Genomic DNA, 107,986 nt, shown 5'->3' with positions numbered 1-107,986 from the left:
ACGGATTGTATGAGCGAGCGCATGTACGCATCTCATTGTGCATGTGATCAGAAGCCACGTCACACCAGGATTCTGCAGCGTTCTGCATTTTGTCTCAGAAAGCAAAAATATCAAAAGATGACTTAATGGAATGCAGGACCGTCCCCATCAGCCCACCCCTCTGTGTTAATGTCTCTGTCAGAACCCGTCTGCTTTCTTCCATCCGCTCCGAGATGAATACCCCCTACCCTTCCATTTAAACACACACTCGCACTCCAGATGTAAAGTGCTCCATGCAAGTGGCCGGTCGGCAGATTACATGTTGAGCGGAGGCAATTTGCAGAAGGACAAGCCTGAACGTTTCAATCATATCGAGAAAGACAGGTGACAACACATCACAGACACAGACCCACTCGTGCACCTGACCCGTCCTCCTTCGATGTACCTCCGAATTGAACCTGCGCAAATTTGCCTCTTCTTTTCCCACTGCAAATGACGGCATTCGTATGGGGATGGTGTTGTCTGATCTTTGAAACCTCTCATTTAAGTTCAGGCCACCTCTCGCTCTTCCTCTCTTTGAAATGAGATCGGATTTCATTTTGATCATCACATTGAAAACATCAGGGTGGATCTGGTTTGAAATGAGACGACCGAAAGCATCTCTCTGTGCCTTTTATTTTTAAGAGGTCTTCTAGACTGCTGCAGTGACGGGCGTGTTCAGAAGCACAGAAAATCGAACTGTATATGATGTTCTGTACAATTAAAATCATACTTTTATTATTTATTACTTGATTAAATGTAACAGTTAAAATCATAATCTACTCCACTGCAAATAGCAAACTGCAATTTAAAACAAGCTCAATAAAAAAACGGGTGCAATCCATTGAGTTCTTATAAGATTTTTTTTATTATAAGAACAATAAGCAACTTTATACATGAAATATGTTCTTTGTGGACTCCACTTAAATGGTCCATTGATATATAGGCATAATATATTTGTACAAATATATTCTCAACTATATTAGTATTCATTATTCACATTAATCTATGTGCAATATTATTTCAACGCATGAATATAACGAGAGCCGTTCAGAAGAGAGCAGCACCTTTCAATTACTAGTACTACACCGAATACATTTACGTTAATGTAAGACAACATCAATGACCCTAAACAAAACCTTATGGATGAAATATTACCTCCAGTATTTCCATTTACATGCATAAAAAAACCAACATCATCATAAATGGAACAGACATCCTGGGAATGCTCATGAAATTGAGTATAGAAAAATGATTTGTAGTGCATGTCAATAGAAGTTATTGTGAGGGAAACACATACACAGAAAAATCCAGGGTCACTATCAAATAAATAGGATTTGGTAGCTTTTTATATTCAAAACTGATACGAGATAGGGCATATGGTGGCAAATAGGTGGCCATGAGGTGAAGCAGACCCTGCCCTGCTTGTGTGAACCGGAAAAGAGGACTGATTTGATTCAACTGCTTACCATCTGCGCCACTACACAAAATGATTTGAAAAAGTAGCCGTTGAAATGGACTTGCAATGCTTTTCATTACGTTTAGCATCTCGTGTACAAAACCTCCCCAAAACATGTAACACGGGCTAGTAAACGTTTGTGTAGGAAGACCTCAATAAGGTCACAGGTTGGTAAATCTATTTCCAACATGCAACAGAACCAGACATCTCATTTTAAGAAAGCAAAATACCTTTTTTAAATAAAATGGTCACACGCCTCTGAAAAAGATGATGGCTTTTAGCTCAAGACAGCCGTGATAGACTGAAATGCACATCAAATACTAGTCTGAAGGGCTTGTCTGTTGTAAACAACTGCTGAAATAGCATCACGCACAAAATGAATGCTAAATTGAGTTAAAATGCCACATACTCTGGCTTTTGGAGTAGCTGCAGCATAACTGTTCTTTTAACTTTACTGAAACTACTCATTTGCTGCAAGGTGCTGTTCTAAATTCAGTTTAACGTGTTTACGCGTCGATACACCTTTTGGGGACATGTTGCAAAACGAGTATAAATGCACAATCGGAGCATGAGCGTGTCATATTGTTTATCTTCCATTTAGGTTTTAGGTCATTGTAAATAGTGTGGCCTCATAAATTGCTTTTCATTATGCTTTTTGGATATAATTTCCTGCAACATTCTTCACTTCGGATTTTCACCACCTTAGCAAACCAACACAGCTTTTTTAAAGGTGTACATGCTCAGATGATAAATATGACAGGGAGGACTATGAAAAGTAACAAAGGAATTATTTCACGGTGTGGACAGCAGAAAACAGATTTGAAAGATGGCAAATACATCACTGTATGATAAGACTCCAACGGTGAGGATGAACTTCAGATGTTGACACAATCCCGTCTCCTTTCAAAGGGACAGTTCACCCAAAGATTCTGTCATCATTTAATCACCATCAGGTTGTTTCAATCCTGTATAAATATATTTGGAAGAATGTCAGTAACTTACTAGTAGGGAAAATAAATACATGGTCTGGTGACATTCTTACAAATATCTTCCTTTGTGTTTAGTAGAACAAAGACATTTGTAAATGTTTGCAACAATCTGAGGGTGAGGAAATGACAGAATTTTCATTTTTGGGTGAACTATCCCTTTAATCTCAGATTTAATATAAGAAAACAAACACTTCTGTTAAAGGACATACGTTTAACACATAACACAAGCAGCTCATGCTGTATCTTTATAGATCAAAAAATATAAGTAAACTGCTTAGGTCAGTGTCATATTAGGTTCCGCTCTTAGTCTTAAATATTACGACTCACTCCAAAAATACAGCACATTACACCACTTACTGTAGTAACAGGATATACTTAATATAGTTTAATCCTATAACACTGTGTCAGGATTGGGAAACAAATTTTGTTGACATAATTCAGTAACATATCAGTGTATTTGACTCAGTAAAATTAGTGTTTTAATAGCCAGACAAAAACTTTAGAAGTTTTAAAGGTGCAATGAGTCAGAAGAGCGAAGCTAAAATATAGCACTGAGACGGTAAGGAATAAAACCAATTCAGAAAAAGTGTTGCATGAGTTTGAGACGTCTGAGAACATTTGTTGAATTCAATAACAGGAGCTGATAAAATGTCTCTTGGCGGTGCAAGTTCTCTGGAATCTCAATGCTGTTCTCAAACTTCTGGAAGAATAATATGTACAGACACTCGCGGTTCCACTCTGTAGTTGAGTTTGGAAATCACAACAGGTGGATAAAATCTAGAGAGCTCAGATGTTTGAAAGCTCGACAGTCAGATGGTCCAATGCTCCAAAGGGTATCTTGAAAATCTGTACCTTATAAAGGTGCCTCAGAAATGCTGCACCCTGGGTCTTGAGTTCGGATATTTTGTACATTTCAGAAGTTCTGGAGTTCAGGCAAGTTCTTGTAGAGGTCTAAGGAGTCGGGGTTGGAGAAGGCTCCTCGCTGAGTCACCTCCTTACCTGCTACCACCTGCTTTACCGCAACTTCAACCTTCTTACCGCTGATTGTATACTGCAGATGAGCAGAAAGCAAAATCAATACGACTGAAAAGTACATTGAGAGGTTAGAAAAGAAAACAGAAGCAGAAGTAGAAGCAGGAGAAAGATTAAGTGCAACCCCGCTCACCGGGATGTCCTTGGTCTCCAGTATCAATGCTGGCACGTGTCGGGCGGACAGAGCGATTCTGATAGCGCTACGGATCTTCCCCACTAACTCTTGACTGAAGGTTTTATTAGGTCCCATCTTCAAGAACAGAATCACCCTCTCTTCTCCATCACTGTTGTACTGAGGGACACAAAGGCTGTCGGATACTTCCTCAAAGGCCTCCACTGGTAGAAAAGATGGGATGACAAGAATCCTTTAGATTTGAAAAGCTAGTTGCTCGGCACATGCTAAAACGGATATAAAGACTGGCTTTGTGAACAGTTTAAATAAACAGTTATTGGTTATGTTCGGTTGTCAGTTTGAGGTAAGTTTGGGACATTTGAATGATGGCTTGGTCCTTCATTTCCAGTCAAAAGCTAGTTGAAAACATCTAGAACTTCAAGCTGGTCCAGACAAGCCTGAACTGCTTTTATCTTATGAGGAAAAATGCAAAACGTATGTCTCACCAATATTATATATTTCCGAGCTCCCAAATCGAACGCCATTTGGATTCAAGGTTCCATCACTGACAAAAATGCAGACAAACAAAATATATCTTGTTTTGATCATTTTGATCACCTTCAATGGCATTTTAACATCTGACCCTGAAAATTACTAACAATATTGTACAATACTTCAACAATAATTAAGTAGCCAATACATATTAATGTAGGTTGTGCCATGATTAATCGCACCAAGGAATAAAACATATGTCTGTGCATATTTATTTTGTATTTTTAAACAAATACACATACATATATATATATATATATATATATATATAAAGGGAAAACACACTACATGGTGTTTTATATAACAAGTAAAATTATTCTAGTAAATAATATTTAATAAATCCAGTTTCCGGGTTGTTTATTTAGCATATTTAGCAATTTGAGTAAATGCTTTGCTGAAAAGATGTATCTTTAATCTAGATTTAAATTGGGCGAGTGTGTCTGATCCTCGAATAATATCAGGAAGGCTTTTCCAGAGTTTAGGTGCTACGTATGAGAAAGCTCGACCCCCTTTGGTGGATTTAGTTATTCTAGGTATTATCAAAAGTCCTGCGTTTTGAGATCTTAGAGAGCGTGATGGGTTGTAGTGTGATAGAAGCTCTGTTAGGTAGGTAGGGGCCAAACCCTTTAAGGCTTTATAAGTGATTAAAAGAACTTTAAAGTCAATACGATACTTAATGGGTAGCCAGTGAAGGGTTGATAAAATTGGGGTTATGTGATCGTATTTTCTGTACCTGGTCAGAACTCTGGCAGCTGCGTTCTGAACTAACTGTAGTTTGTTTATTGATGATGCAGGACAAACACTAAGTAGTGCATTACAGTGGTCAAGTCTTGAGGTCATAAATGCATGAACAAGCTTCTCCGCATCAGCAACACATAGAATATTTCGTAACTTGGTAACATTTCTAAGGTGGAAAAATGCTTTTGTGTTGTGAAATTTGAGATGTGATTTCGAAATGACAGGTTGCTGTCTAATATAACGCCTAGATCTTTTACTGTATTTGTTGGAGTAACAGTACATCCTTCAATTTGCAGATTATATTCGGTTATAAATAATCGGTTTACGTGTCTTTGGTCCGATAAGTAATATTTCTGTTTTATTCGAATTTAAAAGAAGGAAATTACAAGTCATCCAATGGTTTATATCTTCAATGCACTCTGCCAATTTGGATAGCTGGAGGGAATCATCTGATCTTGATGAGATATACAGCTGGGCATCATCTGCATAGACTCGGGTGTTATAAATCTGTCAACTGGCTTTCTGTTGAGTATTGTTCTGTTCCAATATTCAACATGTTGAATATTAAGATTCGTGGCAGCTCCAATGTTCTTCTGATCAGGTTCATTCACTCTTAACACACATCGCACCACAGGGGAATCTGATCAGATTATTTTAAGAGCCGTTTAAGATCATCCAAACTTTATGATTGATATTGCATGCGCTTATAAACAAAAAATGTATATGCACAGACACCTATTATTATAAACACAAACTTTGATTCTGGATGTGATTAATCGTGGAACAGCCCTCAGGAGCCATTAAAGGAGATACACATATAGAGAAACTCACCTTCGTCCCAACATGACAACTCCACCAGTCTTAGGATTTATTTTACAGTAGTCACCATGAGCCCAGACTCCTGAATGAACAGGTACATTCATTAACACTGTAGTTTGAGTAAGAAGTATAGACAGAAGCGGCAACTGTGTATCTAAGCAGAAATGTCTGTGATAGTTAATGATGCTGAACGGTCCAGATCGGCCTTTCCTGCATCTTAAAACTGACAGCAATAAAGATTCAAGGAGACTTTTCTCATGCTAACAAAAAGCCTTTCTTTCTTTTCAGCCTCATTTAATCAATACAGTGAAAAAACTGCAGTTCTCGTTCAACCTCAAGCGGCGTGTTTGTTTTCCAAATTAGAAGGACGACTCAAAACTTAAAGGGATAGTTCACTCAAAAAAGAAATGATCTTTATGACACATTATTTCTGTAGAACACAAAAGGAAGATATTTTGAAAAAATAAGTCAATGAGGATCAGTGTTGGTTACCAACATTCTTCAAAATATATTTTCAGGGTTCTGGAGAAATAAGAAAGTCACACAGGTTTGGAGTGACATAATGATCAGTGAATGATGAAAGAATTTTCAATTTTTTCGTGAACTATCCCTTCAAGGGCGTTGATGAAGAGAGCAGAGTGCATGTAAGGAATGAGGTGAAGTGAACCTGGAAAGGAGGAAAAATAGGCTTTGTGGTATTTGCTGCCGTTCTCATCGTTCCAGAAATGAGTGGGCTGGCATGGGATGGGCTTCAAACACACCAGCTCTCCACTTTGACCCCAAACGGGCATTCCTGAGACATAAACAAATACAAAATGCATCAGGGTTATTAAAGCAATAAGATGATGTTTCCAGTCATACTGTTTTGCCAAACATACTATATCAATGTATGTACATTTTCTGTGGGGCGTGAGTTCATGGGTGAGGGAATATCAGCTTTCACAATGGCTTCACATGTAGCTCATCAAATCACAAGCACTATCAATTTCAGAAAAAAACGAACAAAAGCCAACATTGATACCATAAAATCAGAGATAATCATTAAACCGTATTTCACCTTCAAGGCTCCAGGACTCCACGGCCATGCCGAGGTTTCGAGCCTGGATTTCTCCTCTGTACACGGGTACCGTCGTATTCTGACCCATGAAGCATGAAATTATGTCTGTGCCACCTGAGGAAACATTTAGGATGCTAAGATACAGTTTCAAAGACGGTTGAATGTTGCACACTAGAGAATCTCGCGGCTTAGAGGGACTGTCGTGTGTATCGGTATGGCTCAAACTACCTCTTTGCAAGTTGTGTGTAGTTTTATAAATAGATTAGCGCTTAACTACGGTCAACTTCATCATAACTAAAGCGATAGACAAAGTGATATTAATCGCAAACACAATCAGGATTTACTGGAGTGCCCTCAGTAGGGTGAGTAATCAGAGTTTGTGTGAGCCATTAGGATGCAAGGGGGAAAAGCATAGAAGGATATGAAGAGGAAAGAGGTACCTGCAACCCAAAAGAGAAAGCGAGACAATACCCATTTTGAAATAATGAGGTTACAAAGAGAAAAACAGGACATAGTAATTTAAAAATGTAAGTTAGATTATAAAAAACAAAACAAAAGCAGATGAAATAGACAGACACACATTCATCAGCCTGTCTATTGTCCAGGCAACGTCTCCATGTCTGTGACAGATGGTGGGCGATATTGGGGGGGTCCTATTGGATTCAGGTGATTCTGGATGGCAGAAAGTGTTAAAGTTTCCAGCTGCCCTGCGGAGCACAGGAGTCCGACTGGCACGGTAACAGGAGCAGCGGGAAACAGACCCCGTCACATATGCTTCGCTCGACACCGAGGTCAAGGTCAAATCCGCCTCGGGTTGGTGGACGTCACGCTTCCGAGGGGAGCAGGCGGTTGGCTCGGGCTGGACAGAGAAAGCAGTTTGGTAGGGCAGTGAGGCTATCTGAGCTCAGGGCCGTTTCGGAGCGGTTGTTTTCTTAGCAGAGGTCTTTAGGTAGCTTGACATTTGAGAAACCTCTGGAATCAAGCAACGTCATTCAAAACGTTTTTTGGTGAAATGATGCGGCTCGTGGTGTTGCAAACGCGTCAATTGCGAATGAGAGCGCTGTCATGCTCATAGAATTGATCCAAATGGCAAGTCAAACAGCTTTCGCGTTGGATTTATGCAAAAACGGTTTCTGAAGGTTTTGAAATCTCTCTGTCACTCAATGAAGATCATTCGATTACATTGCCATCAACTCCAGAAATAGTCCGTTTGTAAATACAATCATTTCACCTTACCTTTTTTCTCACCACAATTTACTACACTTATCTTTGTAACCATGTAAAATATCATAAATATCACTTATGAGTTACCGTTATTACAGTAACACTTAAATATATGTATGATATAGACCATTTTGCAAGATGTAAACACTGGTCCAGAAGCACTTCTGTTTTGTTGTTGTTTAATTCTTCCATATATAATAATAAAATCTAACATTTTGATTCAATTATAAATATTCCGTGGGTTGTAAACGTTCGTGTAGTGTGAAAAACTGAAACAGGAAGTTCGTCTGAACCAGCGTTGCTTACGTTTTGCAAAGTGATCTATACATTTATTTTTCAGATGGCCAGGTTACCACTGTTTATTTCTATTTTATGTGCTTTTAATCTGTTTTGTATGGGGCAATATCCCCACTGCTCAACCGAAGACCCAAAATGGATAATCTGCAACTTCCTCGTCTCTAATGAGTCGTGCAGGATAAGGGCGCTCCACATAAGAAGTTAAATAACGAATAGTTTGAAAGGCTCCTTCTGAATAAAGTGACTGTAGCAGGCTGTCGCTGACCTGCCATGAGAGCAAAGCTCATCTGGTGAAACCGCAGGGAGAGACTGGGCACAGGTGCTGTGTGAGAGAGCCATGCTGCGAGACCCCAGTCACAAACACACACGCACGCACGCAAAATCAGCAGTCAACCACAGCTGTTAGCGCTGATGCTAATTTGTTTCCGCAGTGCCTGGCGGCCAAGAGATCACACTGCCACACACACATTATGTAAAGGGAAGCGCTATCATGAAAATGTAGGAAAAGATAAGTGATGAAGGAAGGAGAGCAAATGAGTGAAAAATATTAAACAAAGATACGGCATACAAGTGTATATACTTTATATATACAGTATATATTGAGTTATATAAATCCTACCTGATATGGATCCCAGGAGCACATTGTTTTTGATACAGCGGTACACATACTCATAGCTCTGAGGCTTGAGAGGAGATCCTGTGGACAGCAGGGTGTGAAGAGTCTGCAGGTTGTGTGTGTTTGCTGCAGATAGACGAGAAAGTGGGACAAAATATATGAGCGACAAGGTGAAGCAACAATTCACTGTGACACTTCTCAACGATTAAAAAAAACACGCTTTACAATTCTAGCTTAAAAATATTTCAGAATGTTCTACCATCGCGCCATCCCAGATACAATTATTAATTGTTTTCTTTAACAAAAGTCAGTTGAAGAAAGGAAGCCACGTACATATTTTGTTATTATAGTTTGCTGAAACTATTAAAACATTTCTGTTAATTGAAATCAATGAATATGTCGCCCTATATATTATTTGAAAAATGTCAACTAAAGAAAATAGAAAGCTTGCGTTAGCAATAGTTAAGGCTCTAAAATTATTCATTGAAATAAAAAACAAAAGCTGCACTGATACTAAATTTCTGAGAGCCGATTATTAAGTGTGATATCTAATGATGCAGATACAGATTCGGAAAAATTAATAAATCCTTCCTAACATTTTGAATGTTATAAATTAATTCACTATTAATTTTAAACATCAAACTGGTGATGTTCACCATTTTCTATATAAAGAGCACAAATTGGCTGAATTTTCCTGTCCTATTTTAATTGACAGGACATATGGGCCCTGATCATACTTTTTAAACTATCGGCCAATAATTGAAAAAATAACTTTTAATGACCGGTACAGAATATTGGCCGACATATTGGTGCATCCCTAAACAACTTAATAAAAGTAAATAAAAATTATATAGCAATAGGAAAAAAGCTTAAACATAAAATTACAAAAGCATATAAGACAACTGCCAAAAGAAAATGTACTTAAAACAACAAACTAATAAGAAGAAGCATGCATACACCTCAACCAACTTGAGCAAGAGAGAGAGAGAGCACTGCGTTCGCGAAATTCAGCTGAGTTTGTTTGTTCACCGCATTTTGGTAAGGAATCTTATATAGACGGTGGATATAACGCTGGATTCTGAGATCGTTTGAAACTGATATATGGAGCAGTCCCAGCGCTAAAAGAGCCGGTCATAAGTGACACTGAGTCATATGTCTGTGTTTTGTTGGCAATCGGCACATAAGGTACACAACACAAACTTATAGCCAACAGTTATGCAGAGATAATGCAATGATCTATTGTGTGCTCATGCTGTAGTCCCGCCCCCCCTACACACGATCCGGGCTCGCCAGTATTCAGAAATAATCGTTTGTATAATTAAATTTGTTTTTATGATTAAACTAAAGACCCTTCGAAGATACCAAGTATGCAATGCTACTCTATAAATACTCAAGATTAATATGAGATTGGCATTAATTGCGTGTTACTTCCGCTTTAACAGTTTGTTTTCTACATGTTATATTTGCTGTCACACCATTACATGTACGGTATATGGTGCATATACAGAAAATATATCAGAAAGATATGTGCTATGCTACACTATGCCCCGGCCTCATCTTTAGATCTTTATTTAAGATAAAGCACAATAAAGCTCAGCTAACTGTAATCTCTATTCAGACATGTTTTGTAGTCTGAAGGCAGGCGGATGTGGGTCACAGTTCTCAGAATGAAACTATGCTGAAATTCATGCAGGCAACAAGCCAGGCCACCCGCCTGGGGTCCCGTGTAGAGAGGGTCTCTCGCCCTGGTTATCAGAGCAAGTCCCACACCCCACAGGCTAACAGGTGTCGCTCTAAAATGTCAAGCAGCCAAAAAGAGCAGCAGAGGGCCAGGAAACACTAATCTGACCCCCAACACACACCCATACGTACAGCCCACTATCCCACATACAGCATACAAATCCAACTCCACATCACGTACAATCAAACAGCTTAACCTTTCACAGACGACATGAAATGCCACCAGCAACACATTTAAAGGGATATTTCACTACCAAATAAAAATTTGCCCATAGTTTTACTCACCCTCAAGGTATCCTAGCTGAATATAGTTATCTTCTGGAAGAATAATCCAGTCAGAGTTATAATACCAAGTATCATTTTGCTTCCAAGCGGTAGAGTGGGAGTGAATGGGTGTGGACTTTTTGAAGCTCCAAAAAGTGCATCCATCAATCAAAGAACTGCTTGACGCAGCTCCGTGGTCTTAACAAGGATCTTCTGAAGCAAATTTGAAAAATTGATGCATTTGTTAAAGAGAAATATCCATATTGACAACGCTATTAACGTTGATGTCTAGCTTCCATTATCTCTCAAAGGTACGTGAACCAGAGGCTTGTTCTTCTGGCAGATGACACAGGCATAAATACCGGTGACGAAAGCTGCCTTTAATTTTTTTTAGCTAATGGGATAGTATCTACTCTGGCAGGAGATTTCGTCCCCGTCATTTGCTTTAACTTATCGGTTCGCTTCAGAAGACCCTTGTTAAGACCACTGAACCGTGTCGAGCGGTTCTTTGATTGATGGATGCGCTTTTTGGAGCTTCAAAAAATCAACACCTTTTCACTACCGTTCTGCTGCTTGGAAGCAAAATAATACGTGGTATAATAACTCTGACTGCATTATTCCTCCAGAAGAAAACCATATTAAGATAGGATACCTTGAGGGTGAGTAAAACAGGGGGAAATTTTGTTTTGGCAGTAAAATATCCCTTTAATGTGACGCATTTTTGAATATGTAAAATGACATTGTTTCCTGGTTTTTTCTACATGTGTCATTACTATTTGTATTAATATAGATTTACTGTAAAGCTGCTTTGCAACAATGCAAAACTGTGAAAAGCGGTATGGAAATAAATTGAAATTTAAATAGTGTTCTGTAGGGAAGAATTTTGTGTCTTTGGATTATGGAAGAACAGTGATGGTTTTTCTGTCCACGTTGCCTCGGCTATATTCCAGTTAGTATCTGGTGTTTCTCTATAGACGGCCATCAAAATTAGCCACATATTTAGCTGTCGATTATTTGAAGGGTGTAAAATTGACTTTTATAAAAAGTGGTTTACTGCATAGGAAACCAACTGCACAGAGCTGTGTCTATAACCAAGGTTTCCCCTTTAAAATGCCCATTATTTGTAAAAAAAACTGTAACTCAATCGCTCTCCCGGGAGTCGTTACGCACAAACACTTCCACCTTCAGCTGTAAATTGCATTTTAATTCACTTTCACTCGCTCGTGTTATTGTTATATATTCATAAGCACGTACATGCGGTTTAGTGAATGACTCTGTGTTATCCAGAGGCTAAGGGGAAAAATAGGAAATTAATGCGTACTATGAAAGAAAAAGTATAAAAAATAAATAAGAGAGGCTGAGGGGGAGAGAGGGGGAACGAAGCAGCGAGAAGATGACAGACAGAAAGCAGGAGATTGTGATTTAACGGTTCTTTTTGCTTACCTGGATTTAGATTTCTCTCCTCCAACACAGACAGCCATTTCGCTCCAGTGCCAAAGATAGTGATTCTGTCAGTAAACAATGAAAAGAAAAATGTAAGGTTAACAATTAGCTGCAGGTTTTGTATGTATAAAATGAATCCGGCTCTTCGCAGATAGACCAGAAACCACCTTCAGGCCTTCAATCACTCAAAGAAAACCATCACACTATCCTGGACCGGTCTCCCACTTGAAGTTCAAAACTCTGTGGCTAGAATACAAGACCACCTCTGGGTCTACTCTTCACCCCTCTTCTACACTTCAAATTAATATTCATATGCACTACCATCCAAGGGACACCTGGAGATAAACGTTTGTTTGCCAAAACTACTTTCATTGCTTTGATGATGCAATGAAAGGCAAACCTTCACCCGAAAAAAAGCATCTACTGCTTTGTTTGCGTTCGTAATTCATTTTGTATAGAAAGAACGTGGAAACGAGATGGAGAAAAGAAACAAGCTGTACTCGCACAAGCACACACACACAGTGTTAGGCTGCGACAAAACGAAAATCTAATTTCCACAGCGCTCTTGATCTCTCACGTCTGACTGTAGGACACAGCGTGTAACGTGTTCAGTGTCAATGAGGTGGAATTGATCTAAATGGCGTGTTGACCTGCAGAGGACTCGGTCAGCCATTTTGTGATAGAATCGGTTAGGGTCAGAAATCTGAGGCCGGAGGTCACGGCAGTGCAATATCTGAAGAGCACAGAGCAAACTAAATGCTGTCAACATGATTGTGTTGGTTGTAATCTCCATTTGTCTAGCGCAATAGACTTAAACAGAGATTACAATAAAAAAATAAAGTAGAGCGGCTCAACAGCAATATAATGTGTGAAAGTTAGTTAAAGGGATAGTTCACTCGAAAAACTAATTCTGTCATGTTTTATTAACCCTAGTGTCGTTCAAATCCAAATCCTGTATATGACTCTTTTTTCTGTGGAACACAAAAGAAGATATTTCGAGCAATGTCTCGGTGGTTTTGTGTCCAAACAATGGAAGTCAATGAGGGCCAGTGTTGTTTGCTTCCTAACATTCATCAAAACATCATATAGGTTTGTAATGATACGTTCTAAGAAATAAAAGTCACAAGAAAGCAATATTAGTAATATAGAAAAGATTCCTTTAAATTGCACTGAAGTAACTAAAGCAATTAAACATCCATCTATACTTTCCCCATCTCTCGCACCAATTCTCTCTCTCTGTCTCAAAAAAGAGATGTCCCAAGTGTGGGCGGGTGTCATGACAACGTCCTGCTTGTGTTTGATTGGAGGCAGCTGGCAAGGTCTGGTTAGTAATTGGTTGCTTGGATGTAGGAACAGAATTCTATACAAAACGAAATGGAACGTGGCTTCACAAGCTAGATATCAGTCAGGGAAAATTTGAAAAACTTGCCGACGGCAATCTTAATGATATGATTCAACGGGGATGCTAGTATCTTATACATCAATAGAAATCATTCCAGGATTGCCTAGCTTGCTCATATTTAAGCAACCGAGCTTCTCTAAATATGCAGCTTGTTTATTTCTTTCAAGGAATGGCTACTTGAACGTATTTTGGGCACGTGAATAAGATCTGGTGGGGAAAGTACGCAAATACAAGTTAAAATCACAAATAGAAGTTAAAAAAGACTTCCATTGTAACACACAGCTATAGGACATATTTTAACCTTATCCAAAACAGTTATGTAGCGTGAGGTGATCACCATTGAACCACATCTTGCAAAAAACATATTTTTAAAACCCAAGTTTTGTGGTAAAATTAAAAATCTAAACTAGGAATACTGGATACTCTGTGCACACTGCAACTAAAGCCAGAAAACAACCACCCAATACTGAAAAAAAGTCTAGACACATGAATCTGACAGCTTGCGCATTCACCTTAAACCGAAGCGAAAGTATTCTGTCTGTTGTTTAACACATCAATGCAATCCACAAAGATATCCTTGGTTCTTTGCCTCCTGTTTCATGAAAGAAAAACAACTACCATTTTCTTTCCCAAAACAGCTTCGGCCTGAAACAGCAATATGGGACAAAGACAGAGTTGTCAAGCATGACCAAATCTCACAATGGCCCTTTGTGCGTCACATGTTTCACTAACATTCACCGCCTCTACGCAATGATTGAATATTGATCATTTAAAACGTTGAACACAATTAATGGGGAGCACCAAAAGATAAGAGTTAATCCAGGATCAGTCTATCCGAACAACGAAACATTACGAGAAAGAGACCATGTTTTATTTATTGTGCAATGGACGCTCTACCTTGGAAAGGTTGATTCAGTCTGAAATGATGATTAAATTAAGTTAAATTTGGGCTACAAATGTAGATAGTATGACCATATAAGTATATGATGTTTAAATAAGACACTTAACCCAAAATGTCCCATTTAAATTTAGAAGTCTTAAAGGTACAGTACCCAGTTTTATTAAAAGGTCCAGTGGGATGATCTATTGATAGATATGCAATATAATATACATAACTTTGTCTTCAGATGTGTATAAAGAGCTTACACAATGAGTACACAAATATGTTTTTATTAACTTAGCTATTTCTTTCTACATACACCACGGGTCCCCTTGTATATTTTTTCGCCATGTTCTGTCAGCCGTCATAGTGTTTCAAAAGGGTAGGTGAGTGCGCGGTTGGTTGCAATTCGCAACCTTGCCGCTAGATATTACTGACTGGACTATAAAGGTCCAGTGTGTTATCTTAAGGAGGATATATTGACAGAAATGCAATGGAATAGGGGTGTGATGAGACAATTATTCCACTTATCTGTGGAGTTCACGAGACGCGTGAAAGATTTTTAAACTTTTAAAGAAATCCTCAAAGAAGAAATATATAGGGAAAAATTGTCTCATATTCCCTGTAAAACCACAAAATGCAAAAAATGTAGCCATTATAAAATCATCTTGCACTTTATGAAAAAGAAATTAAAACTTCTATTTTAACAAATTACATTATGCAGTATAAACAATATGTAAACATTGCAAAATGTTTTGTCACAAACTTGACAGGTAGCAAGTGCACAAAAATGATGCTTTGTTTTCTTAACGGGTACAGCTTTTAGTAAAGAGCTGTGCTTGTTTTCTCTATATGATTTTGCATAGTGCTTGTGTTAGCAGAGGTGGCGTTCACACTGTCAATCCTCCTTCCTCCACTGACTGAACTGCGAGTGACTTCCTGTTTGATGCTCCGCACTTCCGTTTTGTATTTGTCACCATGTTAGAGGGCAAATTTCATAAACTAAACCTTAAAAGGGTTAGAAATAATGAGCATAGCAGTCATGTTTATAAATGTAAAATCTCAACTTCGTTAACTGTAGCAGGCAAAATGCTTAAAGAATCCGGGTCTGTTCCTACAACAAAAATGAAACCTCTTTGTTTCAATATCTGAAGTTTTAAATAAACACATACGGCCCAGAGGAATAATTTAATTGGTGTCACCAAAAAGTTTGTAACTCAAAATAAAAGAAAGACTGAATGCAAAGGCACAGGTGCTGTCTGCAAAATAACTCTTAAAGCTCAGAGACAATCTCAAGCTCTCCTGATATCAAAATATACAGACACATATGTTCCCGAAGCCATCCAAGCAACTCACATTTTTCTGTAACTAATGGAAAAGTGTGCATTTATTTGTGAGTGTGTTTGGCTTTTCCAAAACCGTCTCTATTTTCCTTCTCTTGGCAAAAGGCGAGACAATGAGACTAAGAATAGAGACTTTCATCAGCAGCCAAGGGAGCAGAAAATGAGCAAACACACACACGCTCTCCAACACAATGAGTGTGATCCCGAAGAACTCCGGTGTCTGTTGTACTTCGATCACTTCTGATCAATAACAGGTAAACTCTTAGAGGAACTCAATGCAACATCAGAGGTGGCCAATTAAACCGGCGTCTTTGAAACAGGTTGATGCAGTGATCCTGTGTCATTTTCACAAAGGGCAGAGCAGATGCTGGTGATAAGCACCGCCACACCTCGACCAATCACGGTGCGATGTGAAAGAAAAGTCTGACTTTGACACCTCTATTATAGTGTATCGCACACGTGCGCATCTTACCCAAGGTGGTCTACCAGGTCCCACATCACGTTGGCAGTGGGAACGAGAGGAGAACCATCATATAGAACTACGGTCGCCCCGACAGCCAAAGATGACATCAGCCAGTTCCACATCATCCAGCCCGTCTGCACACACACACAAAACATTACTGTCCTGTTTGACCCAAAGAGGTAAACATAGGACGTGTATCTCGCAATAACATACCGTAGTGTAGTATATGATGACATCATTGCTGGTCATGTTGCCATGGAGAATGTGTTCTTTAAGATGCTGAATGAGAGTGCCCTGTGAATTGAAGAATAAAGAAGGTAATATACAAATGTATTTAATGAAGCGTCTTCATTCACTTATACTGTTTCCGCGATGGCAATGAGCAACAAGCTACAATGGATTCTATCAGAACCTTTTTTTTACATTGTGTCGTGTGCGGTGTGTGACACGGTGTAACAACTAAGTGCAAATACCTCACATTTTTCATATTTCATCTTGATTATTCAAGGAGGATACATTTTGACCTGCACGCATAAATCATTTATAAAAACAAGGGCTGTTTAACATTTAATCTCATCCAGAATAAATGTTTGTGTTTAGATTATAAATCTGTGCACTGGGCATATTTACTTTGTTTTTAAAAAACAGACACACATACATGTTTATATTTAGGAAATATTTGCATTAAGTTTTTAAATATATTATAAAAGAAAACATGAATTCATTTTTTTATTTTATAATTTTTAAATATATACACGTGTTTTTAAATACATGCACGTGTGTATGTGTTTGTACTTTGGATATTGATTTTTTTTATAGTCATATCGTGGTTGTCCTTCTAAAACCTTCACTGTAAAAAATTGAATCTGTTATTTTTGTCAGATTTTCCATGTAAAATAAAAAAACTGAATTTTACAAAAAAGTAAAAAAGTATTTTTGAAATACAGTAAAAAAGGAAAAGTTAAAGAACACGGTTACAAGAAAAATGGGGAAAACTATTTAATATATATCCTATAATTTTACATTCTTTTACAGTCGTTTTTCCAGTTTAAAGAAAATGTTATTTTTCGCCGAATTATTTTACAATGTTGTATGTCCAAATTTACTGTTACTTCATAAATGATTGCACACAGTGTTGTCAAAGCTGACAAGCACTTTTTAATACTTTTCATTGGTCAAATATTTGCAAACACAAAGGGTGACTAATATCAATGATTTATGAAATTTAAGAACAACGACATATGGAGATACAAGGTTTCAGAAAGACAGCAGCGATATATCATGTAAACACAAAGTTTTATTCTAGTTGCGATTTCCGATTCATTGTTGCCGATATGGATCCGTTTTTATTTTATGTTCCCTTTAGGGTAGTGTACAAATGTAGCATGTAGTTTAGTATGTAATTATGTAGTTTGGTTATTTCCATGTTTTATATTGAGAGATGGTTGGGGACATTCATAGAACATGGAATACATTTATAATGGTTAAAAAAGAATTTCGGTAATAAAAGAAATGACAAAAAACCCAGGCACGAGTAAAAGTGTGCTTTTTGGAATCTTTCTCCTGTGCCGGTGTCGTACGTTCTGAGGTATTCTGTCAGGCAGGAAACAACCTAATTACCCAGTTAAAGGTTCAACAACGACGCACGGATCAAAAAAAGAACCTATTCCTCTTTTCGAACACCGTGCCCTGACAGTGCTGACACGGTTAACATGTATCCTAGCACAAACGCTAATTACGAACATTCACTCATTCACTTACTGCCATAACCCAACATGTACTGTTGTCAAAAGAGCTCACAGAAAGAGAGAAATAGACAGAGAGAGAGACAGAATGAGAGAGAAGAGACAGACGGGGTTGTGGCTGGATATGTGTGACTATGTGTTTTCATACACACAGCGGTCTAATTATCTACCACGCAAGTGAAGCATCAAATACAAACGCAGCAAAAGCTGGAAAGAGAAAACTGTGAAATATGACAAACAACTGCAGGGTGTTACACACACACCCTCACCAAACACATAAGACCCTACTCCAATCTGACTCATGGAGTCCAAGCATAACTCCAACCGTGCTCAAACGCACCTGCTTGTAATCTTTACAAGTGCTGTAATTGAGAAAATGTGTGAAAACCAAAACCAATATATATATGGTCTGCTGTGTCTGTAATAATGTATTGCAGTGACAGCAGGATGAAAGAGGTTCACACAGCTGCTCATCCTGTATCATTTCAGGGCAGAAGAGGTTTGTTAAGTTGACTATTACTGACACCTGGTGGTCAATGTTGCTGCATGGAATGACCAAGATGTTTAAGTAAAAAGTTGGACCCAGGTGACTTCAGGTCTGTTTGTTGATCGGTCTGGCTAGTGGCTAATAATATTATAGTGGCTAATAAAACTATATTTTATCTTGTTTAATATTTAATCTTATCTTATTTAATTTATATTCATATTTAATTACAATTATCTTTTGTTGTATAATAATTGTATTAAATGAACAGTTCCTTTCATTTTATTGTATGTTAAGGATATTAAATAAACAATTTGTTGAATGGGTCATGTAACTTTGTTGCATTTAAGTTTAGCCATGTAACGGTTCTTCTACTGGTTAACTCAAAATGACACTGGCTGGAAATACTTTTAATTTGCTACCTAATGTAATTTACTTGATATTATTTTGCTTGTATTCAGAAATAATCTACAGGAACTATTCTTTGCGAATGTGTATCGGAGCTTAAATTTGGGCCATAACAGCGTACAAGCGCAGTAATGTCTGTTTATGTTGTTGCTTTAAAACCATCTTTATGCCATTTTAGTGAAAGAGTTCCTCCTCTTTGAAAAGGTGAAAAGGAATACTACTTGATGTCTGCCATTAAATGCCACTGCAGAAGCATTATATACTGACTTTGGCATATACACACACACACTCACCCCAGCGGAGTGCACCATGCATTTAGGAGCTCCTGTGGTGCCAGAGGAGTACATGATGAAGAGAGGATGAGAGAAGGGCAACTGCTCAAACTCCTGCTGAGGGTCCTGATCACCTTCCTTACCAGTGGCCAAGAAGTCTTCAAGGAAAACACTAAAACAGCAGAAAGAGACAGAATCAGTTCACGATAAAATATTGTAAGCCATTTACAGGCTTACAAAAAAAAAAACACACATACATGTACATGGTTAGGAAATATTGGATTTATTTATATGTATCAATCATTAAAATGGTATATAAATGTCTAGTGATTTTTATATATTTAATATTTTTCTTAAATATTTGCATGTATGTGTATTTAACAATTTGGCATAATGTTTATTTATTACCAAACATTGAGAAATATCATGTTTTTTGCTTATTGTAAGCCAATTGCTTGTTTTGTCCCCCCCAAGATAACGTTGGCACCCCCTCGACACCCTGGTTGAGAAACACTGCCTTAAAAAACTCCCAATATGATACACATTTTAGTACACTAGTAACATATTAAATACATTGTATTATATAATACATTAAGAAAAAAACACTATAGATATATGATCGTGTCCGCACAGGTCTAACACACACACACACACGGATGCACAGACCTGTTAGGGATCTTGGAAAGGTCCGTCTCTTGTCGAGATCGAACATATGGAATGACCACAACCTTCTTCAGGTCGGGGAGACCTGAGAGAGATAATGAAAATATTCTTACGAATGAGACACACATGCAGGTGTACCGAGCAGATGACAAGATGAAGGGAAGCAGTTGTGCGTGAGCTGGAATGTGTGATCTACCTTTAACAACATTGTGAAGTTTCTCCATATGGTCGTGCTGCTTGCCGTTATACACAACAGCTGCTACGGAGAATATCAGCTTGGGCTGAATCTGAGAAAACCTGTCTAGCACCCCCTGAAATGACAAAATAAAAAACTTAAATCATGTAAAAAAACCGTCTGTATTCTCTATGAGTAATAATACAATAATATCAACATTGATAATCTTGTCAGGCAGTAATATCTATATTTAGGCAACTACAATTAGTTGGTGTAGTTCTGTATCTAAACCACAGGGGGCAGCAAAGTATACGGTAAATGACATTGCTATATCTGATAGAGTCTGGCCTATTTATGGACTAAGCACTGCCCTGAGGGGTGTGTAAACCCACTTTAATCTCCACAAAGAAGTGTGCGTTCGCGTTTGTGAAAGAGGCCAGAGGGATGTGTGTGAGACAGATGTGTGTGTGTGGCTGAGGCCTATATTTTGGGCATCACAAAGAAAACATTACATGGAAAGTACATTTAGGTTATGGGACAGACAATGGAATGCAGGAGAATATGGGGCATCATTTGCTTATTCACAAATATAATGCAACAATGACAAAGCCAGTCCGCACAAGTCAAATTGAATATTAAAGTGGTCGTATCTCAGACAGTTTCTGTATATCTCATGTTAATCTTGAGTACTAACAGAAAAGTGTCGCCCCCTTCAAATATCTATGGAGTCTTTAGTTTGATCACATTTATAAAAGACTCGCAATCGTGACCGGGGATTGCAACTGCTTCCCACGAACGAGGAATTCTCAGTAGGCACGGGTCACAAGCCCACATCGATTGAGTCCCCTTTGTATACACCACCCATCGGCCTAGCGATCGGCCTCGCCCTGACTGAGCGCCGAGAAGATGATCGTAGTTGACTATCTAGAGGAAGTAAACTCATTTACCGCGTGCGGTTCATGTCCGGCATCTTTTAGCACGGGGACTGCCGCTCCATCTACCAATTTCATATATCAATTTCCATCCATCAATTTCATTGGATATAACGCTGGATTTCCAAATCCAGCGTTATATCCACCGTTTAAATAACATTCATCACCCAAATGCAGCGAACAAACAACACAGCTGAACTTCGCAAACACAGTTCTCTCTCTCTCCTGCACACAAGTGAACGTGACTTGTGCGCATGTTCTTTCTCCCGCGCTCCATGGTTGATGCGTGGGCGTGCCGTGTGCTTTTCCGGGAGAATTGTCCAATAAGGGACTGAGGAAAGTTGTTACGTAACGATTTTTCATGTTCGAAAAAAACTTTCCCGAGTTTGTACGAACACTGGGGGAGTGTATTGAGCACAGAAATACTACATCATACGTCTACCTCGTTTTTCGACAAGTTGACCATGTTAAGCATGAGAAGACAACACATTTAACATTGTAAATAAGTCAGAATGCATGACAAGCCATTAAAAAAAACCTTTAAATATAATACATGATGCTTGTTTGAAATACAGTTTCCTGTGAGGGTTGGGTATAGTGGTGTGGTTTGGTTTCGTATAAACGACCGAAAATGGCATTAGGTCAGAATAAAAGCAAAACCACCAAAGCAAACATCTGTGTCAGAGTGTCTAACAGCTTACAGGTCACACACATATTTGAAATGAGAGAAACCTAGTTTACAAACTTTGAATACACAACAGACCTAAATGCCAAATAAACCTGGGTTTACCTAACCTATACTAATAAATAACCTATACTCCCTTATATAGTACAGCATTTAATTCTGTATATGTGAATGCATTTCATTGGACGGGTGTTAAACTGGGAACTTGATTTTAGTTGGTATTTATTTAGACTGGATGATGTATATTAAACTATAAGAAAGATGTTGAAGCTATGTGAATGCTACAGTGATGTCTGGCAGTTTGGGACTATTTCTCCAATCCATTTCGTTTTCATTTCACATTCTGAACTATTTACTCAGGGTCCTTGGATAAACATAAAAGTATGAAAACTCTGTCTGCCAGGCCATCATCCACAGCTCACTGCAAATGCCCCTTTCTGTGAGAATATTGGCGTATTAAACAACATATACTGTACACCACTATGCTACGCTGTTATCACGTTATATAACATCAACTGTTATGCATCCAAAGCTCTTACATTCACACCAAAATCGGGAGAGGTTGAACTCCAGATGGCACCTATACTGGCTGCAGCGAGCATTGCCTTCACAGCATGAATCCCATTAGGCAGATATCCTGAGAGAAAGAGAAATCATATTAAATGACATGCAGCGCAATGCAATAGAATATATCATTTGCAAAAAGAACATGAAGAGATGAATCAGTTAAGAGATGTAATAAAGTTTATTTGTTCTATTTCACTTAACATGTGATTTATTAACTTGTTTCAGAGACGTGTGCTTTTAATGTCGCAAGATATATATATATATATATATATATATACATAGAAACAAATGTATAGTATAATGCAATGGAAGTCGCTTTGGATACAATTCCTGTATAAGTGTTCGTAGATATAAATAGCTCATTCTAAGGTAAGAAAATCATAACGCTTCATTATGTAAGGTCTTTATAAATCTCTGAAGACATAGTTATGTACTGTATATTATATTGCATTTCTGTCAACAGATCCTCCAAAAAAAGACACCCTGGACCTTTAAGGTATATTATCGAATTAGTGTGCACAAATAACAAAAATCTCATTCAAGTTGACAACAAAACTTCAGGATCCAGATACCTCTCATTGAGACTTCCTGCTCTGGTCCTGTATTTGTATTCATGTTCAGTTCACTTGACTTATATCGCCTATTTCCTGGTTGCATATCATTACCTCATGATACATGCGCTTACCCATTGGTAAGAAAAGAACCTTCCCGAAATATTTATGGTAAAATGTAAATGATTTTGAATTGCATTGTGCAGAACAGAGAGAGAGAAGAGAGATCGGGCATAGAAATGGTGTCCATTAGCTAAATGACACTGCGGCAATAAACCCTGGGCCTCATCTGTGAAGTGCCCATATATTCTCTCACACACACACACACACACAGTAAATCAAGGGGACAGCTAAAGCCACTTTATAGAGAAACACACTTTATACACGTGGATACAGACACACACAACGTCACACAACTGCCACCAATCGATAAACTCCTGCCAATGTAAACACACCATGTTTTACCTTCATAAAGGTACAAAATAGACACACCTCTGTGGACACGGAGTCGTGTTCATGTCCACGTAGACATTTTGACATGAAGCACCGCAGTGCAGGTGTTCAGCCGAGGCATCTGTGAGAGCTCCACAGATATGGTATTAAACAGCAAAATAAACACAATCACACTCATGTTGAGTTTCCATGTTTTACAAGGACTTTTCATGGACATAATGAGTTTTATACTGCACAAACTGTGAAGTACATCCCCTAAACCTCACAAAAACTGAATTAAAATCTGATTTAAACAATGATTTCCATATGGGGAACAAAAATGACGCCACAAGGTCAAAGATCACAAATGTTATTTAGTAGGAACCATTCGACACTTGGCTTGCAAAAACAGATTTCATACATCGCGTTTTGTAATGTGCTTTCATGTTTTTGTTGTGTTTTATTGCATTTTTTACAAAAATGTGAGTGTTATATTACTTAATCAAATGACTGTTTAACTAAATCCAGCTAAATAAAAAAAGTACACACTGCTATTTCGAAGCATTACATTTCAACACATAACCTGTTTGGGCATCATTTGTGCTACTCATATGAATAATATCTGAAATACGTGGCTTGTTTAAAAAAATATATTAAAAAAATATTTCAGTGAACTTCTAAAGACATTTTACGGCAAAGATAATGCTAGAAACAGGCACACACATATTCAACCAGAATACCTGAACAGGGCTGTAGAGATATTCATAAAAGCAATAAATAAATAATAATAGAAATAAATATCACTATGGATAGTATATGTATCTTCTGTGTTTTTCTACATCTATGCATGTAGTATAGGTATCTATTTATAAACAGTGTACACGAGTACTTGACAAATAAACCGCACATGTGAACTATGGTGTGACATGGCAAAAAAATAAAAAATAACAACGAAGATAGATCGTTCTTATGTGGTTTTATATAATAAATACAAATAAATTAAATATTTGCATTGTTTTAAATAAAATAATATATCATTAACAGTTTTCAACATTAATGCAGTCACACCCTAGGACACATGGTGTGGTTTATTATTCCACAGGAACTCATATAGAGCCGTGGGGAAAATTAAGAGACCATTCCAAATTTTCATTTCATATAAGCAGTTCTAGATGTATTGTGGCCATTCCAGTCCAGTGTCTGTTGAATTTCAACAAAATCAAACTTTAGGAGTGAAAATGTCATCCAACAGCAATGTGAAAGACTGACAGCATAACAAGACACATGAATGTGATATGACTGTGATAAAAATATTAAAAATAAAAAAGCCTAAATACAACGCTGTATTGCGTAAAATAGAATATGAACTTGTTTTTTGCCGTTTTTGAGGTCTGAAAAAATACAGAGCTTGTTTTCTGCAAATAGAAACACTATTTTTTGTAGTTCACGGAATGAAACAAAGAAATATAATTTTACCTAAACACATACCTCTAAATAGACGTTTTTTAAATCAGAAAAATGGTCTATGAAGAGGTAAATTTTTTCCAAGGCTGTATATGTGAATGTGGCACTGAACTGGCCTCCTCCCATTCACACCCATTACTAAAGAAAGTCAGAGACCAGCAACCACAGTAATGACCCCAGAATGACGTCAACCATCACACACACTCTTTTCCACATGACATCACCCGCATAAAGACAGCATTACTCACAAACGCTGTCACAATGAAGGCTGGACCAAAATTTTAATAATTAAAACCCTTCTATATTACACATAAATCAATCCCACAAGGTCACAAGGTTTGTCAACAGTATTTAATCCTTCCACACATAAAAGCTTAAAATGACCTTCCCTCTCTCTCTCTCTCTCTCTCCTCTTTCTATCCACGTCACAGTCTTAGTGACCCTGGCTCAAAAACAAAACTGAGAGAGAAAAATAGCTCTTAGAGCAGAGACAAACATGAAGACAAACAGGAATAAGAATGAAGAAGGACAGAAATAAATACAATAAATAGGCAGGATAAACAGGTTGATTCAGTTTGAGACAATATGGGGATAGTTTGCCCGAACAAAATGAAGTCATACAGGTTTAGAATGACGAGTGAGTAAACATTTTTGAGCAACCTGTCACTGTCACCCCCATAAGATGAAATGTCATTTAAGCGATTGTTTTCCATTACTTTTAAATCTTAAAACAACATCTCTGAGGCGTTACCAGAAAAACTCAAAAAGACGACAAAATATCACTCGTCCTGTCTGGTGTAAGAGTCGGCAATGTAGATATACAGAGAGAAATAAAAGGAACGGAGAGAGGAAGACGCTCACCTACAACCCTGTCTCCAGTTTTGATGCCCATCTTCCTCATGGCCGCAGCAAAGAGAGCGACATCACGCCTCAGCTCTCCAAACGTCACCTTGACAATCTCCTCGTTCGCCTCGGCTATACAGGAAATAAACATCTTTTTTGACATATTCTCAAGCACAACATGACAGATAAATAAATATATTTAGATATTGCTGCTTCTTACTTTCTTACATTGCCTTAGGAATACTAACCATTGTACGACAATTTAAAAAACATGCTTACAACAGTATATTTAACAACAGTAACCACAACTTAACCATGGATTGGTTACAGGAACCACAGTTTAACCCTGGTATTTGTTGTAAACTGGGGTTATACAAATGGTACTCAATCCGTCCCAAAAAAACACAGTTACTACACTTTTACTATAAAAATACCATGGTTAATTTTCGTAAGGGCTGTAATACTGGTGCATATAAATTGAATTTATTATTCTTGCTTTAAAGGGTTCAAATGTCACATATAGGTGTTTTTCTGTGTCTTTGGTGTGTTATAAGTTGCCCGTTCATGTATTAAACATGTAAAAGTGCACAATTTAAAGTGTCTCAACAAAAGATGCATTCTATCTAAAAATGAAATTCTCACCCAGACCTGCCAGAAAAGCCTCGTGTAACCACACCCCCACAAATCTACCTCAGTTCCTGGTATGATTTGACTAAGACCGCCCAAATGTATTCGCAAGTAAGGTGGGCGTACCTATCAGAACAGTTGCTTTGGAACCTGATGTTCCAAATACGGTAAGAAGCGTTACATTTCCGTGACACGCTTGCAGTATTCGACAAATCACTACGCACTGGTTAAATGGCCAATCATAGCACACCTCGCTTTTTGTAAAGAATCTGCGCGTTTCAAATAGGTGGAGCAAAGAGGAGATACAAACATGCACGGTATGTGGAAAATACAGTGTTTTACAACCTTAAATCGTGTATACACGACGCATTACATCTTAAACAAATGATAATATTCATTTTAGCCTTGTCATATGACCCCTTTAAATATTTTATATCAGCTACAAAAACTGTTTGGTCAATTTAAACAAGAATAAATTAATATAATTTAAACATATATAACGATGTTATATACAGCATATCATAAATCCTACATAAAGACATAATTTATTAGCAATATTAACAAGCCCCAATGAGCAGTAAGTTAGTTTGCTGCTGCCTGAGACTGCGGTGGGACTGATACTGACTGATAGTAGATCATCTGTGTAGAAATTAATTTGTTCTCCCAAGTCCGATGTAATCTACTTTTTCAGGTAAAGGGACCCTCCCATCCCCTTTTTCTCTGAGAAATCAACTAATGATGCAGGTATGCTTCTGATCACAGCCACTTTGGTAATTACATCCGTTGTGTCCTGGACCGCGTCAGGACATCCATCGCAATATAAAGTCACAACTACACAAACACGAAGACCACAAATCAAATTACCCAGGGCGTAATTCATTTAGTGATACATTAGCCAGAGTATAGCAATGATAGATCTTATCAATAAAGATCAAATATATATGTAAGCAATGCCGCTGCTATTTTAAAGCGTAGAAGGTCAGATTCACAATGATTCAAGGAGAACAATGGAGATACACAGTCATGTTTTGAGGAGAAATTTGACAAGAAACTGTGCTCAAAGTTAAAGTTACTGAATGCGACTACCGCCACATACAAGTCGCATTTTGGAGAAGGAACGAATAAGCAGTTGACAGGTTGGATGGGGCACTTACTTGCGGCGTAGAGAGCCACTTTGTCCTGGTCTTTGTGTTTGAGCAGGTTCTCTGCATAATTCAGTCTGCTACCTTTAAACCATTCAGGCACATCTGATATCCTTTTAGACACATCAACCACCTGAAAGACAGACAGAGACAAACCGAGAGAGTCACGCTTGGCTCAAGCTGTGACATCAGCATTTGCCTAAAACGATTCAAACAAATGTTCTAGCGAAAGTATTAAACTGCCAGGGACATAAATGATACCTTAACCGTGCCAATGGCCATGCTATTGGGTGTGCTATTACTCTTACATTTCCAAACCCTGGGATTTACAAGCAATGCGTGATGGATGCTAAACCAGTGGAAAGAAACATTCCATAAACGTTGGCAAAACCGAGCAATATGTATGGACCTGAATATTATAGATTTAAGGTGGAGTTCTTTTGAATTAGCCAACTACCTAACAATAAAACAATGTGCTAAAAATAGCGCAGAAAACATTAGCAACTATACATCAACGGGACTGGCTAACATGCACAACTCGAAGTCTGATTTTGAAGTACTAAAATTATGTACAGATTTTGTACAACCAAGTCCCAGACTCATGTGTAAAAATATACAAATGTCATTTGTTTACATAGCTATGAATAAACTTTAGAGAGGATATGCAGTAACAATAAACTCTGGGATGGTTGAAACTAGATTTGTACGAACAGGGGCCAACATACTGTAGATTGTGCTAATGTTTTTATGGTTTACGGTTTGACTCACATCGAGATTAAAGCTAAAATTCTATGGAATAGATATATTTTTTAGATGATCTTCAAATATTAGTAGCAGCAATGCTGACAGCAGCTCTAAATGGTTATAAACCCATAAAATGTCTATGAGTTAAGAATTGTGTAATATGACTCATGTCTGACTAGTTTGTTTGCATAACATCGCTTCCACGTATACAGAATAACCACAACTATAAGATTAAAGAGCAGATCTTTTATGTAATCTTGTATAATACATTTATAAATGTAATGTAGTCGGTAAGTAACGTGCAACCTCACTATTCTTTACTGTAGTGGAATCATTACGTGACGACATGAGCTGCTCCTTACACATTATGCAATGGGAAATACAAAACAAACACCTACAAGGATTCATCTAAACTTTAAAAGGGTCAATATGCATAAAAGATCAAACGCGGAGGAAAAGACACCTACCTCCTCATACATTTTGGAGCAGGTGATACCACAGAATTTCCACACATGCGCCCAGAAATCAGGATAACTGTCCACCGACCACTGATACAGGTCATTATAATTCGCTTCAAAGTAAGAAATAGGTTACACGATCACACAATTGGTACAATAGGTATGACATTCTCATAATCATAATTCTATGACAGGATTCGGTTCACAGTTTACCATTGACTTTGTGAAGATATAAAAATGTTTTTTTCTTTTTCTTCAGGCATTTTCACTGATATATGTAAATATACGTTCAGACAGTGCCCTGATGCAAATGTAACGATTATAACAGATTTCACTTCAGGTGCAAAACCTGAAGTTGACCTTTGCATCCTTAGCTTTTTCACAAATGCAGTATAGGCCTATGCATTTACATGAACACAAATATGAGGGGCTCTACGGGCATCATTTCTGCAGTTTCTTCCACCTGCTGTGTCTGCTCCGGCATGGGCACTGGAAATTTTCTAAATATAAAAATGTGTTTAGATGTGTTGATTTTTTAATTTGTAGAAAACTCTTGATTAAGTTGGTAAATCTTTGGTAAAAATGTCAGAATCACCAATGAAGCCTCATCAGAAAACAGGATGTATTAGGTCATTGATGTGGCACCAGCAGTGTAGGCACCATACACTAACACATGACATGGTTGTAAAGGAAATCACGTAGCATTTACATCACAGCGTGGCAGGGAGAGTCTATTTAAAACTGTGAATTGTATCTATGACCTCAAATACAGGTTCAACAAGTCTTCATTTTTATGCATACTTTGACATACAGCATGCATGATTTACATAAAATGTGAATGGGCGTGCATTCCTAGGCTTACAAGCATGTTACGTGGATGCACAGCCCATGTCAATCTCAGTACGAGCTATTTATGGGATTAACGCCATTCCACAGACAACTATTTATTGTTTGACTGTAACCCATGGGTTCGTCTGGGTGTATACAATTACGTCTTGTTAGTTTACGTTTTATTTGCATGCATTTTAGTCCAACGTGCTACTTACACAGATTAAACCCGAAGTCCCGGTTGACCTGCGTCCGGAATCGGTCCATTTGTGTGTTTCGTTTAGAGTCCGGATACCAGAGCACCTTGGACTCCATAATCTCCTCACTTTTAGCCTCCGTGTCTTTAGACATGATGGGATGACACACGCCCTGAATAGCCAAACGAGGACGGAATGAATCGCGTTACGATAGTTGGAGGGACCGGTCCGATGGTCGGCACTTACAGTACGATCAGACAGATCAGACACATGGGTCACTTCCGAGCGTCAGTCGCACATAATCAACCAGCGGCGGCGCAGGCTCCGCCCACCACGCAACCCTGCCCACCGGTAGATTGATATCCTTCCGCTTTTTATATAGTTCCTATGTTTTTACATACATCTTTTTGAAACTGAAGAAAATGGGTTTGTAAAAATTACTTGAGCTCGTTGTAATAAATACACTCCAGTGTTATTTATCTTGCATACAGCGCAGCATCATGTTAGAAGAGCTGTCCATTCTATATTACAGTTTATTGAATATACAAAGCGTTGATAAATATTGCGGATGTGAGTTGAAAACAGTGGAGCACGTGTAAAGAATGCATTTTGAGGTGGCTATTTTAACTTCAGATGTCATCTAGAATAATGCAATGAATTGGAAGAATGCACACAAAATAGTCAAGCAAACTTTTAAGCAAAATGGAGCTTATGGCGGGATTTTAAACAGTTATCTAACATTTAATTCAAATAATAACATACTATATACTCTCTTGACAACTGATGTTAAGGGTTAAAGATTGACTGTCTGTGTTTGGCGTAGGAATAAATGACTCGATTGTGATTACCATGTCTTTTATTCCATTGGCTGGTAAAACTGGTCTCACATCGGCTGATACGGCGACACGAGAGAAAGGGTCATGGACAGACGCAAAAACGAACCAATCAGAAGTCACGCGACCCTTCCGCCCGTTCGGTATGACCAATGAGAAGCTAACGATTGTTGGAGCATTTTAGAGGTGTGCCCAATCCAGTGCCTTCGGTTTGCAGACTGACCTGAAGGAAAAAAGTATAAAGCATGTCATTTATACATGAGGAGAATTATACATTTTGTTGTAATTTTAGTCCATATTGTGTATAAACCGCTGCTTCCTTTAAGACAGCTGTAGCGATCAATACATTTTATCCAGTCAATGTCATCAATATTTATAAAAGAAGATTTACAAGCACGATTTACAAGCTTTAATTCCTCAACAAATTAAATAAAAAATGTCCTGATTTTAAAGGATGTAATCATGGAGGCAAACACAAAGAAATTGTTTTTCATTTTAGGTAGGTCTAAGAATTTACACGAATATAATTATAATATATACTATATGCACCATACCCCTGTTGTTGTTTTTCTTTTACTTCAGGCATTTTCACTGATATATGAAAATATTCGTTCAGACATTCCTCTGATGCAAATGTAAAGAATATAACAGATTTCACTTTAAGTGCAATACTCAGTAATCCTGAAATTTGAGTGTGTTGCCCTTTGCATCCTTAGCTCTCGGCTCAAACATTTTTCACAAATGCAGTATAGACCTATGCATTTACATAAACACAAATATGAGGGGCTCTACGGGCAGTGCAATTTTTCTTCCAGCTGCACCTGCTGTGTCAGCTCCTGCGTTAACGTCATTAACCCAGCCAGACTGCCTGTGTTTTCTCACTCATTTATCCTGTATCATTACCTGCTAATTGGGTACATTATTTAGCTCCATATGGAACCTTGTGTACAGTTTATGTTTGAAATGACTCCTGTAGGCCTATGTCCATATCGATCCATCTGCCTTTTTATGTAATAATTATAAATAGCAGACCAGAGTCTCCAAGCCTGATTATATTTTGCAGGGTTGGAGTTTATCCTAGGACCCTCGGGGTACACCTTGGATAAAAGGCCAGTCTGCAAGGAATATGATTTTTTATACAAACAATAAGGGCTTGCATCTGGCTTTCTTGTTATTTTGATTGTTACATAGGCTTTTTAGACAGTGTTTGCTAAACTGCATGATAATGTAACAAGATTGAGGGAATCAAACAAAATGTTCATTGTGTAATCCATTCAATCCATTTGTGCAAATATCTCATGGACCAACTTCAGCATCGCATAGAGTCACAGAACTCGAGGCTTCAATCCAACGTATTTAGCATGCCAGCACAAATTCTGTTCATTAGGTCAGGTTTAAGTTACCCGTGTGTCTGATACATCAATTGACCTTCTCCATACTGGCAAGAGCTTTAGAGAGTTGATTTAAGGCCATCTGAAACAGAAAAATGAAGCAATATTCAAACAAGGATCTCTGTTGCATCACAGACATACCACATTATAAGATGAAGCAACATGAAATGCAATGTGAGCAAACATAAATGACGACAACATTAATAATAGCAATCAGATTGGGCTGCTAAATTACGGTTTTATAAAAAATCACAAGGCAAGTTAGTCTAATCAGATATTAAGTTTATTAAATCATTTTTGGACCATAATTTTATTTTAGACATTTTTTTCTTAAAACGAGTATCATAAACACACATGATACAGACAGCGCAAATAATGCCACAGCAAGCAATGCTGGATGTGAACAATCTTAATGAAAATGATACAGTACAAAGGCAAACCTGATAGATCTCTAGGCAAAGATACTAGTTAAGGTCTAGGCTTCACAGATTCAGTGCTTTCTATGAAAAGCGGTCAAAACAATGCGCACAACACATAATGCTTGGCACGGGCTCAGTCCTTTGATATCCAAGACACACTTTGGTCACATCGTGGTCTTTGCGGTTAAGTTAGTCTACCTCCCTAACATTTGATGATACAAAATTAATGTAGAGTTAATACAATACTTGTATAATAACCCAAATCTGAAATGCATGATTCAGGACTTTAAAAAGCAAAAAGGACTGGTCAAACGTGTTTCTATAAGCATTGCAATCACGAAACAAATTATGGTTGCGCTGCGGGAGTAAGATGCATGCTTGAAATCACAAAATCTAAAATAAAATAATCCACAGTACTCAAATCCACAGCGTATTACTGCGGTAAAATAGTTCACTCTGAGAAGCACATTGACACAATTTGTCTGTATATGGGAGTGTTTAGATGTGTAACCTCTCAGTATTTTAGAATAATGCTGGTGCATTTTAATTACGAGTATTATTCCTTCGCAAAATTACACAAAAGCTGGTGCTTGCATTGTGTGATTTAAAAACTACAGGTACAGGTTTACAGGTACAATCCTTCACAACATATACAGAAAAACAGGTATCAGTGATTTTAGTGCATAACACAGCCTTTAAATTCCTTTAGGGTAGCATACAACAAATGAGAGACATTGATAATAACAATTTAGATTCAGCAAAACAATTTTGAAAAACAAATAATAAAAATATGGTGACGCAAATATGAAATGTTTCCAATTTCCAATCAATGCTATTTCTCAACTTCAACACAATGTACTTATGTAAGAAATCACTAATCATGAATTGGTTTTAAAAACATAGCATGGCATGATAATATAGTTGAACATTAACTATTCATAATACTTCTTATATATTGTGTAAAACGTGTTAAAAAACATAATAACAGTAATATTCCACCTTTTAGGCAGGAAATGAATGTTCAAAGCATGTACACAAACATGCGAAACAGCATTTGTTGTGGCAACCAAACTTCAGTAGCATGCGCATTTATACATCCAAAATAGACTGTAAATAAATAAATGTGAATTCTGCATTCTGAAAAGTAACAGATGTGACAGGTTAGATCTTAATAAGAGCCAGAATTGCAGTTATGAGGCATTCTGGAATCCAGCAGGAATCCTGCTGATGTGTAAGAACTAATTACAGATCGAGGTGTCATCGATAAACAAGTGGGATTCAAACATTGGTCAAAACATCCCTTTCTGTATATTTTAATAGAGTGTATCCACCACGAAAGGTCCTGAAACCAATCAGATTATGTTACTCGCGATCTCATGCTGAGAACAAAGTGCATGACCAGGTTTTACCCTGTACTTAGATATCTTACAACATGAGAACAGCAAGCATTCTCGTAGCTTAATTGGGACAGAGATACCAGCGTACATTGCAGCACTGTAATATAGCTGCCAGAAACAATGGTCAGATATCATCATGCTTCTGCCGACTAGCTGCTTTCTAAAAGTGATTTCCAAATACATCTCTACCATTGATAGTGCTACACAGTCCTGAACTCAGAGTGACCCCTGGTGACCTCGTAAAAGGAGACAACATGCAGTGATACTGGCTATACTTTACACTTCAAGTGTTTCTGAATAATCTTTTTCATAGCATTGTCTTTATGACTGATAAATACACACACAAATAAAACAAAGCTTATGGACAATTAGGCATAACACTGCTTAAAGGAGTAACACACTCAACTCAAGGCCAGGAAACAGTTTCAGACACACAAACTTCTATTACACACCATATACAAAAAAGTCCTGATATTTACTCGGAGAAATGGATGGCTAATGGACTAACACATTCTACAACAACAGGGCGAATGCAATGGAAACGTTCTAGTCTGGAAAATGAAATTTAAGTACAACATCACATACAACTCGTGCCTGATTAAAAGGTTTCTTTGCAATGATGATATTGGGAAATCCTGAGAAAAAGGGTCAAAAAGAAACATTTCTAAAAAAAAATCTTCTCATCCCATCCCACAAACCCCAGCCTTCATTGGTCACTCGAGCGTTCCAGGTTTTCAATCACTCTGCTCAAACGAATATTAAGAAGGCGTATCTGAGTATCGAGGTGGTCGATCTTCTCCTCCAGAGTTCCAGATCCGCCTCCTTTCCACCAGTATGCTCCCACAGGTCCGGTCATGAAGTACACAGCCATGATGAAACACAGAGGCAGGACGGCCTTTTCTGGGTCGCCCTCGAACTTCTGCAGAATGTACAGGCAGGAGAGAGCAAACAACGCCACACGTGCCAGCCAGAAGAAACGGCCAAAGATGGCATGGAGGATGTAAAAGAAGCCGCTGAGGAACAAAGACAAGAACCAGTAGGCCACCAGCAAGGCTGCGACCAGGAGGAGAGCACGAGCAGGAGAATTGGACACGGAGGATGGGCTGAAGTAGTGAGTGAGGTTTGACGCTAAAGAGAGAGAAGATAGGATGTAGGATTTTTTGGCATTTAACATACAGTATATTTAAATAAATAAATATATTAAGAAATAACAAAGACTTACAGTCGATCCCTATAACATCCAGAAGATCCACCAACAGTTTCCACAAGGTGTCCAAAAATGAATCAACTCCATGGACAAACCTCTCTGTAGTCTTTGAGAAGAACTGCAACAAGAACGACGTGATTTTTATTTCATATTACAAGCCACAAGGGCGGTATAAATATCTAAGGGGGAAACAAAAATCTAGAAACATTTGGTTAATTTAGTCTCAATGCTCTCGGTATCAGGAATACAATTTAATTCATAATGTACTACTATTGCATTACATTATCGGCCAGTTTACCAGACAAGGATTTGTTACATTTGGATATTTAAGTCATTTTTAAAAACACACAGGGTTTTTCCTGCATAGAGAAATTGCAGTGTTGATGTTGATGTCGGGAGTCATCCCAAACACATGCGTGTATTCTGTCACTTGTAACTGCAGTTGCAGCATTACGCCTCAGGAAAGGCGCTGTTTCGTCATCAGCCCAGTGAGGCGGCAGAGTTGCAGGATTCATTTGACATGTATTCATTTGGCAGACGCTTTTATCCAAAGCGACTTACAAGTAGTTTTATACAGTGGCACATTACTGCAGAGCAATCAGGGGTAAGGTGCCTTGCTCAAGGGCCCTTCAGTCATGACCTGCAGGCCACAGCTGACAGGAAAAAAAACATTTCCAAAAAAAACATTACTGTACATCTTATGACAAAACAATCAGCCCTGATATATTTTAAGATGTGTCGTTTCAAAAAACGTGTAACATTTAGTTAGTCTGGGACTATAGGCTTAAACCCCGTCCGGGATTCTTAAAATTAGTTACGTATACGTTTGTGTATTGAAACCAAAATATAATATAAAACGTCACCCAAAATCATCCTTACTGACCAATGACGCTGGGCGCATCTTAACACCCGGCGTGCTGTCAAGGTAGGCAGACCGACAGGTTTTAAGACACACACACAATGTCGGCTTCTCCTATCTGCAAGGCCTTTGTTAAATTCAACCAAGATCAAAACGTAACGTATCCTCTTTAAATATCGTAATAGATCTTATACCTTGTACAGAGCCTTTATGTTCTCCTCTCCGAAGACATTGCTGAGGGCTTGATAGAAGCCACTGGCGGCCCTCTTGAAGCTGTTCTGACTGCTGGAGTCTTTCCTGCTCCGCGCTGCCTCGACCAGAAGGACGCTGGCCAAAACTACGACCAAAAACACTGCGAACTTCCTAGCCTCCATCCTCAAATGTGATAAGGAGATTGTGACGGTCGGAAAGGGCTTGTGAAAGACAGAACACTGGTGGAATATGCCCGGAAGAAGATGCTCAGGAGACGGAGGAGGAAGCTGCGCAGAATAGGATGGGTAGTATATGCATGCGTGACTTCCGCGTTTCACAAGAAGAGCCCCGGGCAGTTTCCGGTTGGGGAGAGTTAAAGTGGAGAGAAATGACTTATATATATATATATATAACTAAACCAACGTTATAATTCCTACTCAAACAAGAAAAACAAATTGAACGCACTAGCAGCAACATTAAACGCGGCGTGACGTCGATTAACAAGCTCTATATGAGGCAGGTTTCCATTACCTTTCAAAATGAGCATTTTGAAATAGCGCATTGAAACTACGCCCAATGACCACAATTACTTATCACGAAGAAACAAATAATCAAAATACACTTTTATCGCATAACAAAGAATCAAAATACACTATAATAGCGTAACATTATTTAATGGAAACGCAGTCATTCCGCGATTTTATTTTAATCGACATTTAGAAAACATCGCTTACATTTTACACAGATCTATTGTAAACTTGGCTAGTGAAGTGCTGGGGCACTCGCTTTCTGATACGTCCCGGAAACACGTTTTGTATTGCGCATTGGCGAAAATTAGCCACTGCCTGTCATCGCCAACATTTATACGACAGTCGACTCGATCTGTTCAGATGTTGCACGTTTTGAACTCCGCATGTGCAAATGCGCACCTACGACATTTTTTTATTGATGCTTGAACAAATATACAATGCAAATTACAAAAATTAACAAAACAAAAGGACCAGGGGAAAATTAAGAGAATTACATATAATTTAAAATAGAAAGAAAAAAGACAATGTTTTGACAGCTTTTTTAGTGAATGTGGAGCTTAGCAAGTAACAAGTTAATAGCATAAACTTCACCTTTCTTGGACTGATCATAGTCAACAACATCCAGTACCACATCGTTACCACATAACACACAATAAATAATAAATCCTAATAAAATCACAATAATAAAATCCTAATAAATCCTAATAAAACATTTTAATTGAAAGACAAAGCCAAAAAAGATGAACAACAGTTTCATCAGTGCACTGTAAACCCAAATGTTCAAAGTAATTAAATAGTCTAAGTAGTGTTAACTGAATTTTATATTTTTACTTGAATAGTTTGAGTTCCTGTTACTAATTCTTACTTTTGGGTATTTTTGACTTTTGGGGTTACCATTGTTCAGAAGAGTGGTGCTGATGTTTATGCTTAGTTTGTTGGAGGTGCCATAGCAGTCGTGTGTAGCGATGGGAATTATAATTCATTTGAGTGATTCGTTCTTTTTCAGTGACTTTACTCTCTGTGAAGGCTGTTTGTTAATTGTTGAAACTGAAATATTTAGGTTGTCTTCATTAGACGTATCTTTTAGTTAACTGTACACTGTAAACCCGCATAAATTGGGAAAACCCAATTTATTCTGGTTTACAGTGTGTCATCGCAGAACGAGCAGCTGGAGAAAATATCTTGCAGGGTAGCGCTAATAAATTATTTTAAAAGAGATTTCTTTACTTTATTGGTTAAGAAAAAATGTGGAAGCATTCCCAAAAATAATAACCCTTGTGAATGAATTAATTGGCTAACCCCAAGAATATTTGTATCAAACCAATTGTACAACATATTACAATTATTCCAGATGAAATACTTGTAAGGTGAAAAATTGTGCTTGAATATCAAAGACCAAGCTAATACAGCCTGTGTATGAAATGCTGATAATGTTTTTATTTTGTAGTTACACAACAAAAGAAAATCAATGCAACAGGGTTTGGGATATTTTTTTATTGTTTGGTGGATGTGTGTCAAGAATGTCAGCCCAACCAGTAGCAACATGTGTATAAATGTCCGCTGCAATTTGGTAAACGCTAGATATTAGAAGATTTTGCAGTATCCAACACGGATTAATACCGATTTCGCCAGGCTCAGAAAATTCTTCAAAAAGAACACAAAGAACGGCCTTCTCAGCTACCATAGTTCACAGCTGGGGTCATCACTACACACAGAAAAAAAAAGGTTCTTCGCCGGTTCTTCACCGGTTCTTCGGGATGATTGAGGTGCTATATAGCACCGCTACTGTATAAAGAACCAGTTAAGCACCTGAATGGTTCTTCAGCGGTTCTTCATTGGTTCTTTGGGGTTGTTAAGGTGCTATATAGCACCACTGCCGTACAAGTAAACCGTTAACCCCTCAGTATATAGTTATTTAGGATCTCAACTCTCTCTTAGTCTCTTTAGTTGGGGAAAGGATTGAAAACAACATAAACAACAAGATAATTCTGGGATGTGAGAGCTGTTAGTTGTAGCTTAAATTATGTGGAAGGAGAAAGGAGGATGAGAGAAAGCTAAAACATGGTGAACGGCTGTAGTCTTTGAATGAATGTAAATGGATAAGAGACTTCACATGGGTGTGCGAAGTCACCGAAATTATATCACAAACTCAATTTTTGGGCTATTGCCTTTTTCTCATATATTAACTTTGCTTTGTGTTATTTAGTGAAATATTATATATTAATGTTTTGTGATTTAAGCTTATATAATGACATTTTCAATCATTTACTATGATCTCAATGCCCTGACCTTTCTGTTGGAAACTGCATTCAAGTAGACTACTAATTTCCAATGTCTTCAGTGTGTCACATACTGGGTGAAAAGCAAAATATAATAAATTATAAATAGGCAATATTCAGATAGATTATCAAAAGCATTCTCAATATTCTCAATAACTATAGTCTTGATATTAGACATAATACAACAATGGTTATGTGTCCTGCCCACAAAAATGAGTTGGAAGTGTTTTTTATCACACCATTGTTTTAAATTATATCTTACGTATATAGTTACATTTCCTTTATAAAAGGTTTAGACCGTACCATCTTTAATCTTATTTGCATAGATTATAAAATCCCACCATGAACAAGAATTTAAATCGCTAAAAACCTGAGCTGGACCTGCTCAGAACTACCTTTGACCAGAGCACGTCACGTAACCTAGCAACCATTCGCCAATCAGGTGGACGCACCATGCAAGCGCGAGTTCAAAGCTTCCTGAGGAGAAAACTTCATCGTGGACGCGGATTCAGACGGAAAAGAAGCAAATATATATCGAGGTGAGTAACCGTGCCACAGAAATAGGATCTTTAGTAAATGTATTCTACAGGCGACATTTTTCATTTATATTTGCAAACGTAACTTTAACTTATAGCGTTTTGTGACAGAGCCAAACCAACCGCGTAAGGTAAAGCTAAATTGCAGATTTAGTTTTCTTTATGCGAATACCATCCCATTCACGCTCAAAAAACACCAACAAAGTCGAACCAGCTGCAATTGCTAGTTTTAAACAAAAAAACGAACCAACCGACAAAGCTCGAGACACATAACGTTAACGTTAACCTCGAGACTAAAAAAACAGGGTTCATTTAACGTAACAGAGATAAGTTTACAAACAGTAAAGTGTAACGAAATATCCTTGGTTTCATAATTACGTGTATATTTTTTGTATCTGTATTTACAGTAAGCGATTCATTGCAAGTGTTAATGAATTGGATTTAAGACATTTAATGGCCTTGTGGTCATTTAACTGATTTACAGTAACTGTTCAGTTTAAATTGTGTTAAACTACAGTTCTAGCAGATATGAGTAATTCAGGTTTTCATGTAGGCATAATAGCAGATAATGTTATAGGCTAACATTCACCTTTATTTTATCTTTCTCTTTAGATTATGACAGACCTTATGAGATGGACTTCTGTTCAAGTTTGCCAGCGGCTAAAAGATATCGAATTGGGGGAATTCTGTGAAACTTTTTTGGGTAAGGTTCAAGTATTCTGCAATTGATGTACCAGTGCCCTAACTGCCATGTAAGAACATTCACTTACAACAAATACCTCAGACACCTGCGGTATTTCCATGAAAGTGAGCCACATTTCTTTGTTGTATGTGGACACAGTGGCTGCCTAAAAAGGTACAAAAGAGTAAGTTCTTTACGTATCCATTTTTTTCAGACTCATAAAATCCCAAAGTGTGCCAAGAAAATATCCCCCACATCATTACACCACCACCAGCCTGAACCGTTGATACAAGGCAGGATGGAGCCATGCTTTCATGATGTTGACGCCAAATTCTGACCCTACCATCCGAATTTCACAGCAGAAATCGAGACTCATCAGACCAGGCAACGTTTTTCCAATCTTCTACTGTCCAATATTGGTGAGCCTGTGCGAATTGTAGCCTCAGTTTCCTGTTCTTAGCTGTCAGGAGTGGCACCCGGTGTGGTCTTCTGCTGCTGTAGCCCATCCGCCTCAAGGTTCGACGTGTTGTGCATTCAGAGATGCTCTTCTGCATACCTTTGTTGTAACGAGTGGTTATTTCAGTTACTGTTGCCTTTCTATCAGCTCGAACCAGTCTGGCCATTCTCCTCTGACCTCTGGAATCAACAAGGCATTTTCTCCCACAGAACTGACGCTCACTGGATATTTTCTCTTTTTCGGACCCTTCTCTGTAAACCCTAGAGATGGTTTTGTGTGAAAATCCCAGTAGATAAGCAGTTTCTGAAATACTCAGACCAGCCCGTCTGGCACCAACAACCATGCCACGTTCAAAGTCACTTAAATCACCTTTCTGCCTGATTCTGACGCTCGGTTTGAACTGCAGCAGATCGTCTTAACCATGTCTACATGCCTAAATGCTTTAAGTTGCTGCCATGTGATTGGCTGATTAGAAATGTGCGTTTACGAGCAGTTGGACAGGTGTACATAATAAAGTGGCCGGTGAGTTTAGTATTGTGCCTTATTTAAACATAACATGGCATAGTTGACTGGAACAGGTTATAATGTCATTGATCACTTTAGTATTGACACTTATTTGTTACATTTTATTGACAACCCTCATTTATGACAATTTAACTTCCCTTAATAGGTAGATGCCGGAGAAGATGAACGAAGCATCAAGGAACATCTGTGAGCAATGAAGGTGGAAACTGAGAAGCTTCGACCAAATATAGAGATCAGAAAAGAAAAGTTGGCACTGATTAAATGCTACCAAAGAAATTTTGTGTCCAACCACAGCACAGAGGAGGCTCTCTCTGAGTTCACGTGTTTTAGACTGGCCAAAATAGTAAGTACAGTAGTATATTAATTGGCTCCTTTAATTGAGTTATGGCTATATTTTAATACGTGTCTTTTTTACTTAATCGGAAGCTACTTTGGATTTTGAGAGACCACACATCTGTTGATGTGGACCAACGACTTCTTGCGCAGCTGTCTGTAATGGCACCTCGAGTCCTTGAAGAGTCCCCTGAAAGAGAGATTCAGGCGCAAAATTGAGGACTGTGTAAATGGCAGACTAAAAAAGGTAATTCAATCTGCACTGCTTAGATAGTCTCCCTGCATGTTTCTGTCTGCACAGTAATGAATGTTTAAAAAACTAAACAAGTATTTGGTGAAAGCATCCACCATGTTATGTCAACCTAATGAGGTTATTGTATTTACCTGCACTGTTCAAGTAGGACCCAGGGTTGCTGTTTGAGGTTGAGGTAAGCCATGAACATTTGATTACAGTTTGAAGAACTTATTGCACATTTTTTACATTGAAAACACTGAAATGGAACATTTACACAAGTAGTAAACTTAGTTAGTTATTTACATTCACACTCCACAGAAGTCATCTGCATTGGTTTGGTTCCGATCGGTCGAAAAACCAAGGACTAGTTCGCAAAAGTAGGTTTTTTACATCATCAGCGATAACTCGCAAACCGTTTGCTGGACAGAAGTGGTTCCAGAGGCAAGTTTCCTGTAGCTCAGTGGTAAGAAATAAATTGTATCCTGTATTTATTCTAACTGTATATCCTGCACCTGCTAATTGCACTTCTGGTTAGACCTAAACTACATTTTGTTACACTGTACTTGTATATGTGTAATGACAATAAAGTTGAATCTAATCTAATTTTGTATTGCCTCTGTTTATTCCCTTTATTTAAGCATAGATTTTATTTGCTGCTTAAATGCATAAATTTAAAGGTTTTTAAATCTATGGTGTTTTGATACGATTAAAAAATGTTTTTTAATAAGTGTCATTTATTAAAGCATTTCAACTTGTCTATGGTAGTATCTGGCATTAAAATGAGCCCTATTAGATAAATTAAAACAATATACGACACCTGTTATGGTTCTACCTAGCACCTTTTGATAAATGCTATAACGCTTCTTTATAAGTAGGTGCCATATAGAAGTTCTCCTATGATTATGATCCAGAGAACCATTGTTGGTTCTGTTGAGCACCATTAAGCATAAAGTGCTATATGGCACCTTTAATGGTTCTACATAGCACCATTTGATAAAGGTGCCATATAGCACCATTTAAAATAGGTGCTATATAGCACTAAAAATGGTTCCCCTATGATTACGAGCCAAAGAACCACTTTTAGTGCTATATAGCACCATTTGTTTTTTGTGTGTACAGAGTGTTCAACCGAACCACCATTTCCATTTAAAAAACGTGTTATCTGGGCTTTTTTCAACAGGGGTATTTTAAATGATACTTTACATTTACATTTAGTAATTTAGCAGACGCTTTTATCCAAAGCAACCTACAGAGAGTTCAGGGAGCAATAAGCGATATGTCATACAGGAGTGATAGGTGCTAATACAAACTTAATGGTTTCAACAGAAGCCAGGCCAATACTTTTTTTTTTTTTTTCATGAGTTTACATTTCGTTATATCATTAAAATACGGTAGAATGCCACTTCTATATGCCCGCAATGTACAACATCTGCTAAATTCAACTATTTTATCAACTTTCCCCTTCTCTCTGCTTTAAGTCTCCCAACCGGAAACTGCCTAGGGTTGTGACCGTGAAACGCGGAAGTCAGGCATGCATAGAGCCTATTGGGAAGCAAGGTACCCTTTAAGAAGCAGCTGAAAAGAGGCATTTTCAAAATACAAGTTGTTAAAATGTCTTTTTACACAAAACCCATTTTCAGCCTCTCTAAAGTAAAATAATGTTTAGATTTTTTTTAAGAGAAATGAGTCAGAAAACAAAAACTAAACTTCAAAATTCCGTATTGTAATGTATGTGACGCACAAAACATTATATCAGAAATGCTGATAAGTTTTCTAAAAAGTGAGTGATTATAAAAATGTGTACAGCGTAAGCAGTTTTATTTTCCTGTAACAAAATACAAATAACTTTCATAACATTTTGAAATACTGTTTTCCTTACGAGCTAAAAGTGTTAACATTACTATCATAAAATACATGTACACACATATTATAAAATCCCATTTTCAGCCATTGTGTACAGAACACATATTTAGTTTATTTTCAAAGTGCAATGAATAAAATAATTTTAATAAACAAAGCTATATTTATTTATATTTCTTACACCCTTGAAGCTTTTTATTACACCATTGGCAGGCACTCTAAGAGTTTGTTTAAGGTGTTTTTAGTTGGGTTTGAAATATTTCATTATATTGTTACTTTGTCCGTTTTTAGCAACATGCCTCTTGTCTCTGGAGGTTTTGTGTGACTGCTTTGAAGGGATTTTTAGAACAGGCTTCTGCTGTCTCCATTCTGTCAGTAACTCTCTCTGAACGTCAGCAGGAAGTTGAGAGAACACATAAGGGTCCACGTTCGGAGGAACAGCTGACTGAGGTGCTTCAGGGGCAGGTGGGATATTAAAGCTTTCGGTGGTTTTGTCGGGCTCAAAATGTAATTTCGCAGTGAACTGTGGTGAAGAAAAGGTCTCACTGAGTCCAAGGTTATGAGAAGTTGAATTTCTGTGATCCGCTTGGTCAGCATGTTTGGAAAGTGGGTCGGCTGGTCCATAATTTGGTTGCGGTGAGTTTTCATCTTGAAAACTAGAAATCAGCTCCTTCTGAATGTGTTCAGGTAGGAGTTTGAAGACTTCTGGATCTACGGTTGGAGGCAGTCTGCAACAGTCTCCCTCTTTTGAAACATTGATCATACAAGAAGAATCCTGTGAGTTTATGCTGGTAACATGTGACTGCTCATTACAAAGCAGCTGGGGAGGTGTAGAAGGTTCTGGGATACATTTTTGTGATTCTTGGGTCAGGGATGTTGCTGTGTATTTCAACATGCTGTTCCATATTTTCTTTTCTTTTTGGAAAACATCGGCCTGGGTGAAGTGAGAACTTCCAGCCGACTCATAGAGATCCGGTTCCGCCTGGTGACAAGGACAAAACGTTTTTTTTTGTTTTCAAGTTATATTCATTAATAGCAAACCAGAAATAAGGATATAAAGAATATAAAGAAATGTAGCCACATCTGTAACTACTATATTAATAATTAACAAATAAATGGTGCATTCATTCCTTTCCAAAACCTAAACAGAATCAAACTCTATTTAATCGCTCTCTTTATTAAAGTCAATTACATCTATGAGCTTATAATAAGCTCTGATGACTATAGAAAAGCAGAAGGCCCAAGCAACACATCAGCTTTTAAATGTGACCATAACTCATATTTCTTTGTACAAATAGATTGATATAATAATTTATTCTTTAAAATAACCATACAGTCTCACCTGCAGCTGTGTCGTGGGAGATTTCTGTGTGAAGAAAGAGATGATGGAAGATCTGCTGGATGATTTGGCCTGTAGGTTACTAAAGCAAACGTTGAGCAGGGTGAGATGGAACGGCTCACGTGGGTCCACCATTTTATGAAAGAGTTTCACTGCCATTGAAAGCAACTGTGGCACAGCATCGCTGCTTCCTAATGTAGAAAATATAGTTAAATATGAATCCCCATGTCTCAGTCATCTCACTTCTTAGTTTTAAAATATGTGTGAATATGTTTCACGAGCAATAAGATATTAGACATAATTCTAGCATGCAAAGGAAGATTACTGTACCACATGTGATCTTGAGGCTGGTCTGGTTGGGTATAGGGCACTGCCTGCTCTCTCGATTGAACCAGCGGTTGGTGACCGTGTATTTGCGAATAGTTAGTCTGAACGTGTGCGGCTGCCTGCCGTCTTTGTACATCCTAGACAGAAAGCAAATTTAAAAAACCTTGAATTTACAAAGGCAGGAAAAACACACCAAGCTAAATCGAGTTATGTTATAAATGTTATAATTTAGCATACGATCACCTCTCAGTAAGGCTGGTGAGCAGTTCCTCAGTTTTAATTGTAACTTCTGCTAGCGTGGAAATTTTCTTGAACGAGTCCTCATCGCTGAGAGACTGAAATGAATCATTCACATCAACTGAGTTTGGGAATTATGTGCACCACAGTATTAACACTATGTGTGATTTCGAGCTGAGAAACATTGCTATGGATAAATGGTTTACTTGGATAAAAACCTCTGACGAGAAAAACAGGATGATCTGAAGATATTCGGGAAAATGTTGGGAACCCATTCAAAAGTTAAAATACACCTGTTAAATTCATATGGTAGTCACATATGGAGAATACCTGAGGAGGACCTGCTGGAGTGACTGGAGAGTCATCCATGCCACAGGCGAGATTCTGAATCCTTTTAGCAATCACTTCCCCAAACTCCTTGACCAGCTCATGCAGAGGGTATAACTGCAGATCCCTCACACTGACCAGACCCATAGTCTTCAACTTCTCACCTGTTCTGTACCCAATTCCTGTGAATACAACCAATGCAGTGAGACAACACAGATTTGGATACATGCTATTCATTTGCATTGCTATGCATGAACTCCTGTGTCCTTACATTTATATCTCATGTACCGACAGACACAGGTAGCCGAACATCTTACCAGGCACTCTACGCAGTCCTGTCAGGCTGCTCATGAGCTCAGCAGTGCTGTATGGCAGAAGCGTGGTCTGCTGGTTGGGTTTAAAGGTGCCTGATACCAGCTTGGCCAGGAGTTTGTTGTTGGCGATGCCAGCGCAGCCAGTTAGCCCCAACGTGTTGAAAATAGCTTGTCTCAGCTCAGCTGCTATCATAGAGCCGATAACCAACCTGCAGTTCTCCTCATCGACCGCCACATCTGAGGCTGAGAGGAGAGTGACATCACTTCCTATCCAAAGCCCCTTCCAATAAATTTTCAACAAAGTGTTTGAAGTTAGGACAACTTACAGTCATGTTTGTAAATGTGACCGCTGAAAGTGAGATCTGAAACATTGATCTCCTGCCGTCTTTTCTCTACCATTTCTGTCACGTCCATGAAGTTTTCATCAAAGCCAAGCCTCTCCACCATGGGGCAGTATGACATCAGAAGCTCTGGTGCAATAAAATAAAAGTCTGGTCAAATTTGAACAGAGATATTTTTGGTGTACTGAGATAAACTTACCTTTAAATGATAAATAATAAATCTATAAAGCAAAGCAAAACTATATTTAACGAAAGATAAACCAATTCTCATTGATGCGTGACTGATTTACCTGTGACTTTATAGGACGTCTCTCTGTAATGGGTAAGATCTTCTCCCTTCACCAGCACTAGCTGAGGGCATTTCTTTACTGCATCAGTAACAGACATCAACTTTGTCAAACCTTGCTCTCTTGCCACATAATTACAGGTCACAATAATGTATTTCTGTTGTATGCCTGAAAAAGATACATACAGAAGAGAGATTATCACAATGCATATATGTTATATGACGGAGACACTAGACCAGATTTCTCCAGAGAACATTTTCATTAGAAAAAAAATGTTTTTTACCCAGAGGCTTGTTTCGAAGGGCTGGATTACGGATCATCTCAACTTGTGCATAGAAACAGTCCAAATCAAAGTGCAAGATTACTCTAGGAGACACGGCTGTTGATCTTTCAGTGAGTCCTAAATGATAAGTCACAAATGGTCAGTGGCTGGTCCCCACAATAACATTGATCTGTGATTAGACACTAAACTGGTAAATACAAACAGGGTCTGCACACAGATACATACATGCACTGTCTAAACACGTCAATGATATAAGCTAATGTTATATTTAAAGTGTATAAATTACATGCATGCATATATGCAATATCTATTTGTGAACCCACCTGTCTCCAGCATGTCGGACTCTAAACTGCGGTCCCAGTCATTTTCATTCTCCTCGTCCGTGTCCATCTTCACTACACTACAGTCAAACATGGAAATGTACAAAGAAAACTACAAAACACTTAAGCGAAACATGTCGCCAGCAAGATCAAATTCACTGCAAAGCGGCAACTGTGCCACCTATTGGTCTGGCGCGAAACGCAGAAAAATATTAATTTATGCAAATTAGTGAAATTATTATACTATGAAATACATTTTAATTGATTAGACAAGCGTTTTATCCAGTGTGTGTGTTTACCAAGAGAACCCATAATATGCGTTGACACGTGAAGGACCTTTATTTTGAAAGGCAATTATACGCATGCGTCTTGTTCTAGTTTCGTTCTTCACGTGTCGAGTAGTGACTCTGGTCTGCTGCCGGAAGTTCAATTGACGTTAAAAGCCGTATTAGCGAAGTTCTGCATACGATCACGCATTTGTCATGACTGCACATCACTGACGGGTCATTACTCGGTTGTAGGTATTTTAAAAGGAGAAGGCGGTCTAAGTTCACCAGCAGAGACACCCATTGTGCGTCACGGCTCTAGGGACTTTTACGGTAGCTTGCGTTCTTCACGCTTGAATCATGTCGTTTCGGAGGGCTTTTCGGTTGGCATGCGGGATCGCGGGGGGATCCGCGGCGCTGGTGTGCGCGGCGGTCGCGGCAGACACGCACGGATTCTTTGGAGAGCCCCGCCGGTTCAGACAGACTGTCGTGAATGCAGCGCAGCCCCCGACATGGCCCAGTGTGAGCGGTTGGGATAGTAATTGGGATAAGTAAGAAATATGGGATTTATGATGTCATAATGATATAACGTTAATATTAAAATCGTGCAACCATAAAGTGTCGTTTGCAATTCTAAGGCACCACTCGTCTCACTGGCTACAGAGATTCCTCCTTTGAGTATAAAAGTCTACTTCATTTATTTGTAAATCAATTTCAACGTTAAAATATGTTTTAGAACAAAAGATTGGCTCATAATGGGCATTTCTATGTAAATAAATTCTTGTTTTATGCAGACGTGACCCTTCCACTATGGTGAACGGGAGGAGAAAGGAGAGCGCCGGTGACAATGGAAGTCAAGACGTGGAGAACAACAAACCCAAAGCCACACGCCACATCTTCCTCATCCGACACTCTCAGTACAACCTCAGTGGGAATGGAGACAAAGAAAGAGTTCTCACTCCTTTAGGTACAAAATGACTGTCCTTTATGATTTGAAATGATATAATGAGAGACTGTTAAGGTGGACAGATCACGGTACATCCCAATCAGAAACCCTGGATGGCCAGAGATGTCCAGCGCCTGCTACGGGAGAGAAACACCCCCCTGCCCACAGCCACCCCCCATGACTACAGTCCAGTGGCATTATGAGAGACAAGCTGGGCACATCCTTTCCAGTCTTCCATCTGCCGTTGATGTACACCTGTTTCCATACAAAACTAACAGATCCACAGAAGATGCTTTAATTTATTTCATATCTACTTTCTTTGTTCTTTCACTGAAGCATTTGCATTCAATTTTGTTGTACTATGTACAGAGCCGTAGTCCACAAATGGTGCATCAGTTTGCTTTGGTTTCTGTCTTCACTGCAGGCCGAGAACAGGCTGAGTTCTTAGGACAGAGATTAGCATCACTGGGACTGGAATATGATGTGCTTATCCACTCCTCTATGACCAGAGCTACAGAGACGGCCAACATCATCAGCAAATACCTACCAGGTACAGACTCTACGGGATTAAATAAATGTGAAGCCTAATAAAGAAAGAGCAGTTTATTTGAGATGTGTATCTATGTATGTGTTTTAGGCGTGGAGCTCACAAGTTGTGATTTACTGCGAGAGGGTGCGCCCATAGAGCCAGTGCCACCTATCACCCACTGGAAACCTGAGGCTGTGGTCAGTGCAAACTCGATGTGTTTATAACAGTCCAGAAAAACCTTCATTCTGCTCATTAGAAGTCTGTTGGTCTCCACTTTTTAAAGGCTGATTGGTCTTCGGTTCAGTCTTGTTTTTGAGCGCCATAGCTGAACGCGTAGGTAAGGTTACTTTGATTCTGCTGGCGTTCAAAAGGCCACAACAAAACCAGCCCAAGGTTCTTGAACAAACATTAAATGCTAAATTCGGCATTTAGTTCTAGTGCTGGTGGTCTTTTATCCAGCACTGAGTACTGCGAAGTTTGTGTCTGATGGAGAACGTCTAAGTTTGGTAGTTGTGAAACTCTTTTTCCGGTTTCAGCAGTACCACGAGGATGGCGCGCGGATCGAGGCGGCGTTCCGTCGGTACATCCACAGAGCTGACGCCAAGCAGAAGGAAGACAGCTACGAGATTATCGTCTGTCACGCTAATGTCATCCGCTATTTCGTGTGCAGGTTTGTATTCGTTGGTGCAGTATTGGTAATATTACTCTGTATAATATACAATAGTACCGTAGTGTAAATGTAAGTATGCCTTTGTTACTTTGTATTGTATGTACAGTATTGTGCAAATGGAACATCACCAATTAAGAGGATGTCTTTGCTTTGGAGTTTACTTTAATATTAATTATATATGTGACTTAAAACTTTTGCATGGTAGTATATGGTTCCAAAAGTTGCAGTCATGATTAAGAATATTTGAAGTTTGAGTTTGGTTGCAAAATGAGAAGACAGCTCTGTATGCAAAAATACAGCCAAGTAACACAATAAAAATATAACAATAAAAAAACATGATTTTTGAAAAATGAAAACAAACTCTTCATTTGTAATATTGTAAGCAGGTGCAAACATCAAACATGTGTTTTGTGCAACAAAACAATATTTCACTCTTTGTAACAGGTCAAGGAAATATCAGACGGAGAATGTAACGTACGTAAATGTGTTTGTTCCAGGGCTTTGCAGTTTCCTCCAGAGGGTTGGCTGAGGATAGGGCTGAACAATGGCAGCATCACATGGCTCACGATTCGTCCTAGCGGGCGAGTTTCTCTCAGAGCTCTTGGAGACTCCGGCTTCATGCCTCCAGATAAACTCACCCGGACTTGACCCACGTGACCTCAATACAGCCGAGAGCTAAAGTGACAACAGCTGTGAGAGTTGCAATGTATTTTAATTTCTTAAAATGTTTCTGCTTAAATGTTTTCCAAAAAGTTTGTTTTCTTTTTAGTCAAAAAAATCCAGAAATTGAAATGAGTCAATTGGCAAATCATAGCAAGTAATCTCCACATCGATGCTATTTTAAAGAACATAACTCCTAATTTCAGTCATTTTCATTCTGCCATTTTGTTGCTATGAACTTCAGTTGTCCACAACTGTCTTGAGTGTAATTATTTAGTTTCTTATTTGAATTAAGCAAGTGATGAGATATTGATATACTGTTTGCCGTGAACACTCCTGTGACATGATGCATCAACTGTAACCGTGATGGGAAGACGGTATTAACAAGCAAGTGTACTTTTGTTTATAATTCTTCCCTTTACACTTCTAAAAACCTTGTGGCATATTTTGCAGTTAATGCCTTAAGCACTGAATTATGAATGTTTTTAAAGGAAATATGTTCATTAACTAAAGATGTGAGAATCCTGCCAGAAGGTTCAAGATTATGTATTTGGACATTTGTGGCAGTAAAATTTCTTCATTTAGGTGTTTGTCGCCAGACTATTTACATGTAATAAAGTGTTTTTGCATTAAGTGAAAGCTTGGGTTGTCTTGGTAAGAGAAAGAAAGTACAGTTACAAGACTGTTCACTTTATTTATTCGTTCATCAATAGAACATGAAATACTCTTCTTTGACGTGTACCGTAATAAAATAGGACTAAAAACTCATGCAACAAAAGGCAGGAAAACCTAAATAAATTGGATGGCAACAAAAAACAGAAACTCCATTTCAGTACACGGGTGTTGGCACTACAAAGCATTAAGTAACAAAAAGTAAGGCTGGCATTAAACACAACTGTAAACCATTTCTCTTACAATCTTGTTTAAGAGGTATTCAGACACTGCATATGCCAATGCTGTACCGTGTTTTATACTAAGAAAAATCTATTTAGCTTGTGTGTGTGTGTGGCCGGAGCATGTTTGACACATCACGGTCCCTTCAAACCAGACTATTATCAAAGGCACTAAAGCTTTACAAAGCAAAGATCAACTGGCCAGCACGACACACAAACAAATTCAATGTTAATGTACCATGATGGATGTAGAACATCTACATGACTGTCTAATTTCTAAAACTGACATGTAACTTTGATTCTAGTTTGTTACCATATCTTTAAACAAAGCAAATAAGAGAATTACATGATTTAGATGCAGGATTTAAATATCAGACATTACTTATGGGATGAAAGACGGTCTTCTGACATTTATGATCACATTATGGTGCATTTACAACACTCAGGATACACAATCATGGATGTCATTGTGACATTTACACAAGTCAGTATATCAACTCACCATCCACATTACCAATCACTTTGTGTGTTTACATGTGGCACATCTCACAATACACTGATACTTTTCAACAAACCATTTCTCATCTGCTGGTCAAAATGAACAGCATCAAAATCCATAAAGGTGAATTAAGTGCAAAACAAACATGTAATGAGAAATTATCACATTTATTGAACTTAAAAAAAGGGGAATATTTCACATTCCTTTCTTTATAGATCTCTTTTATATTTTACCCCAACATATAAGGCTGCTATTAACAATGCATAAATGAACACTTGCTTACAAGTTGTGACATTTCACTCGGTCTAGTTTTTAGAAATTTAAGGACATTCCCCAATTAAAGAATAAAAATTACATATAGAAGTCGATTTACTTTTTCTCATTAAAAACAATGCCATACCCATTAATAATGAGTACTTGTTGTGCTACTGACAATGAACTAACAAATATAATTAAATAATTTACTTCATTAAAAAAAGTATTCAATTAACTCTGGGTTACTGTGTTTATTTACCCAATTTACTTTCCATTAAATCCACAGATAAATCTCCCAAGCATACATACACACAGATAAGAAAGAAACTAGAAAACAAAGATCATCACAGGACACGGGAGAACTGAATATACACGTCTTGATTCACGAACCCCTGGGGGATGTGCATATAGTTGTGTTCAACACTAGAACCCGAAGCAAACTGAAAGACACCCCCCGTTGTGAAATTGTACCTGCACAAGAGCCCAGCACGAGCCGATCCGAATCTCTCTCCAGCTTCCATCTTGACATCTTTGACCTCTGCTGCATTGCATCCTTTCAAACAGGCCACACTGTACTTGGTTATGTTTGTTATTTTAGGCAGTTACTAGTTGGTGGAAATTCCGGGTGAGGTTGGACATTTCGAGGAGTGTTTGTTAAATGAGGGCGTCGCCAAAATGTTTGAGGCGGATGCGTTGGATGTAGCTTACAGGGCTATAGTTTGAATGGGCGGGGCTGTAGCGTCCAGGGCTGCAGAAGTCCGGAGAACCCACGTGACGGGCCGGGCTAAAACGGCTCGCGGGGGACATCAAACTGCTTGCTGGGGATCCAGGGGTTACAGGGTGAGCCCTGAAATGACTTTTGCATACAGCGGGAGTCTGCCAGCTGTAAATTTACCGAAAACATAAAGGCTCTTACTAAACACGTTTGCATGATCACACAGAAAATGTATGTGTCTTAGGGTGCTTTCACACTTGGGTCCTCTTTTGAAGAACCGAGTTCTTTTTATGTTCATACTGTCTCTGTCCCTGAAAGAGGACTCCGATCCTTTTTAGTCTACTCAAGCAGTAATGGGGACTCCGACCTTTTTTGGGGACTGATCCATAGGAACATTTATCATGGTTTTATTATAGTAAATATAGTTTAAATTAAGATATAGTAAACGTTAGCAGTTAGTAAGAGTTTGTGCACTGTAAAAAGGGACTGACTGGCAAATTAATCGAGATCATGTGTATTAAAAACAGACAAATGTGTGCAATGAATAAACAGACCCCTGCATTCCAGCCGGAGCCTGACAAATATGGCCGGACAGTTTATTAAAACGCGAGCCGGGCATCGTGCCTTTTTTGGTTCGCTTTCAAGGGGTCTGAGATCTTTGCAGTGTTCTCATATGGGCCAAAAACCCAGCGAAACCGTGCTCAGACCCCTGATAACAGGGTTTTCATGCTCTTAAAATTGTTATCAGTGAACATTTGCATATGAAGTAATATGAATACAGTCCAGCGGAGTAATGGAACTAGGGTTCGGATCAGGCAATCTAACTAAATGTGAAACCACCCTAAAACGACTCTGACAGCCAATCAAAACCCACTTGAATTTTAAGACCTTGTAACTTTATCGTCTGTTAGTGTTGATGTTAATATAGTTATCATTATAGGTTTTATACAAACGTGCAAAAAATGTAAAAGCCAAATTTAGGGCCCGTGTGAATTGTGGTAAAAATGCGTGGTTCACTGATAAACTTACCTTTGCATTTCTGACTGAGAGTATGTCTGAACTGTGCTCTTCCATTTGTGAATGCTGGGATGCTTCGAAGGGTCAACATCTGTTGTTCCTAAAGCCAACAAAACCTCTCGGTCCAACTTAGTGGGCGAATCTCTGAAAAGGGAAAGAAAAATAGATAAAAATTACTTTTATATTGCAGCAGCTGTCACACAAATCCATAATGTATGTGTGCAATGTGGGGTAAATTGGGACACGATAATAGATTTTCCCTTTGAGGTTATTGCTGTAATGATATTATAGCTATATGTTTTTTTATTAACAAAATACCATGTTAAAATCATCTTAAAAAAATACTTTGGACAACAGATCACACTAAAATGTGAGGGTAAGGATTAGAGAGAGCGTTTCTGAATCTGTAACCATTGTGGGTCTTAAAACAAAACTTTAAATAGGTGCTAAATTATTTACGATATTATCATATGTTTAGAGTTCACACGATGTCAATAACATTAATATCATGACAATATCTCCCATATATATATATATATATTAGGGATGTAAGGAATCACCATGAGCCCATTGAAAATCGATTATCATATGTGACCATTCAAATCGGTTGAGACTTAAAAGAATCGCAGTTCATGTTTTGAACAGCAGGGGCAAACTTTGTAAAGTGGATATGCTGATATTTCTTTAAAATGTTAAAGTTAGGAAAAGCAAAGACAAAGTCTTAGTTTGTTTATATTAAAGAGACTTCTGTAATAATGTTTTTTTTTGTTTTAAAACTGCAATGTAGTTATTTAACATAAAATATGACAATGTGCAACATTAGAGAAATAATAAAAGGGCAGTTTTTCATTGTAAATCAGCATTGTGAAAATATACTTAAGAGACATATTAATATTGTATCAATACTATTGATACCGTGAATGATTTGATTTAAAAATGTGATATTTTCATATATTTAATGACCTGAAATCCTTACTTTTCAAGTATTACAGGGATGAACATAAGCCTCTCACCCTTCGATATAAAGTATTTTCGTCACTTTGGGAGGAGTCCTCCATATGAAGTTCTGAGAACTATCTAGAGATCTATATGAGCTGGAAGATCCTGATGAGCTGAGGTCTCTCCCCCCATGATCCCATGACTTTGATCTGGCACAGATAGGTCGCTCAACCCCCGGCGACTTTTGGTTAAGAAAATCTAGCCTCTCACTGGCCAGAAAGTATTCTCCCGAACTCGCACTGGACCTGGCATCGTCCTCATTTCTGTTCTCCACTCCATCCTTCTCCACTGTTCGTAAAAGAGACGTCCTGCCTTTTTCAAACACAGAGTCATCTTCAGACGACAACGAGAGGCGGCCCAACCCAGACGTGAGTTCTGTGGGTTGGGCGTCCCTGTGACGTTTTCCCCCGCTTCTTCTCCTCTCCCTGTTGGTCCGGTCTAGATCGTCGTGCAGGGACATCCTTTCAAACTCCGCCATTAGATTTGAGATGGGGGACAGCATACAGGAATTGGAGGCACCACAGATACGAGGGGACATTTTGTCCCCGTTCGGAGTCCTGTCTCCAGGGCCATGCTCACACAGGCCGTTTTTACTGCTTGAAATTAAAGATTTCTCAGAGAGCAGAAGATCCTGCTCCGCCGCCGCCTCTATGAGATCAGCGTTGTGAGAGACGGGCAGGATGTGAAACTCTATTCCCCCTACCGCCCCCTGCAGGCCGTCTTTAGAGCAGACGGAAGAGATGCTGGTGAGAGCTGCGTTTTGCCTGTTTTTGATCTCTTCTAGACTGATGTCATCACTCTCATCCAGAAATGCCCCAACGGAGATGGAGTTACAGAACTTTTTGAGTTTCCCTGAAGTGTAAGAAGAACGTCGGATGAAAAACAGGATTTTTCACATGATATTCACAATGATTACTCCCTCTCCAGTCCACATAAGCATTAAAACACATTATGAATATCGTGATGTCACAACCAGAAGCACCTGAACATATTATTATCGGTTTGCATATTATTAATAACCATTTTGATACTGTTGTGACGTGACATATAAAGATACAATTTATTTTATGTATTTGTCTAGTACTACATGTTGAGCTGCCAATACACGATGTATACTATCTAACTATATAACGTTTATTTTTGAACGTTTAATTTTTGAATGTAAACATTGAATGTTGTAAATTCTATAACAAGTTACTCAATTTTACAGTTTTGGAAATAAATCTGTTATTTGAATTTTGTTAAAAAAATTCTACAAAAATATTGTGATGCTGTATCTGGTAATTTATAAACTGTGTGAAGACTGTACTGTTACACGCTTACCATTAACTTGCTACTGTACCTTTTATGTTTAATCCAGAGGGTCAAAATGAACATACAAAATAAAATATCTGTTCTTATGAAAGAAACTTTGACTAACATACGCTTTAGAAGAATTTTTGTTACAATCAGAAGACAAACCTGGGGACGGGGTTTTAAACCTGTTGCTAGTTTCGTTCTCTCCCGCCTCCTCATGAGCGCGCTCCCTGAAGTCCTTTTTACTGAGATACTCTTCAAGTGCTTTCAGACCTTCCGCAGATGACAGATCGACAAAACTGTCCAGGAAATCCCAGTATTCTGCCCACGGGTGACCAAGCTCATGGGCCAGATCTCTGTAAACATAACAGTAAACAAGGGGTTTTCATCAAAGCTCAATCACTTCTAAAGTGTGAAAATTAACTCAAATTTAAATAACTCATACACAATATAAGTGTTTGATCATTGAAATTATTTCTAGCTTTCTATACTTGTAGGATAGCACTAACCGGCCAACTCTTTCTGCACCGCGGTCAGGGTCTGACTTTAAAATGTTGTGGTAATTATCTGCTCGTTCTCTTGGAGGGGTCTTCCACGCCCGTCTGAACTCATCAGCCTAAAACAACAATGTTTTTTAATTGTGGAATATAACATCTGCTGACAACTTGTCAAAATCTCACATAAGACTCACTTTAGATGAACTTAAAGGCCCAGCAAAGGCCCTTACTGCCATAACTGGATCCTTTGGGCTTCTGGGTAACCATGGTGATATGTTTTCCATTGGCTCAGGTGACCAAGGAGCTCCAATCACAGGCTGGGAGGAGTTATCTGTGGCTCTCAATAACGGGATGTATAATCGATCTGTGAGCAAGCAGAATTCACATTCACTGTAAGAACATGCAACACAGCTTATTTGTGTAATTAATATAAACTTATGTTTGGACGTACCAAACACTCACCTTCTAAATATTCATTTATCTTCTGCCGGATCTCCTGACATTTACCCTTTTCTTTCATTCTTTCACAAACAACCTAAATGTTGTAAAATGAACGAACAGATGATCGATAACTCGGCATTGATAAAATCTTTAAGAGTACGTAACAAAATGAAGCAGAATCCTGCTATTAAATTCAGTCATCTGCCAGTTCTGCGTGTATGACTGAAAGTGTTGCACAGTTTAACGCTCATGGAGTTGTGTGTGTCTCACTGTATAAGCACATAAACGCATTAACATCATGCCCAGAGTTGGCCTGAGAGTTAATTTCAGGTTCATTTAACTTTAATTTTCACAATTTTAAAAAACTATTGTCACTGAACAACTTACACTGAAAGTGTACATAAACTTAGACGGACACTACATAAACCAAAGTAGTTAAAAATCCGTAGTTATGTACTCTTTAATAAAAATACAAACGTACTGAAGCCAACATACCTCAGAAGGCTTCTGGTTATACTTGTTCTTGCAGGTTTTGTCCATGTCAGGATGAGAACAGAGTATATTTACCACATCTGGGCAGCCGAATTTACACGCAAAGTGGAGGGGCGTCTCGAACCCCTACGAAATACAAAAATACGTTTTATTTGCGCTGCCACAAAATATACCAAGCTGCCTATCATGACAGAAAGCAGGACTCCAGACTAACTTTTTTTACTAGGAGCACTGTAGCCACTGACTTATTATTTTAGGAGCGCAAGCTAGATATTAAGGGGCACACCTTAAATCAGTCTGCAATGCAATTATTAACATTTTACTCCGAAATAACCATTACTGATACTGACAAATAAATTACTTGATGACTAGATTTGGTTCTGCTTATTTAAAAAGAGGCGGAGTCTACAGAGAAGCTTTTTTATTGATTGGTGCTAAATAAAGAGATGTTAATCTGAAATCATTTGAACCCACAGAAATTGTGCATGTCAAAAAGTATAGATTTAATCGTTTACAGTGTTACACATTAAAGCAAAATGAAAGGTCTTGCACAGTAAAATCATCGTACGAACGTAATTGCACAACACACTTTTCACACGTAACGTCAAATGAAACTTAACAAGAGCATTCGCCTGTGGTTCGTTCTTGCTGTGAACGGATGTGAAATGGTCCAGTGCCGTCTCAAGTATTATAGATAAATTACATTTCCTAAACTCCTCCACCGCTTGTTTAGTTTTTAACGTCTGAAATATCAAATCGTTTCGTCCTCGGGCTGAAGAAATACATCACAGCAAAGAACGACTCGTAGAAAATACGCTCACGTTGTGTGTGTATAAACTTGACAATTGATGACATGGGTGACCTGCGTACTGGCGTGCAGTTGACTATCAAATACCAAAACTAGAAGAAATTCCAAATTCGCAGGTCGCACATGCACGAGTATTTGTAAAAAATGCTTGCGCAGTCTCGAAAATTGTCAGCAAAATGCAACTATTTAGTCGCATTCTGGAGCCCTGAAATGGCTGTTTTAAAAGAGTACTAAGCTATAAGTTGTAGGCTAAATAAAATGTTTAACAAAATTTCTGCCAGCGTTAACCTCGCCTCTTCAACCTCGAAACTTCATTTATTTACTAACATTTTCTTTCATTAGATTTTTAAAAGGCTTCACTTACAGCTTTGTCTGGCGTATTGAGATACAGGTCCACAATATATCGGATACGTTTCTGCAGCATGCTGTCCGGGTCGTCCGGGTACATGAGCCGCATGAAATCAGGATTCTCCAGAGTGTCCAACAGAAGCTGGACGATGCCCGGCTGGTTCTCCTTAGCGGCCACATGCATTACATTATACCTGCAGCCCTCCTGCAGGCACACAGAAACATTTAGGAACGTTACAGATATTGTAGTAAACAAGTGGAATAACAGAAGTAAAAATTCAGTTTTTGACCTGATAGTCTCTTATTGGATTTATTTCCCAGGCAGATATCTCAATCATAAAAATGTATAAGATCAAATAAATACTGTAGCTGGAATATTAAATACCTTTTTTTAGATTAATCTGGAAAGACTAAACAGTCAGACTTAGGCTCTTTGATCAGTAGGAATTTCTGCTCGATCTAAAATCACTACGAGATGTTGTGCATTTCAAAAAGCGTGTGTGTAAATCGTTCTTCTTCTGTGTCTCATATTTCGAGATTCAGCGATGTTGCGGCATTTAAGCGTAATTCATATGGAAACCGAGCGCAAGAATTGCAGGATATAACAGCCCTACCTGGACTACAGTTGGGTTGTCTCCGGACCCGATAAGGTATCGTGGGTTACTCCAGACCAGCTCAGAAAAGGCCACCTCATCTCCCTTCTCCACAGCTTTCCTCAGTTTCGCAGTCAAATCTTGCGTCCGAGGGCTCTTAAAACTGTTCGCTTTTTCCCTGTTGATCGTGTCAGATTCTACAAGAGACGTGTGGTCTGGGGAACGGAAAACCGTTCAAGGTAAACCATGGGCCAGTTCTCTAACATTTACATTTAGTCTTTTAGCAGATGCTTTATCCAAAACAATGGAAGCAATTGGAACAACAAGCATGAGTGCAATAGAACTGGTCTCAAATACCCTACCACAGTATACAAAGCTAAGGTTTTTTTATTTATTAATTTTTTTTGATAGAAAGAGTAGAAGATCATAAGTCAGAAAGGATCGGTCAGGTGTTTACAGAAGAGATTCAGCCGATTCTTAAAGATGGCTACAGAATCTGCTGATCTCGTAACAGCGGGCAGATCATTCCACAAATGTGTAACCGACCCAAACAAAGGTATGTGAGAGTGATTATTTCCCTTTTTGGGATGGCAATACAACACGTGGTTCGTTTGTAGAGTAAATCTGCATTATCGAGTGAAGATAAGGGGGTGCCGAACCAATGGTGGTCTTGCAGGCCAAAAGCAGAGTCTTGAATTTGATGTGAGCGACTATAGGGAGCCAATGTAACTTTATGAAGAGAGGAGTGATGTGTGCTCTCTTCTGTTCATTGAAGACCACTCTTGCCACTGCATTCTGGATCATCTGTAGAGGTTTGGTTGTGCAAGCTGGAAGTCCAGCCAGTAGCACATTGCAATAGTCCAGTCTGGACCGAACAAGAGCCTGGACTAGGACTTGCGTAGGAAAGGTCTCATTTTCCTAATATTGTAGAGGATGAATCTACAGGACCGGTTGATGATTGCAACATGATCCGTGAAGTTCAGCTGATCATCGACATGACAACATCTAATTTCTCTATAGCCTAAAATTATACTACTAGTAACTATAATAGAACATACAGTGTGCTTGCATTCAGAAGAGATCTGATCTTACCTTTACCAAACACCAGGCCAGGCTTGATGGGAGAAACACACGGGGTGCTTTTACTAGGTGAGGGGTAGTAATCGCAGATGCCTTTGGCAAACTTCTCAGCGTCCTCGCGGTTGGAGAAAGCCTTAAATCGAGCCCCCTTCATCATTTTAACAGCATGCAAAGCCTCTTTCTTGTCTGAATATACATGAGCTCTCTCTACAGAAGCAATGCAAAGAAGGCAACTGGGTTATAATATTATAACTGGTTCAAACTCACAAACACATTTCAAGCTTATCAAAACAGATGTCCAGTATTAGGGTTTAAAAGCTATTACATAATTTGATAATGGTATAAAGAGAGAGATCACCAACACGATGTCCATCGCAACACTAGGGTTAGGGGTTCGACTCATACCTCTTAAGTCCGTGGCATATGCATTAAAAGCAAAAGCCCTTTAATGTAAAGGTAAACGCCTTCTTACCATTCCTAGCCAGCACATCTTCCCATAAAGGACACACCCCGTAGAAAAAAGTGGGTGACATCTGTGCCGTTTTCGAGGGAGTCTGTGCTTCAGACTTTGAGTTCTCCAAGTAAGATGCACACACCGATCCAGTCGACTCCATCAGACCCTCCTCCTCTGGGGGGTTAAGACCCAAACCGTACCCAAAATCGCCATCCGGATCCGAGGCTGCCGACGTGGCACCGGGTGGATGTTTGGCTGGCGTGTCACTCCCAGAATCGGCCGTCCCCACAGAGGCACCATTACTGTCAGGTTTGGTCACTCCAGCGTTCTCCAACAAAGCCCGGGCCAGCTTGCGCTCAAATACGGCTCTTGTGGTGGCAGTGATCGGGCCACACTTCAGGTTGGCTTTGAGGAACTCCTCCCGCAGCTCGTCGGAGCTCAGACCTTTCAACCTGCTCAGTACCATGTCCATGCTTCCGCTGCTACGGTAACCCACTGCAACACACACATTTGTGGAAAAACAGGATTGAGTTACAACACCTGGACGTAAATGTACAAATGCTATAAAAGCAATGGGATGTTGGCAGGATCTTGATGTAACGACACACAAATGGTTCCGGCCTACAATCGTCGGGCTCGTGAGAAATCCTTTACTTCGAGGTGACGTCACGCCGTCACTGCCACGACGCGTCACAACAGCGGTAGACTGACAGCGTCGATCTCCCCGGTATTGTTCAAAAACGCATGTGCATTAAGTGAATGGTAGGAATAAACTCTTCTCGAAGTCATCATCTGCACATATTCACGACATTCAAAAGTTTACCGAAACCGACTAGTCACGCCCAAACTGTCATCCGTGCCGTGTTTTGTCTGCATGTTCCACGAGCGTGATTAAAGGTGATGAGAAACGTCAAAAGAAAACGTCATCCGTCATTTCGGCGGCACTTACCATCTATCAGCTGAACGGCGATGCCATGTGTGGCGTGAACGCGCGTGTGCGATCAATTCAACGTTTATATGATTTACATTAGCTCAGACGCTCTGGAAGGGTCGCGTTGTTTACAGCTCGGTTTGCGCATGCGTGCGGCACACTTTGTACCTGCGCAGTGGCGCGGGCTGGGTTCATGTGTTTTAAAGGTGTAAGCCGGGTAAAGAGGCCGATCAACTCTCCTAAAAGCACATTCAGAATCAGCCATTTAATCATGACACCCCACAAATAGTAAACAACTAAGCCAACTCATGATTTCTTTATATGATATTTAACAATGACATAGAACTAAAGCGAGTTACAACCAAACCTGTCAAGTCAATCTGAGTTTTACCTTTGCTTCTGCAAGCAAATATACGAAGAGCGCTGGAGAAGAGATGCAAACCAGGAGCTCTTTACGTTACATGTTTAGTTTCCATGCATGTTCCAGAACAAGAAGTAAAACTCACAATGGTACATAAAGAGACTCTTTCCATAAAAGATAACGGTACAGAAAATGATTATTGGAGTTCATCGGTATCACAGCCGTTATTTCAGTTTAACGTTTTAACAAAACGTGCTTCCCGGAAGTGTGTTTCTTACTCGGTTGTTACTCCTTGTTGGCGTTTGAAAGGGTTAAGCAGCGCTCCCAGTGGTCGCCTCCTGTATTTATTACACAATGTCATATTAAATTGTGTCTATGTATTTTTAAAACCATTTTAATGTCAACAAGAGAACAAAGAGGGGAATGCAATAGAAAAATGATGCTTCTGAGACCGGTTGGCAGGTCACTAAAGTAAAGAAAAGAATTGTAAACATGTAATATGTTGTAAAAATAAGAATATTTATACGTAAGCAATAAAGGCTAGACTGTAGGAAATGAGGAAACATTGTCAAATATCTTACTATGATATTACACGTACTATGACTAGTTTTAGTGCAGCCAATGAAATAATGTATACACTGTGAAAAAAAGGTCAGGGTGTATGGCTCATACTAAAGCTTTAACATCCACAGAAAGTTTGACTACAAAAAGTTGAGAAATTATGGCATTGCTGGAAAGATCCATTTTACCTTTTGTATAGTGTAACAGAACATAGCCTATGTATTACGAATAATAATGTCAATAGCTTACATGTATTTTATGACCGGGAGAGAGCATCTTCAAAGTTTGCCTGTACAGAAGTTTATTCATTAAAAAAAAATTTCCTAAAGATTTAATAATTTTATAAGCCACTAATCTGTATCTGCAAAACAGAATATAGAAAGGGAGGCAACAAGTATTCATCTTACAGAATGATTTATATTTTACACACAATTATGCAAAAGTCCATAAAAGCAAGCTTTTACAAGTTGAACATTTTCTTTGAAACGTTGAACAGAAACTCGTGCGTTTAACTGTCAGTGCAGTATATTTTCAATTAATTTAAGACCCTTCCTTTTGTTGAATATGCATACCTCCTTTTAAAATGAATGTACATGTTAGCATGTAAAGCTTGATTTCCCAAAGTGTCTAAATCCTTTATAGCAGTTTAAACATTATGACAGATCTCAAAACATTCTTAAACAGTTCAAGCCAATGACACGGTTAAATTCAGCTCCACATAGACAAACAACAGGCAGAGTTTGTAGATCTCAGACATCAGGGGAAACACCAAAACAATTACCAAATTATAATAAAATTTTTATAATATATCCACATACATTTCCAATAGTTAAGGCTGTAATGGCAAACCATCCAAGAGAAATTTGGGCAGCGTACTTTTTTAAATAATTTTACATATCAACACAGGCAAAAAAGGGCATCAAAAAGTAACAATATTTTACATCGGTCCATACCTGAAAGTCAGTTATTTTTCTATTATCGGTTGTGCAAAGTCAATACCTTTCATATATATTATAAATATATACGTAAAACACACTCAACAGCACTTTCAAGAGCACATTCATCCATTCTATGTTACATTACTTTCCAAGATCTTTTAACAGAAATATTTATCAGTTCATTTACTTGAGAAACCTGTAGCTGTATTTAAAAGATTTTAGCAATTTTAAGGCGCAGCCCTAAAGAAACTTGTGGGGTCGCGCTCTAATAGTGATCATTTTATTACAGCATCAAGACGATATTTCCAGGATCTCACATTCGCAAACCAGACGTCAGTTAATTTTAGATGACCTGATGTACTTTACATGAGATGTTACCCTGTACAAAAGGGCCACCGTTTCGCCCACTTTCACACAAATTTTGACACATTCTTGGGGCTTCATGTCCTGAGTTTAAAACTGTGGGCATTACAGGAGTTAAAGAGACCGTTCACCTAAAAGAGCAAGAAATAAGTCAACATTTACTTACTCCTTCAAAAATTCTGTATGAATTTTTGTTCTGTGGTGCACAAAAGAAGATATTTTGCGACGTCTTGGGGGTTTTGTGTCTGTGCAATGTAAGTCAAATGTTGTTTGTTTTCCAAAATATCCGTCATACAGGTTTGGAACCACATAAGGGTAAGCAGATAATAAAATAATTCAAATTCTTAGGTGAACTATATTTTTAAGGAGGCCATGGTGCGAATAACAGTATTTGATCATAGCCTCCAAGGTCCCATTAATCCTCACGATGCAACAAACCGTTCCACAGAATGTGGTACAAACAGTGGATGTAAACGGAGACTTATGGGTAAAGCGGTACACCGACTAGTGTTTAAAGTCAGGGTATTGTCAGCATCTCTATAGACTTTCTATCAGAACTATTCATCTCCTGGTGTTTGAGTTGGGCTAGACAGCATCCCTCTAGGATTGGAGCCCTGCTATTAAATGCACACCATTTTCAAAACTAAGAATGCTGATCCAGGATCTGTTTTTTCCAATCATTGGAACTAAAACAGAAAACTAGAAATGGAAAAGCTGAAATGTGCTTGAGATGTTTGATAAATAGGGGGCTTGTTTTGTTGATAATAAATGCACAAAAAAATGCATTGGGAACAGTTCAATGTTGACTTGAACAAGTGTCTGTATGAGAGATTAGCTCATTCGCAGGCACAGAGGAATGGAAGAACAGTTCAGCTGATAAATTCTCCATGCCGTGAGTACTACCGCCAGACGCATATGAAAAATAGTTACTGTAACACTGAAAGTCTGGTGCCCTGGAAGTCATCTGTTCATCAGATATTTATTAAGAACTAAGTAGCCTAGCAGTAGCCCTCACTGATCCTGGAAATCACAACGTGAACATCAGGTTGGCGACTACTGTGAATTGCAAGTGAGACGAACAGCGAGCTTTGAGAGAGAGCAGCTCCATGTAACTGATATAAATAGTGAAAAAAGAACGCAAACAAACAAACAAACAAAACACCAATATTAGAAGAATAAAGCTGTGGTGCACACAATCAGGTTTCACCTTAATATTCTTTGTGAAGACTTGAAAGCCAAATATTGGCAGTTGATAAGAAATAAAAGAGTTTAACTCGTATTCTTTTTAAAAAGTGCCCGAAAGATGAAACCGAACTCTCCCAGCTAGTGTCTTTATAGGATTTTTTGTTCCATTACGAGAGCTGCATCTCCTGCTTCACGACATCATCCTCTTCTTTACTAGATGAATCTTTGCTTTTGTCATGGATTCCCAATCTGTGGAGCTGATCCTCTGCGTTGGACAATGATGTCACTGTGACTGTGTGTTCCTCCATTTGCTTCTGAAGGCTGTCCATCTCAAGCCTGCGAGAAATGATGATCGGGGAGATAGTAAGAAGATACATATGACACAAGCACCATCTGCTCTCTGGTTGTGCTAGCTTATATGAAAAAATATGGCAAAGAAATCAAGTTGATATTCACTTTTAAGCAGGGGCGATCGGTGCCTAATCTTCAGCAGTAATTCAAAACATGTGTTCAGTGCATCATGTGTGTGCCGTATCCTCAAACTATGAACATGAACATAAGTGCATAATGTCAAAATACGTGCCTGCTGCAGACGCGTCGAAAGGGTTTTGGATAAAAGAGTGTTCAAAGGATACTCGAAAGTGTTAAGCAAGTGTCTTGCGAGTATCTTTTGAACACAAGCATCAAAACCCTTTCGACGTGTCTGCCGCAGGCTCGTATTTTGACATGATGCACATAGGTTCATGTGAGGCGCCAAACACATATTTTGATATGATGCATTTTGCACACACGTGACTGGCTACAAACAGTACATGTTTTTCCGAGCTTTCTTTACTGCTTCCCCTGAAGAGGAGGCACCGATCGCCACTGCGTTTAAGCAATACAACCGTAATATTTGTACATGTATTTAGGAAAGGTTTTCTTGGATGTGATAACCTCAGTTTATTTCACAGTTTTCATGTGTCTTGTCGCATTGCTGTTGAATGACTTAATGTCACCAATGAGGTTAGATTTAGTTGAAAATAGACTGGCATGGCAACAAAACATCTAGAAAGCCTGATTAAATGAACATTTGGAATGGTCATCCATTTCTATTGTGTATGCCCACATGTGTAAAAGCCTTACTTCAGTTGTTTCAGACAGCTGTGGAGGTTATTGAGAGGTTCTTTATTGACAGATGTCGAGGGCTTCAACAGTTCGTCTAAGAGCGAAGCTGGAACAGGGCAGTCTGGGATTTTTACCGGCGTCACTGGAGCCGATTCTCCCTTCAGTTCCATTCGCTGGTGTGGGGGAAGAATACGGAGTGAACATTTATTACACACTTAGTGAAGTTATTGACCATTCCCACGATTGGTAACAAGCACAAACATTATATTGACGCATTTGGCTGACGCTTTATCCAAAGCGACTTGCATTGCATTATCCTATACATTTGTATCAAAAGATGTGCAATCCCCTGAATTCGAACCCATGACCTTGGCGTTGTTAAAACCATGCTCTTACCACTGCGCTACAGGAAAAAAAGAGATTAACCTTACCTTCCTCATCTTGTTGTTTTTGAGGTCCTGTTTAAGCTGGTTGTTCTGCTGAAGAACTGTCTTCATGCTGTTCCTCAACTCCACCACTTTAGCCTGAAGCATGAACTTATCTTTCCTTGTGCCGTTCAGCTCCTCCTGGACCATCTCCAGCTCCACCTTTATCCTCTACACATGACACAAAATAATCAAGATAAATGAAAAGCTACATTTATAATAATAAACATTACTGATCAACCTTTAAGGGACAGTTAACCCAAAATATTCTGTCTATTTGCTCACCTTCAAGTTGTTCCAAACTTGAATAAGATATTTAAACAAATGATCCAACAGTTCTGGGGAACTACTGACTATCATATTAGGGGAAAAAAACTACGATGGAGTCAATAGTGCCCCAAAACTGTTTACAAACATTCTTCCAAATATCGGTGTGTTCATCAGAACAAAAAAATGAATACTGATTTGGAACAACTTGAGGGCGAGTAAATGATGAAAGATTTCATGTTTTGGTAAACTCCGCCTTTAAGCAAGTTATCTTTACATTCATAGACAATGTGCAAAGCAAGACAACGTTGTGGAGCGTCTGACCTGCAAGGTGTCCCGAACGGAGTCCATCTCTCTCTGGTGACACTGTTCCACCATCTCCAGTTGCTGTTTCTGCGTCTCGATCTCCCGCTGTCTCTGCTCCACTTCCCACTTCAGATCTTCCACCTGCAGGGACGCAGCATATGGGATACAGTGACTCCGAGTGGGAAGTGGGTGAGCAATGTTGCTATTTTTGTTGTGTTTTAAGCCACATGAACAAGCAATGTGTGTCGTACCTCTTGGTTGGTGAGGGGCTGTTTATTGAGCTCATCGTCGAGTTGCTTTTGAAGGATCTGAAGTTGTTCGTGAGCATCATCCAACTCCTCCTGGAATCGAGCAACCTCGTCGGAACGCTTCTCATCTTGAGCTCTGTTCAGGGAAATGAAACATACAAAGATATTGAAGAATTGTAAAAGAAAAAACAACAAATGCATCTATTATAGATTATGTTTAAACAGATTAATGTATTTTTATATGGGCTGTCAAATGATAAATAGTTCTTAATTGCATCTAGAATTAAAGTTTGTGTTTACATAATATATGTTTGTGTACTGTGCATATTCATTTTGTATTTATAAAAACATACACATGTGTTTATCATATTTCTAAAATATTTATATGTTTTTATAAATACAGAATGCATATGCAGAGTACACAGACATATATAATGTAAACACAAACTTTGTGCCATTAAATCACGATTAATTATTTGACAGCACTAATATTAATTTTTGTTAAATTGCAACGCTCTGGATGAGATGTTTTTTAAGTGCTCTATAATTGTAGTGCTTTGTAACTTACACAAGCGTCTTTGCTTCTTTCTGCAGTGCTTTGACCAGCTCCTCTTTGGCCTGCAGATCTTTCTTGATCTCGCTCAGTTCCAGCATGGCTGCCCTGTAGTGCCTGCCATTGTGCGCTGCCTCCAGCTTGGCCTCTGCCACCTGCACGAAACACACACATGACCAAAACAAAATAAACTAAAGCCTTCGGGAGCTCCAAAGGGGAACTGGAAATGTCAAGCAGCTGCTGTGGAGCTGTGTGACTATTACACAATGTATTAACCTGCTCTGTGAGATCCTTGACTTTGATTTTCTCCTTTTCTAGGGCAGCCTGGAGTGTCTGGACCAGCTGTCTCATCTGTTGGTCCTCCTCTTCTTTACGCTTCAGTACTGCCTGAACCTACATTATAGTGTCAAAATAAAGCATTCGACAGTAAGGAATTCAGTAATAATATTCCTGCTCAAGGTTTTATTAATTGCGTTAAAGGGATAGTTTACCCATAAATACAATTCTGTCATCATTTATTTACCCACATGTTGTTCAAAGTCTGTATATAACTCTTTCTTCGGCAGAACAAAAAATATATTTTGAGAAATGTCTCATATTCTATGTCAATGGAGGCCAATGTTTGTTTTTTAACATTCTTGAAAATATCTTTTGTGTTTTGCAGAAGAAAAATGATACAGGTTTGGAATTACAAGAGGGTGAGCAAATGAAGGAATTTTCATTTTTGCATTAAATTAAATAACAGTTGAAAGTGATGACTTCATGGTGCCGTTTCACACCTGCAGGTTGAGCTGCACCAGGTCTGCTTCTCTCTTAGCCAGCGCAGCCTCTAAAATATTGGCATGTTCCCGCAATACACTATGGGATTTCCCAAGCCCTGAAAGTTTTCCTTTCTCGTGCTCCAACTCGAGCGCAAGCTTCTTATTAGCATCCTCCATACGACGGATTCTCTTTTTAAAATTGCGTGACTCTTGCAGCTGTGGGAAAGAAAAGTGGGAAAAAATCTATACGTTTTAGTTCTTCAAGACAAAGGCTGTAGCTGTATAGAACCTTTAAAATGTAGGGAATGAGTTTCTACTGACCTCGTCTTCTAGTTCCAGGACCTTCTCCTGATATTCTTCCAACTCGGTGCTGGTGAGGGTGATGACCTCTTGAAGCTCTCTCTCAAGCATGGCTTTACTCTGGGTCACTGCCTTCAGCTCTCTCTGCAGGGACTCCACTTTGGCCTGATTCATTTACAACAAACACGCAAAAAAAAACGTGCCCTGTAGTTTACTCGTAGCATCTCTTAAACATTGTAGCGGTGATGACTGTGGTTTAAAGATAGGGGCAAGTGTAATAATCAGGATTATCATAGTTTTTGCATCTATGCAAGACACCTTTAATACCAATTTACCTGAAGTTCCTCACTATTTCCTCCCTGAGAAACCTGAACTTTCACTTTCTCCAGCTCAGCCTCTGCCGTCTCTTTGGCCGCGAGGGCTTCCTGTAGCCTACGACTCAGAATGCCGACTGCGTTCTCGTAGGCCTTATGCTTGGCCTTCACGTCCTTCTGAGCACTGGTCAAATCTGTGCCCAGGCGCTTCATCTTCACCTTCTGCTCCGAGATGGACCTGCGAGAGGAAATTGCAAGAAAGTTACAAAGAGTTGACGGCATTACAATCGCTATGGAAACTCTTATGGAAGGATTGAGGTTGTGATAGTGACTCACTTCCTGGCTTCATCTTGCATTTGTTCTATCCTCTTTCTCAGATTTTCATTCTCCTCAGTCACTGCAGCCAGTTGGCTCTGGTCGAACTGAAAAGACTAAAGCGAACAATGTGGAGACCATTAAACATCGTTAACGGATGCTTCAAAGGTCAGATTTTTGAAACTGAGATTGATGCTGTGTGTGTACCTGCAGTTGAGTGTCAAGTTGGTCTCTTTCTGTTTGTACAGACTGTAGGTGGGATTCCAAGCCGTTCATTTGTTGCTGGACTCGCTCCACTTCCTTCACCAAGCGAGCCTGTTCCTGCTCGGCGCTCTTCTTCTCCCCTTCCGTTCTCAGAAGTTCCTGCTTCAGGTCTTTAACCTCCGCTACCAAACGCTTCTTAGAAGCCTTCAGCTCCGAGATCAGCTGATCTTTAGAGCTGGCGTCTCTCCTGTACGCTTCAACCATCACCTTGAAAACAAAGGAAAGTTTTTTGTGAAAAGGCCTGTTTGGTTTTTGGTAGACTGCATTGAGATTACTAGGGCACATACCTTTTGTTGCGTGAACTGCTCTTTTAGTTTCTGTGCTCGTTTTTTTAAGGTGCCATTCTCCTGTTGTAAAGATTCAATCTAGTGGACAAAAATAAAACAAAGATTTATATCACAAAAGGCTACACTGAAAGGCTCTGGCTTCGAAATGCCCAATTTCAGCTGTAATCCGCTCACCTGTGTTGCTTTAACCTGCACTTCCTGTCTGAGCTGATCGAGTGTATCAGAGGCCACCAAAACTCCCTCTCCAAGCCTCTCGGCTCCTTCATCCAACTTGCTTTTATCAGCACGGGCTGCCTGCAGAGACACTTCCAGGACGATTTTCTCGTTCTGCAGATATTGCAGGGTTTCCTCTTTAGCTGTGGCGTCTGTCTGCAGCTCCTCCAGCTGCGACTGGAGCTCCTGGTAACGTGCTTCCAGCTGGTTGAGGGCCTGTTCTTTGGTTTGGAGGTTCTCCTGAGTATCGGTGAGCTGCCTCATCAGCTCCAAGTGCTCACGCTGGAAAGTCTCCAGCTGAGCATCTTTTTGGGAGAGAGTGAGTTTAACCTGGGCAGGAAGAAATGGATCATGTTAGGTTTTATTAGGGGCCAACTGAACCCAAATCTAACCAGCACAGTTTTATTCAGAATAAATGAAACGAGTAACTGAAGTAGAATTGTGTTAATCTGGAGGTACCTGCTCTAGCTCTCTCTCCAGCGTTGTGGCCGTGTTGGCCAGTTTAAGCAGATTCTCTCGTTCCTCCTCAAACTCCTCCAGCTTGTGATGAAGATCGTCCTCCACCATAGTCTTTGCATCCTGAATCTGATGTATGGCTGCTTCCTGTGTTAACATATCAACCTAAACAAGATACAGTCCGTTTATTACAATGACCTGGCAGGAGTGACTGTAGAGAATGACACTAAATCAAAAACATTATGATGAAGAGAGAAAGAGGTTTAGTGGGCCAGACCTCAATGTTCTGTAGCTGTACGGCAATCCGTTCCTTTTCTTTAATAGAACGATGTTTTGTCTCTGTGAGTTGGTGAGACAGCGTGACATTCTCCATCTTAAGATTTTCCAACACGCCGATCTGAGTCATCTGGCCTGCCTGAAAGTAAATATACAAATAAACGCACAGCACAGATGGTCATTTTACATCTAACTGATTCAGGTTCACTAATCTACTATGACCTGGGGCTTTCTGTTGACTTCACCTGGACGATCTAGGGCTGTCAAGCGATTTACCGCATTCAGAATAAAAGTTTGTGTTCACATAATATGTCTGTGTACTTTGCATATTCATTTTGTATTCATAAAAACACACATACATGTATATATTTAAAAAATATATAACATTTATATAAATATTTAACGAGGACAAATATAAATTCATGTAAATATGTATGTGTTTATAAAAACAAAATTAACATGCACAGTACACAGACATATTATGTGAACACAAACTTTTATTCTGGATGCGATGAATCGTTAATCATTTGACAGCCGTATTAGCAACGTCTCACGTCTTCCACCTTGTCTTAAACATAATTTCACATCACCGGCAGGATATACATACCTGCATGTTGGCCATTTCTCCCTGCAGTCGTACACGTGCCTCCTGAGCCATTGTGAGCTGCTGCTGGTACCAGAGGCGGAGCTGCTGTAGGGAGTCGACCTCCGCCTGTGACGTCTTCAATCTGCTCTGCAAAGCGTTTCTCTCACTCTGGACGCGCTGAAGCTGCGTATGCAGGCCTCCCATTTGCTGCCGCAGATCAGAAACTAAGGTGGAGAAACAAAACATTAGCTGCACCCCTATTTGGTGTGAACATTTTGTGTCTTTAGCATCTTTATCTACCACTTCATTCTCACCTGTGTTGTCCTTCATATTTAGACTCCGCTGCATCTCCTCCACTTTACCCATCAGTCTCTGGTATTGCTCTTCAGCCACTTGCAGGTCGTTTCCCAGTGAGGCCAGGCTGGCGTTCTTTCCCTCCAAACTTGCCTGTAGGTCCACCATGGCCTTCTCCAGCGTCGAGCAGTTAGAGCGTAACGTGTTGACCTCGGAAGTGAGGGTGCTCTGCCTTACCTGGCTGGCATCGGTCTGCTCCACCTGGGCCTGTAGCCGAGCGCTCACTGTCGCCAGCTGCGCCTGGAGCTCAGTTCTCTCTTTCAAAGCCTGAAGATGAGAGGTGCTTTGAGATGGTGCAGGTACATGACAACAATGTTTATAAATAAGTGTATGTAAATTGTATAGATGATGTTAAGGAGTGACATTACAAAGTGATACATGAGATGTTCAAAAGAGCTCCCGGACTCTAAATATGTCAACAACATTTCCAATAACAATTGTATTGTAGAGAACCATGTAATAAATTTGAATCTTGCGTTAACAAACACAGTTGTTGATATGTGAAGTAAATTTCTTTGCCCAATTTTTTTTTAATATTATTAAAAGTTGTATTAAAATATTGTATGCATTTTGCAAAACTTTTACATTATTTTGTCAGGGCCCAGGAGAAGACTAAATATTAATAAAAATATATTTTATAATTGTTAATAAAATAAACATAAGATAAATGTAATCAATGTATGCTTTATCTTCTTTTCTATGCATTTTTCTGTACATAAGAATAAAACCTGCATTCCCTGAAATGCTGTAGTTTGCCCATTTTCTCCTAAATCTAAAAGAACTATATAAAATTATCACCCTTTTGTACTAGAGTCCCCATATTTTTATGTTTTACACAAACCTAAGAGGGAATTCAAAGCAAATATTGCACAAACTTTTTGGCGGCTGCCATATAGGTTCTGTTGGCGATGTATATTTCAGTTGTTAGTTCTTGAGACTATCATCAACTCACCTGATTGGCCTCGGATGAAAGAGATTCTAGCTGTCCCTCTAATCTCATTTTCTCTTTCAACACCTGGAGCATCTCATCATGGGTGCCCGTCACCGAGCTTCCATACGACACACTATCAACACGCACACAATAAACAGAAAGGTTATCTTTCCCTACAAACATTCTGGGAACGAATAAACTAAAGAAATGAAATCATAAATTACACACCTGCTGGAGAAGCTGTCTCTCCGACTACGCGGCTCCACACTGCCTTCTCTATCCTGTTCCAGTTCCTCCATGTGTCGCTCTTCAGTGGCTGCCTGCAGGACTTCCTGTAGCGATGGGAAGTGGCCCATGGCCTCTGGAGCGATCTCTCTCCCTTCTACATTATATGGAGCTCTCGGCCTGTTAACTATTGCTGCCATCATATTATACGTCCCTGTAGTAGACACGCTACTGTAGGACGAGCTATCGCTGTCATTACCATCAACCCTGAAACCTGATTCGCTACCATCAAACTCAGAGACGTTGTCTCTGATTGACGGAGAAGATTCCAAACGGGCATTGGACTCAGAACTGAGGCTGATTTCGGAAACCGTGGAAACAGAGCTGATGGTGGAGTGCAGTGAAGTGAACGATGCGTCGGCAGACGCGGAACCTGCACCTCCTGACGCCTCAGTGTTTATGGCGTCAGATTCAGGAAATTTGTAATCGGCGAGAGAATGGATGTTGTTGGAGCGGGGTGATTTGGATTTATTTTCCTTTGTTTGAGGGATTCCCAGGCTGCCTAGTTTGGGGCCACGGGGAACACTGGTGCGCAGAAAAGAGTATTCCTTCGTCATGGCAACGGTACTGGCCCGTGGAAGAGCCTCGGGATGGAGCATGAGCTCGGGATCCAGAGTGCTAAATTGGCGGCTCTTAGGGGTGGAGCGATGAGTCTGAGGGAGATACGGAAGCAGCCATTACCCACAACAGAACATTTGAAAACAACCAATTGTTGTCACCTACTCATATTAATGTTGACTAAACAGTTTTAGGGTAATTTAATTTAGGGCAATAAACATTGGCCCCCTTATTCTGTAGGGAGTTTTCATGTAGCTCATTTGGTTCAGCATTGAGTTCATACCACAAAGGCAATAGGTTTGATTCGCAGGGAATATACATACAGACAAGGCATTGTGAGATAAACGTAAGAAAGAAAATCTCTACTTATATTCCAGGGAAGTACAAATGTCAAGGTTTCAATGCATGAATGACAGTCATTCCTAAGAAAATGATTAACTGACTCACTCTCTCTTTGTGCCGTTGTACTCTGTATTGTTTAAGCTGTTCCTCAAGACGCCGACGAGCCTCCTTGCGGATCTTCTCCTCATTTTCCATCTCCGTATGTGGTTCCTTAGATGCTACAAGAGCAACATGGTCAGTAAACACACAAAGACAAATTGCTGCATCAAAACAATCAGAGGAATGGTTTTAATATTGTCAACCGAGCTCTAATGGATGAGATTTAAAAAGCCATTGATTTTTTGTGAGAAAATAACAGCTCATCAATCCTGAAACATGCTTGTTTGACAATGTCTTTTCCAGGGGTGGAAATCGAAAGATGGTTCCATAAAAGTATTTAACAATTTTTATTTGTATTCATTTTTTTCTCTTGAATTGATATTGAGTTATAATGTCTGTAAAATCAGTCAATATTCAAGACAATATAGAATATTTAAATAATTGAATATTTATTGAGATATATATAGACATTTATTCTTTTGATATTATTTTTTTGCAGAAGAAAGTCATTGGTGATTAAATAATGCAAGAATTTAAATTTTTGTATGAACTATCCCTTTAAGATGTCCATCCCAAGAATAATCCCTAAGAATTCAAATACAGCATGTGAGCCCATAAACCATTCCAGATATATTAGATGAAAAGTCATTCCATTTCAGCCAAAGTTAGTCTGTAGTAGTTTATCCATGTGTCATATTCAAGCCAACCTGACTTGAATATTGACAATGGGCATTTACAAAGCTACACCCTCAGTCTTACCAAATCAACAATCCCAGATATTAATGCAATTTTACAACCATAACACACAAGCAGATATTAGAATTGCCATGAACCACAGCAAAAACCTCACAACCACGAGAGACTAATAAGCCTTAAAACAAGAGGACGAATTTAACACAAGAGGGACAGTCCTACAAAAATCTCTTTGCAAGCCAAAAGAGAGCAGACAAAAATAGGGTACACTAATTCGGGAGAGTTAGCCTATATCAGCCTCAAAAGCCAATCTCTTAAGCAAACTGAGGAATTGCAAAGGGAAGGGGTGATTTGGGGGGATTATCCAGTATTATGTGCTTACACAATTGAGTCTCCTGCATAGGAATACTTAGACTGAGCGATTGCAATGCATCGCCCTTGTGAACAGAGCCCTCAGACTTCTCTAGGTTGTCAGGGAAACGGGCCACACCTGGATCCGGCTTGGTGCTCAGGGGGGAGTCAGAAAGCTGGCTGCCTGGGGATGGAGTTGCCAGAGGTGGGGTGTCTCCGACAGGTTCCTGACCCTCCAACGTGGCCTCTCCATTTGGTAACGGCTCAGACTTGACATGGCCTACAAATAAAGAATAGAGCATCAGGATGGGGTGGGCAATCTGACGATCTCAAATCGAAACCGATCTTATATAATGTAAAAAATGATGTAGTGTTCTGTAGTCAAATGATACAGCAAGTTGTGGTATTCTTTTTGTAAATTGATCAACTGTACTTTAATATTTACTATAGTAATTCAAACACACTATATTATCTATGAATTTTACTGCAGTTTACTACAGGCCTAGTAAATTCTATAGTATACTGCCCTACAATGGCAAAGTGCAGTAACTACACAAACCCTGAAAATTAGAAAATGCCTTCTAAATTTTTACACCAGCCAGTTATTGCAGCCAGTTACTGCAATTTTGACACTCCTGTTTCTCTGAAACCGGACAAAATTGAACCAGGAGACTGGCTGAAAGACAGAACAGATGTTGCAAAGCCCATTTCAAACCTTATCTTCATTTTTACCAAATGTGTAGTTAATGCACTTTGCCTTTGTAGGGCAGTATAGGCTACTACAGTATTTTTATGTGGACAAACATTAATGTCCATTGTTGTTAACCAGTCTATTTATGTGATGATCTGTGCAGTTGTGTTTTTTTAAAGATGATAACAGACGTTTTATACTTGTGCTACCTGTACAGCTGTTTGGCCTGTGCAACAAAACTTCAAACCTCAGTAGCACCGATGCTATGTGCGAAAAACGTAATGTACAGCCCTGTATTTCAATTAAGATCATGGATCGAGATTCTTTGTTATGAAGATCGTGATATGCTTTTTTGGAAAGATCGCCCAGATCTACATCTTGATAATGTTTTAGTATTTGGCTGGTCATGTGTTCCTGACATCACAAAAACCAAACAACAAGAAACCAGACGACAAACCTCATGAAAAAGTAAACCAAAACCATTCTCATGCGAGTGTAGACCATTAAATATTTGTCAAAAGTAAAATAGGTAAAAAGAATTTCGCAAACTAGAATAATTACATATCAAATTCATTATTTAGAATACGAGCAGTGATTTTGTCCAAAATAATCTTTAATTTGTCCAATTCTAATTGTGAAAAAAGCAGCGTAACTTGAAAGTTTTCTTTTGAACAAATCTCGCCAAACAAGTCAGACAGCCAAATCAAGCTATGGAAATCAGTAGGGGTGACCCCGAATAGTCGATGATTCGATGCATCGATATGCTGAGCCTGATTCGACCACCGATCTTACAGTCGATTCTTCGCGGTTGTATTAAACAACGATCATACCATTTGGCAATATGTGAGTGCTCAATTTCCCACAGAACTACTGGTTTTGTACGGTTATATTAAGTTATACAGCCTTTAATTGATAATGCTGTTAAAAAAACGTGAAAAAAAGAAGCGTTCAATAAATATTTCCAATGTGTGAATAAATCCAACCACCCCTGTGACAGATTTAAGTTTCACTTTCCCTTTCCGCGTGACAGATGAGGAGCATCTTGGCGGCTGGGATTGTATGGAATAAGAAAATCTAAAGTCTGGATGCACTTTGAAATGGTAAAAGATGATCCAAAAAAAGTTAAATGCAAGCTCCTAAAACCAGGAGCGCACTGCTGCTGGCCAACGTTAACAAGTTGGTTTTCGTCGCACACAATTTGAAAAGACTCAAACGCACACAAGCAGAGTGAAAGACTGGATTTTTTTCGATCGGGTAGGCTACAAGTGTTTTCAAACATTTTAGCTAAAAAAACTGTCCGTTTAGCGTTTATTGTTGTTGCGGCAGTTAAAAAGAGGAAGTTCAGAATTCTGGCTAAACTTTCGTCGTTTTAATCATTTATTTATCACATATTTATTTTATTTTATTTATTGATCACTCAGGGTTACCTAATTTAACTGTGGCTTGTGTTTTTTTATATATGTTCTCCTGCACTTTGGCATTTTGCACAAATTTATTATGCTTCCTGTGACTTTATTCTGATTTCGTTTTTATTTATTTTTTTATTGTTAGAAATGTATATTCTGTTCTAATTTAATCCTGTAAATTAATGCTTTTAATTGTTTTTCGCTGTGTTGATGTTGCGCTGCACTTTAAGCATGCTGGCACAGGCAATTTTGCCGATTTAATTTCGCAAAAAGTGAAATGCAAATCCTGTCTGAAGTCAGTGTGTTCTTTTTCTCTTTAGGCAGGTATTTTTTTGTTATTCTAGGTATGTTCTTTTATATATTTGTGTGATGTTCTGTATTTCAAGTTAACTTTTTTCGGCTTTAAAGTATTATGAGAAAATGTTTTAAGAATGTTTAGCCACAATATTAACTTCTATGTAAACCTAAATAAGAAAGCCATTGTCAGTTCGTCTGTCAGTTGGCAGGCAATTTTGGTCGCTTTTTTAAAAGTTGTTGCTGTGTGCACTGCAGTGTGTAAAATAAAATAAAAATAGATTTACCCTCCTGCTGACGACCTAGTGTCGTGCCCCTCCCAACCCATTCACACGCACACATAGTTGATTCGACTATCAGTCGACTATAGAAAGATTCGACAATTCTGATTCGAAAGTGTAAATCCTTAGTCGGGGACACCCCTAGAAATCAGTGACGGAAGCGAGCGAAGTCTGTTAATAGATCTAAAGGCCAAATATTCCTTTCCAAAAAATAGAATTTATCAAAAGTGAGAAACTAAAAATCTCAAAAGCAAAGTGATGCAGTAAACTGCAAATGTTGCCAGATTTGGAATAAAACAGCAAACAACAGGCATAAACTCAGCAGCATATACGAACAATGCGAGCCTGCCAAGTACAAGTAGTTGAGAATAAAGCATATAACATGTCATAATGTGTGTGTTTAACGCACACTGGCATGAAAGTGTGACAGTAACCAGAAAGTATGACTGAACAGCTTCAAATTAAACTAACCATCTAATTCACACAAGCAAAACATCCATTTACAAATTGAATTACATACTGGCCGAAAACTCACCATTTGGGATTTTCTGTGTGAAAATGGATGCGTCCCGTCCTCCATGCTTCAGAGATTCTACAGTATTGCTGTCTGGATCTTTGCCGGATGGCGTATCTGTCTGGTGAAGGCTGGCCTCGTTTGAGGCCACTTCTGCATTTCCATTTTCCATATCGCGATAAATATAGATGCTGCTTCAGCATCCATGAACATAAGGCAAGTCTCAGTAGTGCGATGCGCCTTTACTTCATGGTCGGCAAACTGTAGGCTGGGTTTGATAAAGGTGCCTTGAGAATCTGTAAAATAAGAGTGTTTTTTAATAAGACAATATGTGGGAATTATTTTTTCTTTTTATTGCTAAGAGCAACCTGGAATTATGTGTCTTTGTAATATAGTATAGGGCCAAATGCACGATTCACGGTGTTATTGTTGGAGTGTGGTATTGGCTGTTTATGTATATTTGGTCTATAGGTCTCTGCATTGGCTGTCTCTCAATTTTACAGCTCGTAAGGATTAAAGGAAATAAAATGGTCTTTAATATAAAAAGTGTATTTATGCTAATAAAAGGATTAAAATGGGTTTATACTTGATGTATTTAGTAACTATTATCCATATTATAATCCTATTTGAACAGCTGTGGATCAAATGACATTTGCTGTATTTCTGTGTCATGACAACCCCGTGACTGACTGACACTTCAGAGGACGTGTGTCCGAGACACGATAGACACAGACATCACAGTGGCGATGTTCGTGTCACACAGTGATTCTACAGGAGCACTCTGGTTAAATTATAACCAAATGTATATATTAACGTTCAATTAACACCACTGTCAGTCAGACACGAAAATACATCTGACGTACGTATTAAAAAAATGAGCTAAAACTAACGTTAAGATCCACAAATAAACAGACCAGACTGTCAAAAGCATGAAAACCGGTTTGACGCTTTCACTTTAAAATAACATTACTATGCCTTTTATTTTTACATAATACATTTAATGGGAATTATGCACTGACACAAACCAAGTCAAGCAGCAGCGTTGATATGTTTTACCCTTCAGGTTAGATGCCAAAGCAAAGATATTGAGTGTTTTAAATAAATCTCTGATCTTATTAGCAACAGTGTATTAGCTGCTTAGCCATCATCGCGCGACATCCGGAAACTTCATGCAACCGATGAGTGACACTAAAAGGAGACCCCGCTACTGTAAGCAATAATCACGTCATATAAAGGGTGAACAATTAGTGTGGTGATAAGCATAGGCAGCTTAAAGTAAATCATAACCAACCTTTCAGACGTTCCCCTCCCTGAACTACGTGGCTGTTTAGATTCCGTCTTTTAAAAGGATCCCACTGGTAACTTTACCCGAATAAGAAGGTTCCGCCTAGGCTGCTGCGTAGTTCAAACAGCGTAGTGTAGAAAGATCGTTCATTTTATTCATTAATATATCGTCTATATTATTTATCATGTAAAAAGTTAGTCAGAACCCATTTGTTTATTTCGTTGTTAAATATTAAAGCCGTTTAGTGATATAAATGTTGCTATACGCGTTCCAGGCATCTGAGTGTGTTTGTAAAGTACTCTATACAATGTGCTTTATGATTTTAAGCAACATTTTTTTTTATTCTTCGGTTTAATAACTGTTTTCAGTGCATGTTTGGTATTTGATCAAATGTCGCTGAAAACTACATTTTGCAATTAATGGCAAAACAGACCATAATACATTAGGTTTAAAACGTATGCAAAACACACTGGCACATGAATATCAAACAAGTCTTTTAATTTGGTTTGTTTACAACCCTTTCACATTATTAATAATTAGTAGCCGCTATAAAATGTAAATTATGAAATGGCATTGTAAATTAAGAGACCTGCTGCTTTTATCAAAAATTGGGAATGTGGGGAACAATGTTCTTCAGACATAAAAAAACTGGAAAAAATACTAAAATGCACAAAATTAAAACAAAAAGCAAAAACATAAAATAAACCCCCTAAGAGTCATAGGTGTTCCTATGAAGTAATTTAAAGATTGCCTTTAACTATCCGACTCAAATATAATTTTTTTCTTCTGGATAAAATCCTTATGGAATGATAAACACGTTCGATCTATGGTAATAGCAGCTTCCTATTCCAAATCCTATTTTTTGTCACGTTAAAAACCAAATCCATCGGAATTTTTTAAAACACTTTCTGCTTCTCCAGCTTGCAGGACAAACAGTATGCAGTATGCAGTGTCAACGATTTTTATTGTCTGGATTTCCATTTTAAACAGAAGTGGGTTGCTCAAAGCAGATTGAAAATTTGCTTCAGTTATTGATGACACCGCTGACACTTTTGTCAGATTCACCCATCCACAGAATATGTTGTGAAAAAAATTGTATATTAAAGCCACAGAGAAGTTAAATGTTCCTCATGTGACTTTATTGTAAAGAAAAGTCAGAGATCTCAGATACTCACACTCTCTATCAACTCACACAACCTGCTCTCATATCTGACAGTGCTCATCTAGAAACTCTCAATATAACTCTTTAAGTACAAAAGAAAATAAAAAAACAAAAGAGGTTACCCAATGTGGGAATCAATCAATAGCACAAGCCTTGTATCATAAAATGTCTTGTCAATAAACAAACACATGACAGCTGACGACTGGTCCACAATGTATGGGAATATGAAAGGTGATATGAGAGATTGCAAATGGGACATATGATCACAACAGCTTGATGACAGAGAAAATGGACCAAGGTCTTGTGAATTCAAGAGGCCAAAAAGGAAGTGTCCAATTTAAATTTTCAGAGTCTGTTGTAGAAAAGGGGAAAATGGCAAGTGGAGGATCCATATTACGTTCCTGGGCTCATTTCTTCTCTTCCTCCCCTTTCTTCTCTTCTTTAACCTCTTCTTTCTTCTCTTCCTTTTTAACCTCCTCTTTTTTATCTTCTGAACTCTTTGTTTTGCCATCATTCACAGAGAGCCCCTCCAACTTCTCTGCAACTTTGTTTGGACTGTTAACGCTACCTGCGAGACAACAAAAATGTAACATTCAAATTAAAGCTTACAAGTTTAGCATAAATTTTGCCTAAATCCTAAAACTCCTTCCGACACAAATTTGACACAAATAACTGAAAGAGCTGACAACACTGTCGTGTTTACAAATGTCTGAGAATATACTATCACCTGCAAAGTTAATGGCAAGGCGCTTCATAATATTCTGCATGTTACTGTAGCAGACAGAAAAAGCTTAAGGCCGGATGTTTCGGCCTTAAACAGAGTAAGTCTGCATTAAAACATGGTCGAAAATGCCATAATCTTACCCTCTAGAGACTTTTGGACCTCTTCTTTGCATTCATCAAACTTCACCTTGAACTTCTGTGCATCTGCAATAGTGAAACAAAAATGTTAAATGGCACAAGCTACCAGAGGACATTTAGGCTAATGAACATTAAATCAACTTAGATCTATACACTGTTTATAATGCAATTCATTTCAATTTTCTATCACAATTCAACATTGCTCATCATGAAACATTTCTGCTGTTTAATTTCAATGGTTATTCTGAAAATGACTTAACAGCCCTGAAAATCTTGCTTTTGATCATAGCACAGCAAATTGCTATACTTTATAAGAAGCTGCATTAAACCCCACACCTGACTTACAATATTCCACAAGGTTATGGTTTTTGTAAACATCCACGTAATGAATACTCACTCTCTGCATTGAGAAATCTGATAGCCAGCAGCTCTGGTTTGGGTTCTTCATCTGCAAAGTCAGCAAGTGTATTCCACACCCAGGCCCTGTCACTACCTGCATTGGGCTTCAGCTCCATCAACGGCGTAACTACAGAATAAAACATAATTCATCAGAGCACCTAAATAAATATATATGTTTGTATTTAGTATCAAAGTTCTGTTACACTTACTGTGGTGGTTGGCACAGATTTTGAGAGTGCGATCTCTTCTCATGAGAAGGCGGATGGTACCTCTCTCTTTGTGCCGCAGGAGTTTGACATCACCTGTTCCACGTTCCTTCCACTCAGGGGGGTCATTCTCACTGGCAAAACGATACAGCTTTGCCCTCCTGAACAATCAAAATGAATGTCAAATATTTTTTATATACATCTTCTATATATCTAGAAAACGATCCCAATGATGGGGTAACAAACAAAGCACAATAAGTTTAAAGTGGTAATGGACTTGCATCTTGAAAAGTTCCTCTTCGTCCTCCTCTAAAGTTTTGACATCCTGCTCAGGAAGTGACACTATGGGCTCAAAATGAGGGTCATGGTTGGCGTCTTCGACATTTTCTGTGGGTGTTTCGTGATCCTCTTGTGCCGCCTGGAGGGTCAAATTATAACAGATGACATGCATAACACAACTGTATGCAAATTTAAAACAGAACTTCTAACACCACACATGCGCCGAGCTGTAATTGTTCCTGATCCCTTTCGTGATTGCAATCCACACCACTCATCAGATCCGTGCATTGAAAGGCTTTTGGAGGGATGGCTCGGTGGAGTTCGGCCTATTGTCTCCAAATGTGCTGCTGCAACCAAACTTGCACCCGCTTGTGATTGCAGTGAATTTGAACTCAATCCTGATAATTCTGAGGGATTCCTCCCTCCATGCACTTGCTACCCACTCAACGACAATATAACATCAATGAAGGCCTTGTATCTTGCATTTTAGAAAGGCTCTGTCAACCGAGTGTGTCCAATCACAATTAATGGAAAACATGCATTTCCTTAAATACTAGACGTTACGTAAAATCAGAAAGGTTGTGTTCACTACGTTAAAAGTCCACCGTATGTCTAACACAGTCGGCTAGCATTTGGGTTAACGGTAACGTTAGCTTAATGCGTCCAGAGCGGCCTAAAATTATTTAAGTGTCTGTATCTGTTTCTCGTGTCACGGTTTTTATCTTACCGAGCAAACATTGTAAAAAAAACACCGAAATCGTTCCAGACATAAGTCACAGAAACGTGTGAATAAACCGGCTTTGAACTTCACATGTACTGCGGTTTAGTGATGCTAATCCACATGCTAACAACGTCGTAGCATGACAACTTGCAACTAAAAAAAACAAATTTAAACAGAACACGAAATGGGTATGTTATTAAAATAGATGATTTGAAAAAAAATGATAGTATAACTCATAATGTTGAAATCATTATCAACACAAATGTATACAAAAACGGAGTTTGATGAGCGTAACATCAGTAACTGACATTGTAGTTTAATATTAACTAAACAGATGCATTCAACAGCGTTTAATAATACGATTTCAAGCGGAGAGAGAGTAATGTAAACTTAAAACGTGGCGGTTTAGACGACGTTTTGCAAAACGGCGGAGAAAGGAAGAGGACAAAACACAGCCGGCTTTTCCCTCTCTGTTTAATAAGACCGCAATAAAAAATGTATAATCAAACAAATCCCCTCAAATAACCGTCTGTCACGGTTCGAAAGGGTTAGGGGATGAAGATGACAACATTCTTACCTTCGTGTCCGCCATTGTTTTTGCAGATGTTTAAAGATTAGAGGGAGTTTCTATTAGATTCGATCAGAGCCAGCTCGTGTGATTTCACTCCGACACTTTCGCGCGCGCCTAACCGGAGTAGAAAGCCGATGACGTCAGCGCACCCCCGACAGGGCGCGACATCAAGGCAAAGCGGCGCTCTGATTGCGCAGACACGCTCTTTTCAACGATTATTAAATCCTAAAGTAAGTTGCTGTTGTTGCTATTTCATTATCTCCATTAGCGGCATGGACTCTTTTATACATTTATACCAGTAAAATGATTTTAAAGGGAAGCCTTGAAGAACTTATTAACACTGTTAATACTGAAATGCGCTACAAATGTGTAAATGTAATGTTAGTACAAAACCAAATTATTATTATATAATATGGATGCGAAACGAGGTTGCAAAGACTCATTGCTTTCTAATAATAAGAAAAGGCTGTTTAAATATTATTTATATTATTTCTTATTATTTGGGTTCTAAGCTTTATTGCAAATGTGACTTTGACATGTATTGCGCAACGAAGCAAGAATAAACAACACAGCATGCTCTGGTGGAGCTATGTGAACATTCTGGAATACATTACATTACCTACGAAAGTGTGACTTTATTTCATGTGTGAAATCCAAAAGAAGATATTTTGATGTTTTTATGATTTTGTGTCTATATAATGGAAGTCAAAAGGTGCCATTTTTTATTACCAAGTCTTTAAAATATCTTGTGTTCTGCAGAAGAAAGATAGTCATACATGTTTGGAATGACATGAGGGTGAGTAAATGATGATACTTATTTTTGGATTAACTTAAAGTATATATGCCATTTTGTTTCATAATATTCCAATGAGGGAAAGGTCGGTTTCTCACTGGACATCACCATGAGTGGCTGTGTAACTCTGTTCTGCTCAGCAGAAGCCAAATAGATTTCACTGCATGCCAAAGCCCAAAAATCAGTTTCTTGAAGAGGAAGCCATAGGACTTGCTATTTAGGTGAAATCTACCTTCTGCCATGAAGCATTAGCTGTTTTCACTAAACCTACACAAGCTTGACTTGATGCAAATCATAATGCATTTATTGATCATCCACGGAACTCACAGGAGCAAACTTCTCACTTGTCCCACAAATCAGTCAAACACTGGTTTTACCCGCAAGTCGCAGAGTTTATTCATTTTTAAAATATACATAAACAACATTTTCTGTTTTTAAATACCCCAAATTCCCCCCCATTCCTCCTGTTTTAAGCCCACCCCTCTCCTTAGCCTACATCATTCACTTGGGGTTCTTTTCGTCCTCCTCCCTTCTACCAGAGAGGGCAGCTACTACCCTCACAAGAAAAAAAAATCACTCTAGATGTAGAGCACATTGCTTTTTCTTTTTTTAAGACATTTGCAAAGGTAAATTCTACAGTTTGTTTACCGTCCTGGTGTTGGACAATTCAATAAAAGAGTGAGCTGAAACAGCAAAGTCCTCCAAGCTGCCCTTCCACTGCAAAATATCCAAAATACCGAAGGCTATTCTTCCAACCCATGCTGTGTGTAACACAAAGCAGCTACTGAATGGATGTACTTTCAACCCTCTGTCGAGCTGGTCTCTTTTTTTTTCTTGAACTTTTTTATACGCTCCAGTGGTTGAGTTACTGTGTCAATGGTTGAAACTCAAGTGTGCATTCCCTTTTGCTTTTTTCTGTTGGTCTAACTGTACATCTAACCAGTTCTCAGATAGTCCGCTCCCACTGATGGCATGATGGGCACCAACATTTTCGAATGGATCTGGTTGGTGGACAAGGTTACAATAGGTCCACAGTAGGTGGTTGCAGGCAGGGTGAAGGGCAAGGCTTAACTGCATTACGGCACTAGAGGAAAACTCGACTTAGTCACAAGGCATGCATGTTACACACTCAGTTCTACAGTCTACCCACCAAAGGGTGCGATATCTGTGTGTATGTACATACATCTATCTGTGTTTGCGTGTATGTGCATATGTATGAGCGCTTCTTTGTGTTTGTCAGTGCGAGTTCAGTCTTTCAAGTGTATTGGTTCTTTTGCAATCTTTATTAATGCAGTCTTTGAGCCCCCACTGCGCCAGGGCGTCACGGTCTCATACCCTGGGGGAGTATTTGGGGTTTCTTGGCACCTCGGTGAAAGATTTCAGCTCGTAAGGAATCCCAGCGTCCACCTCGATGGACTTACGGGAGAATAGCAGCCGGATATCATTGTGCAAGTAGATTTTCCCAGATTTGGAACTCTGGAATCTGAGATATGTAAGTAGAGAGAAGACAAAAACAGGTTTATTCTGCAGAATCGATTTGAATTTAACGACTTATTGCAAGAAACCAATACGAGTTGCTTCTTTTAAATAAAAAAGAACATAAATATTAGTCAGACAAAGGCAAAGTTTACCTGAGGTGTATCAAGTAGCAGAGAATCTTCTTCCTGTTGGACAAGGAGCCCTCCTGCCCCTCCCCTGACCCCTCTGGCTCCTCCACAGGCACCAGGAAGATACGATGGCGCAAGAAGGTCATGTGATTGATGGGCATGTCCCCAAAATTATACGTCACCAGAAACATTTTAACCACAGTCTTATTAGGGTTAAATAAGGTCTGTGAAACAAACACATAACAGTATTTTAAGTGTTTGAATGGTCTTGTCATTCTAAAGGTAAAGCATGTCATTTCGTCCATGTTAAAGAAAAAAAGTTATTCACAGGTTCATTTTCCTGAAGAGTTTAACTGAGGTGTCATCAAAACATTAAAACTTAAGTTGGCATAACAACATTGATTTAACCGATAGCATACGTTTGGGGTATCTGATCGTTGGACCAATGGCAGTTTAGTGAGTGTTTTAGAAAATACGTTTGAAAACAACAGGCATTTGTAAAGCTAATCTCACAAAAATGACATGCTTTCATGAGACACACCTAACAAAAACATTTTCTTAATAAAAGAAACTAAAACAGTTGAAAGGATAGTCTACCCAAAAATAAACATTCTGTCATGAATTACGAATCCTCAAGATGTTCCAGACCTGTATGCATTTATTTGTTTGGTTGTACAGGAAATATATTTTAATATATTATTACATATGCAGTATTCTACGCCATTTTGTAGTATAAATAGTAGTGCGTTCACATGGAAAATTCTAAAAAAAAGAAGTGCACTTTAAGTACCCGGATGATGCGTTTTTTCAACAGAAAATATGAAGTGTGGAACTGTGGACACATCACGCACTCAACACGTTTGACGTCATTTGGGCTTGTCTGGGAAACCGATATACTTCCGTCAGTATAAAACCGTTTAGTATTCAATTTAGGACGATACTACTCCAAAAACCATACAAAACATGGTTGAGTGCATAGTATGTCATTTGGGACTTATAAATGTTTGGAACTACTTGAAGTTGAGTAATTCATGACAGTTCATTTTTGGGTGGACTATCCCTTTAAGAAAAAGAAGGTATGCCCACCACTTGAATGGTCCCTGCTTTGGGTACACTGTATCCTTTCTTCCCAAGAGGCTCTAGCAGGATTACCCCCTAAACACAAATATATAGGTAAATATAAAAAATAAAATGCTTTTTTAACCAAAGTACTACACAAAGGATCTGTATTATGAAATCCACATTGTACGTTATCTCTCACACACCAGGAATGGGGACGGGGCGCTGTGCTCTGAGGTGTCATAGTAAGTGACTTGCACAGGTAAAGTGGCGTGTTGTGGGCAATAGGAGCCGCTTGCCCCGATCTCTGCCGTGAAGCCCTCTATGCGTCCGGATGGAGTGAATCGACCCTTTAGTATTGACTCCTGAATTCACATTCAGGCACAGAACAACCATTAAGTAAAGCATCATAGCATAATAACTTCGGAAATTAAGTTTAAAAGGTCCAATGTGTCATTTTTTGTAGGATCGATTGACAGAAATGCAATTTAATATACATAACTTTGTCTTCAGAGGTGTATAAAGACCTTACATAATGAAGCGTTTTTATTACCTTAGAATGAGCTATTTATATATACACACTGTGGGTCCCCTTACATGGAATTCTCTATGTTGTTTCTACAGTAGCCCTTAACAGACAAACTGCTCTACAGAGCGCATTTAGTAAATATCTCCTTCGGCAAAGAAGCAAAAATGTAACGTCATCTTAGTCCTATGGCAACCACGGTAATGCTTCAAAATTGAGGGGGAATGGTATGACCAAAAAAACTGGTTCCATGTAGTTTATAACAAGCATGTTATTTGTACAGGCTTTGGACTTGGATGTACCTCAAAGTTGCCAAGGAGAGGTCTGCTTATGGATGATAAAGAGGAGATGGAACTACAGGAGCGACTGGTGTCTGTCCTACGTCCACTGCGCAGCTGGCGACTGTAAAACAAAACAATAACATCCAAAAAAATTTCATCATAATAATCATATAATCACAAAATAAGACCACAAAAACAACAACGTACGATTTGAGACGACTCCCAGCTTTGAGTCTTCTCCCTACCCGCAAACAGTCTGTAGCCGTCTAAAAAGAAGGATGAATAAAGATGTTAAAACTAAGGAATGTGCGACATCCATTCTAAAAAACTGGACTTAGGCCAACAAATAACTATTTTGTGATCACATAAAAACTGAAAAATGTCTTTTAAGAATTTGCGACATTTATCATTACTGTTTAAGACATGCAAAAGAAATGTAAAAAACTTCATAAAGGTGAACAAAGCCCATTATGACATCACAATGTTTAGATTTGAATGTGTTGTTTTGAAGTGTATAAAGCAGAAATAATTAGTAAAATAATTCAATGGAATCTCTAAGAAATTATTATCTACAAACTGAACCAGATACTTACAGATGACGAGGTGGCTACAATTTCACACATACTGTAGTAATCCATAGTATAATATCATTCTGAAATCCTGGGCTCTCTTTACCTCAGCTAGACTCATCGATAAACTTTGAATCAAACTCATACATTTTCAGCTATTTTCTGCCTTTATTTCTGTCTATTTATCCTCCCATCTTTCTTCTTGAACCCTTTTCACTTATTTCTCTTTGTCCCGACGTCTCATTTTGCTGTCCTTCATTTCTTTTTTTATTCCTCCTATTTGGCCTTCCTTCAGTCCCAAACTCAACCTTCAGTCCTGAAGTCGACCTTCAAGCAGTGATATTTCCATGGTGAAAGTGACAGCATCTGTAGTCTTTTTAACTCCAGTCATTCTGGAACTGAATTTGACCAGAACAACCTGTATGTGTGTGTGTTAGGTCAGGTGAGATCAGTCATAAACAATGGCTCTCTCAATGGGCTTTGTTCTGCAGTCCTACTGTGATTCTAATGCAGTGGGAAATGAATGAAATTAGTTTACTCTAAAATCTCACAATTTCCCTTTCGAATGCTTTTTATCATGGGCCAGTAATGAGGTGGTGGTTTATTCTTGCCACCAACATGCTATCTACCAAGTTTAAAACTGTCTTTTTAAACTAAACTATCCCATATTTCCACTCCTATTTCAAGAACTCAGAATGTAAAGAACACCTGGCCTAATTGTTTGAATATTAAAGTGAGAGTCCCATTATTTTCCCCCTCATGTCATTCAAAACGTGTAACACTTCTTTTTTGTGGAACACAAAATATATTTTCAAAAATGTATCTGTGGTTTTGTGTTTATTCAATGCAAGTCAATGGGAGCCAATCTTGTGGGATACCAATGTTTTCTTAAATATCTTCTTTTGTGTTCTGCTGGTTTGGAACAACATGAGGGTGAGTAAATGGTTAAAGAATTACAATTTGGGGTAAACTATCCTATTAAAAACGGATTATATTAGCGTTACAGAATACACAGTAAATTTAAGTTGCAATGGAAAATTTGAGACGTGGAGACATGCTGCAGTTGGTTTTGCTAGTGGACAAGCTGCAATTAGCTTTTTACCTTTGTATTCTCCCTCGCTGATGGTAACAGATGGTTCCAGAAGGGTGCACCTTTGGCGTCAGTGCTGCGACAGGATGCTAACCCAAGCCCCGGCGCTAACAGTGCCAACCGACAGCGTTTTGATGTGGATGGGCCCTCGTCCTCTGAACAGGACTCTCCTGTATCACTGGACGATAGAAGTCTTCTCTTGATCGGGCAGGCAGTTGATGACCCTGATGTCAGGCCATTCGCCTCTACTGGAGTTTTTTCGACAGAGCTCAGTCCATTTGAAGAGTAGAAGGTCTTTGTTTCTGATGGCGGAGGAGAGGATTCGAAACTGGCCCCCCATTCGACAGCTTCAGCTGGTGTTGAAAATGGAACGGGTGCCCAACTGCTCTCTGTGCTGTCTAACGTTCCCTTGACCTCCACTGAAAGATTACTGCTGCTATGGCCCTCATCCCTTAGCCCTTCTTTGGAATCAGCTGGGATGCTTCCAGCTGTGGAGGCCTCAGTCTGAGGAGTAAGGGGGGTAGGACTCCCCTCACAGGGTGGAGATTTTGGGGAGAGTGGGGCGAATGTGTCCGGGATGGGCCGGCTATGATTGTGCTGGGCAGGTCGTCGACCAGGTATCATTGGATGTGATGGGGAAAGAGGAGGGGACCTAGGGATTTCGGAGTCTCTGTGCTCGTAAAGTGAACTTGAAAACAGTGGTTCCACCCCAGACCCACACAGCACCTCCCCTACGGACTCATCATCATCATCTTCATCCGTTTGGAAAGGTCGCTTGTGGGCGACAGGGACCGGTGCGCCCTCCAGGCCGCGTTTCATGCCTACTCTAATTGGCCGCAGCGACTCTTGATTTTCTCCTAAACCGCCTCTTTGAGAGAGGATGGACAGCTGGTAAACCTTCTGCAGCCGCATCTCTTCTTCTCTGAAGGACCTGGGAACTGACCGTCGTACTCCGGGCTCCGAGCTTTCGCTCTGAGTGTCAGGCAGAGGTAAATCCCCAGCCTGGGCTGGAAGCTCAACAGGTGGCTCTTTACGAGCCAGTTCCACGTGGATGTGACGCATAGTGACTTTGCTTGTGCTGGGTGATTGTTTTAGGGGAAGTTGTGCAGTGTTAAATAATATACCCACAAGCCCTAGTGAGTTCTAGAATGTCTCAACAAGTGCAATAAGGCTGTAAATGAAAAGTAAGCTTCCCGTCTCATAGATGGAAGGCTTTATTGTCCGTGGGTCAGTTGTGGAGAAAGCACAAACTGTTTTCCACAGTGCACACAGCTTCTGAAGTAAAACAAACAAGTAAAACAACCATAAGTAAAATAAATAATACCAACAATGCAACAAATAACTGTATTGACCCATATCATGGAATACATGGGCATGTAAGTCAAAAACGAAAAGCCATGTTCGGTGTTCAGCCTTCGGCCAAGTGTTTCATTTTTTTTGTGCTTCTGCCAAGAATTTTCAATTCGGTGCATCCCTAATCTATTTGTTGACTTTGTTTAACTCTGTCAATGTGTATTCGTGTTAAATAATCCTGATCTCAACATTGGGCAAAATAATGTAATATAACAAAATATTTTTTGTCAAAATTGAACAGCCTTATAATCTGAAAATTATGACATCAATATCAGCCAGAAAAGAATGTGCACTATACACAGACAATACACATTTCCCTTAAAACAATCTTCTCAGTTGTTCAAAGGATTAAGGCAACTATCAAAGTTACAAGGTTATATGATTTTTTTTACAAGGTTATATGATTTTTTTTACATTTAAATACCTCTTAGCAGATGGTGATTCATTTAAGTGTGAGCATGATCATTTTCATAACATACGTGCTTCTTGGTGCTTAAAACTTGGCTGCAGGCCTTTCCACATACAGCCCTGCAGCTTTTGTGTCGTGTTGACCTTTGAACCTTGACCCTGACTTTAGCCCCTGAGTTTGGCCATCTCCATCACTGCCCCTCAGATCCAACAACAGCATTCCCAGACAAAGGCAGCGAAGAAGGGCCTGTACAATGACAATAGAGAAAAGAGAATAATAGATTTAAAGTAAATTAAATTATGTGATATTTGTCATTAAACTCAATAAACTATACTCAATGTACAGTACATTAGGTCTACCAAGATCTGACAGGATAATTACATTTGGTCTGCTTATAAAATATTTTAATTGCATGCTGTTTATTCACTTTTTTTAAGTTTACTTACCAAGGGCGGAGCGTCAGTGAGGTGGGAGGAGCCTTGCAGAAAGTGCCAATGAATAGGTAGTATCCCTCCAACAGCTCCACCCAGGTAAGGCCAGTGGCCAATCACGCCTCCCCTTGTCTCCTGAACGGAGTGAACTGCTCAATGGCTGCATCCTGAGCCAGGCATTCCAGAGACACGACCTGTCAAAAAACAGAGCTGTTAATAAACATCATATCAGTGACCATGTTAGCAAAAAGTCATTGTTGAACATAATCCGGAATAAATTGGGCTGATATCTCATTTGGGTTGATGAGATAAGATGTTGCTTAAGATGCCAATAGACTTTTAATCATTGTACCATCCACAACAGGCTCAATCAACCTCAGTCAATCAAAGTTCTATCAGAAACAATACATTACACAAATGGGGGAACAATCACATGACTGACTGTGTCATTTCGTTGCAATCGTTTAGGACAGAAGTTTGAACAGTCTGTGTACTGACTGGCTCTCTGTCTTTGCCTGATTCTAAGACTGAACTTTACAAAGCAACCAGACACACACAGAGACACACAACAGAGCCTTTGTACTGTCTTATATCACAGAACGGCCAGTCAGTCTCATTAATGAAAAAAACAAGAGTACACACTCGGAACCCGCAAGCTTGTGCAGCTATAAGTAAAAAAACACAGAACATTCTTATCATACAATGTAGCTTTGACTGCAACAGGATGCAAATGTCATCTGATTTTACCATATTAAGTCTTAGTAAATTACCTATTAAAAAAATAAAGTTAAGTTTAACTAACTAAAGTCAGTTTCACTGTTGTGTCCAGTGACCATGTCTTAAAGATATAAACACATCAACATCCACTGAAGGAATAGACTTACAAATTCTTGAACTGACCAGTAAATTATGTTTTAATAATGTAAAGACATACTTATAGCATCTATTTTATGCATCAATGTGTCATGAATACAATTAAATGCCCTAGGAGTAAAGTGGTAATTGATGGGTCACTCAAGTGACGCATTATCTCCTGTGCATCACATATCTTGCAGTACATGTGGATAATCCAATGAAGCACAAATAGGTCGACCTGTAAAACGGCTGTAATTTCACAAAACATGCCACGAATAGAATCAGGCCTTTCTAAGAGAGGCATTTGCATTACACTGCTAGAACGTAGTATTCAGTGGCCTCTCTAGGGAGGGGCTTATCTCAATTGGGTTAGACGTGTATGTTCAGAATGGAACACTAGAACACTGCCTATTAATAAAGAACTAAGCAGTACACATCATGTGAAAACAGAATGTAAAACAACACACATTATTCAATAAAACATACAGAACATTTTTTAAATTACTGGATGTTAATTTTAAGTAATTCCATCTTATTTTGTGTGAAAATGCATTAAAAATGTTAGCCTGTTCAATCCAACAATGATTTAAAATGTAAAAACATGACATTACTTGCTCATTGCATTTTGGGATACAGGAGTGTATTCTGTGCCTTTGCCCAAGTGTTCAGGGTACACAATATGCATTATGCACACTATAAAATTACGGCAAGTAGTATAGTTATATTCCTTTTCTATTTCTCTATGCTTATGTTTGGAATAGCAATGGAGATGTAAGTTGAGAGGTTGACAAAGGGTGGGCCGGGCGGAACAAGTTTCTTGACCGGAGCATACAATGTTATTGTCTAATGTCTCATTACTGCATTTGTAAAGCTACACAAAACACAAGAAGGGGTCAAGGTTGAATATATTTATATATAACTATGACACACCACTAACAGGGAAGACCTCACACTGACATAAGATCTGAAATAACGTTCGGACGTAAAGAAGAGTCTCTCAAAACACCATCCTGAACTCCGCTACACTGATACAAACCAGAGTGTTTCAGAAGTGTGAATTACACTCGGTGGTCTGTGTACCAGGAGGGTAGCTGTGAAGTTCTCAGGCTCAGATAGCACGAACTCTGAACCGCAGTTCAAATACAGTTGAAAGACACAAACAGCCACTAGCACAAAACGCAGTGTTTACGGGGTCTAGACCTACTTGTTTGCCCAGGGTTTTAAGATACAAGTTTGTTAATTCTGTGATGCTAGTTTTATAACTAAATATTCATTTGCACTCAGCTACAGACCTAAGTCTTTATTCGAGTGTCAAATGTTTAACTTTTTTCTAGTTTTGGTTTTTACATAAAAGGTTATTGCTGCTTAAGGCCACTTGGTTAATCATATTCCTGAAGGTCTACATGGTTGCATCATTAAAATCTGCTTGTTACTGAAAAGAATGAGAAGGAACAGTTTAATCTCTCTCCCTCTGAAAAAAGAATGTGTACACCCCCACTCACAGAGAATTCAATACTGACTGAAAAAATAGAGAGAGTAACCAAACAGTCAAGGCTAGCAAGGACAGCTGTCAACGTGATGATGTTTTTCCTGGTTACTGGTTATTTATATGATGTTAAAGCAAAAGCAATGAGTCATAAGTCATTTCCATTTTAACATCACGCCTTTCAAAGTACAAATAGCTTAAAAGCAGCTTTACAGAAAATAATAATGCATAATAATGAACGGATGCACATCTGTTTATGATCACAATGCATAAAGTGTATAGTCTTTTATGAAGCGGATGGTTATTAAAGAAAGTAAGAACACCTCTTGGAAAAAACTCTGTCATCATTTCCTCGCCCTCTTGTCCTTTCAAACCTGTATGATTTTCTGTCTTCCGCAAAACCCAAAAGAAGATATTTTAAAGAAAGTTGGTAACTGAACAGTGACGATACCCATTCACTTCTATTGTATGGACACAAAACCAATGCAAGTCGATGGGTACCTTCGATGTTTGCTTTCACAGCCTTCTTCAAAATATCTACTTTTCTGTTTTGCGGAAGAAAGTCATACAAGTTTGATATGACAAGAAGGCGAGTAGGCTAAATGATGACATTTTTGGGTGAACTATCCCTTTAAGATTCAAAACATTTGAGTAAACAAAAAGCAATCTTAAAACTAAATATTTTAGGACCATCTGCATCCCAAAACTCCTCACGAGTAGCTTCTTATTTGGGATATAAGGCATTATTCACTTTAAAGCATCTCTTAAACACAATGCTTCATAGCTGAAAAACTCACTTCCTACACTGTATCCTCATGACATCACAAAGACCTGCACATACCCATGTACATCAACAGATGTTGTTACACAAACAATAAAGACAATGAATCCATAATAACGGCGAGAGAAACATCGAGTCAGAAGTGTAAACTCTATCCTTAAGCCTACACTGATGATGTGTACAGCCCTCGAGGGTTTGGCAAGAACACCTGGCTTTTACAACATAGGAAGTCAAAATGTCTTGACAAATGACATGAAGAGGAAAGACTAAACCACTCACGAGCGCACCTCTGAGTTCTGCTTATCTCCCAACAGCTCTAAAAGCCTGTCGGTTAGAAAAACCGAAGGCTGAAATATTGTCTCTAGACACGACAAGGGTAATGATGTCATTCATTGACTCATTTGTGCTTGACAGATACGGCATTATAAAACAGTGGTGATTTTTTGACAGGTGTTCCTAATAATTTTTAGTTGAGGTCACCGTAACTTTTTAATGTTTCGTTTAAATCACCTTCTAAATAACATTATATAGCCTTACAATAAATACAAAGCAGTTGACACTGCTGGACATTTCATGTCAACCACTCATAAACACAACACAAGTTCACTGTAACCTTCCAACCTACCTCTCTAGGAACTCCTGTCCTCTCCTCCGTGATTGTTTCTTCTTCCTGTCTGTCGAAACTCTCCAGTCGTGGTTGTTATTACTTCAACACTGAGGGGTTGAAAGGTTACTTGCCAGGTCTCTCTGTTCCTCCCCTGAGAGAATGAGATATAAGGCATATAATAAGTTTCATGTAAAATCTCAAACTAAGGCACATCTATAAAGGCACATCTCGCTCTGTTTATGTTCTCGTCTCCCTGCTATTCTGGTAAACCCAACTGAGAATGTCTCTTCCCACCCCTCTCACTCTCTCTCTCTCTCTCTCTCTCTTTCTTTCTTTCAATAACTCACACACAAAACCTCTCTCTCAAGTCTCTTTGGCACATGCATATAAGCTCTGTAACCCCCCACTCTTTGCTTCTAGCTTCCCCCAACCACCTCACACTCATTCCCCCCCTGCCTAAATAACTTGAACACAATGAAAGCAACTTTGGTGTACCGCTTCGGCCCCCCTCCCTGAGTGCTCTCTGCTGCTTGCAAAATTTCTCACCACTTGTTTTCTCTCTGTCTTTGCTCTGCTTTGCCTTTATAGCCTACTTCCTCTCAGCTGGTTAGTGAAGGCTTGCTCGCTTGCACACACAACTCATGTACGAGGTGGGTGCTGTGATGTGATTGGCTGGAGGGACGGGACATTGATGCCATGGCAGCTGTCCTGATAGGTGTGAAGGTAAATTCTGAAATACTGAAAGCCCGCCCACCTGTTCTGCTTGTTTTGCCGATGCAATGTATTCTGTCATAGAGCTTTAGGGAGTTATTGTGTGTTGATGCCAAGCCAATGTGAGTGTGTGTTGCGTGCTTGTGTGTTCAATACATTCCACAGCAACCAGTTTGTGTAACTTTGAAGACATATGCATTTTTTTGTGATGCGCACAATCACAAGCACACGTGCACAGTTCTGTTCAAAACCTATTTAAACGTTACATAAAAATTAAGATCTTAAGTAAGGAAATGTTATACAGTGTTTTAAGATTCTGTAGCCTACTACTTTGTGCTTTATCATATATAGTAAAAGACAAAAGAGAAGTGTACAGCTTAGCGGATACATCATTGCATGAATCATGTTATCAGTCCTTCACAGACTTCTGAGACTTCTACTGGGTGTGAAGACATGGGTGTGTGTGCATGCAATGTGTCACCAGCTAGACCTCTTTCAATTGCATGCAGCATCTTCCAAATAAGGATCAGCAATCCCACATGCACTTAAATAAAAGCTTTAGCACATGTCGGACGCAGACACAGATTAATTTCATCTCTTTACATACAGTGAATGGCAAAGGAGTGGGGGAGGGAGGTACAGAGAGCGTATATTCAGAATCCATGAGGGGTTTCTTGTGTACGTGGGTGTGAGAAAGGTAGACTGTCAAAAATGACAGACACAAATGTGTGGAAGGGTTAATCACACAGTGCTGTGAGGTGCTAAGACTGGCAAAGTTCTGATGTCTTTTACTAGTTGGGGTGTTTAGACCCGCTTAAATTGAAAACATTCCTTGAGACACACACTGCCACTTCTCCTTTAAGGGTTACACTCTGTGCCCATATAAAGAGTGATTGGGGGCGTGGCCTGAGACACAGGCTCTCAGCTGGCTGAGTTCAGAGCAAAACACAACCAGAAAAGTGCACAAAAATACACACACGCAATGTCAGTGACATTCAAACATACTTTTGTTCTAAGCTGCTGGCTGAACACTGAAGGAGACGACAACGCTTCTTTCAGCAAGCTCTCAAAAACAAGTTTTAATCTTTTGAACATTTCCCCAGAAGCTATTCTGGGTTGACACAACTGGTCTAACCCTTCCCTTCCTTCATGTTCCGTGCGCATGTGTCAAGCGAATTTTAACTATATTTTATAATAAAGTCAATACTGAATTTGACAAAACCAACTAGACTTTTGCATTTCTCTGACAACATGAGAAGAGCTTGACTTGACACTACAGTTTCTATGTATTTGCTAGGTGGGTAATAGGGTGTTTTGGATGCCCTCAAGAAAGGAGCAATAGTTCTATTATAGTAAAAGTGTGGTAACCGTGCTTTTGGGCATTGGAAAATTCCGTCTTCATTTACTCACCCTAAAGTTGTTCCAAATATGATAAATTTTGATAAAAAAAATCAAATTTTGTTGACCACAAAAGAAGATTTGAAGAATGTAGGAAAAAGTTCTGGGGCACCATCATACTTTTTTTTCATACTTTCAATGGTAGTTTGGTTACAAGCATTCTTCCAAGTATCATTCTCGGATTTCATTTGAACAAAGACATTTATAAAGATCTGAAACCACTCAGGGAAAAAACAATGTTTGGGTGAACTGTCTCTTTAAACCATGGCTAGTTTTCATAAGGTTTCTAGATGGTAATTTCTTTACCATAGACAAAATAACCCACCCTAGCCCCTATAGAAATGTTCTGGGCCCCTAAGTAGATATTTTGTGTATTTTCTTTCTGCTGTTTGTATGACAGCTTATTTTTTATTAATGTTGAATATACAGTGATTAAGAATATAAAAGTTGTAAACAATATAAGTAATACATGTTATGTAGTTACAGTAGCAACCATTTGAACTTGAACTGTAAGTCCTAGGGCTGTGCAATTAATCGAAAATTAATCGTAATCGTCAATTTTGGCCTTCATCAATTACAAAAACAAAATAATCAAGGTAAACGATTATTGTGCCGCATTCCATTTTGCAAGGATCCTCTCTTTTCTTGTAGTATAAATCCAAAGTGCACATCTGTCCTCTGCAGTGCTATTTCTTTACATTGCTTTTTCAATTAAATTCAGAGTTTAAAAGCCAAGTCTTTTTTATTTTCCATGTTGTTTTAAAGGTTAATGAGTAATCGTGTTAAAAAATCGGGATCTCAATACTGGCCAAAATAATAGCGATTATGATTTGTGCCATAATCGAGCAGCCCTTCTAAGTCCCACCAGACTGATGCTGTTATAGTCAGCTGCTCAACTTCCTGTTTTCCACTTCAATGAGCCAAGTGAGAACACACAAAAGCAACAGTCCTATGCTCTCTGCTACACTATCGCACACCAGTGTAAAAACATAGAATGTGATTTCTGCTGCTACTCACACCTTCAGTCTAACTTTTCTCACAACATCACTTCTGACGTTGCCACTTGTGCTCAGAATAAAGAGTTAACTAGAATAAGGGTTACAGTTATGGAGCAAGGCACAAAGGAGGCCGAATCTGCTCTAGAGTTGAACAGAATGTTCCAGAAGTCAATACGCCCTATTCACAGAAAGCAAATGAAACACGTCTGTTTTTACGCATCTCTGGTGTTAAAGGTCCAGTGTATGGCATTTAGCGGGATCTAGTGGTGAGGTTGCGAATTGCAACCAACGGCTCACTCCATCCCTCCCTTTCTAAGCTCTATGTGGGTCTCACAGGACAAAGATGACGTCATGTTTTCGTGTCTTTGCCAAAGAGGATAACGCATTTACGAAACACGATCTGGAGAGCCGTTTGTCCGGCTCCTGGGTCCGTTTATATACCATGGGGTAGATAGAAATAGCTCATTCTAAGGTAATAAAAATATAAAATTATAAATAGATAGAAAACACCGGATATAGGCACTAAAACAATGAGGCTTTAAAAAATCTAAGAGGAATCAATTGGGGGGGTGGGGGGGACAGGTGTTTATGTGGTCTATACACTTCGCCGAAAGAAGGCTATTTATTCAGGTTAGATGTTTAATTTGTAGCACATGACACAGATGAATGATGACTGTAACTATCATGCTCTTGGTATAACACTCCCTGAGGTGGGGGATGGCGGATGACAAATTTACTTCACACTGTAATAGAGTAAGGGCAAAAAGGAGGTAAGAAAAACATTCAAAAATAGGATCAAATTTAACTAGAAAAGGACCATCCAGAGACTACTAAAATAGCCTGTGACAATACATCAGAATTTAATTTCAGGAAATGTTTCCAGAACAACAAGTGCAGGCACTCGATCACTTTTCTTTATAAATGAATAATATATAATAAACTATTTAATAATAAAAAAATTATAAACAGATAGTAGGTTAGGACCTTGGCATGCTTATTTCTTATATGTGCACATCTTCATGCACATACCTGCGCTGTCAGTGGCACACCCATGCATTTAATCATGTGATACTGCTGCGGGTCAATCCTTTGTTATTTAAATCTCCATCAAAGCCATCATGATGAAACCTGAAAGTTGATCTCAGATCAGGCAAGGGGTTAAATGTTGAGGCAGGTTACCAGCAAAATGGGTTTGGCTATCAAATTTAACCAACCATGGCAGATCTAGGGCTATTTAAAGAAGTCAAGGTCCACACAATTTATCTCAAGTCACACTTGACTTGACACGCATGCATAGGAATCACAAAGGACGATCAGATGTTACGTACTCAAAGAATTTTCTAAATAGATTTTTACATTTCATACATAAAATGTTTAGTCGTGCTGGTCCATGCAAAACCTGCAGCCACAATGCAAAGACGTTCTGGATGGTTTCCAGGGCACCTTGCTAAGATGTTATGAGTGTTTAAGCATGTTGCTATGTGGTTGTTAGGTGGTTATATACTTGCCGTGACACTTCAGTTACATGCTGAAGATTAATACTTAAGATTAAAGGGTTTAAAGGGGAACTCCAATTCTGTCATGAGTTACCCTTAAGCCATTCGACAACCCTAGGACCTCCGTTCATGACAAAGTGTTAGTTCCCCCAAAAATGACAATTCTGTCATCATTACTAACCCTCTTGTCATTTCAAATCTTTATGACTTGCGCAGAACACAAAATAAGATATTTTAAAGAAAGTTGGTAACCTAACAGCACTGGCCCCCATTCACTTCTTATGTATGGACACAAAACAAAGTGAATGGGGGGCAGTTAACAACATCATTAAAAATAACTTTAATGTGTGCTGCGGAAGAAAGAAAGTCGTACAGGTTTGGCAAGAGGGTGAGTAAATGATGAAATAATTTCCTTTTTTGGGGTAAACACTTACTATAAAATAGTTTTGTCAAGGTCTGGGAGATTTCTGACTCCCCCCATAGACTGCAATGCAACTTACTTTCAATGCGCCTTAATTGTCATTTTTCAGTTTCCATTTAAAATACAAAACCCTAAAACAGTGATACTTGCCTTAGCATGCACCAATAACTGTCTTCATCTTAAACTGGAACAAGTGAAGCAATACTTCATACAGAACCACCAATGAAGGCTTGTCAAGAGAATAATGGAACCGAACTAGGACCACCCTCATTCTCATCAAGATGAGAGAAAAAGAATACATTGCATCTACTCGATATGTTGAATTGAAACCCCTCATTCAACATTTAGACATATATCGGTTGCAGAAACAGAATCGCTGCAGGTGTTAATGGTGCAAACTAAGCCACCTCGCGCTGAATAATGATTTTCAACACGCTTTTGCTTCCTACAAGGCTTATCTTCTGTGCAGCAGCTATTCCTTACATGCATTTTCCCTCACCAACACAATGATGCAACATGCCTCTGCTGATAGCCACACTAAAAGAGGTCAAATAGCAAGGTCATTAGGAGTCTCTAAGAAGACTGGTGACAAAGGGCAAGGTTTTACCTGCAGTTATGGGCCATTTATAACAGCTCGAGAGAGACCCTCTGGACCACTGCAAATCATTTTGAGGAACAATGAACATGGCTCTGCAGCTCTCCATTGTGCCATTCCATTGACGTCCTGTCTGGCATTAGTAATGAGCAGGATGGATGCATTTACATTATTCACACAACCTGTGTGCGCACACACCCATTTGCAAAATTCTGATGCTGATCTCTCTTTAACAAAATGTCAATGATCAACATTTTAACAAAACCTTATTGATATTATCGATAATATCAGTGTTTAATCATGGTACAAGAAAAACCATAAAATGCTCAGAGATTATTCAACGTGTAGCATGCAGGCAAACCTTTATAAAGAAAACCAAGCAGAATTTATAATACAAGCGTGGGCCCATTGCTAGAGGCGCATGACAGAAATAAGATCCTTCACATTTCAGTCTCAAAGAAACTAATAAACCTAAATTGAACTACAGAACAAAAACTACAAAGGGGAAGAACGACTGGGAAAGAGAACGAGCATGTGCACGGATGAAAGTTGCCCTCAGTGGATGAAATAGCATGAATCAGACAAAGCAGAAACGCCCCCTGCGCATGAACATACAGCAGCTCCAGTATGCATTGTGTTCAGATTCATGATCATGCTGTGATTAATCTTCCATTATTATACACACGCGAGATCACCTCAAAGACCACCGATGAATAAAGAAACAGCACATCATTATATGAGACTAAGGAATCATTACATCATTTAAGGTCAAATAAAGAGCCAATGAAGATCAATGTGGTGTTTACATGATTGATCAGTCAGACAGATCTCAGGGCTATCATGTAACTTGGCCATTGTGAATTCATCTCATCATTACAATATCCGATTACATATATATGGTGAAGTGAAATGAGAGTGAATTAAAACAGGATGGCAACACAAAGAGAATCAGACTGGTTACTTACCCACAGCAATCTATGAACGCGATGCCAAGGGCTGCAGATGTCAGCAAACTAACATTCACAATATAACGTTATATGTGCGAGGAGTTTGGTCTTATTTTAGGAAGCAGACGAGATCTCAGTATCTCTGCTCGATCGACGACAAAACTATACGCGCTGTGTAACGACGATGTATTTGGGCGATGATGATATAAAAACGTTGACAGGAGATCCTGGCTTTCAAAGGTCGACTGAACTGTTTTGGTTGCCTTTCTTCTCCCTGTCGCGTCCTGTAAGTACCTCTGCCAACGGGCCTTTCTATTTTCTGCTTGACTGTTGGTCCAAAGCCCTCGCCCATTAAACGATCCTGTCCCTTTAAAAAACAATACTTCCGGGATTTGCTGAATAATTACTCGGGGGAGGGACGTTCGAACAGCTGAAACGCTGTCATTTAGGCGATTGGTCGCTTTCTCGTCAACGAACCAATGAAAGTCGTGTAAAAATACAGCTTTGAATGTATTTGCATAAGCCTAATATATTTCGACGAAACACGTTTCCATTGGTTCCGGGGCTGGCGACGTCTTGTCAAGCCACGCCCTAGTACACGTGCTATTTTTGTTCCTTTTACTTCGCTTTGGTGGCAGAATCAATGGATAACAGGAGACAGGTCTCACGTAACGATGCACTTGTTATATTTCGTTAAAAATAATAAAGCACATCATACACACATAATGTTTAAGCCGAAATCAATCTGAGCTGTTATAGTTATATAATACAGCAAACGAAATGACATTTAAAAGAACAGCGCTCGCGTTTAAAACACATCACATGATCACTTTGTTTATTCCTCTTTGGTCTGTTTTAAATATTTATTTGTGAAGATCCATGAAAAAGGCTGATCTCGGTGTTCTTGTTTCCTTGAAACTAACTTGAATCAATTTATATGGTTACAATGAAGCAGAACAAGTTTACCGTTAGATGGCGCAATTGTGCTTTGAATGGGACCGCAAATCCCTTCTGTACGGTCCAGCCGACATAAGACTATTAAAATAATTGTTTGATTATAAAATTGAAAAATAAAATATAACGACGTGCGTTTATTGTTGTTCTCGATTGATTCTTTACGTTTCCATTGTGTACACATTAGCGCATAGGTACGTCTTTATATTTATTGGCGAATGCAGAACAACAGCACGAGTTGCTATAAAACGGAAGCTAAACGCCGTTTTTCCTTAACGAAGTAAAGACCAAACATTTGATGTTCCATATCAGAACATTATCTATACTCTTTGATGGGCGCTTTACACACCTGTGAGCGTCCTAAACGTTATTGGACACATTCTCCTTTAGATCCGCCTATGTACAGTTTATGAAGTTTTATTGGTTCACGCTCGTGTCACTAACACCAAGGCAACAGAAGGGTTCCCCAGGCTCCTTGCGAACACACACAAGCGGTACTTCATCCTCATTGTCGTGATGACTTTAAGAAACTACTTTTGTTTCTCGATGCTTCAAATATCGCCCAGTAACGGGAGTAGGAAATAACACCGCAAATGGCATATGATCTTATCACGCCCAGAAATCATAGGTTCGTTTTGCTGGACTTAAATCTCAGCCATGTCGCTTCTGTGCGTGCGAGGTAACGTACTTGACACTTGTTAATATTTCACACAGTTTTCTCTGTATATCATTTTAAGCGTGATGTGTGTAAATCAAGGCTTTGGGGTTGGTGTGTATAAAACAGTCTGAACTTAAATGACACCCTAAAGGAAAGCAACAGGTAAAATTGGGGAGTAGGAAGTTTATTGCAATAATGTTAAATCGTTGTCACTTTCGTTGTATTAAACGCCGGGTGTGTTTATGATGGAATGAAAGCGATGCATCGTCTGTTAAGACGCTTAACCGGGTCCCGGCGTTATGGGCGGCAGCTACTGTAACACTTGTCTTATTTTCCTGCTATACGGTTTAACGTTACCTGTGCTACAACAACAGTAAACGGGGAATTGTTAAACTTTCTTCTGACAGGACTGTGGTTCTGTTCATGTCATTGTCAATGTAAGATTGCACTTATGATCAGTTGTTATAAATCGTGTGATTGAAATGTAGTTTTTTTATCGTCATTAAGTCAAAGTTCCTGACAGCGTTTTTGAATAAACAAATTGCACGTGATGGACACATGCAGTAACGTTTAACATTATGGACGTGATGCAGGATAACGTGTGTGAGCGTGCTGTAACACTGTCTCGACGAGTGTCCTCTGACTCATTCTGTGTGGACCACAGTAAATTGATGTCGTGTGAGATCTTTTGTATCACAGAGATCTGCCATGCTGTCAGCAGTCAGGACCGGAGAGAGGACGCCTGCATAGAAAATCAAAAGTGACTGACATGCCAATAGTGAATAGAGGAGAGATGTTCTGGATGCAAAACGTTGCATGCAAGTTTTGTTTCAGGCCATGTTTTACAGTTATGCAGTGTGCAAAGAGCTTCCATATTCACGAAAATACATTAGGAGGTTTGCTGAGGATTATTGACAATCCAGTCATACATTTAGAGGTTTATTCTCTATATTGTAGATAGGAAACCCGCAAAGAGAAAGTGATAAGGGATAGCATGAAGCTGGAGTTGGGGGAGGACAGATTCATTGTAATCCTCTAGCCATCTGGTGCCGTCTGTGTATCTGGTCACTGCTAAACTCTCTGAGGTCTGCGTTCATCTCTCACCTGACCAAAACAACGCATTGCAGAACATCTTTATGGTTTGAGCTTCATGCAAAGGAGGGCACGTGTTTGTCGATAACATTTTATCCTTTCCGCATTGCTTTAGTTCTAGTGTGTTTTGATATGCTAGGCGTGGATAGACTAGCTCGGTGTTTCTCAGGTGCCCCCGCAACCCCATCAGTAAAGCTAAAGTACAACTTCATCTCCACCAGATGTGGTTTTTATGTAATGTCATGTAGCATTGTACTTATTGTTATTGTGCTGATTTGCATTTAAAGTAACAGTAGTCAGAATTATGGCCTGGAATGGACCCATGAAATGTCATCCTCGTTTAAGTGAGACGCATGAGCTTGTTGGTCTATTGAACGCGCAGTCCAGCCAAAAAATTATATTCTGATATCATTTTTGTATGACTTTTTATCCTCTGCAGAACACAAAAGAAGATATTTTGAATTATGTTGGTAGGTGAACAATGGCATCCCCATTCTATTGTACGGACAAAAAAAAAAAAAAATGCAATGGGTACCGCCGTTGTTCTGTTACCAACATTCTTCAAAATATCTTGTGTCCTGCAAAAGAAAGAAAGTCATACAGGTTTGAAATGACAAAAAGAAGAGTAAATGATGACAGAATTTTTATTTTTGGGTGAATATCCCTTTGAAAGTTGTACAACTGTGAATTTAGCAGACCAGATTGGACTTCAATAGTAGTAAATGAATGTCTTGTCTTTGTATGGTGGATTTTAGTTACCCTCAAAGTTTACATTTATGTATTTGGCAGACGCTTTTATCCAAAGCGACTTCTATGCATTATACTATACATTGTATCAGAGTATGTGTAATCCCATAGCGTTTCTAGCTTAATGCTCTAACCACTGAGATATAGGAAAGCTTGTGTTAATGTTAAGTTCCACAAAAAGAAACGCTTAGTATGGTCGCTCATCCTGTTAGAAGTCAATAGACTATCAGAAAGCATTTGTTAAGGAGACAGAAGTTGCTACTAACTAGGAGACAAAGAAACGTGTTGCCTTGTTGGGAGCCTGTTCTAAATTTGTTTCGTGGTTAAGTTCTTAAATAACATTTATGTGTATTTTTGTATTTTTTAATATTCAACAGTACAGCAAAACAGTCTCACTTTTTGTCTTTGTCTTTCTTTTCAGTGAAAAAAGCCAAGCTTCAAGGACCTCACGGTAATGAAATGTTTGCATCATTAAACAGTTGTGCTTGTTATGGCTCAACAATAACTATTGTCTCAAAGATGAATAATGCATCATTCAGTGAATTATCATTTCTGATAAGTGTTTGGTGTTATATTGAGTCGTTCTATGGCCCAGTTTGCCGTGGACAGGAGAGACAGTGAACTGGTTTACTGGTTAGCCAGCAGGCAAGCACTAAACCTCAGAGGATTTTAACACTACATTTACATGTTACACTACCCAGTTGAGAAACTAACATGCATCTAAAATAGCTAAATTTCTAGTCTGCAGTTTTGATGTCACTATTTTTACTGGTGATGACATTGGACCGTTACAGCGGTCAGTAAAGATTGGGCTGTATGCCAACCAAATCTATACTGTAGATATTGGGACATGAGCATTTTTTGTCTAACATTCATGGGTCAATTTGTGCAGTACAAGCAGGTAATGAGCAGAACGTGATTGTTTGTGATTGTCTCAATTTGATTCCTCTCATTGACTGTGTCTGGCTCTCAGTCTCCTTTTGCCACCCACACCATGAATTTTTTCTACTGTTTCATCCATCATCCACACGTTTGTTAAAAGCTTTAAATCTGTCTCTGTTATGCTGTTAAACCCGAAACATCGCATTCCTCGCTCTTTATTACTTGCGGAAATACAGGGCTTGACATTAAGCATTGTCATGTGGTTGTTCTTCAGACAAATACATTAAGATAACAAATGATATTCCATTTGAAGTGTCAATATAATTGTTTCGGATCCTGATTGGTTAAGTTAGCTTCTAAGCGTTTTACCTAGTGTCCACTGCGGCCACATAAATGTGTTAATATTCTCCATGATTGCTACAAAGGCAAGAAGCAATTTTGATTAGTAAAACCACATTACAAAAAATTTACCATTTAGTAATAAAAATGGTAATAAATCCAACAAACACATGGCTTCTACACGTTACCATATACAGTACATGAACTTTACTACTTACTGGTAAATTGCTGCTAAAAACACTGCTCACAAATACATATAGGGCTAGGGCGTCACTCCGTAAACCATGATTGACAGCTTCCTGGACCAATCAGCAACCAGAGTGAGGTGACCTAAAAAGAACAACAGAGAAAGGGAGTGAGAGTGCTTGGCGAAAGAGAGAAGAAAACACACAAGCTCCCCAAAAACAAAACGTCTAGGGACTTAACAGGTGAATTATCACTTTAAAGCTCCTTATAAGAATTTGTGAAAAAACTGTCTCCATATCTAAACAAGGTTCCCAATGATAAGCTTATAAAAGTGTTTTATAGGTTGAGCTATTGGGTAGGAAAGCTACTGCAAGTTTTTAAAGGTACATGTCATTTTAAATTTCAAACAGAGGTGGCGATAGAGAGGCAAACATTTATGAAAGTAATATTTTTGTTGAGGAAGGAGATTGATCACCATTAGTTTGGATTCAATTTTTTCGATTTAGAAATACACTTTTATTGCTGCTAAAAGAGAAACGTCTAGCATATACTTTCCCCTGACATAAACATTCACAATATTATTCTTTTGTGACCTTCAGTAGAAAGCAATATAATATTGTGTTTGCAAGTACCTGCTGATTTCCATACTGTCTATCCACCCATCCAAATATAGAAGCACCCATATCTAGGAAGGTGTGTGTGTGTGTTTATACATGGAGACTTTTAATTACCTAATAAAAGGACCTTATATATGCATAATTCATGGTCTCCTGATTTACCTC

The 107,986-nt window shown here is 38.9% G+C and overlaps 8 protein-coding genes across 19 annotated transcripts; 1 reads left to right on the top strand and 7 right to left on the bottom strand.

Moving 5' to 3' along the window:
* Nucleotides 1-864: 864 nt before the first annotated feature.
* Nucleotides 865-30,012, bottom strand: aacs (acetoacetyl-CoA synthetase). Its single transcript, XM_079475786.1, has 18 exons — nt 29,687-30,012; nt 28,650-28,753; nt 27,451-27,571; nt 25,688-25,801; nt 22,352-22,449; nt 20,217-20,331; nt 20,024-20,105; nt 19,379-19,529; nt 16,662-16,742; nt 16,458-16,582; nt 12,361-12,425; nt 8,917-9,039; nt 6,777-6,890; nt 6,387-6,512; nt 5,732-5,801; nt 4,117-4,175; nt 3,632-3,834; nt 865-3,517 (listed from the first exon to the last, which is right to left on the bottom strand). Exons 1-18 carry the CDS (start codon nt 29,817-29,819, stop codon nt 3,380-3,382), a joined length of 2,022 nt encoding a protein of 673 aa, XP_079331912.1. The 5' UTR covers nt 29,820-30,012; the 3' UTR covers nt 865-3,379.
* A 2,140-nt stretch (nt 30,013-32,152) lies between these two features.
* Nucleotides 32,153-36,329, bottom strand: bri3bp (bri3 binding protein). Its single transcript, XM_079475571.1, has 3 exons — nt 35,966-36,329; nt 34,928-35,030; nt 32,153-34,833 (listed from the first exon to the last, which is right to left on the bottom strand). Exons 1-3 carry the CDS (start codon nt 36,143-36,145, stop codon nt 34,412-34,414), a joined length of 705 nt encoding a protein of 234 aa, XP_079331697.1. The 5' UTR covers nt 36,146-36,329; the 3' UTR covers nt 32,153-34,411.
* A 6,911-nt stretch (nt 36,330-43,240) lies between these two features.
* Nucleotides 43,241-47,597, bottom strand: poli (polymerase (DNA directed) iota). 2 transcript variants are annotated; one of them, XM_079484775.1, is made up of 11 exons: nt 47,475-47,597; nt 47,179-47,250; nt 46,856-46,972; nt 46,576-46,740; nt 46,271-46,414; nt 45,948-46,187; nt 45,634-45,812; nt 45,310-45,401; nt 45,070-45,203; nt 44,743-44,930; nt 43,241-44,382 (listed from the first exon to the last, which is right to left on the bottom strand). In XM_079484775.1, exons 1-11 carry the CDS (start codon nt 47,485-47,487, stop codon nt 43,642-43,644), a joined length of 2,085 nt encoding a protein of 694 aa, XP_079340901.1. In that variant the 5' UTR covers nt 47,488-47,597; the 3' UTR covers nt 43,241-43,641. The 2 variants fall into 2 exon arrangements, with proteins under 2 accessions (XP_079340901.1, XP_079340902.1); XM_079484776.1 differs by having other exon boundaries at nt 47,430-47,481.
* On the top strand, nt 47,482-51,053 carry pgam5 (PGAM family member 5, serine/threonine protein phosphatase, mitochondrial). Of its 2 annotated transcripts, none has more exons than XM_079484799.1 (6): nt 47,482-47,992; nt 48,236-48,408; nt 48,812-48,937; nt 49,025-49,113; nt 49,453-49,586; nt 50,084-51,053. In XM_079484799.1, the coding sequence occupies exons 1-6, from the start codon at nt 47,802-47,804 to the stop codon at nt 50,232-50,234; spliced, it is 864 nt and encodes a 287-aa protein (XP_079340925.1). In that variant the 5' UTR covers nt 47,482-47,801; the 3' UTR covers nt 50,235-51,053. The 2 variants fall into 2 exon arrangements, with proteins under 2 accessions (XP_079340925.1, XP_079340926.1); XM_079484800.1 differs by having other exon boundaries at nt 47,545-47,992; nt 49,456-49,586; nt 50,084-50,891.
* ankle2 (ankyrin repeat and LEM domain containing 2) lies at nt 50,904-62,245 on the bottom strand. 3 transcript variants are annotated; one of them, XM_079484747.1, is made up of 13 exons: nt 61,956-62,245; nt 60,652-61,128; nt 60,192-60,386; nt 59,121-59,314; nt 58,523-58,711; nt 57,354-57,476; nt 56,880-56,952; nt 56,612-56,781; nt 56,430-56,536; nt 56,086-56,276; nt 54,639-55,476; nt 53,638-53,769; nt 50,904-52,776 (listed from the first exon to the last, which is right to left on the bottom strand). In XM_079484747.1, the coding sequence occupies exons 2-13, from the start codon at nt 61,103-61,105 to the stop codon at nt 52,548-52,550; spliced, it is 2,895 nt and encodes a 964-aa protein (XP_079340873.1). In that variant the 5' UTR covers nt 61,106-61,128; nt 61,956-62,245; the 3' UTR covers nt 50,904-52,547. The 3 variants fall into 3 exon arrangements, with proteins under 3 accessions (XP_079340873.1, XP_079340871.1, XP_079340872.1); XM_079484745.1 differs by having other exon boundaries at nt 62,071-62,242; XM_079484746.1 differs by lacking the exon at nt 61,956-62,245 and adding an exon at nt 61,583-61,738.
* A 1,026-nt stretch (nt 62,246-63,271) lies between these two features.
* golga3 (golgin A3) lies at nt 63,272-79,809 on the bottom strand. Of its 3 annotated transcripts, none has more exons than XM_079478374.1 (24): nt 79,741-79,809; nt 78,471-78,745; nt 75,295-75,543; nt 74,226-74,338; nt 73,164-73,873; nt 72,957-73,068; nt 71,965-72,271; nt 71,672-71,874; nt 71,066-71,203; nt 70,792-70,953; nt 70,294-70,662; nt 70,120-70,197; nt 69,776-70,039; nt 69,590-69,684; nt 69,275-69,491; nt 68,961-69,104; nt 68,658-68,855; nt 68,155-68,271; nt 67,894-68,033; nt 67,329-67,461; nt 67,096-67,218; nt 66,511-66,675; nt 66,098-66,252; nt 63,272-65,308 (listed from the first exon to the last, which is right to left on the bottom strand). In XM_079478374.1, exons 2-24 carry the CDS (start codon nt 78,619-78,621, stop codon nt 65,140-65,142), a joined length of 4,512 nt encoding a protein of 1,503 aa, XP_079334500.1. In that variant the 5' UTR covers nt 78,622-78,745; nt 79,741-79,809; the 3' UTR covers nt 63,272-65,139. The 3 variants fall into 3 exon arrangements, with proteins under 3 accessions (XP_079334500.1, XP_079334501.1, XP_079334502.1); XM_079478375.1 differs by having other exon boundaries at nt 75,403-75,543; XM_079478376.1 differs by lacking the exons at nt 78,471-78,745; nt 79,741-79,809 and having other exon boundaries at nt 74,226-74,330; nt 75,403-75,423.
* Nucleotides 79,810-80,036: 227 nt separating this feature from the next.
* Nucleotides 80,037-84,158, bottom strand: ranbp1 (RAN binding protein 1). The gene is made up of 6 exons (XM_079447807.1): nt 83,940-84,158; nt 82,644-82,780; nt 82,366-82,523; nt 82,155-82,283; nt 81,761-81,823; nt 80,037-81,464 (listed from the first exon to the last, which is right to left on the bottom strand). Exons 1-6 carry the CDS (start codon nt 83,952-83,954, stop codon nt 81,304-81,306), a joined length of 663 nt encoding a protein of 220 aa, XP_079303933.1. The 5' UTR covers nt 83,955-84,158; the 3' UTR covers nt 80,037-81,303.
* An 852-nt stretch (nt 84,159-85,010) lies between these two features.
* atosb (atos homolog b) lies at nt 85,011-102,717 on the bottom strand. 6 transcript variants are annotated; one of them, XM_079447752.1, is made up of 11 exons: nt 102,365-102,717; nt 95,799-95,931; nt 92,067-92,245; nt 91,691-91,866; nt 89,871-91,133; nt 88,407-88,465; nt 88,221-88,320; nt 87,599-87,757; nt 87,420-87,488; nt 86,358-86,557; nt 85,011-86,209 (listed from the first exon to the last, which is right to left on the bottom strand). In XM_079447752.1, exons 5-11 carry the CDS (start codon nt 90,918-90,920, stop codon nt 86,056-86,058), a joined length of 1,791 nt encoding a protein of 596 aa, XP_079303878.1. In that variant the 5' UTR covers nt 90,921-91,133; nt 91,691-91,866; nt 92,067-92,245; nt 95,799-95,931; nt 102,365-102,717; the 3' UTR covers nt 85,011-86,055. The 6 variants fall into 6 exon arrangements, with proteins under 6 accessions (XP_079303878.1, XP_079303881.1, XP_079303883.1 ...); XM_079447755.1 differs by having other exon boundaries at nt 91,636-91,866; nt 102,365-102,699; XM_079447757.1 differs by lacking the exon at nt 102,365-102,717 and adding an exon at nt 96,276-96,339 and having other exon boundaries at nt 91,636-91,866.
* Between the last annotated feature and the right edge of the window lie 5,269 nt (nt 102,718-107,986).

This window comes from Barbatula barbatula (genome assembly GCF_947034865.1).
Source record: "Barbatula barbatula genome assembly, chromosome: 2".
In the NCBI taxonomy this organism is placed as follows: domain Eukaryota; kingdom Metazoa; phylum Chordata; class Actinopteri; order Cypriniformes; family Nemacheilidae; genus Barbatula; species Barbatula barbatula.
Note: the sequence above shows the minus strand (reverse complement) of the source record. Positions and strands in the feature narration are given on the sequence as shown.

Bases quoted from the DNA above. Each gene is read 5' to 3' on its own strand.
- aacs (XM_079475786.1), bottom strand. From the start codon at position 29,819: ATGTCTAAAGACACGGAGGCTAAAAGTGAGGAGATTATGGAGTCCAAG. The intron at 6,513-6,776 runs GTGAAATACGGT...TTTATGTCTCAG, and splicing joins GGAGTCCTGGAGCCTTGAAG to GAATGCCCGTTTGGGGTCAA. The intron at 3,835-4,116 runs GTGAGACATACG...CTTTTCTACCAG, and splicing joins CTCGGAAATATATAATATTG to TGGAGGCCTTTGAGGAAGTA.
- bri3bp (XM_079475571.1), bottom strand. From the start codon at position 36,145: ATGGAGGCTAGGAAGTTCGCAGTGTTTTTGGTCGTAGTTTTGGCCAGC. The intron at 35,031-35,965 runs GTATAAGATCTA...TTCTTGTTGCAG, and splicing joins ACATAAAGGCTCTGTACAAG to TTCTTCTCAAAGACTACAGA. The intron at 34,834-34,927 runs GTAAGTCTTTGT...CTCTCTCTTTAG, and splicing joins GGATGTTATAGGGATCGACT to CGTCAAACCTCACTCACTAC.
- poli (XM_079484775.1), bottom strand. The intron at 46,973-47,178 runs GTGGGTTCACAA...CTTATCATTTAG, and splicing joins GTCCGACATGCTGGAGACAG to GACTCACTGAAAGATCAACA. The intron at 45,402-45,633 runs GTATTCTCCATA...GATTCATTTCAG, and splicing joins CTCCAGCAGGTCCTCCTCAG to TCTCTCAGCGATGAGGACTC.
- pgam5 (XM_079484799.1), top strand. From the start codon at position 47,802: ATGTCGTTTCGGAGGGCTTTTCGGTTGGCATGCGGGATCGCGGGGGGA. The intron at 49,114-49,452 runs GTCAGTGCAAAC...TTCCGGTTTCAG, and splicing joins ACTGGAAACCTGAGGCTGTG to CAGTACCACGAGGATGGCGC. The intron at 49,587-50,083 runs GTTTGTATTCGT...TGTTTGTTCCAG, and splicing joins ATCCGCTATTTCGTGTGCAG to GGCTTTGCAGTTTCCTCCAG.
- ankle2 (XM_079484745.1), bottom strand. The intron at 59,315-60,191 runs GTAAGATCAGAT...TCCGTTCCCCAG, and splicing joins TGGCCTGGTGTTTGGTAAAG to ACCACACGTCTCTTGTAGAA. The intron at 56,277-56,429 runs GTTAGTGCTATC...TTATGTTTACAG, and splicing joins GGTGCAGAAAGAGTTGGCCG to AGATCTGGCCCATGAGCTTG.
- golga3 (XM_079478374.1), bottom strand. From the start codon at position 78,621: ATGGAAAATGGAAATGCAGAAGTGGCCTCAAACGAGGCCAGCCTTCAC. The intron at 69,685-69,775 runs GTACACACACAG...TGTTCGCTTTAG, and splicing joins AACTTGACACTCAACTGCAG to TCTTTTCAGTTCGACCAGAG. The intron at 67,219-67,328 runs GTACGACACACA...GCGTCCCTGCAG, and splicing joins AGCCCCTCACCAACCAAGAG to GTGGAAGATCTGAAGTGGGA.
- ranbp1 (XM_079447807.1), bottom strand. The intron at 81,824-82,154 runs GTGAGTATTCAT...TCACTATTGCAG, and splicing joins CAGATTTCTCAATGCAGAGA to ATGCACAGAAGTTCAAGGTG. The intron at 81,465-81,760 runs GTAAGATTATGG...GTTGTCTCGCAG, and splicing joins GGTCCAAAAGTCTCTAGAGG to GTAGCGTTAACAGTCCAAAC.
- atosb (XM_079447752.1), bottom strand. From the start codon at position 90,920: ATGCGTCACATCCACGTGGAACTGGCTCGTAAAGAGCCACCTGTTGAG. The intron at 87,489-87,598 runs GTGTGTGAGAGA...ATTTGTGTTTAG, and splicing joins GCGCCCCGTCCCCATTCCTG to GGGGTAATCCTGCTAGAGCC. The intron at 86,210-86,357 runs GTAAACTTTGCC...TACATATCTCAG, and splicing joins TGCTACTTGATACACCTCAG to ATTCCAGAGTTCCAAATCTG.